General features: G+C 68.4%; 6 protein-coding genes and 1 long non-coding RNA gene across 13 annotated transcripts in view; 2 read left to right on the top strand and 5 right to left on the bottom strand.

Moving 5' to 3' along the window:
- The window catches only part of TM6SF2 (transmembrane 6 superfamily member 2), a 4,278-nt gene extending 3,204 nt beyond the window's left edge, over window positions 1-1,074 (bottom strand). The window contains exon 1 of the mRNA XM_058292726.2: window positions 931-1,074. Coding sequence (XP_058148709.1) covers window positions 931-1,025 — 95 coding nt within the window. The 5' untranslated portion in view covers window positions 1,026-1,074. The remainder of the gene's footprint in view (window positions 1-930) is intronic.
- Window positions 1,075-2,276: 1,202 nt separating this feature from the next.
- Window positions 2,277-17,242, bottom strand: SUGP1 (SURP and G-patch domain containing 1). Its single transcript, XM_058292724.2, is given in 15 exon segments — window positions 2,277-2,410; window positions 3,178-3,307; window positions 3,449-3,594; window positions 3,866-3,972; window positions 4,140-4,317; window positions 4,413-4,519; window positions 5,168-5,375; window positions 5,377-5,482; window positions 8,471-8,594; window positions 9,097-9,197; window positions 9,858-9,981; window positions 10,924-11,151; window positions 11,269-11,369; window positions 14,562-14,733; window positions 17,187-17,242. Coding segments are annotated over 15 exon segments (1,881 nt in total). The 5' UTR covers window positions 17,209-17,242; the 3' UTR covers window positions 2,277-2,383.
- Window positions 17,243-17,593: 351 nt separating this feature from the next.
- MAU2 (MAU2 sister chromatid cohesion factor) lies at window positions 17,594-39,743 on the top strand. Its single transcript, XM_058292734.2, has 19 exons — window positions 17,594-17,881; window positions 23,840-23,857; window positions 29,258-29,323; window positions 29,874-29,969; window positions 30,580-30,674; window positions 31,466-31,493; window positions 31,650-31,805; window positions 32,225-32,371; window positions 34,391-34,481; window positions 34,740-34,843; window positions 35,153-35,230; window positions 35,370-35,435; window positions 35,656-35,742; window positions 36,384-36,433; window positions 36,681-36,758; window positions 36,983-37,094; window positions 37,758-37,848; window positions 37,959-38,086; window positions 38,204-39,743. Exons 1-19 carry the CDS (start codon window positions 17,606-17,608, stop codon window positions 38,276-38,278), a joined length of 1,842 nt encoding a protein of 613 aa, XP_058148717.1. The 5' UTR covers window positions 17,594-17,605; the 3' UTR covers window positions 38,279-39,743.
- Window positions 39,744-43,700: 3,957 nt separating this feature from the next.
- On the bottom strand, window positions 43,701-49,197 carry LOC131277661 (uncharacterized). The gene is made up of 2 exons (XR_009184797.2): window positions 48,533-49,197; window positions 43,701-47,585 (listed from the first exon to the last, which is right to left on the bottom strand). It is a non-coding gene; the product is annotated as an uncharacterized lncRNA (long non-coding RNA).
- A 32,888-nt stretch (window positions 49,198-82,085) lies between these two features.
- GATAD2A (GATA zinc finger domain containing 2A) lies at window positions 82,086-123,277 on the top strand. Of its 7 annotated transcripts, none has more exons than XM_058292731.2 (12): window positions 82,086-82,193; window positions 100,942-101,189; window positions 114,897-115,029; window positions 115,141-115,269; window positions 116,368-116,457; window positions 117,054-117,185; window positions 117,279-117,446; window positions 118,311-118,587; window positions 119,323-119,621; window positions 120,109-120,183; window positions 120,371-120,563; window positions 122,059-123,277. In XM_058292731.2, the coding sequence occupies exons 2-12, from the start codon at window positions 100,951-100,953 to the stop codon at window positions 122,187-122,189; spliced, it is 1,866 nt and encodes a 621-aa protein (XP_058148714.1). In that variant the 5' UTR covers window positions 82,086-82,193; window positions 100,942-100,950; the 3' UTR covers window positions 122,190-123,277. The 7 variants fall into 7 exon arrangements, with proteins under 7 accessions (XP_058148714.1, XP_058148715.1, XP_012382174.2 ...); XM_058292732.2 differs by having other exon boundaries at window positions 82,096-82,193; window positions 100,945-101,189; XM_058292730.1 differs by lacking the exon at window positions 82,086-82,193 and adding an exon at window positions 100,532-100,651 and having other exon boundaries at window positions 100,945-101,189.
- Window positions 84,831-98,970, bottom strand: LOC131277659 (collagen alpha-1(III) chain-like). Its single transcript, XM_058292723.1, has 8 exons — window positions 98,965-98,970; window positions 98,653-98,792; window positions 98,447-98,504; window positions 98,205-98,320; window positions 97,944-98,004; window positions 97,432-97,758; window positions 85,733-87,351; window positions 84,831-85,542 (listed from the first exon to the last, which is right to left on the bottom strand). Exons 1-8 carry the CDS (start codon window positions 98,968-98,970, stop codon window positions 84,831-84,833), a joined length of 3,039 nt encoding a protein of 1,012 aa, XP_058148706.1.
- Window positions 123,278-125,823: 2,546 nt separating the features above from the next.
- Window positions 125,824-128,310, bottom strand: TSSK6 (testis specific serine kinase 6). The gene has a single exon (XM_004462406.5). It carries the CDS (start codon window positions 127,661-127,663, stop codon window positions 126,842-126,844), a length of 822 nt encoding a protein of 273 aa, XP_004462463.1. The 5' UTR covers window positions 127,664-128,310; the 3' UTR covers window positions 125,824-126,841.
- Window positions 128,311-131,729: the final 3,419 nt, after the last annotated feature.

Genomic DNA, 131,729 nt, shown 5'->3' with positions numbered 1-131,729 from the left:
GCCTCTTTGCCATTCTGCAAACTCCTACTCATCCTACGTGGCCCACCCACAGTGCCCCTCCTCCAGGAAGCCCTCCCTGGCTCCCCAGAAGGACACGTCCCCAGCGTGGGTCAGCACGCGGGAGGCGTCGGCGACCCCTGCCCACTGCGGGTCCTCGGGTCACTCGCCGCCGTGCCACCACGCCTTGCCTCCGTGGACCTCACTCCCTGGGGCTCCCAGCTCCTCCCGGGGAAAGTCCAGGCTCCCCCGCCAACTCCACCCCAGTCCTGTCTAGATAAGGCAAGGAGCCGAGGAGCTGGGCAGCCCCCAGCAAGGGTGGGTAAACTGAGGCCCGGAGGGGACAGGCCACCTCCAGCCCTTCTCGCCAGGCCCCTGCGCCCCCTGGGGTCCCGATCCCGGCCACGCCGGCCCGGCGACCAGCGGTCATCGGAGACCTGCCAGGCTCAGCGCTCTGTTCCTAACCCCGGCCCCGCGGCAGATCCGCAATTATCTCCCATCACGCAGAGGATGAGAATGAGGTTCCCAGTGGCCACCTGGCTGACCCAGGAGCTGGGGTGGAGCCAGCGATCGGCACCCGGGGAGGCCAGCTCCAGGATCAGGGATCTTCCCGCCCGGCGCTGGGGGTGGGCTGGGGGGCCAGGGGACCCGCGGTGGCTGGACCCCCGTGGCGGGGTCTGGGGAAGACGTTGGGAGGTGGCGGCGGGGGCGCGCGTGGGGGGCCCGGCCTGGAGGTGGGGACGAGGGGACTCCCCGCGATTGCGGAGCCGGTGCTTGGCGCCCCGCTGGGGAGGGCCCCGGGGACCCCGCCGCGCTGCCCCTGGGGAGCACCGACCCCTCCCCACGCCGGCCGGCGGGAGCAGCGGAGCGGGCTCCAGCGGCTTTGGGGGGCCCTCTTCGCCCCGCGCCCGGCCCGCCCCCGCCCGCACGCACTGCGAGAGCGCCGCGACGAGGTTGAGCGCGTAGGACAGGGGCAGCGCGCACAGCGACAGCGCCGCGACGCCGCCGGCCAGCGGCGGGAGCTCCATGGCGCGGCGCCGGCCCGCTCGGCCTCCGGGAGCGCGGGGCGGGGGGCGCGGGCACGCCGGGCCCGCCCCGCGCAAAGGTCGCCCCCGGCCCCGCCCCGCCGCGGCCTGGCCCACCCCGCGGCCGGGGCGGTGCGCGCGCCCGAGCCTGTTTCCCCATCTACCCGGGGCGAGACGGCGGTGCGCGCGCCCGAGCCTCAGTTTCCCCATCTACCCGGGGCGAGACGGCGGCGCGCGGGGCGCTCGGGCTCCGAGGCTGGAGTCCCCAGGAGGGCCCGCGGCCCCCGACCGGTCCCGCCGGCTGCCTTTGGCTGTCCCCGCGGGTGGCCCCGGTCTCGGCGTGGCGCCGAAAATGAGTCCACGATTCGATGCTCACGGCGGTTTTCTGCTCGTTGGTCCGTTTTATGGGGGCGTCCATCGGGGTGGGCTCGGGGCCGCGGGGTGTGGGGTGTGGGGGGGGACAGGCAGGGCTGGCCCGCGGGGCGCCGCGGCTGGAGAGGGGCCCGGGCCCGTTCCCAGAGCCGGGGGCGGGTGTCCCAGGAGCAGCCGTGAGAGCCCGCGGTCTCGGTGGCCCCCTGCTTCGCGCCCGGCTGGGCGGGTGGCGACTCCGGCGCCCTCCCCGGAACCCTCCCATCCCCGGCTGGGGACGGGCCTGTCCCACGCGTGGGAAGGGGCGTCCCCGCCAGGACCCTCGCCCCACAAAACTCCCATTCCTGATTTCTTTCTGGCAAGAAACGCCGGCTCCCCGCAGAGGCGGCCCTGCGGCTCCTCCTCCAGGCCGCCCTCCGGAGGTGTCCCGCCGCGCCCTTGGCTTTCAGCACCGCCCCTTCCGGCCCACCCCGCACCCGGGGGAAAGTCCAGCCCGCTCCGGACGGAGCTCCAAGACGGGGGCTGGGCAGGGGGCGCCCGGGGTCAAGGCCCCGCCTCCTCCCCGCGGCCCTCCTCCGCCTCGGCGCCCGTTTCCGGGTGCACGGCTCCCGCGCAGGCCCCGCCCGCCGGCCCTCGCGTCACAGGCGCCGGGGGTCCTGCGCGAAGCGGCTGCACGGCGCGGGGAGGCCGGCCTCCGCCTCCAGGCAGCCCTCCGGGGGCCAGGGCGGCTCTTTCCCCCGCAGCTCTCCCCGCGGGCGTCCCCAGGGGCGGCTGCGCCGCGCGCCCTGCCCGGGGCGCTCCGTGTCGTCCCCCGCCGCCCAGGAAACCCGGGGTGGGGGGCGTGCGGGGCCGAGACCCCCGGCGGAGAAAGAGGCGGCGCGGCGCTGTGGCGGCCCGGGGCTTTAATGCGCGGCGACACGCGGACGGTGCGGGCGGGGGCGGTGCCGGGGCCCGGCCCGGGGGTCCCCGGGGTCCCGCGCTGCTCCCGGCGCTCAGTAGTACGGCCGCCGGGGGTTGTTCTGCGGGAGAGAGGGGCGGGGCGTGAGGCGGGGCAACGGGGAGGGCAGGGCCTGGGGCGCTGGAGGGGCGTGGCCACAGGGAAAGGGGCGTGGCCACAGGGAAAGGGGCGTGACCACGAACGGGCATGGCGGCAAGGGGCGGGGCAATGGGGAGGGCAGGGCCTGGCGGCGCTGGAGGGGCGTGGCCACAAACGGGCAGGGCGGCAAGGGGCGGGGCAACGGGGGAGGGCAGGGCCTGGGCGCTGGAGGGGCGTGGCCACAGGGAAAGGGGCGTGGCCACAAACAGGCATGGCGGCAAGGGGCGGGGCAACGGGGGAGGGCAGGGCCTGGTGGCGCTGAAAGGGCGTGGCCACAGGGAAAGGGGCGTGGCCACGAACGGGCATGGCGGCAAGGGGGCGGGGCCGCGGAGCGGGGCTAAGGGGGTGCGAGGCTGGGCGGGGCAACGGGGAGGGCAGGGCCTGGGCGCTGGAGGGGCGTGGCCACAGGGGCTGAGACAGGACATGGCGTGGCCATGGTCAGGGCCTGGGGCAAAGGGGCGGGGCCTGGGGCGAAGGGGCGGGGCCGCGGAGCGGGGCTGAGGGGGGCGTGGGGGGCGGGAAGTGGGGTGCCAGGGTGGGAAGCGGGGCATCACAGCGGGCACGACGACCAGGCATTGCTCACGGGCAGGGTCAGGCAGGTGGGCATGACCTGAGTGGGGGGCGGGGGGTGGGGGGGTGGGCATGGGGGGGCATGGGGGGGCGGCGGGGCGGGGCGGGGGGAGGGCGCACCAGGGGGTTGGGCCGGAAGCGGTAGGCCAGCATCATGCGCTTGCGGAAGGCCTCGTACTCGTCGTCCTCCTTGGAGAGCTCGGCCGGCCGGTCGATGCCGAAGCCCGCGCCGTCTACAGCGGTGGTGCCCCTGCGGGCGGCGGGCGGTGAGCGGGGGGCGCGCGGGGGGCCGCCCGGGGCAGTGGGGACCCCGGGGGGGGGGGCCCGGGGCAGGGCAGGGCCGCGGCGGGGGGCGGGGGCAGGGCAGGGCCGCGGGGCGCGGGGCGCTCACTTGCTCACAGGCGCGCGGATGCCCTGGCCCTCGGCGCCCAGCCCGTCGCCCTCCTTCCAGCCCATCTTCATCAGCATCTGGTAGCCGATGTTCTCCACCGTCAGCTTGAACTCCTTGTACTCCGAGTAGTCGGGCTCGCGGCCCTCCTGCGGGGGGCAGGCGGGCGGGCCTCAGGCTACGCCACCCCGGGTGCCTCGGGGATCCCCCCGTCCCCCGCGCCTCCCGCCCACCAGGACAGGTGCTTCTGGAAGGGACCGGGGTTGCCTCTCTGTGCCGAGCTCCCAGGCGGCCAAGGCGAAGAGAGCGCAGGGCGGCAGGTCCCGCGGGCCTCGACCGCCGAGGGACAGAGCCGAGCCGAGCTGGCCGGCCCGGGCCCGGGGACCCCGCGTTCCGGAGGGCGCTCTGCCGCGGCCTCACCTTGAGGGCCTTGAAGGTCTCCATGAACTTCTCGAGCTCGTCGGGCGGCAGGAAGTCGCCGATGAAGTGCTTGCCGCGGCCCATCTTGGTCAGCTGCTCAGCCCACTCTGCGCGGGGAGGCGGGCGGTGAGGGCGGCCGCGGCGGCCCCCCCCGTCCCCCCCGCCCCCCCTGCCCCCGGGCCCCGCGCCTGCGCACCCCGCGTCTTGTCCATCTCCATGCACCGCGGCAGCCCCAACCGTACCCCCCGCCCCCCTGCCCCCGGGCCCCGCGCACCCCGCGTCTTGTCCATCTCCATGCGCCGCAGCTGGTGCTCCCAGGTGCCCAGCTCGCTGTCCACCTCCTCGTCGCTGTCGTAGCCGTGCTGGTGCTGCGTCAGCGCGCGCTCCCACAGCAGCTGCATGTCCTGCACCGCCCGCTTGTGCTGCATGATCATGTCGTACATCTGCTGCATCTGCGGGCGGCGGGCGGCGGCGTGAGCGCCCAGGGGACGCGGGGGGACGCGGGGGGGATGCGGGGAGCCGTGCCGCCTCCCCTGGCCCGGCCCACCTCCTGCTGCTCCTTGAGCTGCTTCTTCTGGGCGTCCGACAGCTCGGTGACGCCCACCAGGCCCACCGGCTTGCCCTTCTCGTAGCCCAGCCCCTTCAGGTCCTGGACTGCAGGGGGAGACGGGGTTGGCAGCGCCGGCGGGGGCGCCTCGGGGGACCCTGTGCCCAGGACGCCCCGTCCCCGGCTGCGGGCGCCTCCCCAGGGCGCTGTGGCGACGCGGCGGGCGGGGGTCTGACCTCTCCTCCCAGGGGCAGGCCCGCTGAGCTGTCCTCCCCGCCCCGGCCTCACCCCTCAAGGACTGACCGGTCCGGCCCACTCTCGCCCTGCAGGCGCCTGTGCTGGGTGGGAGCCCCGGGGCGGCCCCCCCTCTACGCCTGCAGCGGCAACCCTGCCTGGCCGGGGTCCGAAGACCCCAGAGCGGCCAGCAGGGCCCGGGAGATTCTTGGGGGTCCCGGGACCTGTTGTGGTCCCCTGGAAACACTTGACAGTGCAGGGGTGAGAAAGGGAAACAGCCGGTGGCCCCGGGATGGCGAGGGGTGGGCGCCGGCCCCCTGTGCGGGAACCTGCAGGCTCGGGACGGGAGGGGACAGAGCCTGGCTTTCTGGGGGGCTGGGGGCCACCCCTGACGAGGCTGGGGGGGTGACACCCCTAGGAGGCTGGGGTCGCCCTGACTTAGCCGGGGATCACACCGAGAAGGCTGGGAAGGGCATCGCCCCCCTGGAAGCCGGGGCGCGGGGGCGCGGGCGGGCGGGCACCTGAGAGCGGCGAGGGCGAGGCGTCGGCGTCCCTCTGCGCCAGCTCGGCGGGCGGCAGCTCAACCTTGTCGCCCTCGGGCCCCCACCGGCTCTTGCGCTTGCGCTTCACGGTGGCGGGGGTGGCCGGCGGCTGTGCGGGGGCGGCGGGGCAGGCGGCGGGGGGCGCGGGCGCCGGCAGGGCCTCGGGCGGGGCAGTGGCGGCGGGGGACGCGGGCGCCGGGGGGGGCGCGCGCGGGGCCGGCCCTCGCCCTGCGGAACTCCTCCAGCTTCTGGCAGTAGTACTTGTAGCCGGGGCTGTCGGGCTCGTACAGAAAGCTGCGGAGGGAGGGTGCCGTCAGCCGCCCCGCGCCCCCCCACCCGGCCCGCCGCTCTGCCCCCGGGCGCCGGGGTCGCCCGCTCCGGCAGCCCGAGCGTGGGGAGCGCGGCCTGGGTCCCCCCGTCTCCGTGGGGTGGGGCCGCTCCACCCCCCGCCCCACGCGGGGGCCTCCCCCTGGGAAGTGCCGGAAGGAACCCGGGCGCTCCAACACGTGATGCGGCAAGACACGGCCGCCGCGCGAGGGCAGACCCCGGGGCGTGGCGCCCGCACGCCCGTTGGCGGGCACCTGCCAGGCCGGTGCCTCGCGGCAGGAAGCACCGCCTCCCTGTGGGCCAGGGACCTGGGACGGGGGACCTGGACCGATCCCACGCGCCCTCGGGCACACCCGCACTGCTTCCCGGGGACTGAGGGCCCTCCTGAGCTGGGGGAGTCCGCCCGGGAGGGGCCAGGCGCCTGGAACTCTGCCTCAAAAGAGAGACAGAGGGAGCCCGTGCAGAGGGGAGGGGGAGTGCACCGGTGGGGTCGGGGACCCTGGGGGGACGGGCAGGCGGAAGCACCACCCCTGGTCCTCGGCTGTGAGAGCAGCACGTGGGCCTCTGATAAACCCCCGAGAGGCCACGTTTACAAATGAAGGGGAGAGCGGGTGTGGCTCAACTGATAGGGCGCCCGTCTACCACACGGGAGGTCCGCGGTTCAAACCCCGGGCCTCCTGACCCGTGTGGAGCTGGCCCACGTGCAGCACTGATGCGTGCAAGGAGTGCCCTGCCACGCAGGGGTGTCCCCGCGTAGGGGAGCCCCACGCGCAAGGAGTGCACCCCACAAGGAGAGCCGCCCAGCGCAAAAGAAAGTGCAGCCTGCCCAGGAATGGCACCGCACACAGAGAACTGACAGCAAGATGACGCAACAAAGAGAAACACAGGTTCCCATGCTGCTGAGAATGCAAGTGGACGCAGAAGAACACACAGCGAATAGACAAAGAGCAGGTAACAGGGAAAGGGAGATAAATAAATTTAGAAAGGAAAAAGAAAAGTGAACAGCAGGACTGGAGGCGGCTCAGGCAGTTGGGGGCCTGCCTCCCACACGGGAGGTCCCGGGTTCAGCTCCCGGTGCCTCCTGAAGATAAGCAGACGCCACGAGCAGACGCTGCAACCTGCAGGAACTAAAGTGGCTGAAGCAGATGGCCCTGGCCTCCCACAGGAGAGGGCCCGGATCAGTTCCCAGTGCCTCCCGAAGACGACGAGCTGACAGATGAAGTGGCCATCTCGGGGAGCGGGGACAAAAATAATAAACGAAACGTAAATAAAGACCAAGAGGAAGGAGGTGGGACAACTGGACATCCCACCAGGTCCTTCACGTGCAAAGGAACGAGGCTGGGCCCTGCCTGGCTCCGGTGGGAACCTTAGCCCCAGATGGGCCAAAGGCCCGAGCAGAGACCCTGGATCTCCAGAGAAAGGCTCAGGGTCCCTGTGACCTGGGGCCGGGCAGCGGCTTCTTAGATTTGCTGTCAGAGGCACAAACGCAAAGCACCGGATGCGATTTTAATAGAAAGCCTCCACGCGCCGAGGACGTCGCGGGAGACGGGACGCAGCCTGCGGAGCGGGACAGGATGCCTGCGAGTCCCGTGGTGCAGGAGAGGCGGGCACTGAGATGACACGAAGAACGCCGTCCGCTCGGCGGGAAAGGGACGACGCGACTACCCCCGACCGGGGCCGCGACGGGATGCGGGCGTGTGCCCGCGAGGAGGCCCGTCGCTGGGAAGCTGAGCCGACGGCGCGGGCGGGGCGGGGGCGGTGCGGCCGGCGGGAAGCGGGGGCCGCCGCGTGGTGACGGCCCCGACGGGGTCCTCCTGGCTCAGCGGCTGCCGCCCGGGCGGGAGCAGGGCGGGGGGCAGGGGGCCGTGGGGCGGCGGCAGGGCCTGATCTGGGTGGCCCCTCGCGGATGAGGAGGGGGCTCGGGGCGATTCCACAGCCGCCCGCCGGGCGGGGGCTCCCCAAGCAGGGGCCCTTCCTCCGACGGCGCCCCGAGCGGGCCCTGCCCTCCGTGCCGCCCGGCAGCGCGTCGGCGCTCCTGGGGGCCGGGCCTCCCGCGCCGCGCTCAGGGTCTGCTGCAGGGGCCGGGGTGCGCCAGCCCATCTCGGGGCGGCCTCCGGGGGAAGGGGCTCCCGGCTCCCCGCAGACACGCGGCGTCCCAGGACGTGCCGCCCGTGGGGTGTGCGGGGCCCGGGAGCGGCCGGGCCGCCACACGCCTGACCACGCGCACGGAGACGAGCGGCCGCTCTGCTGGACCTGCCCCGGGGGACAGGGAAGGGGCCCGGGGCCAGGCCTGGGGTGGCGGCCCCGCGCGCGCCCCCAGCAGCCCCAGGACCTGCCGGCCGCCCCTGCCCCTGCCCCGGCCCCACACACGTCCCCCTGTTCGGCCAGGCCATGGCGGAGCGGGGAGTCGGCCAGGCGGCGGCCTCTGACCTCTGCGCGGGGGCGCAGGTCCGGCCTCGCCGGCTTGGCACCTGCAGTCGGCGCCCGTTGGTGACGAGCGACGGGAAAGCAGTTTTCAGGGACCCGCGCCAGGGCCAGGGCCGCCCGCTCCCCCGGGACCCCTGCCCCCAGGTACGCGCGGTAGGGACGTGTGGACAGACGGCAGCCCGCCCCCCGCGCCCGCCCACCGTCCCACCCGCCGCCCGGCCGCCGCAGCCGCAGCCGGGAACCCTCGGCCCACGGTCCCTGCGTCCCTCCCCACTCGGCCCCGCCCGCCGCCGCCCTGCCTGGGACCCCGGTTCCGCTTTGGGCCGCCCCCGACGCCTGCTGCTGGCGGCCAGCGGACGCGCCCGGCTCGCTCCGCTCTCCCCGAGCCTCTGGGTCAGCCTCAGCCGTCTCTGCGGCCGCGGCGCCTTGGGCCCACACGTGCTCTCGCTCACGGCGCCTCCGGCCGGGCCTGCCGGGGGGCGCGCAGGTCACCGGTCACACGACAGCCTTGCGCCCGCCCGCCCTCACCTGAACGCCTGGTTCTCCCGGTTGTTCTGGAGGGCGATGGCCTCCACCTCGGGCCCCCCGTCCGCTATGAACCGGGCCAGCTTTTCGGCGAGGGTCCGGGCCGCTGGGTCCTCTGGGGGTGAAACTTTAAGCGGGCTGTCAGTGCGGGGCCCTGCGCAGCACGCCCCACAGCCCCGTCCACCACGGCCCCGCGCCGCACCGGCCTTACTCAGGAACGGGCAGAGAGAGAGGCAGAGGGCGGGCGGGTTACGGCGGGGATCGCGCGCCGGGGCACCGCGCCGCCCGCCCGCGCCCCCCTCGGGGCCGAGGGCCCGCCTCCCGTGCAGCCGCCGCCCCTGCCGCCGCCCGGCCTGCCCCCCGGCACTGGCGTCGGGCCCGGCGCTGTCCCCGTGGCCGGCACGGCGGGCGTGTGCTCCTTCCCGCTGCCCGGCGACGCCTGCGGCCGCCTGCACACGCCCCCGGGTGCCACGCGCGGCACCCCGGCCCTGCTCAGGAGCGCCCCTTGCCGGCACGGGGCCGGCCGTCGGGGGGCGCGGGCCTCGGCCTCCAGCCGCAGCGCCTCCAGGGCCCGGCGCACCTGGGCGCGGCTTCTCCGTCCCCGGGCCCCCTCCCACCCCCCCGCCTACCTTTCGGGGGCGCAGCCTGCGCCTTCTGCGCCTCCCGCCTCAGCTCGGCCACCCTCTTCCGGTAGTAGAGGTACTCCCTGCTGTTCTTCTCGTGTAAGAACCTGGGAGAAGCCAGAGGGGCGGGATGAGCGCCGCGGCACGGAGCGGCACGGGAGGCGCGGGCCGAGCAGCCCGGCCGGGACCTGAGGTCTAGCCTCGTACCGCGCGGGCGCCGTCGGGAAGCGCTGGAAGTGCGCCTGGCGCCCGGGAGCGAGCGCTAGCCCCGGCGGGCCCCGCCTACCCCGGGAGGGCCCCGCGAGCCCCTGCCCGGGGGGAAACGAGGGAGGCTGCGCGGGGAGGACACAGGGCGGGCCACCGGGAAGACGCGGGCCGACGCCGCGGGCGGCCATGTCACGCCGCAGAGGCGGCCGCGCTTGGGGGGGCCGGGCGTCGTGGGCGTCGGCAGAGGTGCCCCGTGGGGGGTGAGCCGGGAAGTCGGGCGCCTCGGGGGCTTTGCGCTTCTCTCGAGAGGACCAGAGGCGGGGGCCAGGCTGGCATCCGCACACCGGCGACCCCCGGCCACACGGCGGGACGGCGGCCACAGAAAGGCGTGGGACCCCGACGCTACGGCGTGGGCGGGCCCGAGGGCGGCGAGGGGCAAACAGCGAGGGGAGGCAGCGCCGCGGCACGGAGGGCCGGCGGGGGGCGGCGGGCGCGGCCGGGTGTCCGCAGGGGCCGCGAGGCCGGGAGGAGGGGGCGGGCGGCGCGCGGGGGGCGCTCACGAGAAGGCGGGGTTCTCCTTGCAGTCTTCCAGGGCGACTTTCTCCAGCTCGGGGCCGCCTTCCGCCACAAAGCGGGCCAGCTTCTGGATGGCCGCCCGCGTCTCGGCTCCCTCTGGGGGCGAAACTTTAAGGGGGCGTCAGTACCGGCCTCCAGCCACTCACCCCACAGCCAACCGCCGAGTCCCTCTGGGGGCCACAAGGACAGGGAGGGCAGGTGAGAGGCGGCCCGCGCGGGGGCTTCCCCGTGAGGTTGTGTTCTCCTCCCTTGACGCCTCGCGTCTTGTTTTTTAACGGGCTGGGATCGGGGTGACAATCCGGGTCCCTCGCCTCCCTCCGGGCCGACGGGCTTTTGTGCTTTTTTAGGTACCCTCACGGGCTCTCCCGGGGCCACCCGTCCCCCGCCTCTCTGCCGCGACCAGGGCTTCTGGACTCGTCCCCGACGCTCTGCCAGCCCCAGAGCCGCCCACGCTTCCCGGTCCCGGTTTCCTTAGCGAGCGGGGGTGACTCGTGACCACCGCCGGGTGCTGGAGCCGAAGCACAGGCTGTGTCGCCCCCCGGCGCCAGGGAGCCCTGCCTGGGGACGCGCCGCCGGCCACGGGGCCGTCGGTGCCTCTCTCGAGGACTCGCGGTGGCGCTCCTCGCGGCCCGCCGTGCCCGGGCGCCCGCTCCTCCCACGGCCCTGCCGCCCTCGTGGCGCGGACTCCGGAGCGCGGTGGCGGCGGCGACCGCGGAGAGTGCCCGGGGCCTCTGGGCGCCTGACTCTCCTGGGGCCTCGCCCAGCAGCACCCAAATGAGCCGGCTGCTGTGTCTGAGGGCGTGCGGGCCTCCACGGCCGCGGGGCGAGGCGGGCGGGGGTCTCGAGGCCCCCGTGGCGCAGCACATTCGCCGCTCGGGGCTCGTCCGAGCGCGACCGGGAGGCCAGCTGCCCCCCCCCCACCGCGTTGGCTCCAGACGAGCTGCCCAAGACCCCCGGCGTGCGCGATCGGCCCTCCCGGCGGCTCGCTGGGGCCGGGGACCCGCGCGCGGCGCGGCCTCCGGGGCAGGGGCACGGGCGCCGCCCCCCTACCTTTGATCTCCAGCCACGTCTCGTCGTCGTCCTCCTCGTCCTCCTCGGGCGACTGGAAGACGCTGGGCCGGCTGGCCGTGGGCAGCTGCTTGGCGTGCGCGTAGCTGCGGGGCTGGCCCGGGGGGCAGCTGGGGGCCAGGCCCGCCCGCCGGCCGAGCAGCAGGGGCCGCTTCCCGGCGCTGGGCGTGGGCGCGCTGCGGGGGGGCCCGGCCGGGCCAGGGGGCGCGTCTGCGGCGGGAGGAAGGGCAGGTGGGCCCCGGGGCCTGCGCTCGGCGCCCCGTCCCCGGCCGTGGGGCGCAGCCGCTGGACGGCGTCTCGGGGTGCGGGGCGGGGGCCGGGGCTCACCTGCGGGGGCCTGCGCCTGCTGCAGCTTCAGGAACTGCTGCAGGAAGCTGCCGTCGTTGGCGAACTTGTTGGAAGCGCAGGAGTTGTGTGCGTTGGCCAGGCTAGACGCAAGACAGAGGGCGGGCGTGAGCCCGGGGGCGGGGGCGGCTGGGGGGGGCGGGCGGCTGGGGTCCCGTGCCCTTCCCGGCCGTGCCTGGTGCAGGACAGGCCCCCCAGGACACCTGAGGCTGGTGCTGTGCCTGCCCGCAGCCCCCTGCCCTGGCCTCCCACTTGGGACCTCCGTGTGTGTCAGGTCCCCTGCCCGCGGACCCCGCCCCGTGTGTGCCGGGCTCCCTGCCCGAGATCTGACAGCTCTCGACGCAGGCAGGGCCGTGTGTCTGCTCACGTGCGCGGTGCGAGCCACGTGGCGGCGTGGCCCCCGCGCCTCGAGCAACACCCGTGCGTCTCTTTGTGGGAGAGCTACGAGACGCTTAGTCGGGTTTTTTATCACTTCTACTCCTCTTTTGCCTGTTTTTTAAGAGAAGCGTGGTTTGACTTTAGGAAAAAACCTTTTAAAAACCTACTTTCAACAAAAACCCAGGGGGCCTAAATATGTTTCTTTCAAGTTTACTTCTTCCCTGTTGTAAAAGCAGGTAGAGATTCGTTATGGAGCTACAGGGGTGAAGGTGCAGTGCCCGGCGGGGGGCGGTCAAGGGTCTCCCCAGCTCAGCACAGCGACGTCAGGGTCTCCCCAGCTCAGCACAGCGACGTCAGCACGACAGCCGTTTCTTTACCCCCCGCCCCCGAGCGGGAACGAGACAACACGGCGGCCGGCGGCCGCGCAGACGCCCCTTCAGTCCCCTTCCCGTCACTCCACGCCCTTCCCCGTCTCTGAGATCTGGGACGCGCTGGCTTCCGAGGAGGCACAAGGGCCCGCCCTCACGACGCGCTGGGCATATGGGAGGTGCTCAGAGCGCCCCGGTCCAGCCTCTCTCCTTGAAAACGCGGCCTCATCCTCCCAGGAGCCCGGCCCAGGGAACTAGAAAGGGCCGGCGGCCTGCGGCCCCGCGAGACGCGCTGCCGGGGAAAATGCCCGACGTCCCCGGGGCGGGCCGGGCGGCCGGCGTCAGATGTGACGCTCGAGAACGCGACGTTCGAGGGCCACTGTGTCGGGCCCCGCGCATGTCCAGGCACGTTCGAGTTAGAGTCAAGAGCAGGGACCCGAGTGGACGTTGGACACTGATGTCCCACGGCCTTCAAGAGGCGGGAGCTACCCAAGCGCCCATCGGCGGAACGGGTCCACCCGCCACGGGAGGTCACCGGCCGTAAAAAGGCGCGCGTTCCGTCGCACGCTCCTGCGTGACGCTCAGGGAAAGCGGCGGCCCCGAGAGGCCCCATCCAGTTACAGGAAACGGCCGGAGCAGGCAAATCCAGAGGTGGGGGAGTGGGCGGGGGCTGCCAGGGGCTGGGGGTGCGGGGCGAGGGGCGACGGGGGGCCCCTCGGGGGTGACGAGGCTGTTCTAGAACCAGGTAAAGGTGGCAGGTGCGCGGCATTGGGAAGGAACGCTTTAGAACCGTCGTGGGGACGACGTAAGTGCGATTTTAAGAGCAAGGACGATTTAAGAGTCCGGTGGCCCCAAAGCGGTTTTTAAAGAGCAAAGGGGATAGCAAATGCGAGACGGACCGCAGGCTCGTTAAGCAGAACGAAGGGCCGAGGTGGGAAGGAAATGTTTGTCTTGGGTGGCGAATGTTTCCTATTTCTTCGGCCCTGCCTTCTAAAACCTGATCTGTTTTCTTCTCTTTTCCCCTAACTTAAAATTTTTGTTTTTGGGATTTGCGCCTTAGACGGGGCCGCCTCTTGCCGTCTCTCTTCTGCTCCGTGATTGCTGTTGAAATCTGGACGTTGGCCGGTCGTGCCGGGTTGATGCTGGAGGCTGGATTGTCGCCCTCCCCGGGGTGCGCGCGTCGTCTCGTGGGCGTTTTTCTCGGTAGGGGGGCTGCTGGAGCTGCAGAGCTCTTTGATTTTCTTACTGCGGTGACGCAGGTACAATACAAAGCACCCTGCGCGGACCGCCTGAAGCGTCCAACCTGGGGGGCGTGAGTCCCGCTCACACACCTCGGCTCCCACCACCTCCTGCTCTTCGCTTCATGAAACGGGCAGGGACGCGGGCGTGGCCCAGTGGTTAGGGCGCCCGCCTACCACATGGGAGGTCTGCGGTTCAAACCCCGGGGCCTCCCTGGCTTGTGCAGCTGGCCCACGCGCAGTGCTGATACACGCAAGGAGTGCCTTGCCACGCAGGGGTGTCCCCCACGTAGGGGAGCCCCACGTGCAAGGAGCGCGCCCCGTAAGGAGAGCTGCCCAGCGCGAAAGAAAGCGCAGCCTGCCCAGGAATGGCGCCGCACACACGGAGAGCTGACGCAACAAGACGACGCAGAAAAAAGAAACACAGATTCCCAGCGCCGCCGATAAGAATAGAAGCGGTCAGAGAAAAACATACAGCGAGCGGTCAGAGAGCAGACAACTGGGGGGGAGGGAACAGAAATAAATAAAAAATAAAACTTAAAAAAAAAATAAAATAAAATGAAATGGGGCAAACAGCTTTTTCCCCAGATACCGTGGCTCGGCACTTTCGGGCCTCCCGCCCGGCAGGCTCGGCTGTGCCCCCGGGACCCTCGGAAGGAGGCTTTCCCATGTCGGCCCCAGCCCTTCCGGGAGCCCAGGGGCGCGTGCCACCCGGTTTCCCCGTCCTGAGCCCAGGCTTCCCGCCGTCAGGAGGGGCCGCCCTGCGCTCGAGCAGAGGCCACGGGGTCTTGGAGGCGGCGGTCGCTGGGACCAACAGCCCGCCCTCGGCAGGTGGCGCACAGCGGGGCCTCCCTCCGCTCGCCCACCTCCAGCCTGAAACTCCAGCATCTCGTCGCCGCGATCACCTCAGGACCCTCCGGCGCCCTTGATACTCCCCACCCCCCTCCAGGCCCACCGGCCCTAGCCTCTTCCACTGGCCGGCTCCGCCTTGCCCTCTGACAGCCCCCGGGGTGGGCCTGGGCCCCGCGACTCGTGGGCCGTAAGTGCCGTCAGGGCAGGGGCCCCCGTTCTGCCCCCTGCCCGCTCTTGGTCAGGAGCCGCCGCAGCCAGGGTGGCAGGCGGTCCTCCTTGCAGGCCACAGACACACACACACACATACACACACACACACACACCCCCGTTTCCACCCGAGCGGGAGCGCCGGGTCGCGCGTCGAAGGCGGCTGGGGGCGTGTGCCTGCTCGCTGCCCCTGAGAGCAGCTCCTGCTCCCGGCCACCCTCCGGGCACTCACTCGCCGGGGTGCGGGGGCTGAGGGCTGGTCGCCTGGCTCTGCCTGGCCTTCTGCTCCATCCTGGCTTCGATTTCCCGCTTCTTCTGGGCGATGAGTTCTTCCTGGTGGAGGATGTTCAAGTTCATCTTTCCGGACTTGGGGGGCGCCACCCCAAACCACCGGTTGGCCTTCCCTGGGGGAGGAGGGGGGAAGAGGCATGTCAGAAACCGCCCCCGCTCCACGGGCAGCCCCCGGGGCCCGCGAGGCCAGGCAGCCCCCGCCTTTCTGACGGAGTCCCCTGTCCCACCGGCGTGGCACCCCCGGCTCAGCGAGGGCGGAGCGGCTCCTGTCCTCGGGGACCTGCCGTGGGGAGACCAGACCTGGTGGCGCAGTTTGATAAGGTTATGAATCCCGAAAACAGATACTGGGGAAGCAGATTTGGCTCAACGGATAGAGCGTCCGCCTACCACACGGGAGGTCTAGGGTTCAAATCCCGGGCCTCCTGACCCGTGCGGAGCTGGCCCATGCGCAGTGCTGATGCACCAAGGAGTGCCCTGCCATGCAGGGGTGGCCCCCGCGTAGGGGAGCCCCACGCTTGAGGAGTGCGCCCCGCAAGGAGAGCCGCCCAGCGCAAAAAAAAAGGGCAGCCTGCACAAGAGTGGTGTCCCACACACGGAGAACTGATGTAGCAAGATGACGCAACAAGAAGGGACACAGATTCCCAGTGCCGCTGACAAGAATACAAGCGGACACGGAAGAACACACAGCGAATGGACACAGAGAGCAGACAACCTCGGGAAGAATAAAAAATAAATAAAAAAGATGCTGATTTGTGTTTGTAAAACGATCTATTACTAGGCATGACTGAGTTATGATTAGACCTTTGACTGTGCCGTGTCATTAGGGTGGGTGGGGACTCACAAGATAAAAAGCAAAGGACAGAGTGGAGGGTGTCTGATGTTGGAGTTTGATGCTGAAGCCTTAAGCTGGAGCCCCGGGAAGTCACCTCACAGAGGAAAGAGAATCCAGACCCAGGAAGAGAGGAACCTTGAACCCAGAGAAAAGCCAGCCCCAGGAATGCAGGAACCCAGAAAGCCTGAACCCTCGCAGACGTCGGCAGCCATCCTGCTCCAAACAGACTTTCCTGAGAGAAGTAACGTATGCTTTATGGCCTGGTATCTGTGAGCTCCTACCCCAAATAAATACCCTTTATAAAAACCAACCAATTTCTGGTCTTTTGCATCAGCACCCCTTTGGCTGACTGATACCCCCGGAATAACAAAGGGCTCTGCTGCAAAGCAAGAAGATGGGAAGGAAGAACAGGGGAGCGCCTCTCAGCAAAAGGGGCAGTAAGGCTGGCACCAGAGCACGGCAGGACGGCCTCACCAAAGGCCGCGCAGGGGTGCCAGGAGAAGGTGCCAGAGCCCAAGGTGGGTGGACGCCCGGGGCATCTCAGCACCAGCAGGCGGCCCGCCTGGCGTGGATGGGCTGCGGGGAGCAGGGGGCGCTGGGGGCAGAGAGGTGGGGCGTGACGGGGGAGTGTCAAGCCGAGGAGTCACCCGCCCCAATCGGCACTTTCAGCGCTAGGCTCCTTCTGGCTGCTGGCTGTAGAGGGAGCAAGGAGACGAGCAAGTGGTTTGGTGCTACGCTCGAAGGAGAGAACAGCAGTGTCTTAAGAACGGAACGGTGGCCTTGTTGGCAGAAAACACAACTGCAGGGTTTCCCCGAGCATCTTGGAGTAAGAGCCACATTCTGAAAGCCGGCTCTCGAGGCCCTGCCCGAGGGGGCTCCTGCTACCCCCTCCTCATTTCGTCAACTCCCTTCTTCATTCCCGCTTTATCCTCTTCAAAAAATGACAAGCCCGTCCTACCCCAGGGCCTTTGCGCTTGGTGGTTCTCCCGCCTCTACTACTCTGCTCTCCGGGTTCGCCTGTCAGACCTTTCCCCCACCGGCTGGCGCCTCCTCGTCTCACGTTTCTTCTACGGGGAAAGGCCTCAGCGGGCCACGCAGAAGCAGCAGCCTCCGCCCGATGGCTGCCTTCCACTTGCGCATCCGTGCATCGACTGACGACCCCAGGAGAAAGTTAACTTCCCCGAGCCGGGCCCTCTCTCTGCTTTGGGCATCACTGGACTGCCAGCGCCCGGCGCACGGAGAGCATCCCTAAAAGTGTCGCATGCAGCCTAGTCTGGGCGTCAGGACGGGGAGCGGGGGAAAGCCTGGGCTTGTGCAGACAGCGGGACCCAGGAGCCCCGGGGCCGTGCGCCCAGGGGGTGCAGGAGGCGCCCGGAGGGGCAGCTCTTCCAGGCGGCGGGAGCCAAGCCAACCCGACGGCAGCTGCGACAGCAGGAGAGCCGCGGGGCTCCGGGGAGCGAGCTCGGGGCCGCCCCGGGGGCCCCCTGTTCCGCAGCGCGGGCGCGGGGCAAGCCCCCGGGGCGGCGGCCTCGGCGGGGAGCGGGGCGCCCCCCGCCAGCCAGGCGGGGCCGCCGGGGTCTGGGGTCTCGAGGAAGGCGGCAGGCGCCGCCGCGGGCCGCCCAGGAGCGGGGACGAGCGGCCGGCGCGCGGCGACGGGCCCGGCGGGAGGGCGAGGAGGCGACGCGAGGCCGCGGAGCCCCGAGCGGGCGCCGGGGCAGAGGCGGGGACTGTTACCTGCAACATCCCGGTTGTCCATCTTGAGACTCTTTCAATCCCACAATGCTCGGCGCCGCCCGGATGGGAGGGCTCTCCCACCGCCCCGCGAGGACTCATGGGAGATGTAGTCCACGTCGGCCAGCCCCCACCCCCCCACACACTCGCCTCCGCGGACGCCGGGACTCTCCCCCGCCCCCAGGACCCCCAGAGGCAGCCCCCCAAGCCCCATCCGGACTCAGAGCCCCCGACCGGAGGCCGTCGCCTCTCCCCACGCCTCCTCCCGCGCCGCGGCCGCCCCCACCCCCGCCGCCGAACTACACGTCCCGGGCTGCCTTGCGCGGCAGTTCTCGCGAGAGGCGCGAGGAGGCCGGGCCCCGCCCCCCCGCCCGCGGGCCTGCTTCCGCTTCCCCCGCGGCGCGTCGTCGGCGGAGGCCAAGATGGCGGCGCAGGCGGCGGCCGCGGCGCAGGCGGCGGCGGCGCAGGCGGCGCAGGCCGAGGCGGCCGAGTCGTGGTACCTGGCGCTGCTGGGCTTCGCCGAGCACTTCCGCACGTCCAGCCCGCCCAAGATCCGCCTGTGCGTGCACTGCCTGCAGGCCGTGTTCCCCTTCAAGCCGCCGCAGCGCATCGAGGCCCGCACGCACCTGCAGCTCGGCTCGGTGCTCTACCACCACACCAAGAACAGCGAGCAGGCGCGCAGCCACCTGGAGAAGGCGGTGAGCGCGGGACGCCCGCCCGGGGCGGGGGGGACCCCGGAGCCGCGAAGGCCTCCCCCGCCCCCCGCACCGCCCTCCTGTCCAGCCCCGCCGCGGGCGCCGCGCTGGGCCCCGGGACCCGCCCTCGGGCGTCGGCGTTGCCGCCTGTCCGTAGCGACGGGAGCAGCGGGTGTTCACCAGGGACCCCCTTCCCCGCGGGGCCGCCCCCGGGTCCCGCAGTGTCCACGCCTGCAGCGCTCCTCGAGTGTCAGCCTGGAGGCACTTCCTGGAGTGACCCTGGAGAGGGGCGGGTCGGGACAGGGGCTTCGGGGGGACATCTCGTGGGATCTGAGACCCCCTTGTCCCACCTGGGGCCCGGGGAAGCGAATCTTTCCTGGACACCGGGGTCTGGCCCCTCGGAGCCTCCAGAGGGTCAGCGGCGCCCGGATCTAGAGCCTGGCGCTGGTTGTTGGAAGGCTGGACAGCGGCAGGTGTGGCGGAGGCAGCCGCGATCCAGGAGCCCGTCCCTCCGTCCCCTGCTCTCCGCCGGCCGCTTCTCCCGCTCCTGTCATCCCCCACCCCCGTCCCCTCTCCCCCCCGGGCGTCATCCAGCAACCCCTTTCTTTCTTGCCTCGTGTGTAGGGTCGTGACGCTTGGGGGCAAGTGGGGAAGTAGCGGGCGCCGTGGCCCTTCGTGAACTTGGGAGCCGTGTCGCGTCACAGCCTGGCCGTGAAATCCGTGTCATTCTGTGTCTGCCGTTTACTCAGCGTTCTCCCGCTCAAAGGAGCGGCGTCTCGAGTAAAACAAAAGATTGCTCAGCCTGATTGACCGGGGGTCAGTCCGAATGTCCCCGTAGCGTGGTGAGAGCCGGTCGGTTTGCGGCTCCGTTTAGGGGGCCGGGGGGGTCGGCAACGGCTAAAACAGCCCCTGCCCGTCTGCCGAGTGTCCGTATCTGGGAGGGAGGGGTATTGGGGGGCTGTGGCCAGATGGGCCCCCCTGAAGGGTGGGGCGTCCCTGTGGAAGGGGAGGGAAGCAGCAGCCCCCCAGGGCGGCGGGCGAGAAGGAGGGGTATCCCCTGCTGCTGATGGGTGACCCGAGGCAGCTGCGGGCAAGGGGTGGGGGCGGGGGCTGGAGCCCCCAGCAAGTGCTCTGGTTCAGGACGCTCTGCCTTCCCGAGTGGAAGGAAATCCCAGCGCCCCTCCTCTGGGGGCCTCTCAGGCTGGCGTCCAGCGCCGCCCCACGGCTGCGTCTTGCGCGCTCAGGCCTGGCTGGGAGAAGCAGCCGTGCCTCAAATGGCTCCCGTTTTTGTTTTGTTTTGATTTATTTCTCTCCCCTTCCCCCTGTTGTCTGCTCTCTGTGTCCATTCCCTTTATGTTCTTCTCTGACCACTTCTATCCTTAGCAGCGGCACGGGAATCTGTGTTTCTCTTTGCTGCGTCATCTCGTTGTGTCAGCTCTCCGTGTGTGCGGCGCCATTCCTGGGCAGGCTGCACTTTCTTTCACACTGGGCGGCTCTCCTTACGGGTGCACTCCTTGCGCGTGGGGCTCCCCTACACGGGGACACCCCTGCGTGGCAGGGCACTCCTTGTGCGCATCAGCACTGCACGTGGGCCAGCAGCACACGGGTCAAGGAGGCCTGGGGTTTGAACCGCGGACCTCCCATGTGGTAGACGGACCACTGGGCCAAGTCCACTTCCAAATGGCTCCCCTGTCGCCGCTCTCTCCAGCCCGCCATTCGCCCTGGACCCCCGTGAAGTGCCCCCCTCCATCCCGCACCACCCCAGGTCTCGCGAGGTCTTCACCGCCTCTGCGCCGGGAAATCCCTTTCTTTCTAGCTGGTCGCATCCCCAGCTGGGAACCTGTCCAGCTTTCAGTGAAAGCGACTCTGTTCTCCGGGCTCGCTGCGTCCAGCGTGCCGCCGCGGGCCGTTTCGGGGCCTCCTCGTATCACCGCCCACGAGCGCGCCGCCCCCCACACCGCCCCACGCCGCGCCGCGCACCTTTTCCCCACGCGGGGCGGCTGTGCCTTCTCTGCTCCAGAGCTGCTTGACCGGGGGTGGTGGTGACGGTCCCTGCTGGTTTTAGTTCTCAGGAGCCAACGGCTGGCGCTGTCGCTCCTTCTCAGGGGAGTAACGGGCATTAAAGCCCTCTTTCTCCTTGACGATAAATGACTCTGGAATATTCTGCGGCTGTTTTTGCTTGCTCGTTCCTTGCGCTCTCGGTTGCAGTCACTTTCTTTACCTTGTCCGTGCTGTGGATTGAGCCTTGACGGCCTCCTGACTTGGCCCCACGCGCAGCGTCGCTCCCTGCTGTTTCCTCCATGTCCTTCCTGAGAGCTCCTGGCCTCCTTGGTAATCTTTTTTTGCTTGTTGGCTTTTTAAAGATTTATTTTTATTTATTTTTCTCCCCTTCCTCCCTGCTGTTTGCTCTCTGTGTCCATTTGCTGTGTGTTCTTCTGTGTCCACTTGCATTCTCAGTGGCACTGGGAATCTGTGTTTCTTTTGTTGCGTCATCTTGCTGTGTCAGCTCTCCCTGTGTGCGGAGTCACTCCTGGGCAGGCTGCACCTTCTTTTGCGCTGGGCGGCTCTCCTTACGGGTGCACTCCTTGCGCGTGGGGTTCCCCTACATGGGGGACACCCCTGCGTGGCACGGCGCTCCTTGCGCATCAGCACTGCGCGTGGACCAGCTGCACACGGGTCATGGAGGCCCGGGGTTTGAACCACAGACCTCCCGTATGATAGGTGGACGCGGACGCTCTGTCAGTCGAGCCACAGCCGCTTCCCAGTAATCCCGTTTCTACGTAACGTTTCCTTCGCCCGTCTACACCGCTGCTTCCTCAGCGGCACTCGTCCGTTAAGGTCCTCTTGAGAAAGATATCACGTCTGCGCGCGTCTCTTTGTTTTTCCATGTCTCCTGCTTTGAAGGGAAGGAAGCGTGCCAGCTGTGTGTTCCCAGCAGAGCCCCTTAGGACGCGACTCCTCCGGGGGGGCCGTCTCGGGCTAGCGGCTGCTGGGGAAGCCTGGCTCTTCCGGGCAGGCCCCCTCGCTCTCGGGGTGCCCGGCAGAGCCTCCCCGCCGTGATGGACGCCAGGGACACTGACCACTCCTGCCCCGTGACCGTGTGGCCGTCCCCCGGCGGGGGCCGCAGGGGCACTGCTGGACTCCCGCCCCACGGTGGACAGCCGGCCCCGCGGCTGCTGGCGCCCCTGGACGCCGCCCCTTCCCTTCCTTGTCCGTCTGCTGCTGCCTTCCCGCCGCGCCCCCGTTCCCGGGAACCCGGAGGCTCCTCTGGTGTTCGGGCCCCGAGGCCTCCGTCCCGCTCCGCAGCCTGCCTGTCCATCAGTGGGCTCGCGTGGGCCGTTGGCGCACCTGCTGCGGGAGCGCGCGTCTGCGCTCCGCTGCGCGCTAGGTTTTCCCTCCGTCCCGGCAGCTTGTATTCCCCGGGAACGCGCCCGGCCTCGTGGGGTTCTCCTGACCCGAGGCCGGCAGGCGGAAGTGCCGCTCTGCCTCCGGGTTTCCGGGCGGCTCGTCTCTCGGGAGCTGCCTCGTCCGGCCGCTGGCACCTGCGTCGCTTGGTTTCTCTCTGAGCTTAAGGTGGGTCTGTCCGCCCGACGGAGGGAACGGCTCCGCGCCGCCGGCCCTCGCTAAGTCCCCGCGGCCCCGGGCTCGCTCCGCAGGGCGGGGAGGCCCCCTGGCGTAGCGCCGGCAGGCTCGATCCGCGGCGCTCCTCCTCGGGACCCGCAGCGGCCACGGCGGCGGGGGCCTTGTCTCGGAGCGCGGCGCTCGGCGTCCTGGCGGCCGGTGCTCGGGGCCTCCTCCCGGGCCCACCTCTGCCTGCGCCGCTGGCCGCGTCCCGCCCGGCCCCCGCGCCGTCTCGCCTCCTCCCGCCCCTTCCACGCCCCGGGGCCCGCCCGCCTCCGTCGTGGGCCGCGGACGCCTCCTGCCCAGGCCCGCGTCCCGCCGAGGCCTCCCCGTGCCCCCGCAGGGCTGCTTCCAGCCGCCAGCACCGCTGCTCAGACCCCGGCGGGCAGGAGGCCGTGGCCGGTGCAGAGCCTCACGGTCAGTGCCGTGCCCGGGGCCCTGCTCGCTGACGGCTGGAGACGCGTCCCCGTGGCCCCGGGGAGCCGGAAGCTGGGCGCTGAGCCCTGCCCCGAGCCCTGTGGCACGAGCTGCGGCCCCCGGGCCCTTCTGTCCCCCTGTCCGCGCCGCACTGGGGGGGTCCCGTGGCCTGCCTCCTGCCTGTGCGGGGGAGCGGCTGCCAAAGACGGAGAAGCCATTTTTCCACGCCACAAAATTAAAAAACTACCTGGAGGAGGCAGCGGCCTGGGGTGAAGGGTGCCGGCGCGTCCCCGCGCTGTGGGCGGCTGTTGCGATTCCCGCGTTCCTGACCCGTGTGCTTGGACACTAAGACTCTCGCGGAGACGCTCGACGGGCGGCTGACCACGGCGGCGCCTGGCACAGCCTGGCCGCGCGCCGTGGCCCCCGGGCCGCCGTCCTCACGGGGCGCCTTCGCGGCGACGTGGAAGACGGAGGTGCCCGTCTGCCTTGGGAAGCGTCAGCCTCAGTAAGGGGGACCCGGGCGCAGAGGGCGGCCGCGTCCCCACGCCGGGGGCTCTGTGGCGCAGCCCCGCGTGGCGGCGTGGGCCGTGGCCACCCTCCCCGGGGTGCCTGCGCCCTCACGGGAGAACGGCGGCAGGTCGGCCGCCGGGGAAGCTTCTGGAAGGCCAGAGCGTCGCGCGCGGGCAGGGCCTCCTCCTCTGTCTCTGGCCCTCACGTCACGAAACAGAGGGAGCCCCCAAAGGAAAGGCACCCCAGCACGTGTCGCCCGCACGAGGGCTCACACGGGGGGGGGGGGCACCGAGGGCTCGGGGTCCCACGTGGCCGGGGCCGGTGAGCACGGGCCGAGCCCCCCGATGGGGAGGGGGTGTCCCTTGGACGCCCCGGCCCGATACCTCATGGGGCCGTCGTCGGCTGCGGTCGGGGCGCGCCTCGCGCCGGGAAGTGGGCGTCCCGGGCGGGCCTGACGGGAACGCGGGGCCCCCACCCGGGCTCCCCGCCGCGGGGTCCCCGGCTCAGAGCTCCCGGGCCGCGGCTGAGCCTCGCGCTGGCGCCGGGGGCCGCGGGCGGGCCGCGCTGGGGGCCCTGGGTGCCGCGGGCGGGCCGCGCTGAGTGCCCCGGGCTGTGGAGGAGCGCGGGGGCTCCCGGCAGCTCAGCTGCTCCGTGCCTCGGGGCAGGCCTCGTGGGCTCGGCGGGCCGTGGTGATGGGTGCACGGGCCACGGGCCTCTGTGGGTGCAGCTCGGCACTGCTCTTACCTGCCGGGCGCCCCCCATCCCCCCTCCTGCTGCCGGGCCCCCCCCCCCCCCGTCCCCCCCTGCTGCTGGGCACCCTCCCCATCCCCCCTCCTCCTGCCAGGTGCCCCCTTTCCCCCCCCCCCCCCCGCTGGGGCCTCTCATCCCACTTGCTCCTGGCCCCCCTGCTGCGGCGAGGCCACGCCTGTCCCCCTCCAGCCAGCCCCCCACTCTTCAGGGCTCTTGTCACCTCTGGCCGCTCCCCAGGGCTCACTGCCACCAGCCGTTGTTGTCCTTCCAAGCGCTCCCCCCGAGTGGCGCCTGCCGCCGCCCAAGCCACGCTGGCCGCGCGCTCCTCCGCTCGGGAGCGCTCTTGCTCGGGCGTGTGTCCCCACCGCCCCCTCCCCGGGCGTCCAGCCAAGCGCCCCGCTGTGCCCTGGCCCCCCCGGCTCGTCACCTCGTGGGCGGGCGGGGCCTCGGGCGCCCCTTCTGTCCTCCCCTGCCGGGGTGCGCACACGGGACACCCGGCTCCGGCTCGCGGGTCTTGGCGCAGTGCGGGAAGGGGCAGCACCTCGCGAGCAGGCGCGTCCCGGGCCGTCCCACCCTCTCACCCGACCGCACCCGAGGGAGGCGCGAGCGGCGGCGCGGCCTGGGCCAAGCGTGACCCCTTCTCTCTCTCTCTTTCTCTTTCAGTGGCTGATATCGCAGCAGGTATCCTTTTCTGGTGGGGGCGGCCGCGGGGAGGAAGGCCACGTGGGAGCAGCATGGGCGCTGCTCGTCCCCGTTGGTAGCGGCGCCTCCTCGTCCCGCCTCAGCTCAGGTGGTGCCCAGGGAGCGCGGGAGCGTGGAGTCAGGCAAGCTGGGCTTCGGGCGCCCTCCCAGCGCGCCTCACAGGGACGTGTGGCGGTCGGGGGCCCTGGGCTGGGGGGCAGCTCTGCATGCCCTGGAGAGCGGGGACAGGGCATGAGGAGGTTTTGCTTCTTCAGGTTTTCAAGACTCCCGTTCCCATTTTAACCCCCTTCGGGTGTCCGCGTCGGCCGCGTCGCTGGCGTTCTCAGTGTCGCCCCACCACGCCTGCCACCCGTTGCCAAAGCTTCTCCGTCACCCCAGACAGAACCTCTGCACCTGTTTCAGTATTTTGAACACAATCCTTTCATTGAAAGACTCAATCGACCCAGAAGGCGGGCACTTCTGCCAACTGCGCAGAAATAATGTGATCCTAAGAGGGTAGTGTCGACAATTCTGCACCAGCAACTTAGAGAACCCAGGTGAAGTGGGCAGGTTCCTGGAAACACACAAACTGGGATGCGGACGTGGCTCAACGGAAGGAGCGTCCGCCGACCACACGGGAGGTCCGCGGTTCAAATCCCGGGCCTCCTGACCCGTGTGGAGCTGGCCCATGCACAGTGCTGAGGCGCGCAAGGAGTGCGGTGCCACGCAGGGGTGTCCCCGCGTAGGGGAGCCCCACGCGCAAGGAGTGCGCCCCGTAAGGAGAGCCGCCCAGCGCGAAAGAAAGTGCAGCCTGCCCAGGAATGGCACCGCACACACGGAGAGCTGACACAGCAAGATGACGCAACAAAGAGAGACACAGATTCCCATGCCGCTGACAAGAATAGAAGCGGGCACAGAAGAACACACAGTGAGTGGACACAGAGAGCAGACAACGCGGGGCAGGGAAGGGGAGAGAAATAAAAAATAAACCTTTAAAAAAAAAACCACAAACTACCTCCTTTGACTCTAGAAGAAGTAAAAGATCTCAACAGACCAACAACAGGAAGAGAGATTGAGTCAAAATCAAAAACTCCCAACCCAGAAAAGCCCAGGACCGACAGCGTCACGGGTGAATTCTACCAGTCATTCCCAGAAGACTTAATCCCAGCCCTGCTCAGACGTCCAAAAAACTGAAAAGGAGAGATTGCTTCCTGGTAGAGGCCAGCGTCGCCCTCACGCTAGAGCTGACAGAGACGCCCAGGAAAAGGAAGTGACGAGCCAACATCTCTTACGAAAGAAACCCCGACAGAACGTTAGCAAACCAAATGCAGCAGTCCTTTAAAAGAACTATAAGCCCTCATCAAGTGGGATTTATTCCTGGTGTAAAGGATTGCTCAACTAAATTAGGAAGCTAATTAATGTAATACAGCACATTAACAGAAAAAGAAAAAGAAACGCATGATCATCTCAGTTGATGCAGAAAAGAAGGCATTTGGCAAAATTCTTCCTCCCTTCTTGAGGACAACGCTTAGAAAACCAGCCCTAGAAGGAAACCTACTCAGTACGCTAAGGAGTATCGAGAGACCCACTTTGTACTCAGTAGTGAAAGACTGGAAGCTTCTCTAACATTAGGGGAAAGGAAAGGATGCCCGCCTCCACCACTGTGATTCAGCATTGTACTAGAAACTCTAGCCAGAGCAATTAGACAAGAAAGAGAAAGCACCAAACTGGAAAGGAAGAAGGGGAACTTTCCCTGTCTGTAGGTGAAAGGATTCTATATACAAAAGGTCCCCCAAAAATCAGCAACCAAGCTAATAAACTCAGCAAAGTGGTGAGGTACAAGAGCAACCCCAAAAATCTGTACTGTATCTGTGCACTGACAACAAACAATCCAAGGACGAAGTTTCTTCTTTAAAAATTTCTCTCATCTTTGCAACTAAAAAAATCGAATACCTGGAAATATGTGTAACTGAAGGCGTAGTAGACAGGTACGTAGAGTACTACTACACAGCGTTGCTAAAAGAAACCAAACGGGATTTCTGTGAACGGAAGGGCGTTCCGAGCTCACTGGCAGACGAAACGTTAGTAAGGCGTGAAGTCTCCCCAAAGCGATTCCCGGGCTCAGCACGATCCCAGCCAAAATGCCCGTTGCCGTCTCTGCAGAGGCAGAAAGCCACTCCTCAGGTTGATTGGAAGGGTAAGGGGCCCTGCGTAGCCAAAGCCATGGCTAAAAGGAAGGAAGGTGGAGGACTCACCCTGCCCGCTTGTAAACGTCGCCACAGCAGCTGTTCCGCAGCCCCTGGGGAGTTAACGAAGCTTGGCGTTGAGCATCTTGGCCTTGAGTCTTTTTTTTTGTTTTATTTTTTAGGAGGTACCAGGGATTGAACCCCGGGCCTCGTACACAGGAAGCAGGCACTCAGCCACTGAGCTACATCTGCTCCCTCAGACGGAAGGAAAACAAAGGAAAGGGGAGGATCTAAGACTGAAAGGGACTGAAAAGGCAGGAAGTATCTCAGAGCGGGCGAGGCTGGCTCCAGCGTGCCGACATGCACACGGGCAAAGCCGTAAAGCATGCAGGGAAGCGGCCCTCGCCCTGCGGGTACTTGCAGCAGGAGAGGGGCTGGGATTGCACGGGGACCACGGAGGAGGGGATTTGGGTGTTTGGCAAAGTTCTATTTCTTTCCCTAGACAAGGGTGTTCTGTTGGCTTTATAGTTTACTAAGCAATAGATTGGTGTGGTTTTGTTCTATTTCTAAATAAATTGGTTAACTGAAAAAAAGTATGACAAAGCTGCAGTGGCCCAAACAGCATGGTAGAGGCACAAAGATACATAGACGGATGGGCTGGAATTGAGAGCTCAGAAGGAAAACCCCCGTCCGTGGGCATCGGAGTCTTGACAAGGCTGCCAAGTCCCTCAGCTGGGAAAGCACAGTCTCTCCAGGTGCCAGAGACCTGGCTCTCCAGGTGCGGCAGAATTCAGGGACAGCTCTATCTCCACCGTATACAAAAATCAACTCAAAATGGGATCAAAGACCTAAATATCAGAGCCAGGGCTACCAAACGCCTGGGAGGGGAAGCGGACGTGGTGCTAGTGGTTGGGCTCCCGCCTACCACCCCGGAAGTCCCGGGTTTTGTTCCCAGTGCCTCCTGAAGAGGACGAGCAGACAGCAAGCTGGGTGTGGCGAGATGACACAGCAAGGAGACACAGGAGACACGGCGAGAGACGCAGTAAAGCCGGGGTGCAGGTGGCTCAAGGGCTCAAGTGCCTCCCGCGTGGGAGGTCCCAGGTTCGGTTCCTGGCGCCTCCTAAAGAGAAGACGAGCAGACACAGCGCACAGCGAGTGGACACAGAGCAGACAGCGAGCGCAAACGCGGGAGGAGGAATAGGTAGATAAACCTTGAAAAAGCATAAAACCAGGAGAAATCATTCTCAGCAGCTTGAGGGCCTTGTCAGGCAATGGTTTCTTGGACTTTACACCCAAAGCACAAGCAGCAAAAGAAAAAATAGCTGAACGGGCCTCATTAAAGTCAACTTTTGTGCATCGAAGAACTTCATCAAGACAGTGAAAAGACAACCCACGTCACGGGAGAAAATCCTTGGCGAGCGTAATATGGTAACAGTTTAATTTCTAGAGTCCATAAGGAAGTGCTGTATTTTTCCAGTGGGCAAACAAACTAACCAAAGGACGGCCAAAATATTTGAATAGATATTTCTTTAAAGAAGGTATATAAATGGCTAAAAAGCATGTGAAAACGTGCTCAACATCATTACCTGTCAGGGAAATGAAAATAAAAACCACAATGAGGAAAGTGGATGTGGCTCAACGGATAGAGCGTCCGCCTACCACATGGGAGGTCCAGGGTTCAAACCCCGGGCCTCCTGACCCGTGTGGAGCTGGCCCACGTGCAGTTCTGATGCGTGCAGGGAGTGCTGTGCCACGCAGGGGTGTTCCCCGCATAGGGGAGCCCCACGCACAAGGAGTGCGCCCCGCAACGAGAGCCATCTGGCGCGGAAAAAAGCGCAACCCACCCAGAAGTGGCGCCGCACGCACGGAGAGCTGACGCAGCAAGATGACGCAATAACAAAGAAACGCAGTTCCCCAGTGCTGCCAGATAACGCAAGGGGACGCAGAATAACACACAGCGGATGGACACAGAGCAGACAACGAGGGGAAGGGGAGAGAGAAAAATAAATCTTAAAAAAAAAGCCACAACCAGGTAACATCTTGCACCCACTAGAGCGGCTCCTGTTGAAACTGGAAAATCACGAGTATTGGCGTGGACGTGGAGAGATCTGCTGCCCGTGTCAACATGAAATCGCGCAGCTGCCGTGGAAGACAGCTTGGCGGTTCCTCAGGAAGCGTAGCGTAGCGTTCCCACGTGAATCAGCAGTCCTGCTGCTAAGTATCGCTAGGTTCTTACCCAAAAGAATTGGAGAAAGAAAAAGTGAAAGCAGGGACTTGGGACAGTTAATTGCCCACCGGTGTTCACGGCGGCATTTCAGCAGCAGCCCAAGGGGGCTTCTGACGGCGAGGAATGGGTGACTAAAACGTGGTGCACGCACACGGCGGGATGGGGCGCCAGAAGGAACGTCAAGTAACGACGTTCTGTACACTGTTGTTGGTTTTTGTTTTGTAAGGTTTAATTTTTTTTAATTTCTCTCTCCTTCTCCCCCACCCATCCCTTTGTCTCTCCTCTTGTGTCCATTTGCTGCGTGTTCTTCTGTGCCCGCTTGCATTCTCAGCGGCACCGGGAACCTGTGTCTCTTTGTCTTGCGTCACCTGGCTGCATCAGCTCTCCGTGTATGAGGCGCCACTTCTGGGTGGGCTGCGCTCTGTGTGTGCAGGATGGCCCTCCTTGAGGGGCGCACTCCCTGCGCGTGGGAGACACCTGCGCGGCGCGGCACTCCTTGCGCGCATCAGCACTGCACGTGGGCCGGCTCACCACTCGGGTCAGGAGGCCCGGGGTTTGAACCCTGGACCTCCCGTGTGGTAGGCGGACGCTCTGTCGGTTGAGCCACAGCTGCTTCCCAGGAGAGGAGTTCTATGCAGGTGGCAAGGCGGGTGAGCTTCGAGAAGTGAGCCAGGCACGGAAAGACAAACACCATTTGATCTCACTGCTTTGAAGTAACTGAAATAAGTGAACTCACAGGCTCAGAAACAAAACTAGGGGTTGCCAGGGAAGGGGGACTCCTACTGGGGATAACGGGCTGTGGTGATGGTAGCACAACGTTGTGACTGGTTAAAATCGTTGAGCCACACCCGAACGTGGTTAAAGGGGAACGCGTTAGGTTGTATACGTTACTAGGATAAATTCTTAAAAAATGGGAATTCCCCGAGCCGAGGCCCTTTCAACTGACGTCCCTGGAGTTTTCACTGTTCCTTAACGAGACGACACTAGATCCCGCAGTTTGAAGATGTCAAGTTTGAAGCAGCGAGTCTCCTGTCCGAATTATACTGTCAGGAGGTAAGACAGGAACTTTCCAGAGCAGCGTGTCTCCTTCGGCCGGGGTGCCGCAGCAGGCGGGAGCTCAGGAGGGCCCCCGGCTCTCGGGGCCTTGGTGGCGTCCTTGCCTGCCGGGCCTGGCGCCGGGCACCCGGCGACCACTCACTGACGGGCGGCCGTACCCTCTGCTGCGGCATCTACAAACAGCCTCGTTTCCCGGTGGAGGCTGCTGGCCGGGCAGGCCTGGGCACCCGGGTCCTGTTTCCCACCGCGTGCCGGCGCCAGGCGCTGGTCCCCGGGGAGTTCTGTCCCCTTGTTTGTTCCAGGCGCTAAACTGGAGCTACTTTCTGTGAATCAAATGTAAGGTTCTCTTGGGTGCTTCGCAGGCACCTCCCAGCCAGCGGGTCCCCCGAGGGGCCTTTTCTCCTTGTAACCAAGCCCGTCGCAGCCCCAAGGCCCCAACGGGCACGAGCTGGGCGGCCCTCCGACCCAGGCCTCGGGGGCGGATCCGTCCACCTGCTGGTCCTTCTCTTCTCTGGTTCCCTGCCCGGACCCGAGCGTTTCCTTTCAGAACTCGGTCGACGCCGCGAAGCCCCTGCTGCGGAAGGCGATCCAGATCTCCCAGCAGACGCCGTACTGGCACTGCCGCCTGCTCTTCCAGCTGGCCGTGAGTGCCCCCCACGCACACCAGGGGCGGACGGCCGTGGGCTCTGGGCGACGCCGAGGGGCCGGGAAAACCCGAGCCGGGGCCCCAGAGCCTCGGCGCCCTCGCGGAAGGGACAGGGCCGCAGCCACCACGCCGGCCTGCATCCACTCACGGCTGCCACGCCTGCCTGCGTCCACTCATGGCTGGGGGCGTCGCCAGCTGGCACCCGCTGGGCCCTGAGAGCTGCCCTGGTGTCCCCACGGCCCCCGGGGCCACGCGCTCCCCCAGACCCAGCCGCTCTGGGCCCTGGACGCAGAGGCCCCTTTGGGTTGGTCTTCTGTCACGGCGGGGGACTGCCCCCCCCGAGCTGGCTCTGCCCGCTGGCACCCGCCCACGGCGACGGCAACAGCACCCCTTCCCTCGTCCTCCCCGGCCCCTCGTGTGTCCGTTGGCAGGTGGCGGAGTGGCCCCCACGGCCGCCCCCCACGCACTGGAGCCACCCCTGCGGAGGGTAAAGCCAATACACGCGCAGAGGGACCGCGGTGACGAGACCGCGGGGTGGCGGCCGGCGGGGCCTGGGGCCGCAATGCGGCCCGCTCACACACACCCCCCTCGCCTCCGCCCCCTCCAGCAGCTGCACACGCTCGAGAAGGACCTGGTGTCGGCCTGCGACCTGCTGGGCGTGGGCGCCGAGTACGCCCGCGTGGTGGGCTCCGAGTACACGCGGTGCGCCCCCCCCGTTGTCCCCACCCGTCCCCCTGCCCCTGCGGTCCCCTCTCCCACCCTCTCAATGCCCCACGGGCTTGGTTTGAGTCCCGGTCACGTTTGAGCCGCGTGTCCCCTCCTGGTCATCCTCGAGGGCGCTTTCTGGGGGCGTCTGTTGCACCCATGCTGGGCTACTGTCGTCGTGCCGCCCCCCCCGTTACCAGGACGCACCCACCCCTGGCAAGCCTGCCCCCTTGAGCAAGACGCCCCTGCCCACCCCGGCCTGTGCCCCTCCTGCTGGACGCGGTCCCGGGCGTCTCATGGGAGGGCTCCCGGGGGCGTGGCCCCCCCCCCCCCCCGAGGCTCGAGGCGCGGGCAGCGCGGGCCTCGGCTCCCGTCCGCCGCTTTCCTGGCTGAGGAACGAGGAGGACGCCGCGGTGACCTCCCGGCCGGGCCCCACGTGGGCCGGGCAGCGCGGAGGTGGCTGCAGTGCTCAGAGCTGGGCGTCAGGGCTCCCGCCCGCGGCCCGCACCCCCGTGCCCCTGCCCCAGGCCCCCCATGCCCTGTCTCTGTCCCGCACCGCTGCCCCCCGCCTGCAGCCCGTGCCTCCTGTGCCCCTTCCCCCAGCCCACGGCTCCTGCGCCCCTGCCCCCCCCCGCCTGTGCTCCCCTTGCCCCTGTCCCTGGCCCACACCCCTGCACCCGGCCCGTGGCCCTGCCCCCAGCCCACACTGCCCGCACCCCTGCGCCTGCTGCTCCCCTGTCCCCGGCCCGCACCTCCAGGGCCCCGGGCTGACGCCCCCTCTCTTCCAGGGCGCTGTTCCTGCTCGGAAGAGGGATGGTGAGTCCAGCGGGGCGGCACCGGCGCTCGGGTCCCGGGGGGGGGGGGTGGGCAGTGTGTGCATCGCGCACGGCCCCTGGGGCAGGAGCTCGGGCCCCGGGGGTGTGGCAGGCAGGCTGCGCAGCGCACGGCCCCCGGCAAGCCCTGTCCCGCCAGCTGCTGCTGATGGAGCGGAAGCTGCAGGAGGTGCACCCGCTGCTGACGCTGTGCGGGCAGATCGTGGAGAACTGGCAGGGCAACCCCATCCAGAAGGAGGCGCTGCGCGTCTTCTTCCTCGTGCTGCAGGTCACCCACTACCTGGACGCCGGGCAGGTGTGGCCCGGGTGGGGCGGCTGCTGCGGGGGGTGGGGGGTGGGGGGTGCTGAGGGGTGGGGGCCAGTGCGCGGGCGGGCGGGAGGGCAGTGCGTGGGCAGCGGCAGGCGGGCAGGGCAGCAGTGCGTGGGCAGCGGCGGGCAGGTGGGGCGGCAGTGCGTGGGCAGCAGCGGGCGGGTGGCCCGGGTGGGGCGGGGCTGAGGGGTGGTGGCCAGTGCGCGGGCGGGCGGGAGGGCAGTGCGTGGGCAGCGGCAGGCGGGCAGGGCAGCAGTGCGTGGGCAGCGGCGGGCAGGTGGGGCGGCAGTGCGGTGGCAGCAGCGGGCGGGTGGCCTGGGTGGGGCGGGGCTGAGGGGTGGGGGCCAGTGCGCGGGCAGCGGCGGGTGGGCGGGTGCGGGCGGGCGCTGACGGCAGGGCCGCAGGTGAAGAGCGTGAAGCCGTGCCTGAAGCAGCTGCAGCAGTGCATCCAGACCATCTCCACGCTGCACGACGACGAGATCCTGCCCAGCAACCCCGCCGACCTCTTCCACTGGCTGCCCAAGGAGCACATGTGCGTGCTCGTCTACCTGGTGAGCTGCGGGCGCGGGGCCCTGGCGCGGGCGCGCCTCCTGGGGGCGGGGCCAGTGGGGGCCTGGCGCGGGTGCGCTTCCTTGGGGCGGGGCCAGGGTGGGGCGGGCCCTTGCGCGGGCGCGCCTCCTGGGGGCGGGGCCAGGGCAGGGGGGGGCCTGGCGCGGGCGTGGCTCCTGGGGGCGGGGCCAGGGGGCCTGGCGCGGGCGCGCCTCCTGGGGGCGGGGCCAGGGCAGGGGGGGCCTGGCGTGGGCGTGGCTCCTGGGGGCGGGGCCAGGGTGGGGCGGGCCCTGGCGCGGGCGGGCCGGCCTCCTGGGGGCGGGGCCGGCCCTGGCTTGTGCTGGCCTACTTGGGGGCGCAGGCTCCTGGGGGTGGGGCGGGCCCTGGCGCGGGCGGGCCGGCCTCCGGGGGGCGGGGCTAGGGCGGGGCAGGCCCCGGCTTGTGCTGGCCTACTTGGGGGCGGGGCCAGGGGCGGGGCAGGCCCTGGCTTGTGCTGGCCTGCTTGGAGGCTGGGCTGGGGCGGGGCCTGGCATGGGCGTGCCTCCTGGTGGCCAGGGGCGGGGCCAGGGCAGGCCCTGGGGTGGGCGTGTCTACCAAGTGGGCGGGGCTAGGGGCGGGCATGCCCTGGGATGGGCGTGTCTCCTAGTGGGCGGGGCCAGGGTGGGGCAGGCCCTGGCTTGTGCTGGCCTACTTGGGGGCGTGGCTAGGGTGCAGGGCAGGCCCTGGGGTGGGCGTGTCTACCTGACAGCCAGGGGCGGGGCCCTGGCGTGTGCCTGTCTATATGGTGGGTGGGGCGGGGCTGGGGGCGGGGTAGGCCCTGGCATGGGCGTGTCTACTGGGTGGTCGGGGCCAGGGCAAGGCAGGCTCTGGCTTGTGCTTGCCTACCCAGGGGCGGGGCAGGCCCTGGTGTGGGCGTGTCTACCTGATGGCCAGGGGCGGGGCCCTGGTGTGGGCGTGTCTACCTGATGGCCAGGGGCGGGGCCCTGGTGTGTGCCTGTCTATATGGTGGGTGGGGTGGGGCTGGGGGCGGGGCCTGGCATGGGCGTGTGTGCCGGGTGGGCGGGGCCAGGGTGGGGCAGGCTTGGCTTGTGCTGGCCTACTTGGGGGTGGGGCGGGGGCGGGGCAGGCCCTCGTGTGGGCGTGTCTACCTGATGGCCAGGGGCGGGGCCCTGGTGTGTGCCTATATGGTGGGTGGGGCTGGGGGCGGGGCCTGGCATGGGCGTGTGTACCAGGTGGGCGGGGCCAGGGTGGGGCAGGCTTGGCTTGTGCTGGCCTACTCGGGGGTGGGGCGGGGGCGGGGCAGGCCCTCGTGTGGGCGTGTCTACCTGGTGACCCGAGGCCAAAGCGGGGCGGAGCGAGGGGCCCTGATGTGCTCGTCTACCTGGTGAGCTGGGGTGGACTGGGATGGAGGGAGTGGGCCCTGATGTTTTACCGTCTAGGTGGAGGCGGGCTGGGGTGTGGCCAGGGGCAGGGCTGACCCTGACACGCTCCTCTGCCTGGGGGGCAGGGCCAGGGGCAGGGCTGACCCTGACGCGCTCCTCTGCCTGGGGGGCGGGGCCGGGGGCAGGGCTGACCCTGACGCGCTCCTCTGCCTGGGGGGCGGGGCCGGGGGCAGGGCTGACCCTGACGCGCTCCTCTGCCTGGGGGGCGGGGCCGGGGGCAGGGCTGACCCTGACGCGCTCCTCTGCCTGGGGGGCGGGGCCAGGTGCAGGGCTGACCCTGACGCGCTCCTCTGCCTGGGGGGCGGGGCCAGGTGCAGGGCTGACCCTGACGCGCTCCTCTGCCTGGGGGGCGGGGCCGGGCGGGCCCTGCCTGTGCTCGTCTGCCTGTTGAGCCGGGGCGCGAGCGGGGCTGGGGTGGGTCCTTGACGTGCTCGTCTACCTGGTGCGCGGGGCCAGGTGCAGCGCTGATCCTGACGTGCTCCTCCACCTGGGGGTGGGGGGGCCCCTGCCGTTGCTCCCCTAGCTGGTGAGCGCCCTGCACTGGGCGGGGGCCAGCCCTGACCTCTCGCTCGTCGGCAGGTGACGGTGATGCACTCCATGCAGGCCGGCTACCTGGAGAAGGCGCAGAAGTACACAGACAAGGCGCTCATGCAGCTGGAGAAGCTCAAGAGTGAGTTGGGGCCCCCGACGCGCCCTGGGCCCGCCCTCGGCCGCCCGGCAGGCCCCGCAGGCTCGGTCCTTTCAGACACCGCAGGCGCCACCAGGGAGGAGCCGGGGGCCCGAGGCAGCTTGGGGGGCTCCTGGCTTCTGCGCGGGCCGGGGCGTCCCCGTTTCTCCGGGGCCTGTGTGCACTGCACGGCAAGCATGCAGTCAGGATGGGGGCATCAGAACAGGCCCTGAGCCCCGTGTTCCCCCCGTGTCCCCCCAGTGCTGGACTGCAGCCCCATCCTGTCGTCCTTCCAAGTCATCCTCCTGGAGCACATCATCATGTGCCGACTGGTCACCGGGCACAAGGCCACCGCGCTGCAGGAGGTGGGTGGGCGCGGGGGCGCGGGGGACACCGGGACGCCCCGCTCGGCGAGAGCCGAGCCCCCTGCGCCGCGTGCCCGGCGCTCCAGCCTGTGGGGTCCAGCATGGGAATCGGGGTCCCTGAGCCCTGGCCCCACCGCTGCCCCCGTGCGGCAGGGGAAGGGGACGGGCCGCGCGGCGGCGTCGGGGCGCACCCACCTGCCCGCTGGGCCTGTGCCCGCGGCTTTGGATCCCAGCGCGGGGGGACGTGTACGGGGACACCCCGGCTCGGCGTGCGCTCCCGGCGGCGCAGTGACGCTGCGCCCGCCCCAGATCTCGCAGGTCTGCCAGCTGTGCCAGCAGTCGCCCCGGCTCTTCTCCAACCACGCGGCGCAGCTGCACACGCTGCTGGTGAGCGCGGCGCCCGCCTCCGCCCGCGCGCGCGTCTGGAAGGCTCCCGGGGCCGGGGTGCGGGCGTCCCGGGGCGCTGCTCGGGCCCGGCCACGCGGTCAGGGGCGCGCGGCCCCCGTGACGCCCGCCGTCCCCCCAGGGCCTGTACTGCGTCTCGGTCAACTGCATGGACAACGCGGAGGCGCAGTTCACCACGGCGCTGCGGGTAGGTGCCCCGCGTGCACGTCCGCGCCGCTCCCGGGCGCGCAGCTCCCTGCCGTGCCGTGTCGGGGCCGGCGCTCGGCACGCCGGGCGGGGGAGGCGCGGGGCCTCAGTCCCGAGAGACGGCGGGCGGGTGCCGGCGGGGCGGGGCGGCGCGCTCTCCTCCACCACGGACAGCCCTGGCCGTGCGCGGCCCCGTGACGCCCCCACGGCCCCCCGCGTAGCTCACCAGCCACCAGGAGCTGTGGGCCTTCATCGTCACCAACCTGGCCAGCGTGTACATCCGCGAGGGCAGCCGCCACCAGGAGGTGGTAGGTGCCGGGGCGTGGGGCGGAGGGGCACTACAGGGGCGGGGCGCGGCGGGGCGAGCACCACGAGCACCACGGGGGCGGGGGGCACCGCGCGGGGCGGGGGGGGGGCACCACGCAGCCCGGCCCTGCCTGCCCCGGGTGACGCATGGGGCTCCCGCCGGCCCCGTGCCAGCTTCTCCCCACCCACCCACCTGCGGCCGCGGCTCCCGGGAGGCTGTGGCCAGGCTAGGGTGGGGGCTGGGGGTGCCGGGCCCGGCCCCTGCGTGGACCCCCGTGGTGAAGAGCTGCCCCCGCAGTCCCCCACCTGCTCCGAGGGCTCCGCCGGCCCTCCTTTCAGCAGAGCCGGGGACAGCGCCCCGTCACCCCGACGAACCCCAGGCTGCGCCCGTCCCCCTCGTTGCCCCCTGCGCGCCCCCTGCGCGCCCCCAGCCCTCGTGCTCCTGGGCTGCGAGCCCCCGGCCCGGGGCTGGCGGGTGGGGGTGTGAGGCCCCCCCAGCCCCATGGCGCTGGGACAGCCGCGCGGGGGCGTCTCATCCCCACGAGGCCCGGGTGGTCCTGGACGCGGCGTGAGAGTGGGGGCGGGACCCCGAGTCTGGGGGCTGGGCGGCCCCCCGGCGCTCTGACAGCCCCTGTACCCCCAGCTCTACAGCCTGCTGGAGCGGATCAACCCTGACCACAGCTTCCCCGTCGGGTGAGCGGGGGCTGCGGGCGCCGGGGACGGGGGCTCAGGCGGGCGGGGGCTCTGGGCCCTGGGGGGCTCGGGGGGCGGGGCTCGGGGCGCCCGTGTCCAGGTGCTCCGCCCTTTTTCTAATGCCCCGCCCCCTCTGATTCCCCACCCCCCACGGAACCCCGGGTCTCCCACCCTGACTCCCCACGCCCCCTGACCCCACGCCCCGCCCCTGGCCCGCCCCTGACCCGCCCCCTTGGCGCCCTCCCAGCTCGCACTGCCTGCGGGCAGCGGCCTTCTACGTGCGCGGCCTCTTCTCCTTCTTCCAGGGCCGCTACAACGAGGCCAAGTGAGTGGCCGGGCGGGGGTGGGGGGGCAGGCGGGGGGCGGGCCGGGGCCTCCTCTGCCCCCCACACCCCCCACAGGGCGCGCATTCCCCTCCTCTACCCCCTCTACCCCCCCCACGGCGCCCACGTCCCCCTCCTCTGCCCCCGGCGCTCCCCTCCCCACGGCACCCGCGTCCCCCTCCTCTGCCCCCATGCCCCCCCCACCACGGCGCCCGCGTCCCCGTAGGCGCTTCCTGCGGGAGACGCTGAAGATGTCCAACGCAGAGGACCTGAACCGGCTGACGGCCTGCTCGCTCGTGCTGCTCGGCCACATCTTCTACGTGCTGGGCAACCACAGGGTGCGCGGGCCGCGGGCCGGGGGTGAAGAGGGCAGGGGGCCGGGGGCGCCCAGAGGGAGGGGGGCACCCAGAGGGAGGGGGGCACCCAGAGGGCCAGGAGGCCGGGGGCCAGGGGCCGGGGGCACCCACAGGGCCGGGGGCACCCAGGGGGTCCCGGGGGGCGCTCAGAGGGCCTGGGGGGCGCCCAGAGGGCCGGGAGGCACCCAGAGGGCGGGGGGCGCCCAGAGGGCAGGGGGCGCCCAGAGGGCCCGGGGGGCGCCCAGAGGGCCGGGAGGCACCCAGAGGGCCTGGGGGGCACCCAGAGGGCAGGGGGCGCCCAGAGGGCCCAGGGGGCGCCCAGAGGGTCCCGGGGGCACCCAGAGGGTCCCGGGGGGCGCCCAGAGGGCCCAGGGGGCGCCCAGAGGGTCCCGGGGGCACCCAGAGGGTCCCGGGGGGCGCCCAGAGGGCCCCGGGGGCGCCCAGAGGGTCCCGGGGGGCGCCCAGAGGGCCTGGGGGGCGCCCAGAGGGTCCCGGGGGCGCCCAGAGGGCGGGGAGGCGCCCAGAGGGTCCCGGGGGCGCCCAGAGGGCAGGGAGGCGCCCAGAGGGTCCCGGGGGCACCCAGAGGGCAGGGGGCGCCCGAGGGCGGGGCACTGACCCCCGCGCCGCCCGCCCGCCCGCCCGCAGGAGAGCAACAACATGGTGGTGCCGGCCATGCAGCTGGCCAGCAAGATCCCTGACATGTCGGTGCAGCTGTGGTCGTCGGCGCTGCTGCGGGGTGAGGCCACTGTGCGGGTGGGGGCGCGGGGGAGCCTGGGGACCAGGGGAGTCGGGGGGCCTGGGGGCCCGGGCTGCGGGAAGGCGCCCACCCCGCGCCCGTGCCCGCAGACCTGAACAAGGCGTGCGGCAACGCCATGGACGCGCACGAGGCGGCGCAGATGCACCAGAACTTCTCGCAGCAGCTGCTGCAGGACCACATCGAGGCGTGCAGCCTGCCCGAGCACAACCTCATCACGGTAGGCGGGGGGCAGGCGGGCACAGGGGGCGGGCGCGGGGCGGGCGCGGGGGGCGGGCGCGGGGTTGGGGGGGGGCGCGGCGGCGGCGGCGAGGCCTCAGCTCCGCGCCCCCCGCAGTGGACCGAGGGCCCGCCGCCCGTGCAGTTCCAAGCCCAGAACGGGCCCAACACCAGCCTGGCCAGTCTCCTGTGAGGCGGGACGCCCGCGGGACCCACCGCCTCCAGGGACCCCCACGGGACCCCTGCGGGACCCCCACGGCCTCCACCAGCCCCAGAGCCTGCGCGGGACCCCACGGCCTGCGGGGACCGCCGCTTCCTCCACTGGCCGCAAAGCCTGCGCGGGACCCGCCGGGCCTTCACGGGCCTCCACTGGGCTCCACAGCCCCACGGACCCCCGCGGCCTCCACGGGCTCCAGGCACTGCGTGGGACCCCCTCAGGCCCCCACGGCCTCTGCAGCTGGACTCCCCGCCCAGCGCCGGCGCTGCCCCCCGAGGGGCGTGCCCCGTGGGTGCCCCCGCCTCCCCGCGCCCGTCTTCCGTGCTTCCGCGTCCCTGGGGACCGCCGGGGGAGGACGTCCAGCCCGGCTCCGCCACCCGCTGCCGTGCCGCCTCCGCCGGCCCCACTGCCGCCCCCCAGCGGATGCCGCCCGCCCCTCTCGTCGGCGGCCGAGCGCGCCCTCCAGGAAGCGCTCCCGGGGGCGCCATGGTGCTGCCCCAGGCGGCCACCCACCCCCAGGCTGCAGCGCCCGCCCGCGCCCTCCTCTGCCCCCCGCACGCGGCGCCTTCTGGAACCTTGAGGCCACGCCCGGAGGGCAGAGGTGACAGCTGCTGCGCAGGCCCCTGCAGGGGCCACGGGACAGGCCTTGGGCTCCCCCTCACGTGAGCCCCTGCAACGTGGCCCTGCCGGGGGCTCTGGGCGCACCAGCGGCTTCTCCACATTGTCTCGGGGGGTCCGGGAAGTGGCGGCAGGGGGGTGGCGTGGCCCCGAGCGCCCCCCTGCCGCAGTGGGGGCTGGCGGGGGTCTCCTGCGCTCCTGGGACCCCCGAGGGTCGTGAGTGCGCCCTGCGCCCACCATCGCGCCCGGCCGCCGCCCCTGGGGAGTAGGGTGGGCTGGCCGAGCCCCCCAGGGCCCCCGAGACCCCTGCTCGACCCCATCAGGCCCCGGGCCGCGCGCTTCCCTGGGCTCCCGCGCTCTGCCGTGCTGGGCGGCCGGACCCCGCCTCGGGCCTCGGACCTCACCCCGGCCGCGCCAGGAGGCCTGCGGGAGCGGCGGGCGCCTGGCCCGGGTCCCCTCGCCCCGCCGAGGCCCGCCCGTGGCCGGGGACACGAGTGCGCACCAGCTCTGGACTTTCCCCAGCGGCGTCTCCCGACTCCGGAAGGTTCCACGGAGCTGCTCCCGCCAGCGTGTGCCAGCGTCTGGGCCGACGGCGCAGCGGGTCCCCGCGGGGGCCGCTCGGGGAGACTGGACGCTTTGGGCCACAGCCCTCCTGCGCGGGCTCCGGGGGGCGCGGCCGCTGCCCCAGCCCTGGCCCCGGATGCGCGCGGGGTCCCCGCCGCAGCGTCGAGTCCGCGGTCAGCGGGAGCCACTGTACGCGCGACTGCGCGCGAGCCCCGATGGGGCGCGCCCCTGCTGTGCCAGTAAAGAGCCGAGGACCCGGCCTGCGTGTGCTCGTGCGCCGGCCCCGTGGCCCTCGCCGCCCCGCGAGCCCGCGGTCCCCAGCCTGCCTCCCGAGCCGCTGCGCCCGCGTCCAGCCCGGGACACGGCGGGGGCCCCGCAAGCACGTCCGCGCCGCCCGGCGTCGGGGCGGGGTCCCTGCCGCAGGTCCAGGACCACCCGGCGGGGAGCAGCGTCGCCCCCCGCGGGCAGCGCCACATCCGCCGCCCCTGCTGTCGCCCAGCCCCGCGTCCAGAGCCCGTGCTGAGAAGCTTCCAGAAAGAGTCCTCCCGGCCACAGCCGTCCCGGGCGGTGCGGCGTGACGGAGGTCCCACCCTGACCCCCAGACAGCGCCGAGGGCCCTCGCTCGGCCCCGGGGAGGGGGTCCCGGGGGGCAGGAGGGGACCGGCGGCCGCGCCCACCCACCTGGGGCCCAGGGCAGGGCCAGCCCCACCTAGGGCAGCTCCCGGAGAAGGTTCCAGAAAACGCTGGGCACCGGCGCACCAGGAAGGGCCACGCGGCCGCGGGCTGGTGGGCGCTCGGGGAGCCGGCGGGGTCTGCCGGGCGGGGTGGACGCCGGCGGTCCCGTGCGGGGAGGGGGCGGCAGGGACACAGGCCGGGGAGACGCACATCAGCCGCCACCCCCGACCCACCTCCGCCCCTCGCTCCCTCCAGGCACCCCCTGCCTCCCCAGGGGGCCACCCCACCTGGTGGCCAAGTCCGAGCTGAGAACACAGCCCTGCGGCCCAGACGGGGCACCGGGAAGGTTCCGGAAGGTTCCGTGCACGCGCCCACCCTTGCGCGGCCCGGGACGCCCCCCGCGTCTGCGCCCCGCCGCGCCCTGTCCCCCGAGGCTCCCCTGCCCGTGGCGAGGGAAGGAGCCCCACGCAGGTACCGGCCGCGAGGTCGCGGGGCCCGGGGGCGCCCCAAAAAAACAGACCTGGGGCGAGGCGGCCTCACGGGGTGAGCCGCGCCCCCGGTCCCGGGAGCGGGAGCCCACGTGGCATTAGGGGCCTTGCAGACGCGAGCGGTCCAACCGAGGCACGCGGGAGGCGAGCGGCCCTGGCGGCAAGGCCTGGCGTCCCCAAGTGGAGAGGCGGGGGACACGGGCGCGGCCACGCGACGGCAGGCGGGGAGCCCAGGACCGCGGGCCGCCGCCCCCGACACGGGGCCACGCGTCGCCGCCGCCGCCTCTGCCCGTCTGGGTCCTGGACGGATGTCCCCAGCCGCCCCTGCAGGCCTCGGCGGCCGCTGGGCTCAGGGTGCCACAGGCCGGACCCGCGGGACGTGCCCGCCCCTTCCAGGACGGCGGGGGTCCCCCAGGATGAGGGGGCAGCCCTGGGGGCCGCGGGACACCGTGCGACGGGCAACGGCATCCTCAGGGCGCCGGGCACGGGGACAGGGCGGCCCTGCGGCTAACGGGACACGGGGGGCGGGGACAGGGCAGTCACGGCCAGCAGGGCGCCGGGGCCGGGGCAGCCCTGGGGGGGACGGGACAGTCACGGGGCGGCAGGCCCCCGAGGAAGCGCGCTGGGACGTGACCCGCGGCCCCGGGGCGGTGAAGCGCCGCCTTCCCGCCGCGTGCGCCCTGCCCGGCGGCTGTCGCTGCAGCGCAGGGGGAGGGCGGCGGCCATCCAGGGCCGGTTCCCACCGGCCGCGGGCGGGCGTGTCCCCGGGTGGCCGCCAGGGCGCGCCGCGGGCTCGGGAGCCGCTGGGGTGGCCGGTGGTCCCCGAGCCCGGCCCGGCGCTGCCCCCGTCCGGCAGTGGTGTCCCCGGGCCTCGCCCAGCGCCGACGGCCTGCCCCGCGTCCTGCGGACAGGGAGGGTCCCCTGGCCGGGCCTCGGCACGGCCACCTCCCCGCGCACGGGGGCCACCGGCCGGCGGCGAGCCCTCCAGGTGTGCGAGCGCGGCCCCCAGCCACGCAGCCGTGAGACGACGGCTCCCGACAAGGCCCCGCCCAGCGGCCACCGCGCCACCCCGCGGCCAGCCCCTCCCCGGGCAGGGGACGTCACCTCCTGAGACGCTCTTCCTGCCGCCGGGACGTCCCCCTGTCCCCGGCACAGACAGAAGGACGTGCCGGCCGGCCGCGCCCCAGGTCTGCTCCTCCCCGGGGCCGGTTCCTCTCGGGGGTGTCAGGCGCTGCGGCAGAAGCGGGGCCCGGGGCGGGTCCTCAGGCAGGTGACAGAGGCGGTACCTGTGACCCCGCCACCCCACTCCCCGCTTGGCCCTGGAGAACCGAACGCAAGGACCCTGGGACCGTCGGTCCAGCCCGGCGTCCTCCTCGGCTTCGTCCGTGACAGCCCAGAAGGCGGGGGCCACCCAGGCCTGCATCAGCGGAGGACGGGCGAGGGGCAAAATGGGGCCCACCCAGCTGACAGGACGTCACTCAGCCACCAAAAGGAGGCTAGCAGGCGTGGCTCAGTGGTTGAGCACCTGCCTCCCATGCACAAGGTCCTGGGTTCGATCCCCGGTGCCTCCTAAAAACAAATGGAAAAAACAACTGTCATCGGGGAGTAGATAGAGCTCAGTGGTTGAGTGCCTGCATCCCACCTACGAGGTCCTGGGTTCGAGGCCCAGCGCCTCCTAAAAACAAACCTGGAGAAGAAAACTTGGGAAGCAGGTATGGCTCAGTGGTTGAGTGCCTGCCTCCCACGTACGAGGTCCTGGGTTGGGTCCCCAGTACCTCCGAAACAAAAAGAAAAGCAAGCAGATCGGAGGTGACCGCAGGCGGGGACGGGGCGTGACGCCTGACGGGTGCAGGCCTTCCCCTGGGAGTGACGTTAGAGTCCGGGTGATGGGGTGGAGAGGACGCGAACGGAAAAAAAAAAAAACGCCCCGAAGATGACAACTTCCGGGCGATGCGTGCGTCACCGCAATAAACGTCCAATGGCCAGCGCCAGGGTTGGTTTTTCCAGGCCCTCCCCGGGCCTGGCCCAGCAGCGGGGACACCCGTGTGTCTCCCCACCACGGCCTCAGCTCAGCCCCCAGCACGGCGGGGCCGCTCTCCCCCATCTTCCAACGACCCGGGCCGCCTCCGGGGGCTCCCTCGTCCCAAGCACTAACGGGCGGCCGGAGTCCCCTCCCTCAGCCAACCCAGTAAAACGTCCCCGAGCTCCCCACGGAGAGGGTCACAAGCTATTCCTGCCCCATCCCCAAATCCAAGCCCCCCGCCCCCGTCCCCACCCAACACGAGGCGCCCTCCCGCTGTGCAAGGCCAAAAGAAGGTGGCCCCTGGGAGGCGCCAGCTCCAGGTCACAAACACGCGGCGACAGGGGCCGCCGGGAAGCCAGAACGGCTCGGCCCCCTCCCCAAGGCAGCCCCTTGACCCCTCGTGCCTGGGTGGGCGCCCTGCCGAGTGGATTGGGCAATCCCAGGTTGACGTCCAGCAGGGCGTCCTCATGCCACCTCTGAGACACTTAGTCTGACACACTCCTCTGAAGGGAAAGTGCCCCTCGTTTATCAGAAATGCAAACGGAACCGGGCATCCTGGGGTTTTTCCCATCAACTTTTTATTTTGAAATCATTTCAAGCTTGCAGGACGGTTGCAAAAATGATACAGAACTCGTACGGGGGAAGCGGACTTGGCCCAGTGGTTAGGGCGTCCGTCTACCACATGGGAGGTCCAGGGTTCAAACCCCGGGCCTCCTTGACCCGTGTGCAGCTGGCCCACGCGCAGTGCTGATGCGTACAAGGAGTGCCCTGCCACGCAGGGGTGTCCCCCACATAGGGGAGCCCCACGCGCAAGGAGTGCGCCCTGTAAGGAGAGCCGCCCAGCGCCAAAGAAAGCGCAGCCTGCCCAGGAATGGCACCGCCCACACGGAGAGCTGACGCAACAAGGAGACGCAACAAGGAGACGCAACAAAGAGAAACACAGATTCCCGGTTCCGCTGATAAGGATAGAAGTGGTCACAGAAGAACACACAGCGAATGGACACAGAGAACAGACAACTGGGGGCGGGTGGAGAGAAATAAATAAATCTTTAAAATAAAAATTTAAAATAAAAACTCATTATGGAGCACACCAGACTCTCAGATCCACCGGTGTTCATGTTTTGCCACCTTCGCTGTATCGTTCCGTCATCCATCTCACGACCCATCTTGTCATCTGTGTTATTGTCTAAACCAGGGACTTTTAGCCCCTTCTGTTCCACGTACCCCTTTGCCAGGCAGGTGCAAACCCTGGGCCCCTTCCTAAGTCCACGCTATCCTGTGTGTTATTTAATAATATTTCACACCCGCACCAACATGTCCCCCAAAAATGCCTTTTTGCATTTCAGTTCAAGCTCACGGGCCCCTGGTTGAGCAGCCCAGGTCTGAACCTCCGAGAGCAGCTTTTCTACGTCGCGCTCCTTGGACACGAGCCACTTCCACGTCCATTTCCTAAGGACAAGACACTCCCTTACGTAGCCACCTCAGTTTTCAGGCTCAAGAAATGTCACCTTGAGATTAAGCCTAACGGTCTATGTGCCAATTTTGTCATATGTCCTAATAATGCCTCTTTTTTCTTTAAGATTTATTTTTATTTCTTTCTCTTCCCTGCCCCCCCTCCTGTTGTCTGCTCTCTGTGGGAGGCAGGTGCTCAACTGCTGAGCTACACCCACTCCTGAAATCACTTCCTTCTGAGCCTTTTCTCCCCTTTCCTCAGACCCCGTTCAGGCTCACAGATTGCGTTCAGTTGTCTCTTCTGTTGCTCTCTTCTTCCCTTTCCGTTTATGGGAACATGTAAACAACAACAACTTTCCATCTCCACGCCTCTAGAACATGAACAACGAGCAGTGGGGCAGATCACACCCAGGGTCGGGCCTCCCCCCTCACCACCCTTTACCAGAACTTTCCCACCAGCCAAACGGAAACTCATTCGGCCATTGCCCCTCGCTTCCCTCCCCGAGCCCCGGTGACCGCTCGCTCATCTGCCGTCTTCCGCTGTGCATTTGCCTGCTCTAGACATTTCACGTAAGCAGGAGTCCCCGATATTTGTCCTCTCGATGGCTTATTTCACACAACACGAGGTCGTTAAGATTCACCCGTGCCGGAGCCTGTGCCAGCCCGTCACTTCTCAGGGCTGCGTAATATTCCATCGTGCGCACACACGACGTTTTCTTTAGCCGTTCATCCGTCAGGGGTGGCGCTGGGGTTGCTTTCGCCCTCGGGCTATTGTGAACGCTCCTGCTTTCAACTCTTTCAGGTGTAGATACCCAGGAGCCAGCAGCTCTCTGCCGTGCTCGGTGCCACCTATAAGTTACACCCAAAAGTGCCAGGATGGGAAGCGGATTTGGCCTAGTGGATAGGGCGCCCGCCTACCACATGGGAGGTCCGCGGTTCAAACCCCGGGCCTCCTTGACCCGTGTGGAGCTGGCCCATGCGCAGTGCTGCTGCGCGCAAGGAGTGCCCTGCCACGCAGGGGTGTCCCCAAATAGGGGAGCCCCACGTGCAAGGAGTGCGCCCCGTAAGGAGAGCCGCCCAGCGCGAAAGAAAGTGCAGCCTGCCCAGGAATGGCACCGCACACACGGAGAGCTGATACGGCAAGATGACGCAACAAAGAGGAACACAAATTTCTGGTGCCACTGATAAGGACAGAAGCGGTCACAGAAGAACACATAGCGAATGGACACAGAGAGCGGACAACTTGGGGGGGGGGAGAGAAATAAATTAAAAAACACAAAAGTGCCAGTAAACCCAGTCTGGGTGCTGTTCTCCTTTCTGCGTCCCCCCAAAGCCCCCCGGGCCACGCAGCCAGCCCACCCCTGCCTGCCCGTGTGGGGGGCAATTGAAGCTGGACAGGACACTTTTCTCTCTGCCTGGTGCACGGGCCTCATGCCCCTCCCTGCCCTCCCGTTCGGTCTGCAGCCATCTGGGAGAAAGTGACCAGAGAGGGCGCAGGCCCTGGCGGGCAGAGGACACGGCGGCGGCCGTGCAGCAGGTGGGATAGGCCCAGCTGGGTCCTGGGAAGCCCCTCCATGGGTGGCCTCCCTGCACCCTGGGCTGGAGGCCTGGCCGGGATGGAAAATTGCCTCCTTAGGGCACCCGGGCGACCCTCAGGGCACGGCCGGAGCTCCTCGGGGTCCCCAGGGGGGGTCTCCCAGGAGCCGGGCCGCTGCGGCCCTGCCACGCCTGCCGCTGGCGCCGGGCCCCACGTGGCCGTGTGTGTCACGTCCTCTCCAGGGCCACCCCGCCTTCGGGGAAAGCAGAAAGATGGCCTGGCTGGTGATTTGTTTTCCCAACTTCCTCCCGGCTCTGACATTCCCCGATATGGAATCATCCCAGCGGCAAGGGGAGAAGGGACGAGGCATTCCGGAAAGGAGAAGGACGCCGGACGTTTGTTGTTGAAGTGTCATCGCCGTGTGTCTCTTGAAGGTGTCTGTGTACAGACTTCGTGTCGACACTACGCGGTAGAGTGAAGGAAGTGACTCCCTCCTTCGGGAATTTATCATCTAGCAGGGAGTGAAAAGCAAAAAAAAAAAAAGAAGGGGAGTGGATGTGGCCCAGGCAGTTGAGCGCCTGCTTCCCACACGCCACGTACCCGGTTCGGTTCCTGGGGCCTCCTAAAAACAAAACAAGCAAACACGCACAAAAACCGACTTGGGAACTGATGTGGCTCGGTGGTTGAGCACCGGCTCCCCACGTACGGGGTACCCAGGCTTAATCCAGGGGACCTCAAAAAGAAAAAGAGAAAAAAAAACAAAAACAAAATCCCAGTGTCATGTGACACTTTCGGGTCACACGAAATGCACACGATGAAGGTTATAAACGGATGAGGTCAATTCTGGTTTGACTGCAGCAGCCGGGGGGCTTTGGGGAGAGCGAGGCCAGAGCACATGGCCATGTCTGGGTTGGAATTCGGGCTTGGGGTCTTGTTTCATTCCTGGGGCCCCATCAAGGCTCCATCTTCCCCCCCTACAAAGTGGGGTGCTGTCCTGCGACCTCCCACGGCCACCGAGAGCCGGCCACAGCGATTCATGGGGACAGAGATGGCACCCGCACACCAGCCCTTTCCCAACCGTGTCCTGCCCAGCGCAGGCTCCTTGGGACGGTGAAACCAACAACGGTGCAAAGGAGCAAAACACGGAGACGACCTTGAACCCTAGGCCAGGAGGCCGGCTTTGCTCTTAGGAGACGCACTTCATCTTTGCTTTCAATCCTTTGTTTGTTTTCCTGATGACAAATGCCACACAATAGACCCTTCCTAAGAAGGAAAGCTTTTTGAGTAGGGGGTGTGACACAATCCAGCCCACGGGTTCAGAGAAGCCAGGGCAAGATTGATTCTGAGAAGGATGGTTCCGGAAGCTTTGGCCGGTAGCCCAGGCCGGGGCCTGGCTGGCAGCAGTGGACGTCAGAAATGGACACCAGAAGGAAGACTCTCTCAACGATTAGCTCTAGGAAATGATGCCAAAGAAAACCCTAAACATTCGAGAGCTTGAAGCATGGGGCACAGGGAACCAACGTGGGTGAGAAGCAGAAAGAGGATGGGCCGCAAGCCTAAGGCCTGGGGAGTGGGCGAGAGGCGGAGACGACGAATTCAGTCTGAAGTGTCGCGTCGTGGTGTGTCTAAGGTCAGGGGCCTGAGACCCCGGCTGGGAGGTCGGGCCCACTGGAAATGGGACCTGTGAGGCTTTAGAATCTTCTAGAAAGAGTGAAGCGTGCCAAGAGATGAGCGGCCTGGCGGAGCTTCCGGGTAGCAGGGGAGGTGGGGCGGCAGGTGCGGGTGAGCCGAGGTCCACAGGGGCCAGTGGAAGCCATTTCGAGGAAGGCCAAGTGTCCCCTCGACACTGGAGCTTGGAGAAAATGAAGGCAGAGGCTCGGGTCATTGGGAACTGGATGGATTTTGGTGGCAGGATTAGGTGCCCACCTGACGGGGAGGAAGGAAAGAAATGGAAATGGTGGGCTCGGGCGTGGAGAAGGCACAGGGGCACGTCACTCCAGGTAGAGGAACGGGCGCAGGGCGCGGGGCGTGGAGGAGCTCGTCTCGAGGCCGGTGGAAGGGGGTCTGCCAGGCAGCAGGAGGCCCCCCGGCCCAGGCAGAAGCCCTGGTGGAGAATGCTCGCGGGTTTCTAGGCTCCAAGGGAAAGGCAGCTGCACAACATGGAGGGCCTTAGAATCAGACAGAAAGTCCTGGGGAATCCCTCTCTGGCACCAGTACGGAGACAGACAGAAAGTCCTGGGGAATCCCTCTCTGGCACCAGTATGGAGACACTCTCTCCCATCAAGCACCGGGCCCGGCTTCCGCATTCTGCAGGCGTTCGTGGGTCTCCGTTTCAGAAATCTGTTTTCCTTCCTGCTTGGGATGTCACCGTTTTTTATTTAGAAGCCTCATGCCATTTTTTGCCTCGGAAGAAGGTACTGCTAAGTCCCCTTCGTCATGTCCAGGAGAGCCGGGCCAGATTGGCTCCTGGGGTTCGGCTTTCCCGCCCGGAGCCCCGAGAAGGCTGGACTTCACGGGCTCCTGGCTCCTTCTGGACTCTGTAATTGGATTTTCCAGCCAAGCCACCCCCACAAAGCCGTCCCCACCTAGGACAGCTCAGGGCCCTCCAGCCTTTCTGCAGGGGAAGCAAGAGGGCCACGGTTCGTGCCCCTTTTTATCTTGGCAAGTAAGTGCTGATGCCTCACCGCCTTTGCCCCGGGAGAAGCCAGCCTGGACACCCAAGGAGGCAGGTGTCCGTTGATGAGCAGTTGGCATCCGAGAACCTCAAGAGCTCGGCAAAGCCAGGTGACGGAAGCAGTCCACCCCTGCCAGGGGACCAGGAGGGGGACGCCATGCACCCATGGCTGCCGCTGGATGACCCCGGCCAGCTTTACCTTTTGCGTTTAGCACCTTTTCTGACCCGGACGAACGAGCTGGCCGTGATCCGTTGTCAGCGGGCGCGGCGGCCACCTCGGCCGAGGTTGTGGCCCTCGTTTTCCCGGCTCCAGCCGAGGCCCCGCCTCACCTGCTGCCAGGGAGAAGGGCCTGGCTGGGCTCCCATCTCCCTATTTGGATGTGAATGTCACTGAGCCAGTTTGCCCGCCTGATTTCCCGGACCTGGGGAAGGGACAGGGCGCGCCTGGCTGAGGAGAGATGCAATCGCCGCCAGCACCTGGGGCAGGGAGGCGGCAGGGCCCCGCGCCTGCCTTTTCACTTTTCCTTGTTTTGAGGTCGGAAGCCGGAGTCGTGCCATCCGCTGGGGGGCGGGAGGGGTTGTCTGTCCCTCCCATGGCTGCCCATTGGCCTTGGTTTCTTTAAGGTAGAGCTGTTCCTTGTCCCGGCAGAGGATTCCAGACTTCGGGAAAATCCCTTCACGAACTCCTCTGCCTCCTGCAAAGCCCTTCTCCAGGCCTTCCAAGACATTCTGCGTCTTCTTCGAAACTAAGCTGGCGAGAGGCAATCGGGGGGCTGGCGTTTCCAGGGGTCAGTCTGGAATTTGCCCCTGAAATAACCCCACTGCCTTTGTAAGCTTTTGACCAAGAGGTGGCCTTGACCTTGGTCCCCGCTTGCCCTTTGCTCTGGGGTTCGGGGACGATGGCGGACCCGGCTCCAGAAGCTTCCCTCAGAGGCAGGCTTGTCACCGCTTGCCTTAGAGAGAGACGAGGTGCAGCCACGTCGGCCCGGGAGCCCAGGGCCCGGGGCCCCGTGCCTCTCACCCGCGCCTGGGCCCAAAGCGCCCCGAAGACGGCGGGAGCTTAGGATCCAGCCGTCGGCCAGCAGGTGTTCCTGTTGCTCAGGCCCCGAATGCTGCGGACAGACACCGAGCTGCTCTTTTTCAAAATTCTTTAAAGATTTATTTATTTCTCTTCCCACCCCCACCCCCGTTGTCTGCTCTCTCTGTCCATTTGCTGTGTGTGCTTCCGCGTCTGCTTGCATTATCCACAGCACCAGGAATCTGTGTCTTTTTGTTGCGTCATCTTGTGCGTCAGCTCTCCGTGTGTGCGGCGCCACTCCTGGGCAGGCTGCACTTTTCTTGCGTGGGGCAGCTCTCCTTGCGGGGTGCACTCCTTGCACGTGGGGCTCCCCTACGCGGGGGACACCCCTGCGTGGCAGGGCACTCCTTGCGCGCATCAGCACTGTGCATGGGCCAGCTCCACACGGGTCAAGGAGGCCCGGGGTTTGGACCCTGGACCTCCCGTGTGGTAGGTGGACGCTCTACCCGTTGAACCCTGTCCGCGCCCCTCGAGCTGCTCTTTGATCCCTGTTCCGTTCGACATCTATGAAGACGAGGCGTGCGGGGCGGGTGCGAGGTGCCGCAAGGCAGCCAGGGACACAGTGGCTTCCTACCCTGGCCACGTGGGACCCCGCTGAGCTCACCCCCGGGCTCAGGCCCCACGGGGCGCCCTGCCAAGCGCCCGTGGCTGGCACTCTGGAATCACTCCTCACTCTTCCTGGACTAGCGGCTCGCCTTGACAATGGTCCCTTCCCCAGCCTGCACGTGGGCCGCCCGCGCCATTGTTTACAGAGCACTTTCACACCCATCCTCTCGTTGCATCACTTCTTTTCTCTCTGTCCCTGGCACTTTTGGGGGGGGATGTCTCTTTAGCATGACATCGTGCCTCTGGGATCAGGCCCGTTTCCCTTCCACTCCCAGGTTCCGTCTTATAATTCAAGTGTCTCTCGAGGGACACAGAGTGGGGGCAACAACAGTCAGTCCAGGGAGCGGGCGAAGCTCAGTGGTTGAGCGCCTGCTTCCCACGTACAAAGTTCTGGGTACCTCCTAATAATAATAAAACTAAGAAGAAAAAAAAGTCTGGGAACCCTCGTACCTCCTGGATTTTCCCCACTGCTGCCGTCTGCACCCCTCGGTGGACTAAGCAGAGCTGGTTTCTTGTGGGGAAACCAGGCAAGGAGCTCAGAATTAACTGGGGTAGGTGGGCAGCAGGAGGCTTCTTGGAAGAAAACTGGGGCACGAGAGCCCCAACGGGGGGCATAACTGGGAAGGGCCGCCAGAAACTTCTCCCCCAAAGGGGAAGGAGGGCCAAGCAGGTAACTTTTCCGGACAGGAGAGCTCACTTCCCACAGTTTTCTAAGGGAGAGGAGTCTCCTGGCAGCAGTTTTCAGGAAAAGGGGGGACTTCCCCACGACACTCAGACATTGCTCAGAAAAGCCAGAAAGCGGAATTCCCTGGCGTTTTCTTTTGTAAAAGGGACGAGGGCGCACAACGTCCTGTAGTTCTTTTTTTCCCTGAGATGACTCCCTCGTCGGTGGGCTCATTTTCGGGTTTTCTTGTTTCTGTTCATTGCTTTTGCTTGTTGTCTGCTCGCTGTCTTCTTTAGGAGGCTCCCAAACCTGGGAGTTCCCCTGTGGGAGGCGGGTGCTCAACCGCTCAAGCCACATTCGCTCCCTCCTGCAGTTCTTCTCCAGAGCGAGGAGAGTGAAAGCCCTACATTTCTCCTGGGGTGGCAGAGAGAGTGAGGGAGAAAGTTCCCAAGTTATCTTGAGAAAGGAGAGTGGGGGCACTTCTTTTCAGAGAAAGGTGGAAGATGCATGGCGGCCCCCGGGGTTGCGCAGAAAGAAGGCAGGTGTGTCCCCCAAGTATTCCTCGGGAACAGGCTGAATCCCCCAAATTCCTCACAGGGGACCCGAACCTCGACATTTTGTCTGAGAGAGCAGGGCTCTCGAGGAGTCAAAATCCTCAGTGATCCTTCTAACAATTCTCCTCAGAGCAGCAGTTAGGGCGAGAATCTGCCGGTGTCACCTTGGAATAGGAGAAGGAATCCTCAAGATTCTCCTCAGGGTGGAGAGCAGGAAAGGAGTCCCTGAGATTCCCCTCAGAACAGGGGCCACGGCCAAGAATTCCCCAAGGTTCTCCTCAGAACGTGGGCCATGGGCAAGAATCCCCAAGGTTCTTCTCAAAACACAGAGCAGGGGCAAGAATTCTCGCAAGTTCTCTTCAGAACGGGGGCCAGAGGCATGAATTCCTGAAGGTTCCCCTCAGAACGGGGGCCAGGGGAAAGAATTCCCCAAGGTTCTCCTCAGAACGGTCGCTAGGGCCAAGAATTCCCAAAGGTTCTCCTCAGAACAGGGACCAGGGGCAGGAATTTCCAGAGGTTCTGTTCAGAACGGGGACCATGGGCAAGAATTCCCAAAGCTTCTCCTCAGAACCGGGGCCAGGGGCAAGAATTTCGAGGTTTTGTTCAGAACCAGGACCAGGGGCAAGAATTTCCAGAGGTTCTGCTCAGAATGGTGGCCAGGGGCAAGAATTCCCGAAGTTTCTCCTCAGAATGGGGGCCAGGACCAAGAATTCCCGAAGGTTCTCCTCAGAACGGGGGCCAGGGGCGAGAATTCCCGAAGGTTCTCCTCAGAACAGGGGCCAGGGGCAAGAATTTCGAGGTTCTGCTCAGAACGGGGGGGCCAGGGGCAAGAATTTCCATAGGTTCTGCTCAGAATGGTGGCCAGGGCCAAGAATTCCTGAAGTTTCTCCTCAGAACGGGGGCCAGGGCCAAGAATTCCCGAAGATTCTCCTCAGAACGGGGGCCAGGGGCAAGAATTCCGGAAGCTTCTCCTCAGAACGGGGCCCAGGAGCAAGAATTTCCAGGGGTTCTGCTCAGAACGGGGGCCAGGGCCAAGAATTCCTGAAGGTTCTCCTCAGAACAGGGGCCAGGGGCAAGAATCCCCAAGGTTCTCCTCAAAACACAGAGCAAAGGCAAGAATTTCCAGAAATTCTCTTCAGAACGGGGCCAGAGGCATGAATTCCTGAAGGTTCTCCTCAGAAGGGGGGGCCAGGGGCAAGAATTTCCAGAGGTTCTGTTCAGAATGGGGCCACGGGCAAGAACTCCCGAAGTTTCTCCTCAGAACGGGGCCAGGGCAAGAACTCCAGAAGCTTCTCCTCAGAACGGGGGCCAGGGGTGAGAATTCCGGAAGCTTCTCCTCAGAACGGGGCCCAGGAGCAAGAATTTCCAGGGGTTCTGCTCAGAACAGGGGCCAGGGCAAGGATTTCTACAGGTTCTGCTCAGAACGGGGCCAGGGCAAGAATTCCTGAAGGTTCTCCTCAGAACAGGGGCCAGGGGCAAGAATCCCCAAGGTTCTCCTCAAAACACAGAGCAAGGGCAAGAATTTCCAGAGGTTCTCTTCAGAACGGGGGCCAGAGACATGAATTCCCCAAGGTTCTTCTCTGAAGGGTGGGGGCCAGGGGCAAGAATTTCCAGAGGTTCTGTTCAGAATGGGGGCCACGGGCAAGAACTCCCGAAGTTTCTCCTCAGAACGGGGCCGGGGCAAGAACTCCAGAAGCTTCTCCTCAGAATGGGGGCCAGGGGCGAGAATTCCGGAAGCTTCTCCTCAGAACGGGGCCCAGGAGCAAGAATTTCCAGGGGTTCTGCTCAGAACAGGGGCCAGGGCAAGGATTTCTAGAGGTTCTGCTCAGAACTGGGCCGGGGCAAGAATTCCCGAAGGCCCTCCTCGAAAGGGCGGAGGCAGGAGCGCAAGCGCGACACTCTCGCTCGGGGCCAGGCTCGGCCGCGACTCGCCCAGCGTCCCCTCAGGCCGCGCCTCCCGCGGCCCCGCCCGCCGCCCGGCGTCAGCGACCCACGCCCGGCCGGCCCAGGAGCCTCCGGTGCATTGTGGGTCGCGCGCCCCTGCTGAGCACTGCGGGGAACCCCCTGCCCGGCCAGTCGCCTGGCGCCCGGCGGCCCAGGCGCACCGCCCTCCCGGGTCCGAGCGAGCCGGCCACGGATTGACGCGTCCCCAGGCCCCGCCTCTCGCGGGGTTCCCGCCCTGACGCCGAGCCCCGCCCCCGCAGGCCCGGATTGGCCCCGACATTCGCTCCGCATGCCCGTTGGCTGGCGGCCTGTCAGTCACTTCCTCCCCGCCCCCCTCGGGCCCCGCCCCGGCCCAAGGCGCGAGCCCGTGGGCCCGCCGGCCCGCGCGGCGATTGGCCGCCGGGCGCTGTCCGTCACGGAGCGGGCCCCGCCCTCCCCGGGGCGCGGAGTCCCGGCACCCGGGCGGGCCCTCATTGGCCCGCGGCGCTGCCACTCGGCGAGCCGCGCCTCAACCCGGAAGTGTGCGCGGCGAAATCTGCCTAGCAACCGGGGAAGCCGGGCGGCGGAGCGGGCGATTTCAGTGCGCGGCGGGCGGCGAGGCCGAGCTCCGGGCGCCGCGGCCGCTCCTCCCGCCCGGCTCGGCGCCCCGCGGCGCGCGCCCGCGCAGCCCCGCGCGCCCCCGCGCGCCCCCGCCGCCCGCGCGGCCGTCGGTCCGTCGGGCGCCCGCTCCCGTCCTGGCGTCTGGTCGCCGCCGCGGGCACCACCTGAGGAGCCGCCGCCGCCGCCCCGCGGGCCCGAGCGACGCGGGTGAGTGCGGGCGACCGGGAGCGGGCCGGACGCGGGGGTCCCGGGCGCAGGGGACCGCCAACTCCGAGGGAACCCCGGACTCTGGGGAGCCCCGACTCTGAGAAACCCCCAGGGCACGCGCGCCCCTCTGTGCGGCCCCGGACTCTGGGGGTCCCCTACTCTCAGAGGGACTCGGAGGAACTCTGGGGAGACCCCCAACTCTGAGCGGAACCCGGACTCGGAAACCTTAAGGGGCGCCCCACTTTCTGAGGGGAGCCCTGACTCTGAGAAACCCCGAGGGGACCCGCACCCCTCTGTGGACTCTGGGGGGCCCCCACTTGGAGTGACTTTGAGGGACTCAGGGGGCTCTAACTCTGAGTGGCCCCCCACTCTCGCAGGGACTCTGGGGGTCCCCAACTCTGAGGGGAACCTGGGCTCTGAGAAACCCCGGGGGGACCCGTACCCCTGTGAGGGACCTGGACTGTGGGGGACCCCCATTTTTTGAGGGATGTTGGGGGACCCAGACTTTGAGAAACCCTGAGGGGACCCACACCCCTCTGTGAGGGACCTGGATTCTGGGGGCCCCCTACTCTTGGAGGAACTCTGGGGGGACCCCCAACTCTGAGGCGAACCTGGAGTCAGGCAAACCCCAAGGGGCACCCCACTTTCTGAGGGGAGCCCTGACTCTGAGAAACCCCAAGGGATCCGCACCCCTCTGTGGACTCTGGGGGTCCCCCACTTGGAGTGACTCTGAGGGACTCGGGGGGCTCTAACTCTGAGTGGCCCCCCACTCTCGCAGGGACTCTGGGGGTCCCCAACTCTAAGGGGAACCCGGACTCTGAGAAACTCCGCGGGGACCCACACCCCTCTGTGCACTCTGGGGAACCCCCCACTCCTGGAGTGACCCTGAGTGACTCGGGGGGCCCTAACTCTGAGGGGCTCCCCACTTTTGGAGGGACCCAGAAGCTGAGAAAGCCCAGGGGGACCCCCCCACCTCTCAGGGACCCCATGCTCTGAGGGGACCCCTCCCTCTCTGAGGGGATGAGGGCACCCGGGCTCTGGGCGTCCCCCACTTCCGAGGAAGTCCCTGACACTCTGGGGGGGTCACGTCCGTCTGAGGGGCTCCCGGGTTTCTGGGGGGCCCACCTCTCTGAGGGGATCCCTGGTCCTCCCAGCTTCTCTGCCGTGCCGCCTTGCTGAGGTGTCCCCCACTTTCCAGAAGCCCCTTTTCTCTTGCTTGGCGGGTCCCCACTTCTTGGGGTGACCCCCGCCTTCTCCAGAGCAGCCCCCGGCTACCTGGAGGTCTGGCAGAACCCTTCTCTGGAGCGCGCCTTACTTTTCTGAGCTGTCCCGCTTTGGACGGGACCCCCTACTTTGGGACAGATGCCCCCACTTCTCTGAGGGGCCCCCCACGGGGTCCCCAAACTTCTGACGTGATTCCTAGTTCTCTGAGGTGTAGCCACTTTTCCAGAATATTCCCATTTCTGTGGGGTCCCCACCCGGTCCACAGTTTCCTGAGGGGCCCCCCGCTTCCGTGGAGGTTCTCTCCCTGCTCCACTCCTCTGGGGGGGACCCCTGTATTCCGTGGGGCTCCCTTCCCACTCACTTTCTGGGGTTCCTCCTTTCCTGCAGCTTCTCTTCTACTTTTTAAGGGTGAAACTCTTCCCCCATTTCTCCTTGCAACCCCCCGCTTTCAGGCCCCCCTGTTTCTGTTTGGGTCCCCCCCTGCCCTCTAGTGTGGAGCAGCAGTGTGCCCCAGGGGTTCAGTCTTCTTTCTTGCCAGGCTTGGAGTCTACTCTGAACTTCTGTCTCAGCTTCCAGGAACCTGGGAAGGGAAGTTGGAAGACGGCGGGGCAGTGAGTGCCATCGCTCCTGCCCTCCTAAGACCTGTTAGGTTTTGGGGGGGGGGGGCTAGTCGGCCTTGGTTACCCCGTTTTCCGGCCGCGGGGCCCCCTGCAGCGTTGCCAGGCCACCCTGGAGGCAAGATGAGGGACAGGGCGGGAGCACTGCCTCTCCATTATCACATTGTCACATTGTCAGGCCCAGGGACCGACTTCCTGTCCCTCGGCCGGTCCCTTCTGCGCAGCATACCTCACTGTCCCCTCCCCCCCCCAAAAAAGGAGAAGAAAACGCTCCTTCAGGCCTTCCCGTGGCATTTGCTTGCAATTCCCCCCTCGATCTCTAGAGGGTCCCCAGTTTGTGGGCCACTCGGCTTCCAGGCGGCCCAGGAAGCAGGAAATGGGTCGCCGAGATGCCTCTGGACGTGACCACGTTCCCGGGAGCTCTAGGTGACTTCAGCCCGGCCCCGAGGAAGTTTTCACGCGGCCTCGCGCCCTTCTCCCGTGTGCTCTTTTCCCGCGGCCCACCCCGGACTCCCAAGTTCGCTCCAGGAGCTAATTTTATCCGCCCCGCCGGCCGCGGAGCTCTCCGGAGCCCGCGTCCGTAAATGCTGGCGTTGAGGGACAGCCGCGGACTCGGCCGGCCGCCTGAGCAGGCGTCACCGCTCCGTGGCCACGTGCAGGGCGGGAGAACTTTCCGGAAGCGGAGCTCTGAGGGACGGCCCCGGCCCCGGCTCGGGCTCGCGGGGCCCTCCGCCCCTCTCGAGTCGCCCGAAAGGCCGGGGCGCCCTCCTGCTCCGCTCGGGTCTGGCTTAATTTGAGTCCTTTGTGCAGCCGAGGCTATAATTTGAGCTCTAAATCGGTCGGTGGACGGTGTGGACGCAAGTTGCAACTGGAGAGGCGCTTAGCGGGTTTCCAGGGCCCTCTGCTCCTGGGGAAGTCAAGTCCAGGCAGGCGGCTGCTGCAGCCCTGTCTGCCCTTGAGCTCCTCTCCCCGGTCAGCTGCAGGCACAGCGGAGGGGGCGGGCAGGCGGCGTCGGGGCACTCAGGACCCTGCAGAGCCCGCAGAGGGGGGGCGGAGTGGCCCGGCATGTGGGTGCAGCGGTCCCTGGGGCAGGTTTCTTAACTTTATTTTTTTAAAGATTTATTTTTTATTTATTTCTCTCCCCCCACCCCGTTGTCTGCTCTCTGTGTCCATTTGCTGTGCGTTCTTCTGTGTCCACTTGCATTCTTGTCAGCGGCACGGGAATCTGTGTTTCTCTTTGTTGCGTCACCTTGTTGCGTCAGCTCTCCGTGTGTGCGGCGCCATTCCTGGGCAGGCTGCACTTTCTTTCGCGCTGGGCGGCTCTCCTTGCGGGGCGCGTTTCTTGTGCGTGGGGCTCCCCGACGCGGGGGACACCCCTGCGTGGCACGGCACTCCTTGCGCGCATCAGCACTGCGCGTGGGCCAGCTCCACGTGGGTCGAGGAGGCCCGGGGCTTGAACCGCGGACCTCCCGTGTGGTAGGCGGACGCCCTCGCCACTGGGCCACGTCCGCTTCCTATGTTTCTTATTTTAAACGAAACCCAGAGGGCCAGCAGGGCAGCGTCGGAAAGAGAGGGTCTGGTCCTGACTCTGGCGCTGCCCTCCCTGGTTCCATGCGGCCTCGGCCACGTCGAGGCACCAAATCGGCACCGGCTGGGTCCTGGGAGGAGCACGGTGCCTCGCACGCGCTCGGGGTGCAGCCAGGGAGGGTCTGAGCTGGACCCCGCCCCAGGAAGGGCCTGGAACCGTGCCAAGGCCCAAAGAGAAAGAAACCCGGCGCGTCTCTTGCAAAACCCACTGCCTCCCCGACTTGTGGCCAGAGCTCGCCCGTGCCCGTGCCGGATGGGAGACGGGGTGGCCGGGCGGCCTGGGCATTGGGCCGCTCCTCTCCGTCAAACGGGGTCATTTGAGAGTCGAGGGCAAGCAGGAGATGTATCGCTACAGTCGGCCGTAGGCAGAAAGAGAAGATGACGACGAGCGTGAGGAACCCAGGGGGGAGAGAAGAGGAGGTGAACCATACGCAGAAAGCGCCGCATCCGTGTCTCGGGACCGCTTGAGCGAGTGCTCGGTTCTTACACATCAGAACCTTGAAAGGGGAAGCGTTCTCTCAGGTGAATGGATCAGATTCGGGGACAAAAGACGGGGAAAGAGAGGCACAAAGGCATTTGACGCCACACAATAACGGTACCAAGCGCTTGGCTTAGCGCGCAGGAGGTCAGAATTACCCCGAGCTCCCAGGATGGTGGAGAGCCGTGGGGACGGCGCGCCCAGGGGCGGGGCAGGCCGTTCGTCTTGGAAAGTTCTAGACTCCTACCATTGGTGGAGTTCCACTCAGCCTTCTTCCCCTGGTAGCGTGGGCCCAGCTGCCGCTCTGTCCCCGACGGCTAAAACCCAGTGGGGACACGGTGGTGAGAGGCCCAGCGAGGACCCCGGCGGGCGGGGAGCCCCCAGGTGCTGTCTCCCCTTGAAATACAATCAGAGGCACGAAACGTGACTGAGAGGCGGGGGCAAAGAAGTAGCCACCGACCCGAGCGTCTCTCTTAGTTCTTTCGAGGGATGTTTTCCCACCGTGTGAGCAGGGAGCCAAGCTTACGTTATTTTCAAGTTTAAGAAATAAAGGGGAAAAAAAAAAAAAAGGGGAACGACCTGAAAGGGACCTCGGGGTCCCTCGCATGCCGTACGTTCCCCCCCGGGTGCCGGTGGCGCCGCCACCGCGTCCCTTTTATCTAACAGGAAGTTTTTCGAACTTTTTTTTTTTTTTTTTAATGGAAGGATCCTTTCAGCAATAAAAAAAAACCTTGGGTAGTTAGACATGCTATTGATCCGGGGACATTTATCCGAGGTAATGTAACGTGGTTACCCACCGGCGGGTAGCTCTGAAAGGCACGTGGGCCCAAGCCCCGCGCAGGCCTCGGCTCTGGCCTTGATCAACTGTTGATTTATGTCACCGAAATAGCCAGGGAAGTGCGGGTTTCCTTCCTGCTGGATTCGGCCGCCGGGGCACTCAATCCCTGTGGGATCGCCGTGATAAGAAAGAGGCGGCTTCTTGGAACTGGGAGAGAAACTGCTGCCCGGAGTGGCCCCGTCCCAGTGAATGAACGAGCTTATTTTGAATTTCGAGTCTCGAGTTTGGCTCTATCCTCTCCGAAACCCGTTTCGAAAGACGGTGTCTCTCTTGAACCTGACCTGGGAAGGTGCTGGAGCACTTAGACTCAGGACGGGTTTTGCCAAGTGCAGGTTTTCTTGTATGGCTGTAGATAGGTTTTTAAAATTTATTTATTATTTTTTATTTATTTCTCCCCCCTTGCCCCCTGTTGTCTGCTCTCTGTGTCCCTTCGCTGTGTGTTCTTCTGTGTCTGCTTGCATTTCTTGTCAGCGGCACGGGAATCTGTGTTTCTCTTCGTTGCGTCATCTTGTTGCGTCAGCTCTCCGTGTGTGCGGCGCCACTCCTGGGCAGGCTGCGCTTTCTTTTGCGCTGGGCGGCTCTCCTTATGGGGCGTGGGGCTCCCCTACGCGGGGGACACCCCTGCATGGCAGGGCACTCCACGTGCTCATCAGCACTGCGCATGGGCCAGCTCCACGCGGGCCAGGAGGCCCTGGGTTCGAACCCTGGATCTTCCGTGTGGTAGGCAGATGCTCTGTCAGTCGAGCCAAATCCGCTTCCTGTGTTTTGTTTTAATGCGAGTGACATTGAACTGAAAATCAGAAAGCATTAAGTCTTTCAGTCCCCGCAACCCCCTATTCCAGCAGGTAATTCAGCACAAATATCTGAGTGCCTTTCTTGTCCCAGGGGCCCTGGGCCCGGTGCTGGTGGCCTTTCGAGCAGGACAGACGGGCTCGTGCCCTCAGAGAGCTTACCTCCGAGCGGGGAGGCCCCGCGCGGGGCTTCTTGGGGGGGAGAGCCTGGGGGCTGCGGCCGGTGTCCTTGGGAGCTCGGGGTGACACTTCTGGAGGTCTGGAAGCGAGACCTCACCGCCGCTCTAATCCTCACCTGGCCTCTCCCGCCAGGTTCCTTCCACTCAGAGGCAGAACTCGGAGCTGGCCCCCGCAGTGACCCGGGCTGATCGTCGCCCTCCTCCTGGGCATCGGGCGCGCCCCAGCTGTGTTTCGCTCAGCGTTGGTGGCGGTGTGCCTTTTTGGGGTCCCGTGGCATTTCAGGGCAAAGAGAGAGACGGCGCCAGAAGCCCCGGCCCCCTTGGCCGGAATCTTCGAAAGCCCCAGACCTTCAGGGGAGAAGGAGGCGGCTGTTGTCTGGGGCCCGGGAAAAGCGCCGTTTCCAGTGGCCGCCTCGGCTTCCCTGCGATTGGCAGGTTCTTGGGGGCCCGGGGGCCCCTCTGCCCCGGGGGCCCCTCTTGTCCTGGCCCTCAGGGAGCTCAGCTGGCCCGGCCCGATGCCCGTCCACGCAGGCCTTCGCCGGGCAGGTGCCCGTGTCGGGCGAAGCGTGCATGGGAGGGCAGCCGCGCGGGTGGGAGAGGGCGGGCGGCAGGGCCCCCGTCGTTGTCGCCTTCCGCCCCAGCAGTGGCCCAGGCTCCGGAGGTGGCGGGGAAGCAGGCCTCCGGGGGCCGGAAGTGGGCGTGCGCCAGGCCGGCGGCCGCGCACGTGACCCGGCTCCCACCTCTGGGCCCCCGCTGCCCTTGGGAAGTGGATGCCGCTCGCTCCCCGCTTCCTGTTTCCCGTCCCTGCAGGCCGAGTCCAGGGGGGCGAGCCCAGGAAACAGGCTCCGGCTCCGGCGGCGCCCGGAGCGCTGGGCCTCGCCGGGGGGCCCGGCCAACGCACCCACAAACCCAGGAGGAGTGTTGCCAACGGGACGGCTTCCGGTTGCATCATCTCGGTGCTTCCTGCAGGGGCTTTGCCTGGGCGGCTGGCGGCCCCCGGGGGGTGTGCCTAGAACCTGAAGAAGCAGAGAGCGGACCCCCGATGCCCCCCCCCCCGCGGCCCCGCGTGCGGGAGGCATTTGGAGCCGGGAGGTCCTGGGTTCGAGTCTCCATTGTGGACAGTGGCCCACCGCACGCGCCCTCCCCTCTTTGAGCCTCAGTTTCCCACCCGAGGAGCGGGGCTGCTAAGCGGGGGGCCGGCGGGCGGCAGGCGCCCAGGAGGAGTAGCTGTGGCGGCCTCTCGTCGAGGCTGGAATGCAAATTGGGGTGGCCGGAGAGCAGAACCGTACCTCGCGTCGGGGACCTGCTGCCGCGTGGCCCAGGGACCCCTGCCCCGGAGGATGGTGGCTCACGGCGGCCCCCCGCCGCCACGGCAGCGCCTCCGCGGTCTCGCCACGTGGGCCGGCGTCGCCTCCTACAGCGTGACGGTGTCACCGTGGAAAGGCTCAAGCTGAGACCATGTGGCCGCAGTGGAGGGGCCGGCCGGCCTGGAGCCAGCCCCCCCTGTCCCTCGCCTCCCAGGGCAAAACACGCACCTGACTTGCCGGGGCCCAGGCGCCGGGGTGGGCCCAGGAAGAGGCAGGTATCCAAACTGGGAAGGGCAGCGCCGTGCGGAGTTGCGGGGGGACAGCTGCGGGCGCGGGGTGGGGGGAGAAGAAGAGTGTGGACGGGTCCCCTGAGGAGGTGCCCGGCTGCCTCCGAGTCAGAGCTCGGATGGGGCCCCTTTGGCAGGAAAAGCCCCAAGTCACCTCCAAGGGCAGAAAGTCTTCTAAAAATGCGCCATCGTGGGATGCGGGATTAAGCGACGATTTAATCTGAGCTGTGCATAAGCAGTTTCTCCCAGAAACCAGCCGTGGCCGGTGAAATCAGACGGCCTTCCTCTCCTTGTGCTCATCCACCCTCCGTCCACTTTACTCTCCTGTGGCCCTTCAAGGGAAAACGGAGTTGCGGGGACCTGCCTCTGACATTTGTCCCTTCGAGAAGGGGCAACATGTGAGCTGGTCTGAAATCCCTGGCACGTCACAGCCTTAAAAAAAAATCTTCTCGCACCTTCGAGCTTCAGGCTTTATATATAGCCCGGTAAAGCGTCTTTATCGAAGGGTGACTCTTGACCTAAATTCGAGATAACAGAGGAGGCGCTGGGAAAACGTCTCCCGCATACGTGGGCCGGTGAGAGGGAGGGCAAGGTCGTGTGCTCTCGAGGTGCTCGGCCACCGCCCGTGAAACCTGGACGGGCCCCATGCGGCTTGGGCCACATTTGGAAGGTTTTTTTTTTTTTCCCCCTCTGTCCCTCCGAATACGTCACGTTGGCAGAGCGGCCCCTGTCACAGCTGGGGAGTGGGGTGTGAACTGGATGCCAAGTTTTCAAAACGTGTTTTTCTTCACGTCTAAACCGAGGCTGCTGCTTAGCAGGCGGGTGCTGCGAGTAAACTCCACAGAGCAGGTTTAGATAGGTGGGTTTCCACACTCAGGACTGGCCTGCAGCCCTTTCTGTTTGGTTTGTTTTCCTAGTTTTCGGGTGTTTTCCTCACATCTTCAATATCTAGAAAACGTGGCTCCCTAACTTTTACGACTTAAAACGGACCTAAATTGGGTGGGCATATTTTTTGTTTTTTTTTTTGGTAATCTACATCGAGGCACAAAGGAGACGTTTCTTGCCAAACAGCAACACACGTGCAAATGAAGACGGAGTGGGACAGGCACTTCCGGCTGGATCCCCAACAATCTCGCCCAGCGGCCTGCGTTTTAACCCTTCAGGGTCCCCGTCGTGGTGGGATGTCGTCGGGCGCCTGCCGAGACGCGCCCCGGACGTGTCCCGTGGAACCCGAGCGCCACGTCGTGCACACATCCGGGGCGCAGACCCGGGGTTCAGACCGTTTAAGACGGAGCGGGTACGCCCCGTGGAGAGGGGCCCCCCTCTCTCGAGAGCTGGGCCCCGGGGGGCGTTTTCTGCCAGGGCACGGGGGAAACGGGCCTTGCTTTTTCTCTCCCTCCGCCGTTTCCCACCAACTCCTAGTTGAGGGGACGCGCAGCACGGCCGGCAAAATGACATCTCCGCCTGTCACTGCAGCCACAGAGGGAGCTGGAAGGACCGGCCCTTCCATAAAGAATCATTGTCTTATTTTCTGGTCCTTGAAAAAAAGTATCCAAATTATCAAAGTACCCAGGGAGCCGAGAGCACGCAGAAATGAATCTCTTCCTCGCCTTTCCCAGCCCGTTACATTGTCACCTCACCACGGTGAGAAACTCTGAAACGGTCCTCCGCGGGGGATTGTGGTCATACTGTCCCCAAACTCCTTGGGAACCTTCTGCGGCCTTCCAGGGCTGGAAACACCAAGTGTGGAAGTATTTGGGCAGGGAGCTTTTTTTTTTTTTTTTGCTACTTGGCATCCTGTAGAACGAACAGCCTGTCTGTCCTGTAGAGAGCTTCTCGGGAGATGAGCGGGCGCCTGGTGGCCCCGTGGACGGCTGTCGCTGGAAGCGCGAGCGGTGACCGCTCTGTGTTTCCAGAGGGAGAGGCTTCTAGAAAGGCCCAAGGCCCCACGCTCCGGGGCCTCGGCGTCTGCTCTTCTGGATGTCGGGGATACGTCGTCACACCCCCAGACCCCCCCCTGCGCCCTCCCCAGGCCCGGGGCGGCGGAGCCCCTTCCCCTGGGGTGCCTCCCTTAAGGGCGTCTTTCCGAGCCTGTTCGTTTCTGGAACGGGCCCCTTCGGCCACAAGACCCTCGGGTGAGTCTCGAGCCGGCCCTGGCCGGTCCTTGCTGCTCACGGACGACTTCCCAGATCCTGCCCGCCGGAAACGTCAGAGAAATTCTGTTCGGTCATGTTCAGATTTTAAAAAAAGCACAGTACCACGACTGCTCGGAAGGTGACGCCAGTCCTCCCCGTGGCGCTCACACTTCCGTGGCGCCTTCGGCCACTTCCTGCTCTAAAAGGGGACACGTTTAACCATCTATTATTAAACACAGAGCGTGGCCCCAATCTCTCCTCCTCCGCCCCCCTCCCGTGCAGGTGGCGCTGCGCGCACCCAGGAGCAGAAAGTGGAACGACGATTCGGATATTTGTGCGGCCGTGTAGGGAGGAAAGGAGGCCCGGTTTTCATTCCCAGGATCCCGCCCCCTGCAACGAGACCCGAGTGCCAGCTGAAGGTGGAAGAGACGCGCTCTTGCCTTCACCGAGTAACAGACTCGCTCTTAGGGCCCTGGTACAACCGGGATCCCCGCGGGCGAGCGGGTGGCCTCGTTCTCAGGGCGGAGGCACGTCTTTGACAAAAACACGGATCCAGCCAGGTCGCGCGCCACCTGATCCCGGGCTGGTGCCCGGGCACCCCGCCGGACTCGCCCGCCGGGCCAGGGCTGGTTCTAGGCAGGCCCAAGGCCCCCCGCCGTCCCTCGGCCCGTCCACACGCCGGGCGCCCTCCTGCCACGCTGCGGGCCGGGCAGCGCCGTCCCGGTGGCTGCAGAAGGCGGCGGGCCCCCGGGGGCAGCCCACCGCACACCTGGCCTACGGGGCCTGTCGGGAAGGCCGGGCAGCCCAGGCCTCCGGAAGGCGGGCGGGCGTCGCCGTGGCGACTCGCGCAGCCTCGTCTCGGGGGGTCCCCGAAGTCCACCCCAGGTCTCCCGTCTGGCTGCCCTCTGCCCTGGTCGCCGCCAATTAAGGCGGCCTTACCCAGGCCCAGGCGAGCAGCAGTGGGGTAACGTTTTGCCCGGATTGCCTTAACGCACACCATCTGAGCCCTCATTGCGGGCACGCGGCCTCCAGACGGCCAGGTGCCCCCCGTAAGGCGGGATGGGGGGCTCCCCGACGTCCTCCAGGCCACCCGTGGCGCGGGGGAGGCGCCTACTGTAATCTCTGTGCAGCGAGCGGGTCGCTGCGGGGCCGGCCCGGGGATGCCGCCTCTCGCCCCAGAAGTTGTGTCGTTCAGCAGGAGGGGAGGCGGTGTCTTGCGGAGGGGTGGGGAGCAGGGCCCACCAGCCGGCCAGCAGCGGGGACAGGGGTGGCCCGCGGGCTCCCCACGTGCCCCCGCAGCGGCCGCGCAGCCCGCAAAGCTGGAGGGTGCCCGGGGCCGCGGGGCGGGCGGTGTGTGGGGGGGGTCCAGCCCCGCGCGGCTTCCGGGGCGCGCACGTGGGGCCCGCCCCGCGCCGGGAGGGCGGCGCTTCCGGGCGGGGGCGTGGCCTCGGCGCCCGGCCCCGCCCCCCGCCCCGCCCCGCCCCGCCCGCGGGCGCGGCGGCGGCGCCTTTAAGAGCCCCGGGTGTTTTGGGGGCCGCGGCCGCGCTGACCTGGTGCGCATGTCCCGGCGGTGACGCCGCGCCGGGCTCCATGTGTGCGGCGAGGGGCGCATTCTCTGGCCGGCGGCGCGGGCGGGCGGCGGAGCGAGCGCCGCGGGCCCGGGACCCCCAGGCGGAGCGAGCGCGCGCGGCCCCCGGCGCCCCCCGGCGCCCCCGGCCCGCGCCCCCGGCCCCGCGGCCGCGGTAAGTGCGCCGACCCAACTTGGCGGCGGGGGGGGGGCGCGCGGGGCAGCGCGCAAAAAAGTGGGGCGAGCGGCCCCCCCCCGGCCCCGGGGCCGCCCGCGGGGGGCGCGCGGGGGGTCCCGCCAAGTTGCGCGCGCCCTCCGGGCCGGGGTGGGGGCGGGGGCCGCACGTGCGCGCGCGGGGGGGGGGGCGCAGGGGGGGGGGGCCCGCCGGGGGTCCCGGCCCAGCCCGCCCGGGGCCCCGCCCGCCCTCCCCTCCCCTCCCCCGGGACCCCCACCCGGCCGGGCCGCGGGGTCCTCCCCTGGCCCGCGCCCCCCCCGTGCGCCCCCCGGAGCCGGGCGACTCTCTTCCGCCTCCCACCTGGGCAGGGCGGCCCCGCGCAGCTGCTGCTGAAAGGGAAGGGCGCCCCGAGGCCCCCCCCTCACCCCAGCCGCGAGGGCGGGCCCGGCTGCGCCCCCCGGGAGCCCGAATGAATGGGGACCCTGCCCGGGAGGGGCCCGCGCGCGCGCCGCGGCCCAGCCCGGGAGCCCAGCCCGGGAGCCGCGCGGAAAAGTGCGTGGCCGCCCCGCGGGCTCCAGGTGCGGGCGCCGCCTTATCTTCGCGCTCCGCATTCTTTGGATCAAAGTCCTGGTGAGTCACTCGAGCCTCCAGTTCGCGCTTCCTCCCCTGCTTTCGCTTCCGTCCGCTTCCTCGGAGCACCCCGGGCAGGTGAGGGGCCGGGGGCCGGGGTCGGGGCCCACCACGCCGCGACCCCCTCCTGCTGTGGCCGGAAGCGGTGGCCCAGCCCCGGCCGCGGCCTCCCTCGCCGCCCCCAGCGGCCCCGGGGACGCTCTTTCCCCTTTCGCTGGCCCGTTACAACTTTCCCCGAAAGTTTGGCTTCTCGGAGGAACGCGGGGTGGAGACGGCCAGTGAGCGCTGGCCGAGGAGGGGGCCCGGCCGGCGGGGCGTGGGGGGGGGCGGGCCCGGATTCAGGTGCCTGCTGGGACCCTCGGCACGGGCAGGGAAAAAGGGGCGCCTGCCGGCCAGGCCGCCGGCCCCCAGGCTGCCGGGGGAGCCCAGGAGCGGGCTGCGCATTTCCGGGAGCCCCAGGGCGCCGCTGCTGGGCGGTGGGGGCGTCCCGGCTGACTCGGGGACCCCATCCCAGCCCCGCTTTGTCTGCCCAGAGCCACCCCGCGGGCCTCCCAGGAGCGGGGCCGCCGCGGGAGCCTCCGCGCTCACCCACCTCGGCTCTCAGAAGAGTCGCCGTTCTAGGGAAGTCGTTGGGAACTGGGGAGCAGCTGCTCTAGCTCAAGGAGGACGGGCTGCGCCTTCCCGCCCCCACCCCCTTCTCCTTTTGTCCCCTGCGTCTCCCCCGAAGGTGGGCATTGCAGGATGGCCGCCGTGGAGGGGGCCGGGCGGGGCTGCCCCCCGCTTCTCCTAATGCACGGCGGCTCAGCAGACCCCAAGTCTTACGTGTTGATGATAAGGAAGGATATAATATGCCACTCGCAGTGGGAAAACCGGGGAAGGATTTATACCAAAACATTAGCCGTGAAATCTTTGGATGAGGGTTAGCAGATAAGCAGTCTTTTTTTTTTTTTTTAAAGAAAAAAAATTAAAAAATTAACTTTATTTGTAAAATACTAATAAAGTATACAATTTGAAGCGTACAGCCAGTGGTATCTGGTATAATCACACACTTGCGCGTTCTTCCTTTCAAGCATAATTAGTGCATCTTAGTTATGTCAATCATAATAAACAAGAAAATTTTTCACCCCTTGATCTCCGTGTTTCCTCTCTCTCTGCTATTCCTGGGTATTCTTGCACAATTACTTATTTATTAAGCAGTTTTATTGAGGTATATCCACATCCCATACGATCCATCTGAAGTGTATAATCAGTGGGTTTTAGCATAATCACAATGTTGTACATTCATCACCACAAAATACTTTAGAATGTTTTCATTACTCCAAAAAAGAAAACCCCACGTCTTTTAGCAGTCCTTCCCCAGCCCCGCAGAACCACCAGCCTAACTTCATCTGTATAAACTGACTTATATTTATGTTTTGCATAAACGGAACCATGCCACATGTAGTACTTCGTGCCAGCTTTCCTTGGCGTAGCCTAACGTTTCTTCTTGCCTGATATTAACGTTTTGTAGCGTTAACGTACATTTATTCAATTTCAAAGAAAGCCTTATACTGTGCCATTTTCCCCGTATTCATATTTCACATGTGGTTTTACTATGCTGAAAAAAACCCTTTTGGTTTCTGTCTCTCGGTATCTCTCTTTTCTCGAGTAACAAAACGCAGGTTTCGTGAGCGGCACCTCTCTTCTCTTGCACCGTTTATCGGCTGGATTTCGGGGCTGCGAGCAGTGATTTTTCGGTCCCTTTACCCGGCGAGCTGACGGCACACTGAGCTGGGGGGGCCGGCTCCAGGCGGGCCGGGGGTGGGAGCAGCGGGAGGGGTCCTCACTTCCCCAGCGCGGCCGGGCATCCCGGGTCCCCTGGTGGACAGGGCCGAGGGCGGTGTCCTCAGCTGGGGGCTGGAGGATGAGTGAGAGGTAGGGAGAAAAAGGGGGAAAGGGAGCGCGTGGACGGCGGAGCACACCTGGCCCTGCAGGAGGGCAATCGCGGCCGGAGCAGAGAGACCCGAGACGGTCGTCGGGCCACGGGCTCCCTTTCCAGGGCCCCAGGGCCGTGGCGGGGTCTGGGGCTGCACCAGAGAGCGGCGGGGTGCCCCCCGCAGAGGGTCAGGCCGGGACCGCCACGCTGCGAGCCCTGGCGTGGTGGAAAGCAGGGGACGGAGGATGCCTGCAAAGGGCAGGGCTAGTGGGACTCACCGAGCCTCTCTGAAGCGTCAGTGCTCTCTCTTGCATTCATTCTTTCGGGAGAAAATTAAGAACGAGGGCAGCGGACTTGGCCCAGTGGTCAGGGCGTCCACCTACCACATGGGAGGTCCGCGGTTCAAACCCCGGGCCTCCTTGACCCGTGTGGAGCTGGCTCATGTGCAGTGCTGATGCGTGCAAGGAGCGCCGTGCCACGCAGGGGTGTCCCCCGCGTAGGGGAGCCCCACGCGCAAGGAGTGCGCCCCGTAAGGAGAGCCGCCCAGCGCGAAAGAAAGTGCAGCCTGCCCAGGAATGGCGCCGCACACACAGAGAGCTGACACAGCAAGATGACGCAACAAAGAGAAACACAGATTCCCGTGCCGCCGACAACAACAGAAGCGGACAAAGAAGACGCAGCAAATAGACACAGAGAGCAGACAACTGGGGGGAGAGGGGAGAAAAGTAAATAAATAAATAAATCTTTAATTAAAAAAAAAAAAAGAATGATCCTCAGTTTTGGATGTGTCAGTTCCCAACGGAAACCAGAGCGTGTCGCCCTCGTCGCCAAATTCAGTTAAGAACCCTCAGCGTGCTGAAACTTTAAAATCGCAAGCAGGGGAGCTTGCGTTCTTTTTTTTTTAAAGATTTATTTATTTCTCCCCCCCCCCCAGTTGTCTGTTCTCTGTGTCCATTTCCTGTGTGTTTTTGTTTTTGTCCACTTCTGTTGTTGTCAGCGGCACAGGAATCTGTTTCTTTTTGTTGCGTCATCTCGCTGTGTCAGCTCTCCGTGTGTGCGGCGCCATTCCTGGGCAGGCTGCGCTTTCTTTCGCGCTGGGCGGCTCTCCTTGCGGGGCGCACTCCTTGCACGTGGGGCTCCCCTACGCGGGGACACCCCTGCGTGGCAGGGCACTCCTTGCGCGCATCAGCACTGCGCGTGGGCCAGCTGCACACGGGTCAAGGAGGCCCGGGGTTTGAACCGTGGCCCTCCTGTGTGGTAGGCGGACGCCCTAACCACTGGGCCAAGTCCACTTCCCGAGCCGGCCTCGCGAGGCTTCTGTGTCATCAGATGGAATATGGAATAAGGCTGTTTCTAGACTCTTCTCCTGCCGATGGTTGAGTTCCCTCACGCCCCTCGTGGGAGACGGGGGACCATGAACCAGGGAGGTGGGCGAGGCGTGGGGTGGCCGAGCATCGGCGGCTGTTCTTGGCCGGTTGCCGGCCTCGCATGGCCGTGCCGTGGAGCCAGAGGGGAGAGCCGGCAGTGGCCCCCCGAGCCGGGCCCCCGGAGAGCGGGGTGGTCTGTGGGAGTGGACGCCCGGGCCATCGGCCGCCGTGGGAGGCCAGCGCGGCCTCAGGGCGCCGTCTCTTCCGGAATCGGGCTTTTGTCCCGCGGGGTTAAAGGCGCAGAGCTGCACCAAGGATCGGGAGGGCAGCCTCTAAGGAGGCCGAGGGAGAAGACACGGGCCACGCTGGGACTGGCGAGGCGGGGGCGGCCGGGCCGGGCACGGAGCCGGCGGGTGTGTGCTGGGGCCTGTCACCCAGGAGGGCGAGGCCGGGGCGCGGGCTCCGGGCTCCCCCGGGCCGCTCGCTGGCTCTGCAGGCCGCCGTCGTGGCCTCTTTTCGCCCGGTGAGAATGTAGGTTAGCTTCCCAGCCGGCGGAGGCCGGCCCGACGGCTACCTGCAGCGCCTAGGGAGCGCGGGGCCGTGCCCTGCCGTGCGTGGGGAGGGGGTGCAGCCAGGAGCCCCCGGCCCTGCCGCCCGCCCCGCCCGGCGTCCCCGGGCTCCGCGCCGCCCTCGGGGGCATCCCTGGGCCGCCGGTAGCGGGGCGTGGGCGCTCTCCTGGCTCCCGGGTCCTGACGTGGAGGGGCGTAGGGGCAGGCGCCGAGAGGGGGCTTTGCTGTGAGGAGGGGCCGGCAGGTTGGGGTGTGGGGAAGGATTTGGGGCTGGAGGATGTGGGCAGGGCCTCCGGGGCCCCTGGGGGCCGCCGTGGCAGGGAGACCGCGGTGCACGGGGCCGCCGGGGGCAGCCCTTAGGGCAGGGCCCACCTGGGCGGCTGGAGGCCCCTTCAGCTTGGGCTCAGGCCCCGTGGCCACCGGCCCGCCTTGCCGGCCACGTCCTCAGGTTTGAGGCTCGAGCGGAAGTCGTGCGTTCCGAGGTGGCGCCTGCGAGCCCGCGCCACGGGCGCCGCCGCGTTCTGTCCGGGCGGGAGGCCGGCCCTGCGTGCTGCCGGGAGAGCCGCAAGGGCGCGCTCCCCGCGGCCTCCCGGGGCTGGACGTGATCTTGCGCGCTGGTTCCCTGCAGGGGGGGTGGTGACACCCGCCGCCAGAGGCCACGAGACCAGCCCGCGGGCTCGCCGCCCAGGAACGCAGGGACGCAGGGCCCGTCCCTCGGGCTGGGGACCAGGTCCCCCGGGGCAGAAGCACGTCACCGGTGACCCCACCTGGCTGCGTGTGACGCAGCGTCACGCTCCGCCGGCACACCCGCCCGTTTCCGTGCGCGCCACGGGCCCTGGCGAGTTGCAGGCCGAAGGCTGTGTCCCCTGCCGCGCATGTCCCTTGCCAGGGTCCCGGCCCTGGCCCCAACCCCGACCTGGTGATTCTAGACTTTCGTGTCTCTCAGGGCGTCCGGCCCCCCTGGACACAGAGTGGCCTTGCTGGTGCTGGGCGGGCGGGAGGCCGCCGCCCCGTCTGGCCTCGGGCTGGCGGAAGCGCGCTTCCGGGCGGTGGGGCAGGAACTGCATCTTAGGGCCCCGCGCCCCCGGAGGTGGACCGAGGGTGGCAGCTCCGCGCCGGCGACCTCGGGCCCCGCTTCCTGGCTCCCGGCCGCAGACCTCCCGGCCTCAGCTTCCCGTCGTGGGTGGGGACGGCGCCTGCAGGCCTCAGAGGGTGGCCGTGGACGCGCCCTCACCCCCCCCTACCCGGGGCCTCAGGACAAAGCGCGGCGACCGCCCCGGGGTCTCCCCGCTCAGCGGGCGCACAGCGAAGCCCCCAGGTGGGGGAGTGTCTTTGGCACAGGAGCCCCCCGCAGCCCAGAGCGGACGCTCCTCGGGGCACCCCCAGGCCCTCCCCTGAGCGGTGGGAGGCGGGCGGCCCCCAGCCCGCGCGCAGCCCGGAGCTCCTGCGGCCACCGCTGCCCCCGGCGGCCAGCCTTGGGGCCCCCCGCGTCGGCCCGTCCCCGCCTCGGCTGCGCCTTGGCCCCGCACAGGGCGCAGGTCCCCTCCCGCTCCTGGAGCTTCAGCCCATGGGGCTCGGGGCTGCAGCAGGTTTGTTTTTTTGCACGTTCCGGGCACGCTCACCTGGCCGCGCGCGCTCACCAACTCTGCTCCGGCCGTCCACTCACCTGCACAGAGCCAACAAGCGTCTCCCGTCCCTCCGCGGGGAGACCCGATGACTCGCCCGGGGCAAGCTCTCTCTGCGGTCCAGCGGGGAGGCCGAGCCGCGGGATGCGGTCGGGGCACACGCGGCCGTTCTCGGGGCTCGCTGGCGCCGACGAGACGCCCGGGCGGCCACGTCCCTCGTCTCGGGCTGGGCCTGCGTCGGGAAGGTTCGCCTGCCCTTTTCTGTTGTCGGGCGGCACACCTGTCACGGGACCCCGCAGCGGCCCGAGCCCTCCCACAGGCCGTGCCTCCGCGCGCACCCCCCGGCACCCAGGCTCCCCCACCGTCCCGAGCAGACACTGCGCCCCTGAGCAGCAGCTCCCCTTTTCCTTGCTCCTCGCCCTGGTGGCCTCCAGCCTCTTTTCCGTGTTTTTTTTTTAAAGATTTATTTCTCTCTCCTCTCTCAGTTGTCTGCTCTCTGTGTCCTTTCGCTGTGTGTTCTTCTGTGTCCGCTTGCATTCTTATCAGCAGCACTGGGAATCTGTGTCTCTTTGTTGTGTCATCTTGCTGTGTCAGCTCTCCGTGTGTGCGGCGCCATTCCTGGGCAGGCTGCACTTTCTTTCGCGCTGGGCGGCTCTCCTTACGGGCGCACTCCTTGCGCGTGGGGCTCCCCTATGCGGGGGACACCCCTGCGTGGCAGGGCACTCCTTGGCGCATCAGCACTGCGCATGGGCCAGCTGCACACGGGTCAAGGAGGCCCGGCGTTTGAACCCTGGACCTCTCGTGTGGTAGGTGGATGCCCTCACCACTGGGCACCGTCCTGCGACCAGAGCAGACGTGCTTCCAGCCTCCCTGTCAGTCCTTTCCCGTCAGGACACGGCAGTAGGGACCTGGCGTTCCCGGTGCAGGAGTGGGGGCCGCGCTTAGGGCGCAGAGCAGACGGCCTTCTGTCTGCGTGGGGTGAGGGCCGCCCCGGACGCCCCCGCTGGAGGAGGGCCGGCTCCCCGGCCCCGCTGCTCTTCCTTCGCCTCTTTTCCCGACTTCTTTGGGGTGCCTCCGGGCTCCTCGTCGCTCTCTGCGGCCGCCGGGGCCCGCTCCCGGCTCGCGGCCTCGTCTCCGGGCCAGCGGCGGTCGTGGGTGCTCCGTGCCGCCAGCAAGGGGTCGGGGGGGGGGCGTGCAGAAGGGGGCACGGCCTCCGGGGCAGCCTGTCCTGAGCGGAGCGGCGCCTCCTGTGCAGCGGGCCCGGGCCTCTCGTCTGCAGGACCCCGTCCAGCAGGCGCACAGGCGACCGCCTCGGGAGGCGCAGAGTGGACCCGCGGTCACCCAGGGCGGGCGTGTGGGGCCGTGGGCCGCCTCCATGAAGGTCGTGGCGGCGCGAGCGTGCCGGCCTCTGTCGCGGAGGGCGGGAGGAGGAGATCCGAGTTTCTGGGGGGTCGGGCTGGCTCCCCCTCCTCGGGCGCGCTCCGCTCGGCCGCTGCTGGCCGTCCAGGCCCCGTGGTTGCACGTGGGGTCCCCACGAGAGCGGCCCAGGACGCTGGTGACCCCGGCAGCCGTAGCAGGCCACACGGCCACGCCTTGCCCGGGCGCGCTGCCCGGCAGGGCCTCCGCTCCGCGCCGGGGTGCGGGGGCGCCGGGCACGCGGCTCTGCCTTGCGCCGGCGCTCCTGAGGAGAGAGACGCCTGCGCCTGCTCGGGGTCTGCAGCCTCCGGGCAGGGGCTCAGGCTGCAGGGCCAGAGCGTACGCGGCCGCCCTCGCGGAGCTCCGCGCTCGTGTGCAGCCGGCGGGGACGGGGTCGGAAGACCCGGCGCAGGCAGCTGTCGACGCCGCGCCCGCTGAGCATGCCGGGGGAAAGGGCCATGGCAAAAGACGCGCTGAGCCCACGGGGCTGTGGCTTTGCCTGGGGTGTAGCAGACGGGGCCAGCGGCCGGGGGCCCTCGCTCTGCGGGAAGGCCGGGGCGTGGCCGGGCGCCCCGAGAGAAGGCGACCTGGCAAGGCGGTCCCGGGGCGTGAGCCAGGCCTGGACGGGGCCTCGGGGGGCGGGCAGCACAGCCTGGGGTGGGCTGGGGGTGCGGGCTGGAGGGCGGAGGGCCGGGGCGAGGCGAGCCAGCGGGCGCACGGGCGGGGGGCGCAGGCCGGGGCGGCGTGGGGGTCCTCGGGGCTCCCTGACCCGCTGCCGGCGCTGGGAAAGAAGCCGAGAAGTCCGCTCTGCTCCCGGGGGCGGCCGTGGCCGGCGGGGGTGACGGGCCACCTCGGCCGTTGAGGAGCTCCCAGCGTAAGAGCGCGGAGCCCCGTGGCGCGGGCGCGCCCGTCCTCTGTCGACGGGGCTCCCAGCCGGGGCTCCCGACGCCCTAACGGAAAGAGCCGGCACCGTCGGGGCGCTCTCCTGCCGCCCGCGAGTGGGTCCCCCCGCAGCTGCCGCGTCCCGCTTTTAGAAGCCGTCCCCGGCCCCAGCATTGCTCGGATGTTTGTGGCTCCTGGCTCCCGGCAGATTTCAGGGGCGAAGACAGGTGGGCGTCCCGCCGCCGCGACGGCGCTGGCTGTCGGGCGCGAAGGGGGCCTCGGGGGCTCGGCGCTTGGGGAGACGGCGCGGGTCTGCGAGCGGCATCCGGCCGGTGCCCTCCAGAGCCCCTGGTTTGGGGGTCGGGGGCGCGTCGAGGTGGCGGGCAGCTGCGGGAGGGCGGGGGCGTGTCCCGGCCGAGCCCTCCCCGCAGTCCCCGCGCGCTGCCCGCGGCGTCCCCGGTCCCTGTCCACTTGGCGTGGCGCCCCGGCTTGAGTGGAAGGAGGAAGGGGCAGCCGCCACACTCGCTCCTGGCCGCGGGGCCAGAGGCGCGGCCGGCGGTTGTCGGGAGCCCGGGGCCCGCCGCGGGGCCAGCACTTTCACGGCAGGGCAGCGCGGCCTCCGTCTGTCGAGGTTTGCGCCCGCGCTCTGGGCAGCGCCGTCGAGGCCGAGCCGGCGCGCACGTGGGAGCTGCCGCGGGGACGCCGACCCTCCCGCCCCGGCCCTGGGTTCAGCGTGCCGCCCGGGCCGTGGGGGGGGGGAGCGGCCTTCCCGGCCGTGGGGCGCGGGGCGAGGCGGCGGCCCGGCGGGGGTCTGCGTGTGCCAGGCGGGTGCGGGCCCCGTCGCTCCCCTGGGGACCCGCGGCCACGGCCCGCCCTCCCGTCCAGAGGTTCCGTCTGCGTGGTGCGGCCGCCTCCTTTCGGGTGCGCCCAGGGCACCGGGCGGGTTCTGCGCAGGCCCAGCCCGTGCCCACGCGGCCCGGCGCCGTCCTTCAGGCCTGACCTGGAGGCAGCTTCCGGGGCCTTCTGCGTCCCCCGCGCTGCCGCTGGCCTGAGCCCTGAGGCCTCTCAGCTCGGGGAGCTTCCTGGGGCAGTGCAGCGCTGCCGCTCCTGGAGCGGGGCCTGGGGCCGGAGCCCCCTCGGGGCGGTGGGGAGCGTTTGGGGGCAGCGTGGCGCGGACCCTCCCCATCAGCCCCAGCTGACCTGTCCGTGGAAGGCTGCGGGCAGGGCCCCCGCTCTTCCGGGCTGTTGTCGGTCACCGCGCCGCTTCCTGCCGCAGGGGAGCCCGGGGGTGCTGGCCCCCCCAGTTCACGTTTTTTTTTTAAAAGATTGATTTATTTATTTCTCCCCCCCCCCGCCCCGGTTGTCTTTTCTTTGTGTCTATTTGCCGCGTCTTCTTTGTCCCCTTCTGTTGTTGTCAGCGGCACGGGAATCTGTCTCTTTTTGCTGTGTCATGTTGCTGTGTCAGCTGTCCGTGTGGGCGGCGCCATTCCTGGGCAGGCTGCGCTTTCTTTCGCGCTGGGCGGCTCTCCTTACGGGGTGCACTCCTTGAGCGTGGGGCTCCCGTACGCGGGGGACACCCCTGTGTGGCAGGGCACTCCTTGCGTGCATCAGCACTGCGCACGGGCCAGCTCCACACAGGTCAATGAGGCCCGGGTTTTGAACTAGGACCTCCCGTGTGGTAGACGGACGCCCTGACCACTGGGCCAAGTCCGCTTCCCACATTTTTTTTTAAGACTTATTTTATATACTTCCCCCCCCCCCCTTCCCCGTGTTGTTTTCTTCTTTCCATCCGCTGTGCGTTTTCCTGTGTCTGCTTGTCTTCTCATTAGGCAGCTTTGGAACCGATCCTGTTAGAAAGCTGCACCTGTAAGAAAACAAAAGCACACCCGGTTGTGGAGAAGAAAAGAATTCTATTAACGATCTTGCAAGAACGGGCGTGCGACGTGGATAAAACGGTCGGCGCGCCCACAGCAGGAAACACTGACATTTATACCCGAAGCCTAACCGCGGGTCCCTCCCCTGTTCCTCGCCGATTGGGCACTTTGGGGCTGACAGCCTATCCGAGGCGTCTAAGCTCCCCGCTCAGCTCTCAGTCGCTGCTCCCGCGTTCCCTACGCTCCAGCGGGCTCTGCGCCGCTTTCCGTCCTGGCGCGCTTTTCAAATTTGGTGCCGTTTTCACTGTTGGCCCCGCTCCCACTTCTCACCATCGACCGCCCTCGGTTGGCGCCACTTTTCAAATTCCAGGTGCGCCAACGCTGCTAGAACCCTCCCCTCCCGCCTCGAGCAGCAGAGCTGGCTCTGGCCTCCCCTTTGTAAAAATTAAACTTGACCGTTTCCCACAATCCTGGGACCTTCCTGAGTGGGAGAGAGGCGATTTCTCTCTTGCACCACCTCAGCTCCCTGCTCTGCTGCATCTTCTTCTTATCTCTCTGTGTCTCATGTTGCGTCATCTTGCTGCGCCAGCTCTCCACATCAGCCGGCACTCCTGCGCGGGCCAGCATTTCCACGCAGGGGGACACTCCACGTGGGCCAGCGTTCCAGCGTGGGCCAGCTCGCCTTCACCAGGAGGCCCTGGGCATCGAACCCTGGACCTCCCGTATGATAGGCGGGAGCCCAATCGCTTGAGCCACATCCGCTTCCCTCTTCCACATTTTTGAAGCACAGTTGTGTGCCGTAGGGGAGTCCCATATGTTGGCCGGCTGCGTCTTCCCCGTCATGACACGCTTGCCACAGGCCCTGAGAGAACACCGGCCCAGTGTCGCTGACCTCTGTAGTGCGTAGCTCGTGTCTGGTGCGTTTTCCCCAGGCCACCTCGGCGCCCGCGCCCTGGGCCGGTGTTGGGCGCTCGTCGTCGTTCCTGGGAGGACGCGCCCTGCCTTGTACGGGCCAGGCCCGGCCTCCTTCACGACTGCCCCTTCCCCGGGTGGGCAGCGCAAGCCGCGTCGCCCGAGAGACTTGGGCGTCCGCCTCCGCGGGCTCCCTCGTCCCCCCTCGCGGCGTTTCAGAGGCCGTCGTTTTTCACGTGGCGGCGGCGCGTCGTCCGAGCGGGCCGCTGCCTGGGGACGAGCGCGTTAGCCGGGGCCCGGGGTGAGGCCAGGGCTGGACCCACGCCGCGGCCCCCGGGCTCGGGCACTCCAGGGCGCCGGCGGGCGTCGTGCTCCCCGTTGGACTCGGCGCCTGGGAGCCGGGGAGGTGGAGCTCTGCCCCCGAGACGCGGGAGCGCGGTGGTCAGGCGGACGGAGCGCGCTCGGGCATCCAGGCCGCGTTTCCAGAGGCGCTTCCCCGGCTCACCTGAACGCGTGGGGGCCCCGTTTCTGTGAGGCGCTTTTACTCCAGGGACGGGGACATGGCAGGCCCCTCCCTTCCGAAATCCGACTTGGGGCGCTGGCGCGGGCGTCCTCTGGGAGGCGAGAACGGCGCTCTCGCGGGGGCCGGCGACTGCGCCCTGGACGGCGCCCTCCGCCGCCCGAGCTGCTCCCCCTGCGCTTTCGGGGCATCCTGGAGCAAGTTTTCCTTCCTCCTCCTGGAGAAAAGCGTCCTGGGAAGCGCTGCGCCGCTGCGTGGGGCTGACCGGGTGTGCCCCCCGCGGCCGCTCCTTCCCCGCGGCTGCCGCGGCGGAGGCGGGCTCTGGGCCTGGACGGGAGAGCGGTCACCCCAGGCCGCCCCACAGGGCGTCGTTCCCCGAGGGGGCCGGTGTCCGGGGAGAAGCGCGGAGCGTGCGGGTCAGCCGGATGTCTGCCGCGGTGTGACCGTGTGCCCCGCGCAGGGCCTGGCCTCCCGAGCGGGTGCGTGGCTGTCCCCTTCCCGGGAGGCCGCCGATGAGTCCGGCATCGCGCCTTCCTAGAGCGGCGCCGGGAACTTTACCCAAGAACGGGATGGCTGCGGGGTTCCTTTTGGACGTGAGAGAAACAAATGCCGCCACCAAGCCCGGTGTCCGGCCGGCATGGCTGAGACACCACATCCTGCGCCTGCGGGGACCCCGAGCCTCTCCCACCATGTGGGGGGCCGCGGGAGTACGATCTGGCACCACAGAGTCCCCCCTTCCCTGTCCCAGAGGGGCCGTGTCCCCGCGCGGGGGCCATCCCTGGGCCAGTGGCGCCGCAGCCACCAGGCCCGCCCCCTGTCCCCCAGGCCGGGCAGTGGGACCCCAGCGCGTCACCCCCCGCGCCCCCCCCTTTTCTGTCCAGAAGCGGCCAGCCGGGTGGCTGCTTGGCGCGGCCCTGCGCCGACTCACCCGCGCGGGTCCCTCGCGCTCAGTCCTCCGTGTGTCCCCTGTGGACGGCTGCCGTGGCCTGGGGGGTCCTGCGCAGCCTGAGGGTGGAGGCGGGGCCCTCCTTCTGGGGGCGCCCCCTGCCGGGCTCCCCGGCCGTCCACGTGCTCGTCAGGGCTGGGTGTGCCGGGGCCGCGGGCGCGCGTCCCCCAGGCCCGTCACCTCGGCGCCCGCTCGGCGCGTTCCTGAACCCCGCAGGCCGGGCGCTGGCTCGAGGCCGCGGGGTAGAAGCAGGGGCCCCGGGGGCCGAGGCTCCCCCAGCCGGCCGGGTGGGGTCTGGCCCCAGCAGCGGGGCGCGGCGCGGGCCCAGGCGGAGGCCATCCCAGGTGGGCCTCGGGGCTGCCGCGACCCCTGACCCTCGCTGCGCCCCGCACGCTTCTGCGGGACTGGCCTGGGGCAGAGGGGCATGAGGTGACAGGGAGCCTGCCGGGCCTGGCAGCCGGGCGCCAGCCGGGCCCCAGCGTCGCGCTGTGGGGGCGGCCGCAGGGGTCCAGAGCAGGCGGGGTTCTAGAAGGCCCATTACCGCATCACGGCAGAAGCCCCGGCGCCCCGGGTTCCGGGAGCTGCCCCCAGCGCCCGCAGGAGGGGCCGCCGCGCCGCCCGCTCGGGGCTCCCCGGCAGGGCCTGTCGCCCAGGCCGCAGCTGTGGGGCCCCCCGCGGCCCCCGGCTCCGCGGCTCGGTGCGTGGGCGCCCGCCGCTTCCTCTTTCGAGCCTCTGACGTGGCTTCGGGGATCCTCTCGCGTCCCCAGGTACCCAGCGTCGTGACGGCCGCCCACTCTGGTTCCCACGTGCTCCCAAAGGCCTTGGGGGGGGGGTCTGGGCGCAGACCCTCCACCTGGGGCGGGGAAAGTGGGGCTCAGCCGAGGTGTGCGGCCGCAGCGCCGCCCCCCGCGCCTGCCGGGCTCAGAACGCGTGGGAGAGGCTGGGGGCACGGCGCCGCCAGCACAGCTTCCGCTTGGGGTTGAGGCTGGGGTGTCCCTGGGGGGTGGGCATAGGCAGGTGGCACCCAGAGCCTTCAGGAGTCAGGAGCGTCGGGGGGGCACGGCCGGGCAGAAGGGCAGGGGAGGGGGCGGCACGCTGCGCAGGAGCCCCCTGGCCCCTGGGTGCCGTCTGCCAGGGCCCCGGGGTGCCGTCTGCCAGGACCTCGGGGTGGCGGCGGGCGCTCGCTCAACCGTGGCCCACGCCCTGCCCCTTCCTGGTCGGCTGGCGCGCTGATCCCGGCCGCGGCGTCTGCCCGCGCGCAGGTATTTATAACCCGGGGGAAGTCCTCTCACGGTTTCCGCCCGCCCCGTGGGCGGCAAAGGGCAGGAGGAACCCCCCGCGGGGGCGCCCGGGCTTTGGGGAACGCGAGTGCACGTCGAGGTTCCACCAAGGAAGCCCCGAGGGGCGAGGGCGAGGGGGGGAGGGCGCGGCAGGGAGCGCAGAGGCCCCAGCGGGAGGCCCTTGGGCCCAGCGGTCGGGACGCGGGGCCGGTGTGTGCGGGTGGGCCGTGTCCCCACCGGGGGTGGCCGTGGGCCTGCGGGTGCTGCCGGATGGTCGAGGGGCGGCCGGGCTGGGGGCGGGGAAGGGTGTCTCCCCCTGGGCCACGGCCGCGGGCCCAGGGCAGACCCGGGGCTCGAGGGGGCGTCCTGCCCGTCGCCCCCGGCGGCGCCTCGTGTGGGGTGTGGGTGGGGGGCCGGGTCCGGCCTCCCGGGCAGCCTCCACCCAGCCGGGCTTCCCTCACCTCGGCTCTTCGGCGGCTGCCGCGCTCTTGTCCGCTCTGCGGGGACGGGGCCGATGCGGCGCCGGCGCCGGGGGTGGGCGGGCTCAGCCCGAAGCCGGGAAACCCGCGGTCACCTCTGCCCCTCCACCAGGCAGCCCCTTCACACTCAGGGTGGCCGTCGGGACGGGCTTCTCCGCCTGCCAGACTTTCCGGAACCTTCGCCGAGACGTGCGGGCAGCTGCGGACCCCAGGACCGCACAACGGAACCCGCCCCCCGTGCTAATCCCTCCCCGGCAGCCAGGAACGGCTCCCCGAGAGCGCGCCCGCGCCGGCTGCCTCAGCTTCTCCCCCGTGGTGGCTCCGGGGGCTCCTCTCCCGACGGTGCGGCTCTGCGGTCACCGTGACCGCACGCGGCGGGGACGTCGGGGCCCTGGCCCGGCCGGGGGGCTCGGCTGGAGGGAGCAGGCGACCTCGCGGGCACAGCTGCTCCTGCGCTCGGCCGCTGTGCGGGGACCCCCACCGCGCTCCCCGGACCAGAGCAGAGCCGCAGGGGTGGGTTTGGGACGCAGCATAGCCGGAGGCGTCCGAGGTGGCGGAGGGAGGCCCCCTGCCCGCCCGAGCCCTTGCGCGGACTTCCGGGTTCCCCAAGGCGCCACTCGCCCTCCCGCTGGTGCGTCTCCAGGAAGGTCGGGGCCTGGCCTGAAAGACTGTCGCGTGGGGGCGCGTCCCGGCGCGCGTGCATGCTCACGCGTGGCTCTGCGAGTCGGTGTGTGTGTAGCTTCCGGCCGTGCACCCCGTCGTAGGTTACGCCCCCGGCTTCTGGGGATCCCAGGGGGCGTGGGAGTCGGGATCGCACCACGATTTTAGCTCTCATTTATTTATTTAAAGCCTTATTTTATTCATTTTTCCTCCTCTCCACTTGTCTGCTCTCTGTGTCATCCACTGCGTGTTCTTCTGCGTCCGCTTGTGTCAGCAGCACCGGAATCTGTGTTTCTCTTTGTTGCGTCATCTTGCTGTGTCAGCTCTCCATGTGTGCGGCGCCATTCCTGGGCAGGCTGCACTTTCTTTCGCGCTGGGCGGCTCTCCTTACGGGGCGCACTCCTTGCGCGTGGGGCTCCCCTACGCGGGGGACACAGCTGCGTGGCGCGGCACTCCTTGCGCGCATCAGCACTGCGCGTGGGCCAGCTGCACACGGGTCAGGAGGCCCGGGGTTTGAACCGCAGACCTCCCATGTGATAGACGGACGCCCTATCCATTGAGCCACCCCCTCTTGTGCGCTTTTAAAGTTGTTTGTCTTTGTGTGTTACGCGTTTCTTACGTGACGTGGATGGGTCTTTTAAAAGCTCTGATTCCTGGTTGTCGCCTCGCGTGAAGAAACACAGGTGGCTCTGTGCACTGCCCTTCACCCTGGGGGTTCCCAGCGGCGACCTTGAGACGCGCAGGACCTGTTTACAAGCAGCAGAGAGAGGCCTCCAGGGAGCCCGAGGGCCTCGGGCGTCGACTGGGTCCCCCAACTCGAATGGGCCCAGACAGCACCCGCAGAGCAGCCCGGCGCGCGCCATCCGCCCTCGGGCACCACCCCCCGCTCTGTGCCCCACGGTGGTGCTGGTTTTTTAGGAGGCACGAGGGATTGAACCCCGGGCCTCGTCCACGGAGGCGGACGCTCAGCCGCCGAGCTCCCCCGCTCCCCCGGGGTCTCTTCCTGCAAGTCGGACACTTGTATCCACTTCCTCGTTTTGCAAGTTCCCCTTTGAGCGCGAGCCGCGAGCCCGTTCAAAGACGTTTCCTGCCGGCGCAGGCCCCCGCAGGGCCCGAGGCTCGGCGCGCTGTGCCCGACCTGCCGGGCGGCAAGCCCCAGGGAGCCGGGAGGGGCTGTCTACCATGGGGACCTCTGCGCCCAGGGCCCCGGGCGGTCCAGCCGCAGACCAGCCCCAAGTCCAGGGGTGACCCGGCGCGGCCGCTCGGTGTCTGTTAGCCGGGGTGAGTTCCAGAACATTCCGGAGCCTGAGTTTTCCTGTCTGTGAACCAGGCGGGCCCCGTCCCTCCTGGGCAGGCGGACGCTCTCGGGGCTTGAAAGTGGCCCGTCTGCGGGCACCCGGTCCCTCTCTGCCCGGCGGCGGCTGAGTTGAGCCAGCGCTGCCTGAACCGGGGTGTCCCTGAGGCCTGTGGCGGGCGGCGCAGCGGAGAAGGGCTCGCGCTTCGGGGGGCGGGGACCCGCGTGGGCCCTGGGGTGGCCCGAGAGGGACGTGTGCAGGGTTCTACGCCAGAGGCCCCGTTGGCGCCCCCAAAGCTGTCGCTAGCGTAACTCGGTCGCTGCTCGGTCCCTGTCCATCGTGGAGGCCGTTGGAAAGGTTGGCGCTCATCGGCCGCTGCCGCTCGCTGGCGTCCTCAGAAGCGCGTGTTCCCCGCTCGCCCCGCGGGTGACGGGCAGGAGGAAAGCGGGGGCCGAGGTTCAGAGTCACCCGTGCGACCGCAGGGCCGGGAGACGCCCGCGTCGGCTCGACGTCCCAGGCCCTTCCTGGGAACTCAGCGTCTCTCTGTCCTTCTTCGCTTCAGGTTGGTCAGCCCTGGACGCAAGCTGCCCCTTGACGGAGCTGCCGCCATGGCCGACTGGTAGAGCCGGCGCGTCCCGCACCCGGAGGCCAGGTGAGTGCCTGGGCCTGGCGCCTGCGCCTCCACCGGGGGCTGAGGGGGCGTGCGGGGGCGCCCCTCCGGGACCCCGTCCCCGTGCGAGGCGGCTGCCCCTTGCGGGCCTGGCCACGGCCCCTGGGCGTCTCGCGTCCTCCGCGGCCGGCGGGTCGGCGTAGCGTGCGTGGGACGTGCTTCCCGGCGGTCAGTGCCGTGAAGAGCACAGGACTCGGGGGAGCCTGGCCCCGCAGGGTCACCGGGCAGGAGGTCGGGCCGGGGTGGCCTCGGCCCCCTGCCCGGCGTCCACCTGCACGCGTCACCGTCCCTCGCTCCCGGCGTGCCGTGGCGGCTGTGCGTCAGCCCCGTGCGGGGAGCGCGGCTCGCCCCCCTTCTGATCGCCCGGGCCCTGTGTCCTCGACAAGGCGGAGCCTGCCCTGTGCGGTTTTGTCGGGTCAGGGAGGGCCCAGAGGGGCTGGCTGCAGTGCCCGCTGGAGAAGGGCCGGGGCGTCCCAGGGGCCACTGCTGCTGGGGCGAGGCGCGGCCCCGCTCGGCCCCCACCCCTGGGCGTCTCGGTGCACTCTGCCGACGCGGACGCCCTGGGCGTGGCTTTGGTTGGTTGTCATGGTCTGATGTTCCTTTTTTAAAAAAAAGTATTCCCTGCCCCGTCATTTGCACTCGCTGTCTGCTCTCTGTCCATTCGCTGTGTGCCCATCTTCTCTTTAGGAACCCGGGGCTCCCATGTGGCAGAGAGGCGCTCGATCGCTCGAGCTGCCTCAGCTCCCTGCTTTGTTGTATCTCTCATTGTCTTTCTTCTTCGTGTCTCCTTGTTGCGTCATCCCGTCATGTCAGCTCATCGTGTGCCTTCTTGTCGTGCCAGCTTGCTGTCTTGCTTGTCTTCTCCAGGAGGCAACGGGAACCGAACCTGGAGCCTCCCGTGTGGTGGGTGGGAGCTCAGTCGCTTGAGCCACATCCCTTCCCCTAATGTTCTTTTTTTTAAGATTTATTTTTTGTTTATTTCTCTCCCCTACCCCTGCCCCTTCATTGTTTGCAGTCTCTGTTTCCATTCGCTGTGTGTTCTTCTGCGTCTGCTGGCACTATCCTGCAGCACTGGAAACTGCGTCTCTTTTTTGTCACATCATCTTGCTGCGTCAGCTCTCCGTGTGTGTGCGGCACCATTCCTGGGCAGGCTGCACTTTCTTTCGCGCTGGGCGGCTCTCCTTATGGGGCGCACTCCTTGCGTGTGGGGCTCCCCTACGCGGGGGACACCCCTGCGTGGCAGGGCACTCCTTGTGTGCATCAGCACTGCGCATGGGCCAGCTCCACACGGGTCAGGAGGCCCTGGGTTTGAGCCCTGGACTCCCATGTGGTAGGCAGCCGCTCTATCCATTGAGCCACGTACGCTTCCCCTAATGTTCTTTAATTTTTATGTTTTTTATTTTTTAAAGGTTTATTTTTATTTACTTTTCCCATCCCCCCCTTGTCTGCTCTCTGTGTCCTTTCGCTGTGTGTTCTTTTGCGTCTGCTTGCATTCTTCGTGGCACTGGGAATCTGTGTTTCTCTTTGTTGCGTCATCTTGCGTCAGCTCTCCGTGTGTGTGGCACCATTCCTGGGCAGGCCGCACTCTCTTCCGCGCTGGGCGGCTCTCCTTACGGGGCGCACTCCTTGCGCGTGGGGCTCCCCTACGTGGGGACACCCCTGCGTGGCAGGGCACTCCTTGCGCGCGTCAGCACTGCACGTGGGCCAGCTCCACACGGGTCAGGAGGCCCGGGGTTTGAACCCTGGACTCTCCATGTGGTAGGCGGTCGCTTTATCCATTGAGCCACAACCGCTTCTCTCTAATATCCTCTTAATGGGAACAAAGTTTCCTGGTCCTTTCAGGTACTTTGGAGATACAGTCCACATACCACCCAATCACACCGTAACTGTTTCAGGTGTACAGTCACAGGTTTTTCGTGTGTGTGGTCTGTTCGCCGCGTTGTTTAACTACCTCGGCGCCCCAAGCCGCCCCCGTCCGCCAGCCGCCCCTCCCCGCCCGCTCCCCCCGGCCTGGCAGCCCCAGGCGGCTTCCCGCCTCGTGACCCTCTTGTGGCATTTCGTGCCAGTGGAGCCAGACAGCGGGTGTCCCTTTACGACCGCGCCTCCCGGCGTCGGGGCGCGTTCCTCTTACGGCCGAGCACGCCCTCAGCGGGCGCGGACCCCGCCATTCTCATGTCCTGTCGGTGCACACCCGGGCTGCCCCTCGCCGGCTCCCGTGACCCGCGGCGAACGTGCGCGCGTGAACCACGTCGACGCAGGAGCGGAACGAGCAGGCCGCGGGGAGCTCTGAGGACCCGCCAGGCTGCTGCGCGCCCGCTGGCGGCGCGGACAGGCCCCACGCCCCCACGCCCCCCGCCTCTTGAGGGGAGCGCGACCCGGGTCGGAGCTGTGCCCTGCAGGCGGCGAGCGTCGCCCGCGTGGAAAGCACCATGACCCGGTGCCGATTCCCGGGGGCCTCGGGGGCAGGCGGGCACGGGCGCCGGGGCGCCCCACGCGACCTCGCTCTCGCGTCCTGGGTTCGCCTCGGGTATGGGCTCGTGGCGCCTTCCCACGATGCTCGTGGGCCCGTCGGCCCATTTTAGAGACGGGGCTGAGATCCAGAAGCATCTCGCGCTCCGCTCACGCTGCCCGCCGGTGGCCGTGGTGTTTGGTATAAAGCTCACGGCGATCACCAGAGTAGGTTCCCGCGAGGGGCGAGGGTGCGCCGTGCTGTTCCTTCTTTCCCGGCCACTTGGGCACGGGCCCAAGGATGGACGCGCTCAGCGCGAGTAGCGCAGGTTCCGCCCGCCTGGCTGTGCGCCGTCCATTCGCCGTGAAGCTGAATCTCTGAGGCGTGGCCGTGTGTCCCGGGCGAGGCCCAGGAGAACGGTGGGGTCCCCGCAGCCGCTCCCGCTGCACCCCTTGGCCGGAGGCTAGGCCGCCCGTGCGCTCTGTCCCCGCGGGAGCCCCCGGCCAGCCCCAGCCCCCGGGCAGCAGGGGTCCTGTCTTCGGCCGGCTGCCCTCGGGCCCGTCGGGGCAACGCGGTCTGGGCCCTCCGGAGGCGCAGCCCGGCTCCCGCAGGCCCTCCCCTCCCCATGGGAGCCCCCCGCCGACACCCTCCCAGGCAGCAGACCCCGCCGGCTCCGTGGGGCCGCCCGCGTGGCGCCACACGAGGCGGGGGCGGCGGTGCCGGGTGGGAGGAGGGGCCTCTGGGCAGCGCAGGGGGCGGCGCAGCCTGGGCCGTGAGCAGCTTCCCTCGGACTTGGGCGGGTAAGAGCCGTGGACGCCCCCCCCGGGGAGACGTGCAGGCGCGTGCAGGCCGCCCGGGGAAGGCGAGGGGCCGTCTCTCCACCTGCGGCTGAGGGGGCACCCCTGCCCGTGCCGGGCCCGTCCCCCGGGAGCACAGGTGCGTAGGACACGCGGGCTGAGGCGCAGGACACGCGGGCTGAGCAGGGGAGAGGGCCCGTCTCCCCGCCGCCTGGGCGTGCGGGGGTTCAGGGGGCGCTCCCGGGCGCCTCTCCAGTTCCCCTGAAGTCCCTGACTGGAGGGGTGCACCCTGAACCGCGCAGCGCCAGGCGTCCTCGGGCGCCCAGAACACCCGACGGCGGAGGCACACCGGCTGGCGGCTCCCAAGAGCCTGCAACGCGTCCACCTGTGCAGTGCGTCCCGCAGGGCGCGTCTCGCGCCAGTAGGCGGGTGGCTTTAGGGTTCCCAGGGGCAGTGCCCACGTCTGCTCCCGGAAGCCGCGGCCCACGCTCGGTCGGCGGTGCCCACGTCCACTCCCGGAAGCCGCGGCCCATGCTCGGTCGGCGGTGCCCACGTCCGCTCTCGGAAGCCGCGGCCCACGCTCGGTCGGCGGTGCCCACGTTTGGTAAACCGTGCCCACGTCCTCTCTCTGTGGAAGCTGCGGCCCACACTCGGTCGGCGGTGCCCACGTCCGCTCCCGGAAGCTGTGGCCCACGCTCGGTCGGCGGTGCCCACGTCCGCTCCCGGAAGCCGCGGCCCACACTTGGTCGGCGGTGCCCACGTTTGGTAAACCGTGCCCACGTCCACTCTCTGTGGAAGCCGCGCCCACGCTCGGTCGGCGGCGCCCACGTCCGCTCCCGGAAGCCGCGGCCCACGCCCGGTCGGCGGCGACCACGTCCGCTCCCGGAAGCCGCGGCCCACGCCCGGTCGGCGGCGCCCACGTCCGCTCCCGGAAGCCGCGGCCCACGCCCGGTCGGCGGCGCCCACGTCCGCTCCCGGAAGCCGCGGCCCACGCTCGGTCGGCGGCGCCCACGTCTGCTCCCGGAAGCCGCGGCCCTCGCTCGGTCGGCGGTGCCCACGTCCACTCTCGGTGGAAGCCGCGCCCACGCTCGGTGGCGGCGCCCCACTTCCCGCCCCCAGGCCCGTGGGCAGGCAGGAGGGGCAGGTGGGGCCGGCGCTTGCTCCTGCAGCCCGGCAGCTCCACGCGTCTCGCGGTGTTGGCTCTGACGTGGGCAGCGCCGTGGATGTGCTCGTCTGCCGCCTCTGTGGGCGCGTGGGCAGCCGCGTCCTCCCCCGTGGACGGAGTCTCGGCGCGTGTCGGTGCTGCACAGGTGCCGGGGGTGGCTGGAAGGAAGGCGGTCCACAGAAGGGCCGCGCGGTCTCCCTTGTAAGCCTCGTGCTCCTGCACGCTCGGAGGGGCCACCGTTGCCCGGGGGGGGGCACGCGTGCCAGAGCCGGGCGGCGTCCTGCTGGTGGGAGAGGCGCCCGCCACGCCCCGCTCGCAGGGGATCTGGCGGCATCTGGCCGAACCGCGGCTGTGCGTCCCCTTGGATCCCCCAGGCTGCCGTCTCGAAACGTACCCCGCGGGTTCACCGTCAGCGCGCTGCTGGGAAGAGCAAGGCCAGGCACGGCGCAGCCGAGCCGGGCCGAGCCGCGAGGAGAGCGGCGTGTTCACGCTGCGTGGTGGTGCCACGTCCGGGGCGTGGGGCTCGGGGAAGCAGGGTGACGGGGGCGTCCGGGTGCTGTCCTTCAAGGGCGGCTGCGGGCCCTGGCCTCTCGGCTGACCCTGACTTCCAAAGAGGGACGCGCGCCCCCAAAGACGTGCCCCCGTGGGGGGAGGCTGGGCCGGGGGCAGCGAGCCTCTCGCGCTGCCAGGGCGGCGTGGACGTACTTCATAAAGCAGGACCCGAGTCGGCTGGGAGGGGGAGACGCCGAGGCACAGGCCAAGCGGGACGCGTGCGTCCTGGAGCCCCCGAGCTTCGCCTCTCAGAGACCCCGTCTCTCACGTGACTGGGGCACGGTAAGTGGTCGACTGGGGTATTGTAGTGAGATACGCCGTGAGAACAGGAAAGCGAAGAGCCCGAGGAGTCGTGCGTTTAGTTCTTACTCCCAGAGTAACAGTACCGATATCTCCTCTTTGTTGTGGGGGAGCAGATAAGTGTTTTTTGAGAACCCAACTGATCTCGGCACAAAAGGAAAACATATAAAGTCGAAGCACTTGAGCGCCGCGTTTCGTTCTTAACGTGAATCGGGAATCCCCTGGGGTCGTGACAAACGCCCGAGCAGAGCCAACCCCGGGGGACGCCGGCCCGAGCGAGCGCAGCCCTGAGGACCGAAGCCCGTGGGGCGGTCAATGTGGGCGCCTTCGGGCGGCGCTAGGCCACACGGGGCGGGCGTCGGGAGCCGGTGCCTGCTGACGCCGGGGCTGCGGGGAGGAGCGGCACGTGGCCCCCGGGCCGAGCGGCCCCGTCCAGCAGGCGGCCTGGGCGCCTTGTCAGGTCTGGTCAGCCGACTCAGGGCCCACGCGGGCCCGTGGCAGGGAGCTCAGGGCGTGTCTGGGCACGGCGTGCCCTTGGCGCGCCGCTGACGCAGAGGGCAGCCAGGTGCGCCCACGGCCCCAAGGCCAAGGGTGGTGTGTGGAGCAGCATGTCCCCGTGGCCGCAAGCCTCCGCGCTGGCCCGGCGCCCACGGTCGGCGGTGAGTGCGGGAACCGTGGCCCGCGGACACGCGCCGTCACGTGTCGGCTTCGCGGGAGCCAGGGCTGGGGCCTGGGCCACCCCCTGTGCTTCCCGGGGGTGCGGGAAGTGTGGGGGCCGGCTGGGAGCCAGGCCTTCCCTCGGGGGCCTTCCTGTCGCGCTTCGCCGCGAGGGGCCGCGCCTGCCCGGTGGGCTCATGCCGGGTGGGCGAGCGAGCGGCCCCCTGCGGGCTGGGGTCACCTGACACCGTCACAGCCCTGTCCCCCACCGGGTCTTTTTTTTTTAAAGATTTCTTTCTCTCCCCTTCTTCCCCCCAACCCGGGTTGTCTGTTCTCTGTGTCTATTTGCTGCATCTTCTGTGTCCGCTTCTGTTGTTGTCAGCAGCACGGGAATCTGTGTTTCTTTTTGTTGCGTCATCTCGCTGTGTCAGCTCTCCGTGTGGGTGGCACCATTCCTGGGCAGGCTGCGCTTTCTTTCGCGCTGGGCGGCTCTCCTTACGGGGCGCACTCCTTGCGCGTGGGGCTCCCCTACGCGGGGGACACCCCTGCGTGGCACGGCACTCCTTGTGCACGTCAGCACTGCGCATGGGCCAGCTCCACACGGGTCAGGAGGCCCGGGGTTTGAACCGTGGACCTCCCGTGTGGTAGACGGACGCCCTGTCCACTGGGCCACGTCCGCCGCCCCCCCACCAGGTCCTTCCCCCCCAGGTCTGCGCGCCCGGGGCAGTCAGCTGGACCAGCGCTGCTTAGCAGTTTTCCACCCAGTGGGGGTTTGGCTCTTGGAGTAGGTTTTTTGTTTCTTTGGGTTTTTCACTTTTTAGTTTTTGGAGATAAAGTCCCATTACCAGAAACGTGCCGTTTTCAGCCCTTTAAAGCGCACAGTCTGACGTTCAGTGCGTTCGCACCTCTGTCCGGTTCTGGAACGTTCTCACCACCCCTCAAGGAGCGCGTCCCCGGGAGCCTCACTCCCACCCTGCCGCGCTCGCCAGCCCCGGCGACGCCCCGGCCGCTTCCCGTCCGCGTGTTTCCCGATCCGGGCAGCGCGTGTGCGTGGACTCGCACGGCGGCCGCCCGAGGCTGGCCGTATTCGCTCGGTCAACGTCCTCGGCATCCCCCGCCGTGCCAGGGCGCCAGCCCCTGCGCCGCCGAGCAGCGTAGCCTCGCGCGGGCCGTTACGCCCCCGGCCGTGTGGACGGGGCGGCTCTGCGCGTCGGCGGTCGGGGCTTTGCGTGGACTTGGTTTCCTTTCTCTGGGCGTGGCCTGCTGGGGCCTCTGCTGGTTCCAGGCTCAACTTCCGAGGCACTGCCGGCAGCCGCAGCTGCGCCGTCCCACGTCCCCCCGGCAGCGCACGAGGCGCCAGGCTCCACGGCCCCGCCGGCGCTGCGTCTTCTGCCGTTTTGCTTCTGTTAGACCAGCGTCGGTGGGCGGGAGGTGGGACCCCCTGCTAGTGCTGATTTGCTTTTCCCTGACGGCTAACGACGTCGAGCGTCTCGTTCCGTGCTCGTTGCCGTGCGTGTGTCTTTTTTCGGCAGGAAGCGTCTGTTCAGGGCATTTTAGAAACTGGATTGTCTTTTCATTGTCGTGAGGGTTCCTTATAATTACATACGCGATTTGCAGCTACTTCCTCTCGTTCTGCAGGCTGTCTTTCCGCTTTCTTGGTCGTGTTCTCTGTGGCAGAGGCTTTAATTTCGTGGAAGTCCAGTTCACCTTTTTCTCCCGCAGCTCGTGCTTTTGGTCTCAGCTCAGAGGCCTTTCACAAACTGAAGGTCGGGAAGCGGACGTGGCCCAGGGGCCAGGGCGTCTGCCTACCACACGGGAGCTCACACCGCAAGATGACACCAGAAAAAGAAACACAGATTCCCGGTGCCGCTGGTAAGGATAGAAGCGGTCCCAGAAGAACACACAGCGAATGGACACAGAGAGCAGACAACGAGAGGGGGAGGGGAAGGGGAGAGAAATAAATAAAAAATTAATCTTTAAAAAAAACAAAAAAAGAAAAAAAACACAAAAACTGAAGGTCTTGGAGATGGGACCCTGCTACGGCCTAAGGATCTTATGGTTTTGGGGCTTGTGTTTAGGCCTCGGTGTGCTTGGAGGTAGATTTTGTGTATGGTTTTGGTTTTGATCATTGAGCTAGGAGTCGGACGTCCTTTTTCTCACCCACGTAACGTGCCTCGAGCGCCTGCCCGGGACCAGGCCTGGATGTAGCGCAGAAGGGGACGGCTCCAGGGGCACGGGGGCAGGCAGGGGGAGGCGTAGCAACCGGAGACCCCGAGTGCTGGCGAGGCCGAGGGCGGCGGGGAGGGCCGGGAGGGCGCAGCCGGCGCAGGCTGGCCGGGAGCGGCAGGTGGCCGGGGTGGGGGCTCGGGCTTATCTCGAGGAATGTGCTCCTCGGTGTCCCATGAGGGACCGTTGGAGAGTAACTGTCAGAGCAGACGCTGCGCCGCTGCTTCCCAGAGGCCCCGGCCTGGGGACGCCCGGGCGGAGGGCAGACGGGGGGCTCCTGCCGCGGCCGTGCCCTGGGCCGAGACGCCGTGGTGGGCCCTTAGGCCTCGGGTCAGGGGGCGGCCTCAGCCAAGGGCAGACATGGCCCTGGGGGGAACTGGGGGGACACTGGGGTAAATCTTGGGGGGGCACCCAGGGGGGGCCCGGGAGGGGATGGGGGGGAACCTGAGTGGTATGGGGGGCATCAGGAGGGGACCTGGGGGGGACCTGCCACCGGCCTCGCCTCATGTCGCCTCCAGAAACGAAGGCTTTTCCGGCCCTTGCTAGAATTTTCTGTGCAGAGCCTGCCTGCCGTCCCGCCCAGACTTTGGCGGGTGGCCCCGAGGGAGCGTGGCCTCAGGGCCTCGGGGCCGCGTGGTGTCCATGTGGGCTGTCAGCTGTCACGGCGCCGGTCCCCGGGTCACGTCCGGTGTGACCTCCGTTTAGCGCTTGGGAGACCCTCGAGTCTTGACTGTAAAAAGCGCAGTGGGGGCGGGCGTGGCGCGGTGGTGAGCGCCTGCCTCCCACGCCCCGCGCAATCCCCGCACCCCCTAAAACCAGGGGACGGCCGCTGTGCGGTGGCCTGAGTTCCTGGGCCGTTGTGCTCTCCGGGCCGGCGGCCCCCTGAGCGTCCTCCGAGGCCTCGTTTCCAGGTCCCCCGAAGTCCCAGCCTCCTCCCTCCGGCCCGGGCCAGGGGGCGAGAGCCCGACTTCCCGCGCAGCTCCTCACGGCCCTGCTGCGCGCCGCCCCTCCTGCCGCTTGCGTCTTCCCGAAGGAGCTCGCTCCGTTCTCAGGGAGCCGTGCCGCTCGTTCACCCCTCCCTCCCCCGTCTTCACCGCCTGGGCGCAGCGCCGCCAGCGCCCTCCTCGCTGCTGCCCCGGGCGCGTCCTTGCCCTCCTCCGGACCCGCGGCCTAGGCAGCCCGGCCGGTGCCAGCTCGTCCAGGGCAAGCGCCTGTCGGGGAGGGCTGAGCGCTGGCTGCCGCGCAGCAGAAGGTCCTCCGGGGGCCGTGTCCAGCCTGGGCTGATGGACACGAGGGTGGCCGCAGCGCTCGGGCCTGGGAGACGCTCTGCAGCCCAGCGGGTGGAGAGGCGCTGCGGGGGGTCCACGCGGCCCTGTGCGTCGCTTCCTCTCGTGGCAGGCGCTGCCCGCCCCCGGGACGCTGGGTGGGGCCGCAGGGCTGACCCTTCCGAGAGGAGGGGGAGCAGGGGTGGGGCTGCCCCGTGCCGGGAGCCTGAGGCCCAGAGGAGGCAGGCGCGCCCGTGCCCAGGACCCCTGCCCTGGAGCGGACCTGTGGGTGGCAGTCGCCTGTAGGCCAGGCGCTCAGAGGCAGGAGGGAGGAAGTGGACGACAGGAAGCGAGCGCGGCGCACGGCGGGGGCTGGACGAGCCCCGGATGCCCGCTTTGCACATGGCTCTGGCTTCACCCCAGGGGCGCCCACGAGAGGGGCTGGGCGTTCTGACGCTGGCTGGGGGCCACAGGCAAAACGTGCCCCGAGAAATCCCAGCGCTCGCCCGCCCGCGCGCCCCGGGCCTGCGCATGTGGGAGTTGGGGGGCTCAGCCCGCCGCCCCACCCCCCCCCCCCGCCGGCCTGTCGTGACCCCCGGGGGGCAGCCGGGCGGCGGCCGGGGCGTGGCGGGCAGGAGTGGCCCTGCCCCGTGCCCTTTCCGCCTCCCGCCGGCTCGTCCCCACAATGCGCCCGCCCGGCGCCGGGGCCCCCGCAGGAGGAGTCGCTCGTCTCCGTCACCGTGTGAGAGTTCACCCGGCACCAGTTTATGGCCCGCAGCTCCTCCGCCCGGGACCCGCCTTGCCCGGGAGTTCCGGGTTCAGGGCTGTGACTCGAAGCAGGTGAACTAATTGTGATAATTCTAACTAACCGGCATATCAACACGTGGCCTCTGTCACCGTCTTGGTCTCGTTTGTACCGTGTCTCGGAAACCCGCTCTGAGCACAGCTCACCTGGGCCAGCTGCTGCTCAGGGGTCCCGCAGCCCCGGGACGACACGTGGAGACAGGACGTGTCTCTCTTCCGTTTCCCTTGTTTTTCCTCTCACTTTAAGAGCAGTTTGTGGGTGTGTCGTTCGTGCACGACGAGCATCCATAACCGACGAGCGTAGGGCGAGAGCGAACTCCCAGGGCAAGCCCGCCCGTCCTCACGCAGGCCCCGCGCCACCCCCGCCCGCGCCGTGCCTTGTGGCGGGACGATTGGCACAAATCGTGACGAGCATCGTCAGAACGTGACTGCTGACCGTAGTTCAGTGTCTTACCCTGGGTGTATTTTCCCCCTAGCCCACCCTGTGGTTTTTTTGTTCATAAGCCGTACGCTTTATCTGAAGTGTGCAGTCGGTGGCGTTTGGTGTAATCAGAATTGTGGGTTCATCGCTTCAGTCAGTAGGAGAGCGTTTCCATGACCCCAGAAACCCACAAACCACTGTCCCCCCGCGTTAGCGCTCCTGATCTCACAACCGCCACCGTCCCCAGCATTAGTGCTCCTCGTCACACAGCCGCCGCCGTCCCCAGCGTTAGCACTCCTGATCACGGACCCCGTGACCTGCTCTCGCCGCTGCCGCCCCCTCCCAAACGTCCAGCCCAGGAGGGGCTCAGGGCCGCCCGCGTCTGACCAGCGCCCTCCCGCCAACTGACTCCCGCGGCGAGTCCCCTGAGCTTGTCCCTCCTTGAAACACAATTCCTTCCGACCGGTCGGCGCCGTCACTTCGAGAGGCCTCGCCTCAGATTGGATTTACAAGGTCGCGTCCCCTTTTTGGAAACTTAATTTTCTCCACCGTTCCGCTGCCGGGCGGGGCTTTCCCCAGCCGGTCGACGCGCCCACGCGCTAGGCAGCCGCTCGAGCAGAGCACCCGTGGCGCTGGGCCGTGTGCCGCCGTGCCGGGACCAACACCCGGGGTGGGGTTAGGGGTGGGGAGCCCGTGGCAAACGAAGTTCTCCTGGCACGGCCACGCCTGTCGGCGGAGGACTGTAGCCGCCCTCGTGCCGCCGCAGCAGAGCTGAGCGTCGGCGACAGGGCCCGTCGGCCCGCTGAGCCGGAAGAGAGCCTCGCGCCGGGCAAGTCCGGAGCGTCGTCGCGCTGGACCACCCTCAGGCCGACGCTGGGAAGAGAACGCGCCCACCCGGGGGCCCGCGGGCTCCGCACCCACCCTGCTGTGGGGCCCCCCGTGCCCGCCAGGCTGCGGCCTGCCCCCACCCGCAGGCGGCCCTCCCACTTCCCCGTGGCCCATGCTGTTAGAAAGCAAAAGCTCACCCGGTGGTGGGGGAGAGAAGAGTTTTATTAACGGCCTTACAGGAACGGGCAGGACCTGGATGAAATGGCCGGGCCGCGGAAGAGCAAGGAGCAGGGACATTTATACCCTAACCCTAACACCCGGGCCCCTCCCCTGGGCCCCACGGGTTGGGCACTTCAGGGGCTCAGCCTGTCCGATTCGTCCGAGTTCCCCGTTTCCACTCGCAGTCGCTGCCGGCGCTCTCTGCACCCTGGTGAGCTGGGCGGCGAGCGATGCTTTCCCTCCTGGCGCTTTTCAAAGCTGGAGCTGCTTCCACGGTTGGCCCCGCCCCCACGCCTCACCATTGGCCCTTCTCGCTTTGGCCCCGCCCCCACTTCTCATCGGCCCTGCCCCCAGCACGCACCATTGGTCCTTCTCGCTTTGGCCCCATCCTCACTTCTCATTGGCCCCGCCCCCAGTGCTCTCCATTGGCTCTTCTCGCTTTGACCCCGCCCTCACTTCTCATCATTGGCCCCGCCACTAGCAACGCACCATTGGCCCTTTTCACTTTGGCCCCACCCTCACTTCTCATTGGCCTCGCCCCCAGTGCGCACCATTGGCTCTTCTCGCTTTGACCCCGCCCTCACTTCTCATCATTGGCCCCGCCCCCAGCGCTCACCATTGGCTCTTCTCGCTTTGGCCCCGCCCTCACTTCTCATCATTGGCCCCGCCACCAGCAGGCACCGATGGCCCTTCTTGCTTTGGCCCTGCCCTCACTTCTCATCATTGGCCCCGCCCCCAGCGCTCACCATTGGCTCTTCTCGCTTTGGCCCCGCCCTCACTTCTCATCATTGGCCCCGCCACCAGCAGGCACCGATGGCCCTTCTTGCTTTGGCCCCGCCCTCACTTCTCATCATTGGCCCCGCCCCCAGTGCTCACCATTGGCTCTTCTCGCTTTGGCCCCGCCCTCACTTCTCATCATTGGCCCCGCCACCAGCAGGCACCGATGGCCCTTCTTGCTTTGGCCCCACCCTCACTTCTCATCATTGGCCCCGCCCCCAGTGCTCACCATTGGCTCTTCTCGCTTTGGCCCCGCCCTCACTTCTCATCATTGGCCCCGCCACCAGCAGGCACCGATGGCCCTTCTTGCTTTGGCCCCGCCCTCACTTCTCATCATTGGCCCCGCCCCCAGTGCTCACCATTGGCTCTTCTCGCTTTGACCCCGCCCTCACTTCTCATCATTGGCCCCGCCACCAGCAGGCACCGATGGCCCTTCTTGCTTTGGCCCCACCCTCAGCACTCCCCATTGCTCTTCCCACTCTAGCCTGGCCCCCAGTGCTCATCATTGGCCCTTCTCGCTCTGGCCCCGCCCCCACGTCTCATCATTGGCCCCGCCCCCAGCACTCACCATTGGCCCTTCTCGCTTTGGCCCCGCCCCCACTTCTCACCATTGGCCCTTCTTGCTTTGGCCCCGCCCCCAGCATTCACCATTGCTCTCCCCTCTCTAGCCCCGCCCCCAGTGCTCACCATTGGCCCATCTCGCTCTGGCCCCGCCCCCACTTCTCACCATTGGCCCGTCTCGCTCTGGCCCCGCCCCCACTTCTCACCATTGGCCCGTCTCGCTCTGGCCCCGCCCTCACTTCGCACCATTGGCCCCCGTCGTTTTGGCGCTACTTTTCAAATTCCTTGTGCGCCGAAGCCGCTCGAAGCCCTTTCCCTCCCCCCTGGAACGGCAGAGCGAGCTCCAGCTTCCCCTTTGTGATAACAGCCCTTTCCTACAACGCGGCGCCGTCGCAGGGGCACCGCGGGAGCCGTGTACCCCTAAAGTGCGCCTTCCGCCAGGCTCTGGTTTGGCACGTGGCTGACGGCACTCTCGAGTGTTGCGCCCCAGCCCCGTTTCCCCCACGCGCACTGTGTCTGGTTGTGCGACGCTGCGTCGCGTGTCGAGTCACAGCAGAAGTTACCGCGGTGTGGCGGGTTGCGCCCACGGAGCTGCGTTAGCGTCGTGAGCGGTCAGTGTCTGGTGCAGACCCTGCGGGAGCAAGGGCGGGCCCTGCTCCGGCCGCCGGCGCTGCGCGGAAGCAGCTGGCAAGGCGTGGCCTTCTGGCGTCTCCTCGGGAGGAGCGGGGCCAGGCCGCGGGGCGTGAGCAGCTCGGCTTCAGCCCCACGGCGCGGCCGTGCCCGGGGGAGACGGTGTCCGGCAGCTTGACCGGTCGGCAGTCGGGGCGCACCTCCCCTGTGGCCCACAGCCTCGGGGGTTGCGCCCTGAGGAGTAGGGCGACCGCCCCCCACTCCTGCCTCCGGCCCATGAGAGCCAGCCCGAGCCGGGACCCGAGCAGGCCTGTGTGTGGGGTCCGGCACCCGCCGTGTGGCCACCCTCCCCTGGGGCTCGGGTGCACCTGCTGCTTGAACTACGGCCCTGCCCTCCGCTAGCCCTCCTGCATGCCCGCCCGTGGACAGGCAGCCCCGGGCCCGGCCCCGCTGCCGCCGGGTGGCCTTCCTCGTGTGCAGCGCTCAGGGTGGGGCACGTGGCCTTCCCCCAGGAATGCCAGCCGTGTACTAGGATTGGGCCTCACGTGTGGACGTGGCTTTGCAATCAGCCGGTTTGGGTTCCCGTCCCAGCCCTGCCCCTGCGCCCCGCACCCGGTACCACGAGGCTCAAACGTGAGGCCGTGTGCTCCCCCGGGCCCGCCCCAGCCCTGCCCCCAGCCCGAGGCCCTGCTCAGAGGGGGCCCCTTGGCGGGCGCGGTACCCGCGCGCTCTTCCCGGCACGCAGCCCAAAGCCCGTTTTCCAGCAGAGTCTTCAGCACCCGCTCTAGCTGCCAAGTAGTGAGACTCGCGTGTGCCTTTAGAGGAAACCCCTGCAGGGGAGGGCCCAACTCGGGCGCCCCTTGGCAGCCCCCTTCCCTCCCGGACGCCCGGCCCTGGGCCGTGCGCACCGCGACGGGGCCGATTGCGCAGCCTGCCTCGCGAGTGAGGTCGAGTGGAGCGCGTCGCAAGGGGCTGGCGTGGGTCTGGGGCTCTGGCGCTTCTCTGGGCACGGCGGGGTGTCCCCAGGACCCGTCACTGAGCCCAGGACGCAGCCTTGGCACTGGGGCTCGGCCTGGCGGGAGAAGGCGGCTGTGCCCGCGGCTGGTCGGCGTGACCCGGGGAGTGCGCAGGGCCGCGTGGACACAGCCAGCCAAGCGGGGTCCCCTTCTCCGTCCTCCGCCTTGCCCGGGGCAGCCGTCACAGCCCCGCCCTCTGGCTGCCTCCCTCTCGCCCGCCTGGGCTTCCAGAACCTTCTCTGCTCGGCCCGGCTTCTCCGTCGAGAGTAGCTAGTCTCGCTTTCTCCTTTCTCTTCCTCGGCTACAAGACTCATACTCGATCTTCTTCAAAACAGAAGGTCGTTGGGCTTTTGGAACAGAAAGTGACGGTCCCTTCCAGCCCTCTCTCCAGGGCAGACTTGTCGGTCTTCGTCACGTGCTTTTCAACATTTCAGTAAATTGAGAACGAGCACTTTAAAAACCCCTTTATTTTATAATGATTTTAAACTGCCAGAAAGGTTGCAGAAACAGTCCAGAAGTAACACAAGTGGGCTCGAGCCCGCCTCTGCCGGACTCCAGGTTCACTAGCACTGCACACGGCCGTGCTTCCGGCTCGTTCTGCCCGGCTGGCCGTGCCCTGGGCCGCCTGGGGCCCAGAGGGGCGCTGCTCGGCCGGCAGCTGGGACCCCTCTTCCCGACAGGAGAGGGCAGCGTGGCTGCCCGAGGTGCTGGAGCGTCCCCGCTGCGCCACCGCGGTCAGCGCCCGGTCCCCGGGGCCCGCCCCGGGTGGGTGTGTCCCCTGCGCCGTCCCCGCCGCAGCCGAAGTCGCCTCCGTCCCCACGTGCTCAGGCCGAAACCCCAGGCCCCCCTCCTCTCCCCGCACCCCCGGGGGCACGTTGGCCTGGGGGTGGGAGTGGGGCTCTGCAGCCCACCCAGGATCAGACTGGCTCCCTCGGGACCCCGCCCGCTCCCGTGTGGCCTGTGCCACGCGCCTTGCGCTGTCGCCTCTCACGCCCCGTCCTCCCCCCTCCCCCGCATCGCCGGCCTGCGCGCTCCTGGAGGCGCGGGCGCGTCTGGCTCGCCCACTGCGGAGTCCTCGGTGCCCGGCACCGTCCCGCGCACGCCGCGGGCACCCAGCAGGTTGGCGCTGGGCGGGAGGAGGCGGGCGCTGCCCGCGTCGGGACTCGGCCCAGCTCAGCTGCTCCGTTCTCGTCGTGGTCACACGTACGTGACCCAGACTGAGCGTCTTACACTGCGCAGCTGTCGGCGTCTGTTATGAAAACTTCCCCGTCCCGGGGCGCTCCGCGCCTTAAGCAGCCCACTCCCCGTTCCCCCCGCGGCCCTGACCCACTGGCCGTCTTGGGGATCGCCCCCTCCTCCCCGACGTCCACGCCGGCGGAGCCGCGGCCTGGGTGCGTGGGCGTCCGGGCTCCGGCGCGGGCCGGGGTCTTGGTGCCACCCTCCTGGCGGCGGTGGGGCCGGAGCGTGTCGTGGCCTTGGGTGCGTCTCCCCCGTGGCCAGCGGCGTCGAACGTCTTTTTGTGTGCGTCTCGGCTACTTCGGCTCGTTTGGGGAAAGCCTGTCCGAGACCCACGTCGTGTGCGCGGAGCCGGCCTGTCGGTGCCGGTGGCGGGAGCCGTCGCTCGTCCTGGACGTGAAGCCGTGTCAGGGGACGGTCTCCAGCCACCGGGTGTTTCCCCTCGTCCCCGGGTGGCCTTTGTTTCCCTGGTAACGCCCGTTGCGGCGATGTTCTTACTCCGGTGGAGCAGCGTGTTCCTCTTGCCGAGTGCCCTCACCTGCTGGCCGCTGGCCCCGGCGTGGCCTGGGCCGGGGGCTGCGCCTCACCCCTCATGGCTGCCACGAGGCCCACGCTGGGCGCCTGTGTCGGCCCCGAGTCCCACCTGACATCTCCTTTGCCGTGGCAGCGTCGCTCGCCCTTCCCGTCGCGGTGGGAGAGGGCGCCTTCGCCCGATCACAGGCCCCCGCGGGGGCAGCAGAGCTCAGGCTGAGGCGGGGGTCCCCGCCTGCGCCTCGGGGGGCGGGAGCCCGTGGGTGGACCCCGCGCGGGGCGACTTCTGCCATGGGAGCCGCGTCCCCGCTGTGCTCACCCGCATATCGGGAGCTTGGGAACGGCTCCCCATTTCCAGGCGGGCCTGAGCGCGCGCCCTCCCTGCGCCGTCCTCGTCCGCGGGGGCTGCTCCACGGCACAGGCTGCCGGGCCCCACGGGACCAGGAGCCTCCCGTCAGCACCCGCGCTGCGCGGGCCTTGGTGCTCGCTGGGGACTGGGCCCCCGCGGGCCGCCGCGGCGCTAAGGCAACGGCGCATTGCTACGGAGGAGGCTCCAGGGCCGCGGCCGCCGGCCCAGGAGGAGGCGCGGGTGGGTGCGCGGGGCCCACGCCGGTCTCCCCAGTGCCCTGTGCCCACACACTCTTCGCCGCCGGCTCTCAGGAGCGCAGGCTGGGAGTGGGCAGCCCAGGCCGCGGGCGTGCCCCCCACGGGCAGCCTGCGGCGACCAGGAGCCCACGGGCCGGGCCGGGCCGGGCCTCGCTCCCCACGGGGCCTCGGGGTGGGTGACCTCTCCCGTCCAGAGCGCAGAGGGGAAGGCTGCAGGCAGAGCGGGCGACGGCGTGCAGGGCAGGGGCGCCCCGAGGGTGGCGGCTCCGGGACGCAGGGCGCCTGCCCTCGGGGTGTCAGCAGCACCCCGGGGGGAATGCCGCCTCCCGCTGCTCCTTGGAGAGGGAGGGGCAGGGGCTCAGTCCCACTGCCGGTCGCGGGCCCGCAGCTGCCTGGGCGGCCAGACGCGGTGGCGGCAGAAGGGGCAGGCGTGTGGCCCCGCGTCCTTGGCGCAGAGACCACGGCGTGTGGTGGCGGGGCTGTCGGGCCGGCCCGGGAGCCGGGGTGGGGTCCCCAGGCCCGGGGGGCCAGTGGCGCCGTGAAAGCCCCCTCCCCCGCAGAGACGGGCGCGGCAAGGCTGGCCCGGGCGAGCCCGTCCCCCCAGGAGGCGCGCTGGGCCGCGTGGAGCGGAGCTCCTGAGCTGCCTGGCCCGGCCCGCCCGGGGCCCTGTCCCCCACGGTCCCAGGCAGAGGTGGCAGCCGCGTCCCCTTCCTCTCCAGCCGGGTCCTCGAGAGGGCGGACCCGGGGGCCCCCTGTGACATCCGCTCGGGAGCGCGCCCCCTGGGCCGAGGCTGGCGGGGAGACGGAGGCGCCGAGCTGGCGGCTCCCCGTGGGCTCGCCGCGCCCACCTGCCGGGGTCTGGCCTTGGGGCCCGCCCTGTCCCCGGCCTCTGGGGTGACGGTGGCACTTGCTGGGACCGGCCACCACCCCGGCAGCCATGCCTTTTGTCCTCAGGGCCTGGAGGACCCCGGCTCGCGCCGTCCCCTCTCCGCGGCCCACTCCCGCGGCACAGGGTCCACGGCCCTCGGCGCGCTGGCGCCTTTAAGAGCGTGGCCCGCCGCCCGGGGACTGCCCGCGGCCGCCCGCAGACAGCGCGGCTGTCCTGTCTCCTCCCGCCCGGCGAGGGTTAACAGCACTCCAGCCTGTCGTCTGGAACCGGTTCAGACTGGTTTTCTGGAAAGTGCTTTGTCTCTCCCAAGGAATCCTGGGAAGGGTCATGCGGATCCCAGTGATGTCATGGGATCAAAAACTGACTCAGCTCTTTCCCCCCACTTCTCCCTTCCTCAAGGCGCACCATGTGTGTGCTGCAGGTGCGGGGCGCCGGCCTGCCGGCGGCCCAGGCCTCGGCCCCACGCGGGGGCTGCCTCCCGGGCCGGCCCCGGGCCCCGGGCGCCCCCCAGGTGAGCAGGCAGCCGAGCGTGCCGGCCGCCCCGCGGCCCCCCAGCTTCCAGACACCCCCGGCACGGGCGGCGCTCGAAACCCGGGAGGCCGACGCGCAGACCCGAACTCGTTGCCTGCGTCCGCTGGACTCGGGGCACGGAGCCTCCTGCACCCGGGACGAGGCTTCCGGCCCCTCCTTGGCCGCGGCCTCGGGGGGCTCCAGGGGGGCGCCTGCCGCCGCCGTCCCGAGCGGCCCCCGGGGCGCCCGCGTCCCGCCGAGTTCACCCGTGGCCTCTCTCTCCTTCCCCAGCAGTTCAGGATGACCGAGGAAGCATGCCGCACACGTAGCCAGAAGCGCGCGCTGGAGCGCGACCCAGCCGAGGGCGACGCGGACTGCAAGAGGATGAGGATGGAGCAGGGGCCGGCGCCCGCGGACGCCAGGACCGACGGGGACCTGGCAGCGAAGCCCGAGCGCCGGGCGGCCCAGGAGCTGCCGGCGGGCGAGGAAGGCGGCCCCCTGGCGGGAGGCGGGGCCCTGGACGCGCGCGCCTCGCCCAGGTGAGCGGGGTGGGCGGCCGGGCCTCGCGTGCGCACCTCCTGGGGGTGGGGGGCGGCCCCCGGATCCGCGCTCCGCCAGCCGCGGTCCTTAGGTCCACGGGCGCCCCTGTGCGTCGAGCCCGGCGCCCTGCGTTTCGTAGGAGAACTGGGGCGTCCGCAGAGGGAAGCAGTCCGGGTTTGTCCTCTGGCCGCGCCACCCTGCTCCTCCGGGGAGGCCAGCCAGGGCCGCGTCCTCCGTGCGCTGGCAGCGCCCAGGACGTGGCGTGGGGACGCTTCCTCCACGCGCCCCCCTGCCCCGGGGGCCTGGGCTTGGGCGCCGCCCGGCCCGCTGCCTTCTGCCGTGCTGCTGGTCTCCAGCCCTCGCCGGCGTCGGCGACTCGAAGAGCGGCTCGCGCAGCGGGTGCTTCCTCGAGGCCCCCCAGGCCGAGGCACAAAGGGAGTGAGGCGCGGTCGCCCCCATGGCGTCGCCTCTCCCCTGCCCCAGTGCCCGCAGAGCCGCCTCGGAACCCTGGCACAGAGTCCCGCTTTCCAGGCTTGCTCGCTCCGGCCCTGGGTGTCGCTGGCCCCCCCGGGGCTCTCTGGCTCGTCGCTCTAAAGTGGGAGGCTGCAGGCGCGTCCTATCCCCACTGCGCACCTTGGCGGAGACGCGTCTCTGCGCGTTTGGCGGGGGGACCGGTGCGGAGCGTGCCGGCGCCCCCTCGCCTTCCTGCTGAAGCTGGCTGGCCCCTCTGAGACCCTCTGTCCAGCCCCGCCTGGCCCCCCGGCCGCTGGAGGTGGGCGGCTTGACGCTGGCACGATCTCGCCTTTGCCAGCTGCTTTTTAGTCTTGTTTTTGTCTTAAGATTTTTTATTAATTTCTCTTCCTTTCCTCCCTACTGTCTGTTCTCTGTGTCCACTCGTTGCGTGTTCTTCTGTGTCAGCTTGTATTGTCAGCAGCACCAGGAATCTGTGTCTCTCTTTGTTGCATCATCTCGTTGCGTCAGCTCTCCGTGTGTACGGCGTCATTCCTGGGCGGGCTGCACTTTTTTTTGCGCTGGGCGGCTCTCCTTATGCGGTGCACTCCTTGCACGTGGGGCTCCCCTATGTGGGGACACTCTTGTGTGGCACGGCACTCTTCGCATGCATCAGCACTGAGCGTGGACCAGCTCCACACTGACCAGGGGGCCTGGGGTTTGAGCCACAGCCACTCCGTTTGTTAACCTGTAAACTCCTACCTCCTGAGATCAGCGGGGACTCCGCCGTCCTCCTGGGGAGCGCCCGGTCTGGGGGTGCTCTGCGTTCCTGCTGCCAAAAGGGCTTTCCCTGCCTGGCTTTGCTCTCCGCAGTCCCTGTTCTCAAACCGAGAACTTCCTTCCGTTTCAGAAGTAAAACTGCACACAGGGGTCCCTTCTCCCTCCTTCGACCTCAGCTTGTCGCTTCTCCAGGGGAAGCAGCCGTGGTGGGCTTGCGTCCGAGCAGGAGGCGCGGCCACGTCTGCCCGCCCCCTGGTCCCTCCCGTGCTCTCCCCGGCCACCCCCCATCAAGGCAGGCCAGGGGTCGGGTCCCTTTGGACCTGAGCTTACGTTGGGAAAGTTTGGAACCGTGACTCAAACCCAGATCTCTCCGTTTCCAAATCCCAGGGCTCTCTCCCCACATTGTGCCCATTTGCCCCTAAGCTCAGGTCACGGGGACGAAGCAGTGTGCAGCCTGAAGTCGACGGGGGGTGATGTCCTCAGGGCACGTCGAGGACGGGGGGCTGGGTTCAGAGCCCCCCCGGGTGTGGAGCAGGGCGTCTGAGAAGCCCCCTTCTGGAGTGCGGCAGCAGGTGAGCCGGGCAGGGCCTGGCAGAGCGGGGCCTCGTCGTACCCCTCAGTGACCTCGAGGGGCCTTGCCTCTGTCTCGTCATTGAGCAGCGGGCACGTGGTCTCCACCTTGCGGGCCTAGAGGACGTGGCCCCGGGAGTCGGCCGCTGCGCGCGGCACGTCGGGATGGGGCGCAACGGTGGCAGCGGTGCAGGCGACTGCGACTGCTCCCCGTTCCTCAGCTTCGCCGGAACGACATCCCCCGTGCGGCCCTTGGCTCTCCCGAGGTCCCACGTGGGACGGTTGGGGGTTTGGTGGGTCCCAGGGTTAGATGTGCCCCAGAGGCGTCCTAAGGCCGCAGGGACGCTCCGGGGCCCTGGCGTCCGTGTTGGGCTCCCGCCGAGCTCCGGGCTCAGGGCACCGTCCAGGAGCCGCCCTTGACCCCGCTCGTCGTGCCGTCGGGATTGGAGGTGGGCATCCAGTCCCCGGCGGGGCGCGTCCAGAGGCACCGTGCCACCTGAGCGCCGTCGGTGTCGGCTTAAAGCTCGCCGTGTCTGTGGAAGGCCGGCACGCCAAGTTTAAATGGTTTTGCAGACAGAATCCCACTTTTATTTTTGAATCTGGAGTTAGCTTTTTGGGGAGCGGGTGTGGCTCGAGCGGTTGCGCGCCTGCCTCCCACGCGAGCCGTTCTGGGTTTGGTTCCCAGTGCCTCCTAAAAACAAAAGACAAACAAGCAACAAGCGAACGGAAGCGTCAACTCAGGGGAGCCGATGGAGCTCGGTGGTTGAGCACCGGCTTCCCAAACACCAGGTCCTGGGTTCAATCCCCGGCCCCGGTACCTGAAAAAGAAAAGTCAGCTTTTGTAGCAGATTATAAAATACGTCACGGGAAGTACACATCCTTGTACCACTTGGTGACTTTCCACAAACTGAACTGTGGCCCAAATGAAGGGCTAGAGCCCCTCCTGTCCTCCCAGCGTCACCCTCCTCAAAAGAGCCCCAGTCTTGAGTCTGAACAGCACAGATGAGTGTTTCCTATTTCTGTATTTTGTCTTTTTTTTGAAAAGGTACTGGGAATTGAACCCAGGACCTCGTACGTGGGAAGCAGGCGCTCAACCACTGAAGTTACACCCGCTCACCTCTCTGTATTTTAAATGAAATTATACACTGTGTTCCCATTGTTTGCATGCTTCAATTCCACATTATGTATGTGAGAATTATCCACGTTGTCGAGTGTAGCAGAAGTTAATTCATTTTTTCTTAATCCCACTGGGATCCGTATTGTAATCTTGTCACAATAGGTTGATTTGGAACATCCAGAGGCAGAGAAAGGTATAGAATCATCTCTCCACCCCACCCCTCTCCTCTGTTTCTCTTTAATTTACAGGCTTTTTTTTTACTTAGTTTCCCAACATATGATTTATGTTCAAAATAAATTGAAGTTGGAGGGTAACTTCCAGCTATGATTGAGTGGGATCTTAAAATCCTCTCCCCCAAAATAACTGCAACAGAATTGAGAAAAAAAAACAACAACCATTTCAGCACTCTGGAAATGGACCAGAGCCATCCAACAATCTGAGAGGTGTTGGTGCTTTTGGCTGATGTTCGGGTGCCCCCAGCGGGGCTCTGGCATCTACTCTGGGCTGCTCCCCTGCCCCAAACCCACCCCTAGCTCTGCAGGTGGGAGTCTCTTCCAGGCCACCCAGGCGGCGAGGACCGGTGGCTTCTCCACTGCGGCGAGAGGGGCTGGCACCCGTGCCCAGTGGCTTGCAAGAGCAAGAGGCTTGGAGATTGGTGAGCATCGAAGGCCAGCAGCTCTATTGGCCTAAGGTCGTGGTCATGGTTGGGGCAAAACAGAAAAATACTTTAAGAAATAACGGCTGAAAACTTGAGGAGAAGCAGTTCGACAAGCCCCGAATCACGCATCCGCAAATCGATCTACACTAGACACATCGTATCGAACTGTCGAAAGCGGCAAGAGGAAAAGCGGTCTGCCCTGTCCAGGGGCTCACTCATAAGCCTGCAGCCGACTTCTCACCGAGACTGGAAGCCAAGGGAGTCGAGGAGTGCTCAAAGTACTCAGCGAGGAGCGCTCTCAGCCAGGGACGCCGTCTCCTGCAGAACTGTCCCTCAAACCTAAAGGTCAAAAAGACCAACCCAGAAAGAGAGCTCACCCCTGGCAGTCCTGCCATCGCGTCAGGCCCACGGGCCCAGGAGCCCGGCAGCGGCACGTGCGCAGGTGAACGAGGCTGCGTAAATGTGCTTCTCCTTCCTTCTCGTTTAAAAGACTGGGTTGTGTAAAGTAAGACCTCTCATTCTGTACGGTAGGGTTCGTGACCTACATAGATACGAACGTGAGAATAGTTTAGCAGAGGAGAAGGGGAAAAAAGGGCATTGTATTGGAGCAGACTTCCGGTATTTTACCAGAATCAAGTTAGTATTACTCTGAGGTAAGTTGAGACAAGTTAAAACGCTTACCGTAATCCCTGGAACAACTATTATGGAGATAACTTTAGAAAAGAGTAAAAGAAAAGAACAGAACAACTGAACAGTGAAGACGCTATTTCCTAAACACGAGAAGAAGGCAGTTAAGGAGGAAAAAAGGAAAAAAAAAAAGACACACGACATATAGAAAACAAGTTGCAAAACGTCAAATATAAAACCCACCATATCAGCAATTACACTAAATGTGAACGGTCGAAAAACCACGATCAAAAGGCTGGGATTGTCAGACTACATAAAAAAGCGAAGTTTAGTGTGTTCTATACTGTCTATAGGAGATACTCCTTAGATTCAAGGATGCAGAAAGATCAAAAGGAAAAGGACAGAGAAGTACACCGTGCTCACAGTAGCCGTAAGAGCCAGAGCGACTGTGGTAATATCAGGTAAAATAGACCTTAGGACACCAAACGATGCTGGAGCCCACGAGGGACCTTGATGATGACACAAGGGTCAGCTGCCTCAGGAAGGCGCAGCGGTTACAAGTGTGTGTGCGCCTAACAACAGAGTCCCCAGATACCTGCGCACAGGCTGACAGCACCGATGACGGAAGTCGGCGGTTCCAGAGATCGCCGTACGCCGCTCTCCAGAACCGGTAAAGCAGCTGGACAAACTCGAGGTCAGGGAAGACTTGACCCCCCGCACTCAGCCCGCTCGACCCGAGCGACAGCCGTAGGTCCGTCCGCAGAGTTGCCGCAGGCCGCCCGTTCTCTCCAGACGTCCACGTGGCATCCTCGGGGGGTGGATGGTATGTGCCGGGCCATAAAACAAGTCCCAGCAGGTCCCGCCCCCACCAGAACGGCTGCGGCGCAGGAGCACCGAGCGCTGGCAAGGCTGTGGCGCAACCGGAACCCTCACGTGCCGATGGGGACGTAAAACACGACAGCCGCCGCGGAGAGGAGTTTGGCAGCTTCTTCAAAAGTTAATCATAAGCCAGCCGTGTGACTCAGCACCTCCACTCCCCGGAACCTACCCGAGAAAACCGAAGCCGTACGTCCACGCAAGGACGGCCCCGGCGCGTTCCTCGCGGCCGGTAGCGGGAGCAGCCCGCGGGCGAGTGCACTGCTGCACGCCCAGTGCGGCCTGCTGGGGAGACAGGAAGTGGAGCAGCGCCCAGCAGCGGGCGGCACGGGGGATGCGGGGGGGAGGTGGCGGTGGGCGCGCGCTGCAGTCTTGGTAAAGCTCGCAGGCCCGCACCCTCCATGCGGGCGGTTCCTCCCCCCGGGCGCCCGTCCCTGTGCAGAGCCGAGCTCCCTGGAGGTGGCGGGGAGGGGCCTGGCCCCGGGAGGCCAGCCCAGGGGTCACGGCCAGGTGCCCGGGCCGCTCCTGCTCCTCCCTCGGCCCTTCGCCGGCTCCCTCCCTGCACTCCCGTCCAGAGGAGACGTGCTTCCTGTTGACCTGCAGAAACAGGGTCCCCGGGCCGGCGGGGGGGGCGGCCTCTGGGTGGACAAGCGTTCGGGTCGGTGGCCCCGGAGCCTCTTGTCCGGCTGGTCAGCGGCCGGGGCCAGGCCTCCCCGGCGCCAGGCTCCCTGCGTCCCCCGGGGGGCAGAGATGGCAGAGCCAGATTCGGGCCGCTCGGCCGACTCCGCATTCCACAGCTGCTGAGGTGTGCGGGGGCCCCGGAGAGTCAGACCCGGTGCTGGGGGCTTCCCCGTTGGAGGGTCCCGGACCCCCAGGACGGGCCACCTCCACCTCCCGGTTTTCCCGGGAGGAAACTGAGGCGTGGGCCTGGGTCCCCGTGGCCCTGTGCCGGGGGCCCCGGGCGGGAGAGGGGCAGGCGCGCTGGCAGCGCCACGTGGGGCCCCTGGGGGGTGGGGGGCCCGCCCACTGGCCTCGGGCGGCCCTTTCCCCTGGTGCTGGGGGGCGGGGGCTGCACCGCGAGACCCCAGGCCTCCCCTGCACTCCCTCTCGCTGCAGCCTGGGCTGCTGTTCCCGCTCCAGGGTGTCCGTCTGTCCACCGTGCGCACTGGGACTGGAGCCCAGACCCACGCGGGCAGCCCAGGGCGCCAGCCCTTCACCCGGCCTGGGAGGCACCGGCGGCTCCGCCTCGGGGGTCGCCACACGCGGCCGTCGCAGGCGGTGGGCGTGCGTCGGAGCGCAAGCGAGCCCGAGAGCGGCAGAGCGGGGCGGCCGCCCGTCACGGCAGTGTGGGGCGCGGGCGCCCCATCCCACGTCGTGCAGAAAGAGCAGCAGCGGGGACCCCGCGTCCCCTCCGTCCAGGCAGTGGCACGCAGTCCTCCGTCGCGTGGCTGCAGCGCGGGCGTTTGCCCGTGGCCTCTCGGGAGGGACACGCGAAGCAGGCGCCCTGCTGGGGGTGTGGCTTTACCGCGTGCCCTGAGCACTGTCCCGCGAGCGCCCTGCGCCCGCGCTCGGCTTCCGCGTCTTGCCTCTTCCCACGCCGCTCCTCGGTGCCTCTGTCCACCACGCCGGCCCCCCGCAGCCCTTTTCCTCAACGCATGGAGGCGCCTGGCCCTCGGCATGGGGGGACCCCGCAGCTCCCTGTTTCCGCGCTGGCTGTCGCGCGGGGGGCCGGGGGGCCTTGCCGGCCACGTGCGCTCAGACCTCAGCGCCGGTCCCTCGGAACCCCGCCCCGCGGCAGCTGCGCGCAGCCTGCCGGCCAGCTGTCCATCGGAATGTTCCGGGCCAACACAGGCTCCCCAGCGAGACGACGGGAATCGCCCAGCTGCCGCGCGGCGCGCCCGGGCCGGCTCGGGTTCCGCGCTCTAGGATGTGTTCAGTTTGCCGCCCGCGCCCGGATCTCCTGGGACCTTTCCTCAGGCCCTGGCCGGGAGCCCGCCGCCCCGGGCCCTGCCCGCCACCTGCGGGCGCCTGCTCTCTGCTCTCGCCTCGCCAGAGAGGCCGGGCCGGGGCTGCGCGCCCTTGGGAAGCGCCCGGTGCCGCTGCCCTCGCCAGCCGGCCCTCCTGCCCCTCGGTGGCCTCAGCGCCCGCTGCCAGGGGCTGGCGCTGACCTCGCCCGCGTCCTGTCCACCCGCCTGTGGCCGGGGCTCTGATGGGCCGCCAGACACTGGGGGCCGCAGGCAACGCCTCCAGGGTCCTTCCTCTGCCCCGAGCGGCCCCTGCGCACGGCCACAGGGAAGGGACGCTGCGCCCGAACTGGCCGCTCATGATTCCCGGAAGGGGGTCCCGGCCCGTGGGGGAAGGACGCGCCCCTTAGCCACGCGCTGGTCCTTACGCCTCTCGGCAGCCGCCACGCACAGGCGCAGGTGAGCGTCCTCCCGGGGCAAGCCCTCGTGTGGACGGCGAGCGGCACGCCGCGTCCCCCGGAGGAGCTGCTGTCGGGGTCCCCGCCCACACGTCACTGCCACGGCGGACCTCACAGCCGCTGGAGCGTGGGACCCTCCTGCGCGCCACTCTTGCTTTGCCGCCGTCCGCGGCTGCGCCAAGTGCAGTTACACCGCAGCCGCCGGCCTGGCCTTTGGAGAAGCACATCGGCCGCGCCCTCATGCACGCAGCCCCCATCGCGGGCCTTCCTGCCGCGCAGCCCGGCGGCTCGCGCGGTGCCAGGAGCCCTCTCCACGGGATGGAGGCGCGGCGGCCGCGGCCCGGGGGGAGCACTGGTTGGTGAGCCCAGCAGCAGGGCCTGCTCAGGGGCCGCCTGCCGGCCGCGGGGCCGGGCCACTCCATCCCGGCTCCCTGTGTAAGTGCATGGGTGTCCCTGGGCCTCCCGGGGGCTCTGCGCGCGAGGGGGGCGGCGGCCCGGGCAGCTGGAGAAGCCCCGTGGGCCCTGCCCTCCCGCCCGGCGCCCGGCAGCAGCGCCCGCCGGCCCGCGCGTGGCTCCGGGGCCCGTGTCCGCTGGCGTCTGTGGTTCGCGTCGAGACGGGGGCGCGTGAGCATCAGCGCCGCCCCATGCGGGGGGAACTAATCTGTAAATCCCTCCCGGGCCTGGCGCGAGGAGACAGCTGGGTTCCCACGGCGGCGGCTGCCTCGGCTCCGCTGGGACCCGGCGCTTGGGCCGAAGCGGGCGAGGAGACCCGGCCTCGCCCAGAGAAGCGGCCGGGGTCTCGGGGACCCGGTGTCCTCCACCACGACGCCCCCTGCGGTGGGCGCTCTGGTGCCCCGGGGCCCTGAAGCCTTGCCGGCAAAGTGTCCTCTGGTTCGTGGAAAGCCGTTGCATCCTAAATAATTAAAAAATAACAGATTACTTTAGACGGGGTTTAGATTCTTAGAGAGCGGTTACGAGAACTCCTCGGCGGGGCCGCCTGCTGCTTTCCCGCTGTCACTCAGGAGCACACCTCGTCCCCTGACCCAGGCCCTGCTGCCGGCTCGCGGTCCCCCCTCCTTCCACCCCGTCCCCCGGAAGGACAGCGCCGCACGGCCCCGTGCTAGCCGGAAGGACGGCGCCTCCTGAGGGCGGGGAAGCTGCCCCAGCCCCTCGGCGTCCTCCTTTCCTCTCCTGGAGAATCGTACTCGCGGGCGATCTCGTCACGTTGCGGGCCCGGGAAAATCGGAACCGGAGAGCACCTTCTCGTGTGGCTCGTTCCTCAGCGCCAAAAACCGTCAGATTCGTCGGCGTGGCCGGTGAGGCCGAGCGAAAGCGCCGGGGTCATCCGTCGGGCGGTGCCGGTCTTGGGGCACCTGCCGAGCCGGCACCCACGCGGGTCCTGAGTTCAGGCTTTGCGCGTCGGAAGCTTGGACGTGCTTGCGGTAGCCGGCGCCGTCGGTCCCCGCCGCGGGCCCACGTGTGAGCCGCCCCCGCCCCGGAGCTCGGTGCCTGTGTTCTTGGGTGAGCGGGGGGCCCCCAGAAGCCCCGGACTCGGGCCAAGAATCGGGCAGGAGCAAGTCAGTGGGGCCGGCGCCCTCCCGAGCCCCTCCCTGCCGGGCAGCGGTTCCCACCGCGCGGTCCCCCTGGAGGCGGCGTCGGGCGAGGGGGCGACGTGTGCTTAGACCGGAGGCCTGCTCGGGGCCGGGCGGGGGGGGCGGAGCTGCCTCCACCTCGGGGAGCCCCGACTCAGGGCGGGGAGCGTCCAGAGGAGGACGGCGGCGGAGGGCGGCCCGCGCCCCGGGAGGCGCACAGGGCGGCCGGGGGGAGGGCGTGGGGGCCGAGTGCGCTGAAGCCCCCAGCCCAGGGCCCGCGGCCACCCATCGGTGGGCGAGGCCGAGCCTCGCGGTTCAGGGCCGCCCCGGCTCCAGGAAGCGGGGGCCTCGCGTCTTCGTGGCCCTCGCGTCTCCGTGGGCCTCGTGCTCAGGCGCCGGGCTGTGCCTCGGGGCCCCAGCGGAGGTTTCCAGGCCGAGCGGGGACGCGCCGCCAGCCTGCCGCTGCCCGTGGGCGGCTGTCCTGCCCCTCGCTCGCGCCCGAGGAGGGGCCCACCGAGCAGGAGCGCCCACCGCCCCTCACCGCGGCCCGTGCCACCATGCCACCGTCACCACCCGGCCACACGGGCTCTCGGAGGGGGAAGCACAGACCTTTGACAGAGCGACCTCCACGGCCCGGGTCAGGCCGCCAGACGGGGGTCCCGCGGGGGGCGGGCTCCGCTGGGGTGCGCGCAGCCGGCTTGCTGCGGCCATCCCGGCCCCGGGTGGATGACCTGGGTGGCATCTGTGACAGCGGCTGCAGGCTACACGGGTGTGCGGTGGGCAGAGGCCACCCCCCAGTCATGGCGCACCAGCAGGGTCCATGTCCCCGGCGCCAGCTCGCACGCGGGCCACGCACTGTGGCGGCTCCTTCCCGTGCGGGGTCTGGCACCTGGGCCCCCCGTAGCTGACGGCCAGCCCCTGTGGTGCCCGCGGGGGCCGGGTGGGCCCGGGCTCCCCTCAGCTTCAGCACCCCAGACCCCAGAGCAGGAGAGGACCTGAGTTCCCCGGGGAAGTCGCTTCCCAGCGCAGCCCGGAGCGCGCCTCCACGGCATCGTGACGGGCAGGGGTTCCCTGCTCTTTGCCCACTGCTGTGGACAGAGGATGGGCAGGGGCTCGCCTCGGGGACCGCAGCTCCACCTCGGGGCCGCGCCCCCTCCCCCCTGCCCCCTGCCCCCTCCCCCTCCCCCGGCTGAGCTGGGCCTCCTGTGGCTCTGCCCTGAGGGGCCCGGCCCCACGGCCTCCATCCTAAGGCTGCCCTTCCTGGGCCGCGGGGCTGAGGGGCAGCAGGCGCAGTGCGGCGTGGCCTTTGACCTTGCCCGCGGGCACCCGGCCTCGCGCGCCGGACCTCCCCCACCCGCCCGGGAGCTCTCCCGGCAGGGCCTGGGCGCCGAGCGCTGCCCCCCGGCTCGGGCCGCGGGCGAGGGGCGACCCAGGCGCGTCGTCGCTGTGGGCGCGTCGTCGCCGTGAGCGCCTCCGTGAGGGGCCGCGGCCCCGAGGCCCGCGGGGTCTCGTAGCTGACGGCCAGGCAGGGCAGCCCGGGGGACCCCAGGCGCAGCCCCCCGACGGCGCGTCTGCCCCCGACCCCGGCCCCGAGCAGTGACGCTGCCCGGGCCCGGCCCTCACCCCGCCGCCAGGAGGGCCAGCCAGGCTGTGCGCCTCCGCACGGTGGCCGCTCTGTGAGGCCGTGCCTTCACAGCCCCCGGCCCCAGCTCCGGGCGGACACAGGCGGGCAGCTCCCGTCCCACCTGCAGAGGGGGCGGCGGCCGTGCCACCTCGGGCGAGACACGGGGGCAGGCGGCGCCGTTCGGGCGCCCGGGGGTCTCTGCAGCCTGCGCACCCCTGCCCCAGGCCCCCGGCCCCCGTGCGACAGCACAGGGCTGGCGGCGCTCTGCGGGGGTGACGGCCTGGACCAGACCCCCAGGGCGGGGTCCTCCCGGGGGCCACGGGCACAGCCGCGGGAGGCGCCTCGGGGCTCTCTGCAGGGGGCTGGGGCAGGCTGCCCCGGGCCAGCGGGCCCCGCCTCCCCCGCAGGTGTGCGGGCGACGGCCCTGCGCCCCCAGGTGCCCCCTCGCCCGCCCACGGGCCCCGCCGGGGCTTCTCCCCGCTTCTCGGGTGGGTGTGGGTGGTCCCACACGTCTGCTGGACGCGCAGGCTTCGATCCCGCGGCCCTGCGGCAGCCGCGCTCCTGCCTTCCCCACGCGCCCCAGGCGACGAGCCGCAGGGCCCAAGTCCCCGGCGTGGGCTCACCCCGCCGTCCACCCCCTCTGCCGAGGCGGGACAGAACCGCAGCCGCCCAGGGCCGTCCCCGCGCCAGGCCCGGGACTCGGCCTTAACCTGGTCGCGGGCGAGTGCGAGCACGCGTGGGAAGGGGCAGGACTGCGGGCAGGTCTGCCCCCCCTCCCCGCCGCCGGCGCGGGCTGAGGGCGCACGTGGGGCCCGGGCGGGTGTTCGCCGCCCTGGGGCTCCCCTCCCGCCCCCTGCCTCCCGCCTCCCGCCCGCCTGGCGCTCCACTGACGGCACAGGCGGCGGCAGGGCCTGCTCGGGAGCTCGCAGCATGGAGGGCCGGCCTCGCCGAGGAGGTGGCGCCCGGGAGCTCGCGACTCCGCTCCCTGCGTCTGACACTGTGGTCCCCGAGCGGCGTGGCCGCCCTGCCCGTCGCTTCCGTGTACACTCTGGGGCCCAGACAGTGGCTGGAGAGGGCCGCGCCGCCGGCCCGGGGTTTCGCCCTCGCGTGCGCCCCGGCTGAACCGGGAGGGCGGGGGCGCTCTCCCCTGGGCGGGGGGGGGGGGTCCAGGCACCTTCCTTTCAACGGCGCTCTCGGCCTTGTCGGTTTTGGTGAAAGCAGAAGGGCAGGTGGCACCCACGGGCCGGCCCAGGGTCCCCGAAACAGCCCCGGGGGCCCCGCCTGGCTCAGGCACCCCTCCGCGCGCCCCTCGGCGCCACCCGGCCGCCATTTGCCGGCAGCACCTGGACCCCACCCTCGCTTCTCAAAATGAAGCTTGCGGGTCACAGGCCGGTTCAGACCGGCCGTTGCTATGGTTTTCAGGTCGGAGGCACTAGGGCAGGGTCACGTGAGCACGGAGGGAAATGCCTTTGTCACGTGACCTTGGGGCGGCCTGACGCGCCTGCAGGAAGTGCCCTCCCTGCCGGCCGCGGGTGCTGGCTGCTCCTCGGCGGGAGGCCGGGGGCCCTCGGGCCCCTTGACCCCTCCCCGGCCGGGACAGGCCGCAGCCCCTGCACGGGCCGAGGGCGCATCCTGCCCTTGGGGACCCCTGTGCTCGGGGAGGCGGCCGCCCTCAGCCAAAGGCCCGGGGGCCGGCGCCCGTGGCCTGCCAGGCCATGGCTGCCGTGGACACGGGCTCAGGGCAGCTGCCCAGCCCCCCGGCGAGGTTCTGCCGGCCCGCGCAGCCCCTGGCGTCTGGGTGAAAGTCAGGGTGCTCCGCAGTGGCTCGGGGCCGGAACCCCAAGACGAGAGCAGAGGGGCCGGTGCGCGGAGAACCGCAGGCTCTCGGGAGCGGCCGTTCCCGGGCGGGCGGGTCTGCAGCGGGAACCACATCCTCGGTCTGCGCGGGCGGCCCGGCGCCGAGGAGAATGCGGGCGCCTGCCTCCCTGTGCTCTGCGCTCTGCGCGCGGAGCCGCCCTGGCCGAGTCCAATCAGGTGCTCTGGACACCCCGTGGCCCCAGCGCCGGGGGAGGGAGCGGGCGCCGAGCCCACCCCTCCGCGCCCCGGAGAAGCCCCCGCGCGGCCGTCCCTGCTGCGTGTCTCCTGGAGCCGTGGCTCCCTCCGGAAGCGGCTGCGGCTCCGGGGGCGCAGCCCGGCGGGCGTGGCCGCAGGCCCAGGGCCTCTGAGCCAGTGACTCCTCGCCCGCGGAGCCCTGGACGGAGCAGCCCCTCCGTCCCGCGCGCCGCGCCCGGCTGCCCCACTCCCTGGCTCGCGGCGCCCCCTGGAGGACAAGCCGCCGCCTGCGCGGCGCCCAGCGTGTGGCGTTCCCGAGGGGGAGAGCCAGGGCGGCAGGGAGCCGGCGCGTCCCCCCCGGGACCAGCGGGAGGGCAGGGCCAGGCCCCGCGCAGCCTGAGCGCCACGCCGCGGGGAAGGGGCTGGCGCTTGCATGGCGGTGGCCTCGCGCCGAGGGAGGCAGGGCGGAGTGCTCCTCGAGAGCCGGCGTCGCAGGCAGACGCGTGCGTCTGTGACGTGCCATGGGGCGGGAAGGGCAGAGGTCAGGGGCGAGGGTGGTGGCCGGCGCAACCTGGGCGTCCTGAGGGCCGGGTCCCCCCGGGGTCAGGCCCGAGGGAAGCCAGTTTCGTCTCCAGCTGGTTCCACACGCCCTGAGCACGGGTGGCGGCGTGGGCTGAGGGGCCGGGGACGGGGCTGTCCAGCGGCAGGGCCTCAGGCCTGTGGAGGGGTCGCAGGGGGGAGCCCGGCCCCCCGTGGGGCGCGGAGCCGGCCGCGGAGAAGGAAGCCCCGATGTTCTCCAAAATGGCGTGTCCTGGGCCCCAGCGGAGGCCGGGAGGGCAGCGCGCGGGGGCCTGAGCGGCCACGGTCCAGGTGGGGTTCTAGGGGCCGCGGCACTGGGCGGCTCCGGTAGCTCCCTGCGTCGTCTCCACCCCCCGCAGCGACATGAAGCCCGAGAGGAGAGCGCCCTCGCCCGACGTGATCGTGCTGTCAGACAGCGAGCAGCCGGCCAGCCCGCGGGTGAACGGCCTCCCCAAGCTGGCGCTGCGTGAGCCCAGCGCCGAGGCCCTCCTGGTGAGCCGCGCGGCCCGCACCCCGCGCCCCCCACCCCACCCACCCCCGTCCCCGGGGCCTGGCTCGCGCCGCAGACGCGCTCCCGCAGCCCCGGCTCCCTCACCCCCGCAGAAAAGCAGCCCCGAGGAGCGAGAGCGGATGATCAAGCAGCTGAAGGAGGAGCTGAGGCTGGAGGAGGCCAAGCTCGTGCTGCTCAAGAAGCTGCGGCAGAGTCAGATCCAGAAGGAGGCCGCCCAGAAGGTGAGGCGCGCGGGGGCCCCTGCGTCCCTCCCCGGGGTCCCGGGGCCAGCGTGTCTCCTGTCTCTGGGAGCCGTGGGGGCTGGTGTGCCCCCTGGCTCTGGGGCCGTGGGGGCCTCTGCGTCCCGTCCCGGGCGCCCGGGGCCAGTGTGTCCCCTGGCTCGTGGGGGCCAAGGCATGGTCCGGGAGCCGCGGGCTCAGGCCCCGGCTGGAATCCAGCCGAGGGGACGCCAGGGTCCTTCCCAGCCCATAGAAACAGTCCTGGACCTTAGAATCGAAACCCCGCTTCTCCTGCACCGGAAGCGTGCTGTCACTCCCGGAAACAGAAAACAGGCCACAGGCAGCGCTTCCGGGCTCAGAGCTGCGCTGCCAGGGCCCGTCGGGAAGGCCCTTTCCCTGTGGGCGGCGTGTCGCGGGCGTGCCCTGCCCCCTGCCTGCTCGTGGGCGCCACCGCCGCGTGCCGGACACCCAGGCCCCTGCCCCGGCGCCCGTCCTCCCGTCCCCTCGTCCCCCGGGGCCACCCGAGCGCTCTGGAACGCCGTTCCTGACGCAGCGTGACGCGCAGGGCGGCGGAGGCTGGAGGATGCCGCGGGTGTCTGTTTCGAGTTTGCTGGGCCCCGTCGGGGGGCAGGTGGCCCGCAGTGACGCTCCCGCCACGCCCTGCGGTCGCCGCGCCAGTAACTGGGACGCGAGCTCCGCCGCGGGCGCCCACGCTCGGGCGCAGTCAGGCAGGGGGCTTGGCGCCCGGGCTTGGGCTCTGTCGTTTCTCCACGTCCTCGGGAGCCCTGTAGGCGTGTCGGGGTCCCGTCTCCCTCCTTCCGGCCCCCTCAGCGGCAGGCGACCCCGGGCGGACGTCGGGTGACCCGAGGGGGAAGTGCTGTCCTGGGCCGCCGTGCCCTTCCCGTGGTGGACTCGGCCGGCGCCCGCCCCAGGCCCTGGTCCTTTGCCTCGTCCACCCGGTGGCGCGTCCGCAGGGGTGGCCGGCCGGTGAGGCTGAGGGTCCGGGGGCGGTCGGCGCCTTCCCTGGGCAGAGCCCGCGAGAGCCGCCGCTTCCCAGAGGCGCCTCCCCACACCCGCTCACCGTCCGCCGCCCCCTTGCAGCCCGCCGGCTCTTCTGGGAGCGCCGTGACCACCCCGCCCCCGCTCGTGCGCGGCGCCCAGAACATTCCTGCCGGCAAGCCGGCGCTGCAGGTGAGCGTCCCCGGGCCGGCGCGGCTCGCGCCCTGCTGGCGTGCAGCGCCGCGTGCCGCCGGCCTCTGCTGACCGAGGGGGGGCGGCCACGCGGCCCTCGGCGCTCCGCCCCTGGCCCAGCAGAGGAAGGCGCCTTGGTTTTTTTCCTATCCCCCCCCTTGCGGCTTTTTCGTTTGCGGGCCATCTGCGTTCTGTGTCCGTTTCGTGCACGTTCTTCCGTGTGTTTCATTTATTTCTCCTCCCCCCTCGCGGCTCGCTTGCCGCCTGCTCTCTGTGCCCGTTCGCTGTGGGCTCGTCTGCCTTCTTTTTTTTGTTGCGTCACCTTGCCGAGTCGGCTCTCCGCGGCGTCTGCAGGTCAGGCAGCGCTCCGCGGCGTGCGGGTGAGCCCGCCTTCACCAGGAGGCCCCGGGGCGCGAACCGGGGGACCCCCACAGGGTAGGCGGGAGCTCATCTGATTGAGCCGCAGCCGCTTCCCAAGGCACGCTGGCTCCCGTGCGGTTTTTGCTTTTTTGCTTCCTGCTTCAAATTTCATTTTTATTAACTAACACGCGCGTACAGAGAAAACTGACCCGTGGGGGGCTGGGTGTCGCCCGCAGGCCGCCTCGTCGCGGGTGGCCGGCAGCGCCGTCCCCCCTCCCCTGGTCCGCGGCGGGCAGCAGGCGTCCTCCAAGCTGGGGCCGCAGCCCAGCGCCCACGTCGTCATGCCCCCGCTCGTCAGGGGCGCCCAGGTGAGGGGGGCGCGGCGGGCGGGCGGGCGGGCTCCGGCGGGGCCCCCGGGGTGCACGGCGCCCTCCGACACCCGGCTCTCGCCCGCCCCGCAGCAGATCCACACCATCAGGCAGCATTCCAGCTCGGGGCCGCCCCCACTGCTCCTGGCCCCCCGGGCCTCCGTGCCCAGCGTGCAGATCCAGGGGCAGCGGCTCATCCAGCAAGGCCTCATCCGCGTGGCCAACGTCCCCAGCGCCAGCCTGCTTGTCAACCTCCCGCAGGTGAGGCCCCGCGGCCCCGGCGTCTGGGCGCAGCCCGCGGTGCAGGGCCAGGTCCGCGCGGGCAGCGGCGAGTCCCCGCACAGACAGGAAGCGGCCGCCCGCGGCGGCCTTGGCTGGCCGGCCCGAGAGCTCTTTTTCCTTTCTGGGGTGACAAGCTGTTGCCAAGGGAGTTAAGGCCCACTGTCCCCCCGCCCTGCACCCAGTGAGAATGCGGCCGGCGGGGCCTGTGGGGGCGGCAGCGTGGGGGTCCGCTCCCCGCGGCCCGTGGAAGGCCCCACGGGGGGCTGGAGGCAGAGCCCCGGATGTGCTGACGTCCTCGGGAGGCGGGTGTCGTTGTCTATAGATTTCTGGAAGGGTCTTTACCCCAGAAATACGGGGGCGCTGGTGGGGTCAGCTTCAGGTTTTAGAGGGGGAGCGCTTCGGTGTCAGGTGTTGAGGGTGGGGTGGCCTACAGGTGGGAGAATGTGGGGGGCTGGGATTGGCCACGGGGAACCGGCAGAGAAGAGCCGCAGGTGCGAGCGGCTGGGGGTGCAGAGGGCAGAGGGCCGAGAGAGAGCAGGGCACGGGCGCGAGCGCGCGCTTCAGCCTCGTCTAGAGCAGCCAGGGGAGGAGGTGGGCCGGGGAGGCTTCGGCGCCGGCGGACCCGTTGCAGCTCCGTGGGACGCTGGCTCCGGCTGTGCGCCACGTGGCGCGTTCCGAACGTGCAGCTCACCGGCCGTTAGCCGGAGCTCCCCGAACCCGCCCAGGGCGTCAGCCACGGGGGCGCGGGGCGAGGCTGCCGCCCTGCCCGCTGGCGTCAAGGGGCCCGCGGGGCCGGGGCCCCCGCTGGGCGCGCTGCCGACCGGCGTGTGTCTTCCCCGAAAGCCCACCCCAGCCTCGCTCAAAGGGACGGCGGCCGCCTCCGCTCAGCCGAGCGCCACCCCCAGCGCGGGCCCCGGGGGCAGCTCCGGCGACTCGCCCGCCAGCCGGCAAGCGGCCGCCAAGCTGGCGCTGCGGAAGCAGCTGGAGAAGACGCTGCTGGAGATCCCGCCCCCCAAGCCCCCCGCCCCCGAGATGAACTTCCTGCCCAGCGCGGCCAACAACGAGTTCATCTACCTGGTGGGCTTGGAGGAGGTGGTGCAGAACCTTCTGGAGACCCAAGGTGAGGCCCGGGCGGGAGGCGGGGTCCGGCAGGGCAGGCGGCCGCGGACAGGCGCCCCGAGAGCCCCCGGGGCTGCTCGCGGCAGCCCCCAGGACAGAGGTGGGGTACCACCTGCCCGAGCTGGGCTGGGGAGCCACCCCCGCGTCTTACAGCGCTGGGCTCGGGAGCGAAAGGCCGCGGCGAGCGTGCCCGTTAGGAACCGAGCAGAAGTGAGCGGGGTGGCCACGCGGGCCGTGCCATCCCGCGCCAAGCGTGCAGAGCGCAGAGGCTGTGGGCACGGGATATGCGCCGGGCGACCGAGACGCTGGGCAAGGCCATGCTGACCAGGAGCCGGGGTGGGCGGGTTCCCCCGGCCAGAGGCCGCCCCTCTGCCGGATCTGCATTTGCAGGGTCCCCCCAGGGCTGGCGGCCGCCCCTTTGCTGGGTCTGTGTTCATGGGGTCCCCCCAGGGCCAGCGGCTGCCCCTCTGCCGGGTCTGTGCTCACAGGGCCCCCCCGGGCTCCAGCCGCCCCTCTGCCGGGTCTGCGCTCGCGGGGCCCCCCCAGGGTCAGCAGCTGCCCCTATGCTGGGTCCTGCATTCACGAGGTCCCCCCAGGCCAGCGGCCGCCCCTCTGCCAGGTCTGTGCTCACGGGGCCCCCCCAGGCTCCAGCCGCCCCTCTGCCGGCTCCCACTTGCGGGGCCCCCCAGGCCGGCGGCCCCCGGCCCCCCTGAGCCGCGAGCGTGTCTCCTCGCAGCGGGCAAGGTGTCGGCCGCCGTCCTGCTGGCCCGGGAGCCCTACCTGTGTGCCCAGTGCAAGACGGACTTCACGTGCCGCTGGCGGGAGGAGAAGAGCGGCGCCGTCATGTGCGAGACCTGCGTCACCTCCAACCAGAAGAAGGCGCTCAAGGCCGAGCACACGAGCCGCCTCAAGGCCGCCTTCGTCAGGGCGCTGCAGCAGGAGCAGGAGATCGAGCAGCGCCTCCTGCAGCAGGGCGCGGCGCCCGCGCACGCCAAGCCCGAGCCCGGCGCCGCCCAGCACGCGGCGCTGAAGCAGGTGAGCCCGGCGGGTGGCGCGGGGCAGGCGCCTCTCCCGGGGGAAGGCGAGGCGGCCGGGATCTGCGGGCACCCGCCTGGCTGCGGGCGCCGCGTCCACATCGTGCCGCGCGGCGGCGCCGGGCCGTGGGAACACTCCCTCGGAGCGTGCTGGGTGGAAAGCGCCTCTTGTCTGGACGGGCTTCCGTGGAGCCTCGTCCAGGCCCGCGCCGGGCCCCCGAGCGCCACGCTGGGAGAAGCGCACCGCGGCCACCGAGCCGCCGGCCCTCATTTCCTCACGCCCGTTTCCCCCTCGCGGAAGCTGCAGAGCCCCCGCCGGCAGCCCCAGCTCTTCCTCACGCCGCCGCGCACACTCTCATGTCCCCACCCGGCGTCTGCAGCCAGCGGGCCATGGCGCCCGCGCCGCGTGAGCCCAGCACCCCCCCCCCCCCCCCCGAGGGCGCGCCGGCGGCGGGCGGTGTCGATCCCACCCACTCCCATCTGTGCAGGTCATGAAGCCCCGGCGCAAACTGGCGTTCCGCTCGGGAGAGGCGCGCGACTGGAGCAACGGGGCCGTGCTGCAGGTCAGAGCCACGCGCCCGGGCCCCGGCCGCCCCGCGGGTCCCCCGCCCGCCTCCCCACCCCGCGGCGGCACTGACGCGTGCGCCCGGCCGGGGACTCCTGGGGGGCCCCGTGGGTGGTGGGGGAGCCAAGCCCGTGCCCTCGACGGCGCCGGCCCCGCGCCAGCCCCGTGCACGCTCTCTGCTGCAGGCCTCCAGCCAGCTGTCCCGGGGCTCCGCCGCGGCCCCCCGCAGCGTCCTGCACACCTTCAGCCCGTCGCCCAAACCGCAGAACGCAGCCGCCGCCCCCGCCCTGGCGCACCGGGCCGGCAAGCATTCCGAGAGGATGGCGGGCTCCGGCAAGGGCGGCGCCGCCAACTGGAAGAAGACAGCTGTGGGCACAGGTGGGCGTTCCCCGGGGCCGCAGGCGGGGCGGGGGTCCCCCCAGGTTGCCGCTCCAATGCCCGGGCGCCATCCCGGGTCCACGGAACGGTACGTCCCGGATAAACTGTGTCCCTCGGTACCCAGAGCCCGCGTCCTTCCTGCCCTTCCCAAAGCGGCACCCTCGGCCTGAGCTCAGGGCCCGGCCCGGGGTCCTGCTGTCAGCACCGACACCCACCTTTCCCGCCCACGCCCCCCTCTGCGGCTTCCCTCTGTCTTGGGCGTTCCCAGCTCTGGGCGCGTCGCCAGCCCCCGCCTCGTGCTCCCTCCCCACTCTCGTCTCTGACCTGCCATGTGGCGTGAAGTTCAAACCAGAACGGCAGCAGAGGAGGGGGCACACGCCGCGGGCAGGCCTGTGGGGGTCTCCCGGGCGGTGGCGTCTGGCCGTGACCTGAGGGGGCTCGGCTCCTCAGCCCGCCTCGGCGCCTGCCGTTCCTGGTGGCGCCTCCAGCGCCGGCGCTGCCGCCTCGTGCTCACTTGGCCTGTGTTTACCGCACGTGTCGCAGCCTCGAGACGAGCGTCCGTCCAAAAAGGGAAAGCGAGAGCTGGGCGTAGAGGCCGGAGCATGGAGCACAGGGGGGAGGGATGGGTGGGCCCGGGCGCCAGGGTGGTCAGAGCCCGGGAGGAACCAGGAGGGAAGCTGACGCAGGCCAGGCGGCAGCGGGACACGGCCGCTGAGTGGACGGGCGTCCCAGCCGGGCAGGGAGACAGGAGAGCCGGTCAGCCGGGGGCACGGGTCAGCGGCCCCGGCCAGCACCTCTGTGGTGCAGCAGGGAGCTCCCGGCCTGTCATAGGCCCGCGGGGACCGGGAGCCTGCACAAAGAGACCGTGGCATCGCGCACTCGGCAAGGCCGGGCGCTGGCCAAAACGCTGGGCTGGGAGGCGGGAGGCGGCCGGCCGTGGCCTGGGCGGGGGAGCCTGGCCTCGCTGCAAGCGGTGCCGGGGCGGCCAGACGCGGTGTCCCCAGCCCCCAGCGGGGGTCACCGCGACCCAGGGCGAGTGCGGCGCTGGCCGGGGCGGGGGCCGCCCTCTGCTCTGGGGGCGCGGCCGGCTCCTCGTGGCGTCTGGAGCTAGAGGGGAGCCGGCGGCAGGGGCGCCTCCGCCCGGGCCAGGCTCGGTTTCCCTCCTCAGGGTCCAGTTCTCACTCTGTTCGTTTAAACGTTTTCTTTGAAGGACACGACGGTTCTTAAAGGCCGCCCGGCTTTCCGTCGAGATTTGATCTGCACTGAGTCATTTTTGTGTTTTCTAGAGTAGGCGAGAGAGTGTAGAATGTGTTAAGAAACGGGGAAAGAGAAGAGCGCGTCACCCGGGCCGCGGGCGAGGCGCCGGGTCATCCCTCAGCCGCCTCGGCTGCCCCTGGGGCCCAGCAGGCGGGCGGTGCGCAGGCAGGGGCGCAGGGGCGCGGGCATGGCCCCCCGCGGCCCCGCTGACCGGCCGCGCCCCCCCTCGCCCCCGCAGGCGCGGCCCTCGCGCTGGTCAGCCCGGGCCTGGCGGTGCACAAGGGCTCCTCGGCTGTCGACCGCCAGCGCGAGTACCTCCTGGACATGATCCCGCCGCGCTCCATCCCGCAGTCGGCCGCCTGGAAATAGCGCGCGGCGCCGGGCCCCGTGCCTCCCGCCGCCGCGGACGCCGGCCAGCACCCCGCACCCGGGAGGGCGCCCCCGCGGCTTCTCCCTTCTCTCTCTGCCTTTAGTTCGCCCGTCACCAGCAGGAAACGTGGACCTCAGGGGCCACTCCCGGCCCGGCAGGCGCGCGGCTGCCCCGGACACTGTGAGGCGCCCCGGCCCCCCGGGAGCCGAGCGGGGCCGCGCCCGGTTTCTGCTCCCCCCGCCGCCTTCCGTCGCAGCCCTCCGCGGGTTGGAGATCTCCCTCCAGCCGCCTCACGACAATGGAGTCAGCGACGATTAAAAAAAAAAAAAAAAAAAAAAAAAAGGAAACTGCGCAGACCCAGGGGTCCCCGCCGGCCGCCGCGCCAGCCCCGCGGCCCCTGCTCCCGCAGTGTAGCCCTCTGTTGCTGCTTGCTCCCACCACCCCAGGACTCGGCGCCCGGCGGAGGGACAGATGGACGCCGGCCCCCCGCCAGGACACAGCGCCGCCGCCGGGCCGGGAGGAGGGCGGCGGGGACGGGGAGGGGAGGGCGGTGTCTCCCTCCACGTCGCTTTTCTTTTACTTCCTTACGGTCTTTTCCTTTTTTTTTTTCTTTTTTTTTCCCCTTTCCTACTGACGTTGGTGGTCGAGCTCTCGCGCCGGCCTTGGCGCAGGCGTCCGCCGGGCGTCCCTCCCGGGGCCGCCCGCGCCCCTCTGACACCTCAGGGTCCAGTCTGGGTCTAGCTTAGAAGCCTTCTCCCTCCGGGGGCGCCGTCGCGGTTCCTTTCCAGACGTTTTTGGTTTTTTTTCTTTCTTTTTTCTATTTTTAAAACCCTTAGGCTCTCCAGAAACGTTTTTCTAAAGGATCAGGTCTGCTGTAGTTCTGTTTGGGTTTTCTCCGCCCTCTCTAAAACGGGGTGCCCCGAGGAAGGGCCCGCAAGCCGCCCTGTGGGTGCTCCGCGGGGCGAGGAGACGGCCTGCGCTGCCTCCCGGCCGCAGTTTAGAGACTTAATTTAAAACCCTTGTTTTGTAGGGCCCCCCCCCCTCAGACGCCGCCGCCACACGTTCTAATAAAACTCATTTAACCCCCGCGCTCGCGTCGTGTGGGTGCCGTCGGCGCGCGCGGCCCGGGCTGGGTTCCCGCAGCGGGGGCGGCCTCGTCCCCGGGATCCGGGCGCGAGGAGGAGGCCGGGCCGTGCGCCCACGCCGAGGCGGCTGGCAGGGGACGCGCGGTGCCCGCGCCCCTGGCGAGTAAATGCCCGTCTGTTCGCCACCCCGAGCTCCCGCCCTCTCTCTCTGAGTGGCGCAGGTAGCGGGTGCCCCTGGCTCGGGGGTCCTGGCAGGGGCTCCCCAGAGCCGCCTCCCACACCGCGCCCGGGACCCCCGAGAGCGCAGACCAACCCCCCACGAGGGGAGCGGGGGTCCATGGGCTCGGGCCCTGCCGCCTGCGCCCCTTCGGGCGCTCCCATCCGGGACCCCGTGGCGCGGCGTGGAAAGGACGCGGACGTGGGCCGCCGCGGGGGCTGGTCCGCGCGCCCCCTGGTCTCCCCCTTGCCCCGGTGGCTGGAGCCGTGGCCACGCGCGGCCGAAGGCGCGGCTCAGACACCCCCCGGGTGGAGATTCGCGTTCTGGGGAAAGATGCTTCTCGATAAATGCGGCTGCAACCCTGCGGCTGCCGCCACACCGGGCTCCTGGGGTCCCCACGGCCCAGCCGGGACGTCCCGCACCCCTCATACGGGAGCCCACGGTGAACCCCGCCAGCCAGCCCCCCCGTTGTCCGCGCCACGAGCCGTCGGGCGGCGACGGGGACTGGAAAGGGGGTTCCCAAGCTCGTTCCCGTTTTAATTGGGGGCGGGCGGCGAGCACGTGTGGCAGTGCCACCGCGAGGTTGGGACGGGACGGACGCGCAGACCTGCCCTCCCCGGGGCCTCCCCGATCCCGGGCTGCAGCCTGCGTGTCCCGGGTGAGGACGGGCCCTGGGCAAGGGGGGGGGGCGGCCCCGGGGCTCCCCAAGCTCCCGGCACCTCTGCAAAGCGGGACCTCCCGGGTCTCCCGCGCCCCTCGGGGACCTTTCAGCCGCGCCACAGTCGGAGAGCCCCAAGGAGGCGGGCTCCTGGGGACACAGGCGCGGCATCGGCCGTGAGCACCGCCGGAGAGGCCCCTGGCCGCGGCACCGTCTGCAGCACGGGGAGCGTTCACCCCAACAACTCGGAGGGAGCTTAAAAAGCCAACAGCCGACTTTTACAACCCTCTACAGAGAGCGCACCGGGCAGCTGCCCAAGGCGTCTAGGTTTTGGGTTTTTAGGAGGGTGCACTTGTAAATCTTTGGTAATAAAACAAACGTTTGCTACCCAACGCAAATAGACCGACTCCGATAGAAGAGGCCGGAATTGGTGACTGGATGTCCCGTCCTGAGGGATTCTGGGGCCCGCGGGACCGTGGCGCGATGGGCGGCGCTCCTCTGCTGGCCTCATCCCCCGGGCCCCGGCCTCCCGACAGCACCGCCCTGACCCCGCCCGGGGGGCACTTGGGAGGCCCCGGAGGGGGTGCAGCAGAGTCAGTGGAGGAAGCCCCCCGGGGGGGCCCCCAGCAGCAGCGGGGAGCCTCGGGCTGGAGGGCGGGGGGCCAGCTGAGGGAGGCCGCCTCCAGCCATCCCGCGAGGTGGCCGGCCCCGGCGCGCACTGGGTGCCCGAGCACAGTGGTCACCCACCTGCGGGGAGCCTCCTGGGCCTGGCGCCGGCCACAGGAAGGGATTTGGGGGGGCTCGGCCCCCTTCGCCCGGGCTGGGCGCAGGCCCCTGGGCAGGCCGGGGCCAGGCATGGGTGTCGGGCAGGGAGGGCTGCGTGCACCCCGGCCCCCTCCGCTCACGGGTCCAGCTGCCGGCCCTGGTGGAGGGGCGCACAGCGGACATGGGCCAGCGATAGGGCGGGAGCAGCGCCGCCGCAACTTGGGGCGAGGACAAGGAGCCAGAGACGGGGTGCCGGGGGAGAGGTGGCGCCTTAGCCGAGCCTCGAAGAGGGGGGCTGCAGGAAGCGAGAGCCAACGCGGCAGGTGGGGACACCCACGGGGCCGGCGGTCATACCCTCGGGGAGCCGCGAGGATTGTGGGGTTCACCGAGAGCAGTGGAGGCCCCCGGCGAGCCAGGCTTCCTTTTAGGGCCACAGCCCGAGGCTTCTGAAGTGGGGGAGCGCCGGCCCTCCGTTCCCGGGGCACTGGGGAGCCGCGGAGGGCGAGCGAGCACGGGGGGACTTGGCTAGACGGCAACGAGCAGCTCCCTTCGGGAGCCTGTTTGCTCAGACGGGGGGAGGCAGGTGGGGTTGGGGAGACCTCCCATGCACCCCAGATGAGAGCCATTGTTACCAAAACAGTAACCTCGCGGTGGGCACAGTCCCAAACTCCCCCAGCCCCGCCCCCCGTCCCCCCACCCTGTCCTGCAGCCCCAGGGGCCTCGGCGTTGCTGGCACAGCTCTTCCCGCTGCCTTCTCAAAACGGCCTCTACTTAAAACCCTTTCCCTCTTCGTCTACTACCGCGGCGTCACCTCGACTGTCGCTGCTGCAGGCTCCCCAGATCCCTGGGCACAGCCCCCCCATTCAGCACAACTTACAATTATTTCACTTTTAATTTTACTAGACCTGCACTTTCCCTCCCACTGAGGGCGGGGACGGGTACAAGCTTCTTTGCTGAGTTCCAGAGACTGGGTGGTACACAGCAGGTGCTCGATAAATGCACAGAAACACGAGGGAAGAGGACTGAACGAACGCGCTCGTCTCGGGGCCCCCTCCCCGTCCCGACTCGCCCCCTGACGGTGTCCCACGGGTGTCAGCGCTGGGGGGTAGGTGGGGATGGCTGACAAAGAGGAGGGGCCCTGCCTCAGACAGATCTGGGTTCGAATCCCAGCTGTGGTCACGGGCAAGCAAGGTGTCCCCTGGGCCTCTGTCCTCATCTGAAAACCCACCTCATTATGGGGCAACCCCACCAACTCCGAGCCTGGGGGTTCAGCTGCCCCACAGCCCAGCCTGGCACCCCCATGCCCAGGACCACCCCGATTCCAGGGACAACCCCGAAGTCCTCGTGGCTGGGGAGGCCCCCGTCGTCGGGCCTCCAATCCCCCAACTCCCTGTGAAGACACGGAGCCCGCACCTCACTCACCTTGTCTCTCCAAAACGGGGCGCCTGCGCTTGCCTGCCACCCCCCCTTCCCCAGCCAGACCCCTCCTCCCCCTGCCCCGAAGAGGGGGCCAGAGCTAGAGGCAGGTGCGAGGAAGAGCGACTTTATTGCAGGGACCAGCGCCCAGAGCGCGCCAGGTCCCCCCCGCTGGCGACCGCGCCTGGCCACCTCGAGCCGCAGTCGCTCGTTCCGCGCAGGCGCAGCGCCGCCGTCTCTCGTCCCGCCCCCGGCCGGGGACTCGAGGAGCAGCCGCTCGCACCCTCCCAGGGGAGGGGGCAGGGGTCGCGGAGGAGGAGGAGCTGGGGCCGGGACGCGGGGCCGGCTGCGAGCCCCCCCCCCCCTCGCCGCGGGAGGAAAGGGAAGGGGGCAGAGGAGGAAAGGCGCGCGCAGGGGCGCGCGGCGTCTTCCGGGGACCCCGGCGCCGCGCCGGGGGCGCCCGTGCGCGCGAGCCCCGGCGGGGGGGCGGGGACGGCGGGCAGCCCGGCGCTAGCCGGAGTCCCCGGCCCGCAGCCAGCCGTTGCGCGCCACCTGGCCCGCCGAGGGCCTGGCCGACGGGCTGAACTGCAGCAGCTCGGCGATGAGCGCCTTGCAGCGCTCGGGCAGCTCCAGGCCCTCGGGGTACAGCACGCCCCGCTTCTGGCGCCGGGGCAGCCCGGCGAGGTCCGAGTCGTCGAAGGGCATGCAGCCGGTGACCATGACGTAGAGCACCACGCCCAGGCTCCACACGTCGTACTTCTTGGGGTCGTAGGGGATGCCCAGAAGCACTTCCGGGGACGCGTAGGCCGCCGAGCCGCAGTAGGTGGTGCTCAGGTCCGGGTAGCCGTGCGCCTGCCGGCCGAAGCCGAAGTCGGTGAGCTTGACGCGGCGCTCGTCGGGGCTCAGCAGCACGTTCTCGCACTTGAGGTCGCGGTGCACCAGGTGGCGGTCGTGCAGGTAGCGCACGGCGCCCGCCATCTGCGCGAAGAGGTCGCGCGCCTGCGCGCCGGGGATGCGCCCGCTGCGCTGCACCGCCTGCAGCAGGTCGGTGGCGGCCGCCTCCATCACGATGTACAGCTTGCCGTTGCACACCTCGATGAACTCGAACACGTGCACGATGTGCGGGTGGCGCACGCCGCGCAGGATGGACAGCTCGCGCGGCAGGAACTTGTTGACGAAGTCGGGCGGCGCGCGCCGCCGGTCCACCACCTTGATGGCCACGGTGCCCTTGTACTTCTTGGACGTGGCCACCTTGACCTTGGAGTAGCTGCCCTCGCCGATCGTGCGGCCCAGCTTATAGCCCAGGTCGCTCAGCAGTTTGTCGCCCGACATGGCGGCGCGCGGGGCGCGCGGGGGGCAGGAGACGGCTGCTGTCGGGGGCGCGGCCGGACTCCGATCTCGGGCCTAACCCATGGCGCTTGGCACCTGCACACCCGCACCCCCATGTGCCCACTCCCGGGCCCCCGCCGCCGCGGCGCCTTTTATGGCCGCGGTAACAATTTCTGCCTTGTGAAGTGGCCGCCGGCGTCACCTCCGCTTGGCGGGGCGGGGGGCCTGGGCCGCCCACGCTTTGTGACTCATAATCCCCTGCACGGGTCCGGTGCCCGGGGAGAGGCCCCTCGCAGGGGGTCCCGGACACCCCCCGGGGAGCGGAACCGTGCCCAGGATTGGGGCGCCGGATCCCGGGGGGGGGGGGGGCCGCTGCGCCCCACCCATCCCCCGTCCCCAAATTCGTGGCCGGTGGCCATGTGGGGTCCTGAGCCGCCCCCAGATCCGCCCCCCGTGAGGTGGAGAAAACGGGGAGAGGGGCTGGCTGCGCCCCGAGGTCCCGTCTTGCAAGGACTGGGGTGCCCCGACGGGACTCCAGGCGCCCACGCGCAGAGACAGGTCCAGGCCGGCGGGGAGAGGGGACCAAGGCTCCTCGTCCGCAGCCGGTCCCCGCCGCCCCGGCTCTCCCGCGCGGGGGGCGCGGAACAGGGCCGGCCAGGCGCTCTGGGACTCCCCCCGCCCCCCCCCCCAGTCGCGCGGGCAGCCGGCGACGCCACTTCCGCCACACTCAACATGGCGGCGGCGGCGGCCGCCCGCACGTCACTTCCGCCCGCGGCCGGAAGCGCGCGGTCCGGCGAGCATGGCGGCCTCGAAGGTGAAGCAGGACATGCCCCCGCCGGGGGGCTACGGCCCCATCGACTACAAGCGGAACCTGCCGCGTCGGGGACTGTCGGGTCAGTGTCGCCCGGCGCCGGGGCGCCAGGGGCGGGGGGCGCCGGGGCGGGGGGGGGGCGGGGCGCCAGGGGGGGGCGGGGCGCCAGGGGGGGCGGGCGGGCCTCAGTTTCCCCACAGCGTCGGTAACTACAGAAACCCGCGCGCTCCGCCGCCCTGTCCTCCCGGCCGAGGACGTCGGGCCCGCCGATCACCCCCATTTTCCCCGAGGGGGAAACTGAGGGTCAGCTGGGCCGCGCCCAGTGTCCAGGCGGGGAAACTGAGGCCCGTGGGGAGGCCGCGACTCCCCGACCCGGAGCCCGTCCCGGGAATGCGTTTCCTTACGGTTTTCAAATGACGAGGATGACACGTAAGGTTTTGTTTTTGGGGGGACAACGCAGGGAAAAGTGGAAAACGTTAACTGCAGGGTGAAGGCATTGGCCCCAACTCGCCGAACTTGACGTTTAAAAGCGGTGCGTGGGGGGGAAGGAAATCATGCTCCGTGAAAAAAAGAACTGATGAGCCCGATAGAAAACGTCCGGAATCCAGACAGATGGAGGTCAAGCCTCGTGCAGCCTTCTCGGGTTTTCCGTCCCCCAGACCCAGGGGTCGGCATCCGTTTTGGGAGAGGACCAGAGAGTAAAGAGCTGGCCCCACGGCACTGCCTTTTTTCACAACCACTTGGAGATGGGAAACCGTCCTTAGCTCGAGGGCCGTGGCAAAAGGAGCCGCTGGGGTCAGATTTGACGCCGGGGTCAGTAGAGGCACAGCCATGAGTCCCTCCACTTATTCTATCGAAGTGTCATTGCAGGGGAGCCGATGTGGTTGAACCTCTGCTTCCCATGTACGAGGCCCTGGGTTGGATGCCAGGTGCCTCCTAAAAAGAAGAACAAACAAACGAGAAAACCAACTCTGATTGGGAAGCGGGTGTGGCTCAACGGTTGAGCACCTGCTTCCCACGGACGGAATCCTGGGTTCAGTCCCTGGTACCTCCTTAAAAAAAAAAAAGTGTCATTGTACCCTCTCCGTATTCAGTGTGATGTTTGTTTACTTGCTTGCACACCAGTGCCTTTTTTTTTTTTCCCTTTAAGATTTATTTACCCCTCCCCATCTGTTTTCTGTGTCCATTTGCTGTGTGTTCTTCTGTGTCTGCTTGTTTTTCTCTTTAGGCAGCTCCGGGAACCGATCCTGGGACCTTCCAGAGTGGAGAGAGGCGCTCAATCTCTTGCACCACCTCAGCTCGCTGGTTTGCTGCATCTCTTGTTGTCTCTCCTCTTTGTCTCTTTTTGTTGCATCGTCTTGCTGTGCCAGCTCTCCTGTGTCGGCCGGCACTCTGCATGGGCCAGCTCACCACACGGGCCAGCTCGCCTTCACCAGGAGGGCGCAGGAATTGAACCCTGGACCTCCTATGTTAGACGGGAGCCCAAGCACTTGAGCCACATCCGCCTCCCACCAGTGCCTTTTAAAAGTGCCTTTCGGGGAAGCGCATGCGGCTCAAGCGCTTGGGCTCCTGCCTAGTGTATGGAAGGGCCAGGTTTGATCCGTGGGGCCTCCTGGTAAAAAAAAAAAAGGATGCCCATGTGGCAAGCCGAGTGCCCGCGTGGCGAGCCGAGTGCCCGTGCGGCAAGCCAGTGAGTCACGCAGCAAGATGATGACGCAACAAAAGAGAGACGAAGGGGAGAGTCAAGGCAAGGTGCAACAGAAACCAGGAACCGAGGTGGCACAAGTGACAGGAAACCTCTCACCACATCGGATGTCCCCAGGATCGAAACCTGGTGCATCCTGGAGGAGAAAAGTGAGAAGACAAAAGGAGAAATAGATACAGAAGATCACACAGCCTGGACACAGGCAGCAAAAACACAGCGGGGGCGGGGGGAGTGCCTTTTCCTGACCCGTCCTCCTCCAGTTCTTGACACGGCAGCGTCTGGATATTGCTCTAAAGGCGCCTGAAAAGATGCCCCTGTCACAAGCCGACAGGGAAGTGCGGATCAAAACCACAGCGAGGCTCGCTCTGCCCAGAGGAGGCTGCACCAGACTTGGTGTGCATTTCCGTCTCTCATTTCTCAGCAAGCTCTGTTCTTACCCCACTTCCCCAATAAATTCTTTTTACTGGCCTAACCTCAAAAAAATAAAACCACTATGAGATGACACTTGGCAACCCACTAGCTGGCTAGCATGCGGGGCAAGGAAAAAAAATACAACGACAACAACAACAAAAAACCCATAGCAAGTGTCGGCGAGGATGTGGAGAAACTGGAACCCTTGCCTGTTTCGTGGCGGGTGGGAATGCCACCACCATGGTACAGCCACCACGTAAAAGAGCCTGGAAGGAGTTGAAAGCAGGAACTTGACTTACACACACTCTCGTGGCCCAAAGGTGGAAGCGATCCACGAGTCCATCGACAGATGATGGAGAAACGGATTGGAGTCTGCGCATACAGTGGGATATTCAGACGTGAAAAGGAATGACGCCCTGATACCCATGGCAAAGCAGATGAACCCTGAAGACGTGTTGAGTGAAACAAGCCAGGCACCAGAGGGCAAACACTGTGGCCTCACTGATCAGAAATAATTGGAATAAGCCAGTTCACAGGGACAGATGAATACGGGGTAGCAGGGGCTGCAGGCAGGGGACGGGGAATTACTGCTGCAGAGGAGCTCAGTGTTTCCACTTGAGGCAAGGAAAAATGTTGGTAGCGGGTGGTGGTGAGGGGAGCTCCCGTTTTTACTGTAATTAGCGCCACTGGATTGTATGCAGGAAAGCGGCTGAAATGGGAACGTTTGTCTTATATTTATGCAACCACAGGAAAAATGTTAATAAAAAATAGAGGGAGAAGCAGCCTTAGCCCACAAAAACAAAAAAACTACTACTTCACACCCACCAGGACTCCTAAATCCTACTGACTTAGAACAAGCATAGTCCTTTTATTTTTTTTTTTAGGAGGTACCGGGGATGGAACCCAGGACCTCGAACATGGGAGGCAGGTGCTCAACCACTGGGTTACATCTGCTCCCCAATGAGAGTTGGTTTTCTTCATTTGTTTGTTTGTTTGTTTTCAGGAGGTACTGGGGACCGAACCCAGGACCTCATATGTGAGAAGCAGGTGCTCAACCATCGAGCTACATATGCTCTCCAATGAGACTTGGTTTTTTTTTCATTTGTTTTTAGGAGGTACCGGAGACCAAATCCGGAACCTCG

Source organism: Dasypus novemcinctus, unplaced genomic scaffold, assembly GCF_030445035.2.
Source record: "Dasypus novemcinctus isolate mDasNov1 unplaced genomic scaffold, mDasNov1.1.hap2 scaffold_259, whole genome shotgun sequence".
NCBI classification, from domain to species: domain Eukaryota; kingdom Metazoa; phylum Chordata; class Mammalia; order Cingulata; family Dasypodidae; genus Dasypus; species Dasypus novemcinctus.
The sequence above is the reverse complement of the archived record's forward strand: the minus strand, read 5'-3'. Positions and strand labels throughout refer to the sequence as shown.

Bases quoted from the DNA above. Each gene is read 5' to 3' on its own strand.
- TSSK6 (XM_004462406.5), bottom strand. From the start codon at position 127,663: ATGTCGGGCGACAAACTGCTGAGCGACCTGGGCTATAAGCTGGGCCGC.
- GATAD2A (XM_058292728.1), top strand. From the start codon at position 100,547: ATGTGTGTGCTGCAGGTGCGGGGCGCCGGCCTGCCGGCGGCCCAGGCC. The intron at 115,030-115,140 runs GTGAGCCGCGCG...TCACCCCCGCAG, and splicing joins CCAGCGCCGAGGCCCTCCTG to AAAAGCAGCCCCGAGGAGCG. The intron at 119,622-120,108 runs GTGAGCCCGGCG...CCATCTGTGCAG, and splicing joins AGCACGCGGCGCTGAAGCAG to GTCATGAAGCCCCGGCGCAA.
- LOC131277659 (XM_058292723.1), bottom strand. The intron at 97,759-97,943 runs GTGGGCGAGCCA...TCCCACCCCCAG, and splicing joins CGGGCACCGAGGACTCCGCA to GCCAACGTGCCCCCGGGGGT. The intron at 85,543-85,732 runs GTCAGGGACTTC...CCTCAGCCGCAG, and splicing joins GTTCAGGGTGCACCCCTCCA to GTGGAGAGACGGCCCCTCGC.
- MAU2 (XM_058292734.2), top strand. From the start codon at position 17,606: ATGGCGGCGCAGGCGGCGGCCGCGGCGCAGGCGGCGGCGGCGCAGGCG. The intron at 35,436-35,655 runs GTAGGTGCCCCG...CCCCCCGCGTAG, and splicing joins AGTTCACCACGGCGCTGCGG to CTCACCAGCCACCAGGAGCT. The intron at 37,849-37,958 runs GTGAGGCCACTG...CCGTGCCCGCAG, and splicing joins GTCGTCGGCGCTGCTGCGGG to ACCTGAACAAGGCGTGCGGC.